General features: G+C 35.9%; 6 protein-coding genes and 1 non-coding gene across 7 annotated transcripts; 1 reads left to right on the forward strand and 6 right to left on the reverse strand.

Annotated features, from left to right (window-relative positions):
• Positions 1 to 18198: 18198 nt before the first annotated feature.
• snrpd2 (small nuclear ribonucleoprotein D2 polypeptide) lies at positions 18199 to 23826 on the reverse strand. Its single transcript, XM_056478306.1, has 3 exons — positions 23726 to 23826; positions 20841 to 21020; positions 18199 to 18663 (listed from the first exon to the last, which is right to left on the reverse strand). Coding segments are annotated over exons 1-3 (357 nt in total). The 5' UTR covers positions 23728 to 23826; the 3' UTR covers positions 18199 to 18488.
• A 10673-nt stretch (positions 23827 to 34499) lies between these two features.
• On the forward strand, positions 34500 to 34571 carry trnaw-cca (transfer RNA tryptophan (anticodon CCA)). The gene has a single exon. It is a non-coding gene; the product is annotated as a tRNA-Trp (tRNA).
• A 5634-nt stretch (positions 34572 to 40205) lies between these two features.
• Positions 40206 to 41537, reverse strand: foxg1c (forkhead box G1c). Its single transcript, XM_056478591.1, has one exon. The coding sequence runs from the start codon at positions 41371 to 41373 to the stop codon at positions 40237 to 40239; it is 1137 nt and encodes a 378-aa protein (XP_056334566.1). The 5' UTR covers positions 41374 to 41537; the 3' UTR covers positions 40206 to 40236.
• A 768-nt stretch (positions 41538 to 42305) lies between these two features.
• pglyrp5 (peptidoglycan recognition protein 5) lies at positions 42306 to 45315 on the reverse strand. Its single transcript, XM_056478638.1, is given in 5 exon segments — positions 42306 to 42975; positions 43158 to 43276; positions 44764 to 44956; positions 45113 to 45216; positions 45218 to 45315. Coding segments are annotated over 5 exon segments (696 nt in total). The 3' UTR covers positions 42306 to 42793.
• Positions 45316 to 48077: 2762 nt separating this feature from the next.
• On the reverse strand, positions 48078 to 55261 carry polr2i (RNA polymerase II subunit I). Its single transcript, XM_056478415.1, has 6 exons — positions 55129 to 55261; positions 54990 to 55044; positions 51283 to 51356; positions 49196 to 49270; positions 49038 to 49089; positions 48078 to 48417 (listed from the first exon to the last, which is right to left on the reverse strand). The coding sequence occupies exons 1-6, from the start codon at positions 55188 to 55190 to the stop codon at positions 48355 to 48357; spliced, it is 381 nt and encodes a 126-aa protein (XP_056334390.1). The 5' UTR covers positions 55191 to 55261; the 3' UTR covers positions 48078 to 48354.
• A 6226-nt stretch (positions 55262 to 61487) lies between these two features.
• Positions 61488 to 78404, reverse strand: LOC130245316 (uncharacterized). Its single transcript, XM_056477985.1, has 6 exons — positions 78376 to 78404; positions 78088 to 78206; positions 77641 to 77709; positions 74433 to 74589; positions 62537 to 62643; positions 61488 to 61609 (listed from the first exon to the last, which is right to left on the reverse strand). Exons 1-6 carry the CDS (start codon positions 78402 to 78404, stop codon positions 61488 to 61490), a joined length of 603 nt encoding a protein of 200 aa, XP_056333960.1.
• Positions 78405 to 90326: 11922 nt separating this feature from the next.
• Positions 90327 to 118278, reverse strand: LOC130245317 (uncharacterized). Its single transcript, XM_056477986.1, has 5 exons — positions 117984 to 118278; positions 109330 to 109482; positions 94142 to 94290; positions 90547 to 90687; positions 90327 to 90402 (listed from the first exon to the last, which is right to left on the reverse strand). The coding sequence occupies exons 1-5, from the start codon at positions 118152 to 118154 to the stop codon at positions 90327 to 90329; spliced, it is 690 nt and encodes a 229-aa protein (XP_056333961.1). The 5' UTR covers positions 118155 to 118278.
• Between the last annotated feature and the right edge of the window lie 25901 nt (positions 118279 to 144179).

Genomic DNA, 144179 nt, shown 5'->3' on the forward strand with positions numbered 1-144179 from the left:
TCAGTGTATTTCCTTCATCATTCCTAAACAGATGTGTTAGGTAAGAATATTGAGTTAATATTACTTAATGTCCAACAATTTGTTATAGTTAACTGTAAATCACAGTTAGTTAACTGTGGTAACTGTAATCTAGTAAGTTGTAGTGTATACTATTCATGTAACCTTATTAATGATCAATTTAATATATGAGTAAAATTTTTTAAGTCAAATTATTTCATATATGCAGGGTGATTTAAACAGAATTTTTCCTGAACATACTTTCATACTTTGCAGTAGTTTTCTATTTGCTTTTAAGTCATTCCTATCTAATTCCAATTCCTATCAATTCTAACTATACTAACTACTAGCTATATACAATAAATACTTAATATGCATAACCTTAGACAGACTGCACAAGTACTTTCACATAAGATAAAACAATATTGCTCAAGATACTGTGCAAAAGAGGTATTTTAAGGTTAAAGAAAACAAGTAGTGCAGCATGATGTGCAGTATATTCACAGGTAAACATTGTTTTCTTTATTAAATCACTGTAAGATGGAGTTTAAGTAAAGTGCCCAGTGCATATGGAGAGAAGAGTGTTTTTACAGGTGGCTTGTCAAGCCCACTCACCTGTGTGAAGAACACTTCAGAAATGCTTCAGATGTTTTTTTTTCCTGCACTGTAAAACATGATATGATCAATTTGTCATGACAACATATGTTTTAAGTTCATTGTAATGTATTAAACTTAGTTAATCATGTTCTAACTTTTTATAAGTTACGCAAGCTGTTTTAAGTCAGTTTAACATAATGTAAGCTCAATGGACTCATAAGGTTAATTTGATTCAGCTTAAAAATTTAAGGCAACCAAGATTCTTTTACAGTGTAGAGATTGTGCCAAACTTATCGAGATTCATAACACAACAATGGTAGAACATTAATACTGACAACAAACTCTGGATGAATGACAAATAAAGTCATAAAAACAGCCAAACAGAGCAATTGTTTAATTTAATCGCACTAAAAATCCATTTGGGAGTAAATATCTGACTAAATATAAAAATAAGTACAGAATTGTAGAATGTCAAACTTAATATTTATTTAGTGAAACATACATAACTCAATAAAACAGCTGAATTATTTATTATATAGTTGTTAAATGATGTACAAAGCAGTAAGCTTTAACAACTTTTATTAAAGCAATCAGTTTGTGTAGCTTTTCTAAGTCAGCTCATAATTATCTACAGTGTTCTAAACATAACAATGCTTACTTATTAATGTATTTTATGAAGTCTGCTTACTTTATTATACAATTTTCCTTAAATGTTTTAATATATTGAATAAAAGTATGTTTCCAGCGATGGAAATTATTTTCATAATAATTCTCAAATAATCTAATTCTGTCATAATGTCTAAAATATGCTTCTTTCATTTTGTTTTAAATGGAAATATGATTGAAAATTTTTATATTTGTTGTCTTTTCAGTTTATCTCGTCAGTATTAGCAATCAGCGTATGAATTCTGGGATCTGTTGGGGTGTTAGTCAGGCTGTGGCATTTTAAACATCATATCATAAGTAAATGTTCAGAAATCAGCATGAGAATATCAACATCTCTAAAGAGAGTTAAGAAAAATATCAAATTAAATTTGTTCCCTGAAACAATGTACAGTACTGCAGAATCTTTTGTTCTTCATTTTATGCATTAGATGCCATCCTGGCTAATAAAATATTTAATTAGTTTCTCAGCAGAGGAAAAACATGGGGGTAGACACAGTGACATCTTAAATTTGTTGGATTAAATCAAGTGGAAATATTTATTTTTGTATTCAGAGTTTGTTTGGACCCAAAGAATGATTGTTTTAAAGCAGTAATAACTTCACAATGAACATCACACTGAATCTAAACTCCTCTTATTTAATTCTGATGGTAAATTCATATTTGACTGTAACATTTGATGACATGGTTGAGAACATGCAATCTGAGCATTATCAGTATTTATCCCACACTAAAGGAGTGAATGGAACTGAATTGAATTCCCTTTAATTTGTGACTCAATTTATGAAATCTTCACTAAAAATGTTTCATTGCAAATTGTTGCAAACAATTTAAGCTCAACAAAAACAAACTAATTAAGTTGAACATTACTAAATTTAATTTTTGTTTTAAATTCAGCCCATATTAATTGTTAACAACCACTCACCTTAAAAAAGTAGTAAATCCAATGACTATTTTTTTCTGTGTATTTATTTTAACAAAACCATATCAAACAACTTAATTATTCTCTGAAAAACAATTTCAGACAAAAAAGACACATTTTAGAATAAGGTTTCAGTGTATTTAATGTTACTGCTTTCACTAAAATGAACTAAGAATGAAAATACATCATCATTTAATCATTATAGTTCAGCCTCTACTAATGCATTATTAAAATCTAAACTTGTACTGTTAGCAGTAGTTAATGCACTGTGAGTTAACAAAGAGTAACAATGAACATTTAATAAGAAGAATAAATAAATGCGCTGTTCACTGTTTGCAAGTAAATACATTAACTAAGATTAACCAACATAACATTATTGTAAAGTGTCTCCAGAGTAAGTTATTTTACTTGCATAAGCTCTCACTTTAATATAAATACATCCTTAACGTTTTATAGTTTCTTAATATAACATATACTCTTTTACAATAGAAATAAATACTTTTTTATTAACAAAACTTAGTCCCAAACGTGTGTATGATATATCTGGAAATAAATATAATTAACAAACATTTTTTACACTAATATAACTTCGTATTTCAAGTATTTTTGAAACCTGTGTTGGGCAAACATTTAAAAGTATTACAACCTTAAGTCTATCTTAATCTTAAAAGCAAAAAAAAAAAACAAACAAACAAAAAAAACGCATAATAACACCTACTTTCAAATGATTAAATGCCTTAAAAAGTAACTAACTTTGTTTAAAGGAATGCAAGATTGAATGTTACTTTAAAAACTTTGCCCAACTCTTACCCAGGACCCAAACCATTGAAAATTTTCTAAAAAATAATTGTGGAAAAGTGGGTGTAAAGAGGGAAAAGTTGTGTATTTTTAAGGTCTATTGTTTTTGCTTTCTTATCCAGGTCAAAAGTTAACAATCGCAGGTTACCACTTTTTACAGTGATGCATACACTGTAAAAATGATAGGCTATGATCAATTAGACCTAACAGCATAATTTTTTATGTCCTTGTAACTTCTTAAAAGAAGTTAATCTTGTTCTAACTTAATTTTATAAGTTACGCAAGTTTTTTTAAGTTCCGTAGTTTAAAAGATACTGCATAACCCAGAAATGAAATGCGTAATTAATATTGCGTGCGCCCAAACAGACAGATAAAGTCGCAGTGATTCGCCAAAGGGTGACTGACAGCCCGGTTCCCGCAGCTGATCTCGCGGCGCGGAGCTGCTTGGAAACAAACTGCGGCGGCTCGAGTTTCCGCGCGCGCGATCGATGGCTGATGAGCCGCTGAGAGAAGCCCGAGCGCCGGCCGACAGTATCGCGTTGCTCGCGCGGTGGGGGGAGACTGGGTATCGACGCGTGACCGATCGCTATCATAATCACACTTCCCCTCTTATCGCCTCAACTTGCTGAATAAAACATAGCGCTTTCCTGCCAAGAGCAGTCACCCCGAGCAAACTTATTCAAGTTCATTTCACACTCCGAGGAAAGAGAGAAAAGAAAGAAAGATGAGATTGAATGAATGCGATTCCTGATATGAACGACTTTATGATTTGTTTTGAACTTGTTTATGCTTTTGTTGTTAATTTTGAAAATTGTTTCTATTAAACCAAATTTTTCCCAGTTATTGGTTGCGGCTGAAAGGGCATCCGCTGCGTAAAACAAATGTTGGATGAGTTGGCGGTTCATTCCGCTGTGGCGACCCCGGATTAATAAAGGGACTAAGCCGAAAAGAAAATGAATGAATGAATAAACCAAATTATCAGGTGCAGGTCTCTCATATAGCACCAAACTTACTAAAGGTGTCCGAAATGTTTGGATAGTTTCCATAAAGTAAAAAAAAACGATAGTTTTATTAGATTAAAATAAGAGAGATAAGAATATATTTAAATAAGAAAGATAGCCTACTTGTTCTTTGTGCTGTTGTTTTCCCAATACCATGTCATTTCCAGGATGGAAAGTCATTAAGGAACTTCGTTTTATTATTAAAATGTTTTACAGAAATGAAATTAAGACACACTGTAAAAAATAAATAGTTGAGAAAACATAAAAAACAAGGCAACTTGATGCAGTAAGAACTTTGAGTTGTCACAACAACTGTTTTTTAGTTTTTCTCAGTAACAATATTTTGTTAAGCTAACATAATTTAGTTTATTCATGCAATGTTGATTATTGTATTGTACTAACAAAGATATTCTTGTCACATCAACTGAAGCAACAGTTGCTGCTATTGAGTTACTGCTTAGAAAAGTAATATTATTATGTAACTCTCGTTACTTGTCATGTGTTACCCCTAACACTGGCTGAAACAACACAAATCTTGAGGGTTTTTTTGTGTGCATCTTAATTATTTTATCTTCAATGTACTTAAATTTGTAAAAACTAATAAGTTAGCTAAATTCCTTCATGTCGTCTCAACACAAATCAATTGTGTGGATCCCAGCGTTTTGTGTTCAATGAAGAGTTCTATGAAAAAAAACTTAAGGAACTTTATTGGGGGAAGAACTTCAGTATGGATGTAATGAAGTAAGCAGACAAGGCAACCATTTTATTTAATTAGCCTCAGAAAATAGCAAAATAAGTAAATATGACCAGCTTCAGCACACTGCATGGATTTTTTTTCTCTCACAGATATTTGATAGGCTTTTATCTGATTTCTGCTTATACTAATCCATGCTCTCTCACTTCTGCATGAGTTTTTAAAACACAAGATCCATGATCTGAGGTCTGAGTTTTACCTCAGAAGTTCCCTTTATAAAGATGCATTATACTATTTAAAATGTCTTTTAAGTGGCTGAGTGAAGTCTATATTTTAGGTTTAAGGAGTATTACAGCATTCTGACTTCAATATCTTATTTTACACTATATAAAACATTTACAAATTTAAAAAATCTAGAGGTAGTAATAAATAAAATAGACACGTTGGCATAAAGACAGCCATGAAATGTGTTGATCAATCAATCAATCAATCAATCAATCAATCAATCAATCAATCAATCAATCAATCAATCAATCAATCAATCAATCAATCAAGGAAAAGCACAAAGTCAATGTTTTACAAAAGTGTCCATATTTATTACACTGAAAAAAAATGCTGGGTTCCACACAGTTGGTTTGCGTTGGGACATCATGAAGGAATTAAGTTAACTTAAGTTAACCCCCCCCCCACAAAAAAAAAATTTTGGATTGTTGTTTCAACTCATTTTAAACAATAATTGAACAAACAGCAAACATCAATTTTTAAGGAGGATGTGTGTTTTTGTGCAAATTTGTAACATTTTAAGATGTAGATGGTAGTAATATCAATAATTTAGTTAACAGTTTAGCATGGTTTTTAAACACTGACAATGTGCTATATGCACAGCTAGTTTTTTTAGCCAATGCTAAACTTCTGGTGAAAGCTTAATGTGAATATTTTTAATTTCATAAGGTTCCTTTTACAGCATCGATGTTGTAATGTAATTACAATACATTCAGTTAAATAGACTCCAGCATTCATTTAGTTGTTCAAACGTAAAACTAAACGAAAGACCGTTGTAACCGTTAGCGCCGTCAGGATCAACAGGCGAGTACAGAAGCTCCATTGAAAATATTGTCATATTTTAAAGACATGGCGGGGGAAAATGTAATTTAATGCAGTGCTTCTTGTCTACCCACTTTATGTCATATATCTATCAGGCAGTGAAGATCACTGATTTTTAAAGAAATCAGACTTTAAACATGGCAATTCGATAATGGAAAGACAGTTCACTAGAAGTGCTAATACGCTTAAAAGTCTGTGTGCATATACCCCATTCACTAGCTTGTTTTGTATATGTACACTGTATATATTTTGAATTAAATAACTTTTATAGTCAACTCAACTAAACAATCAGTCAAACTGAGTAAAAATACGTTTTCAAAATGATGTTAAACTTTGTAGAACTAAAAAAAATTGTGGAAACTCAACTGACTGATAATTATTAGATAAAGTAACATAAAAAGAATTGTTTTCATGACTTTTTGTCATATATTTATTTAATGTGTAGAGCTGACGTTAAACTCAGTTAAACTAAATTAACTTTTTTTCTCCTAGTAATTTGATATTTCTTACACTCTAAAAAGTGGGTTGTTGTAACTCAAAGACAAACCCAACTCTTGGGTTGAAAAGTGTCATTTAAATTTAAAATGTAAAAGAATTAACCCACCCTGGGTTATGACAACTCAACCTGTTTCAGTAACAGTTCTAGACAATTTTAGACAATATGGGGGAAATAATTATTGAACAAGTCACCATTTTTCTCAGAAAACATTTCTGAAGGGGCTGTTTGGGGGACTTCGGTCACCAGATGTCGGTAACAACCAAAGAAACCCATATATGCAAAAAACCCAAAACCAATTAGTTTACAAATTAAACTACGTGTAATAAAATGAAATGACACAGGAAAAAATATTAAACACATGAGGAAAGGGAGGTGTAGAAAGGCAATGAGAGCACAGACAACAGCTGAAATCTCTCAGTAGTTATTCAGCAACCTTTTGTCCTTCCCCAGTGTAAACAACACAATCTCACGGCAATTCGTAACGTTATGATTTAGTGGCTAATTCGTATGAATTCGTTTGATCTAATTCGTTCAATTTAGTCTGATTTGCTCATCCCCCAATGACGGTTGGGTTTAGGGGTGGGGTTAGGTGCAACGCCTCCTTTTTAAAAAGCCACTAAACTGACAAAACGTAAAATACTTACATTTTCTTCTGAGACCAGGCTGGTGTAAATGAATATTAGCTACTTCAGTCCAACATCTACATTATCAGAGGGATGAATATGAAACCAGGGTGGACATTTCAGCAAGACAATGATCCAAAATAAAGCCATGGAAACTCTCAAATGCTTTCAGAGAAAGAAAATCAAGCTGTAGAATGGCCCAGCCAATCACCTGACCTGAATCCAATAGAAAAAAACAAAATAAAGATTAGATTTGATAGACGAGATTCACAGAACCATCAAGATTTTTACACTCTCTGTTGAAGTCTGTGAAAAACTCACACCTGAGTAATGCATGTGACTTCATTCTTCATATGAGAGGTGTCTTTAAGCTGCCATCACTAAAAAGCCTTTTATATAAAGTTTTAAATACGTTTCTTCAGTACTTTCACCATGTGTCATTTCATTGTTATCACACACAACTCATTTTTTAAATTATTTTGTTTTATTTAATTTTTTATGTTTATATTCATAAATATTGGTTTTTACCAATATTTGGTTCAATTTCATGTCAACAGCTCTTTTAGAAATATTTCTCCCAGAGAAAGCAGTGACATGTTGAATCCTTATTTTCCCACTCTATATATCCCTCTTTCCACAAACCAAAATTGTATCACTTGCTTGTCAAAAGATTATATTAATTCTGATTATACTTATGGTTCTTTTAGGAAACCCGAAGGACAAACAAAATACCAACATTTTATTTTCAGAAATTCTGGCAATTCAACTAAATGAAAATAAATCTGGTGTTAGTTTGACATGTTCCAGATAAAACCATGTATTCTGTGAATTAAGTAAAAAGAGCTTTGTCTGGAAGTAACTATTTTGAAGCTATGGTACATTTTTTGGAAAGGACAACTTAATTATGTCATGTTTAATGTAAAGTCTTTGCATATAGAACAAGGTAAAGAACATTTAGATATGTACTTATCTACTTGTGAAGCAGTCATTTTAACTGGATTAGGGATTAGCTGACTTTGTGCAAAATGAAGTCATATCAATTTTCCTAATAAAGTTTAGATAACCTGTTTAAGGACACTATATTATACACTATATTAGTTTTATGGAATTATCACTGCATACAATACCTGTCAAGCACGTGGAGATAATATTATTACTAACAACACAGGTGAGTACACTCAAAAACATTTAGTTCTTTTTCTGTCATGTATGGATTAAGAAAGCACTGCCGATTGAAGAGTTTTTAAGAGTTAGTTCAACCAAAAATGAAAACTATATCATCATTTAATGACTATTTCCTCACCCTCAAGTGTTTCTTTCTTCTGTTGAACACAAAAGACCATATTTTGAAGAAAATGAAGTCATTCTTCAAAGTATCTTCTTTGCTGTTTAACTGAAGAAATAATCTCATAAAGATTTGGAACCACTTCAGGCTGATTAAATAAATTTACATTTTTGGGTGAACTATGTCTTTAAATATTAGTCCTAGATGGCACACTGTCCAAACAAACATAGCCCAAACCCATTTCCCCATAATATGACTTAAACCTGACCAAAACATTGCAGGCTTAAGCCTCTAAATCACACTGATGACAGCAGTTAGTGATAAGATCTCAGGCTGAAGCGTCACCTGTAAGTCATGACTCCAGTATTCAGAGCTTCAGGCAAACCCACACGCAAGATCCAGGTGCAGCGGCCCTGGGGAACACCATGTACAGCAGGAGGGGGGTTCTCTCTGAGGGACAAGAGGAACTGGAGAAGCACCTCGAGGTGCAGAACACCCCCGGCTTGAACTCAGATCAGGAGCCTGGGAAAATGTCATCAACTACACTCTGAAATGATCCAAAAGTAAGTTCTAAGATGGCCAAAAAAGTATATAATCCAAACAACGTTTACAGAACGTTTTGAGGATTAATTCTATGGATGCAAAAAGTTAAAGTGATAGTTCACCCAAAAATGAAAATGTTCAAAGTTTATGAGTTTATTTCTTCTGCTAAACACAAAGAAAGATATTTTGAAGAAAGCTGCAAATCAGAAACAATTGCTTCAATAATAAGGAAAAAAAAGTTGTATGAAAGTTTCCAGCTGATAGGGTCATAATTTAGCATTAACATCATAAAAGCATGGATCCAGCCTGCCTTATATCAATGGTTCAGGCTGGTGGTGGTGATGTAATGGTGTGGGGGATATTTTCTTGGCACACTTTGGGCCCATTTGTACCAACTGAGCATCATGTCAACACCACAGCCTACCTGAGTATTGTTACTGACCATGTCCATCCCTTTATGACCACAGTGTACCCATCATCTGCTGGTTACTTTCACAGGATAACGCGCCATGTGATAAAGCGTGAATCATCTCAGACTGGTTTCTTGAACATGACACTGTTCTCAAATGGCCTCCACAGTCACCAGATCTCAATCCAATAGAGCATCTTTGGGATGTTGGTGCTGTGTGTGTTGTGAAAGATCCAAATCATGATCAGCAATGCAACGATTGGCTGACGGCACAGGAGCATAATGACATCATCTGATTAATATTCAATTATCCATGTGAGCAAAATTACATAAATTTAGCAGTAAATGGTTTGTTAAATATGACACGCAATAACTTTCCAAATTTGTTGTGGGCTGCATTCTTTACACTTTCATGTGTCAAGAGTATTTAGCAATTTATTTAGTTTCAGTTAAAGTATTTTGATATCAGTAAAGATGTTTGCAACTTTGCGAAGCATCAAATCGCCATCATATTAGCTGTCAAAATATGTGAATGACTGCATAAATTGTTATTTGTGAAAAAAAGTCAAATATTGGTCATGTCTATTATCATACACAAATTGTCCTAAAGGGTCGGTATCTTAAAATAGCACACGTTTGTATCTAAAAAGTCAATTTTAATAAATGTTCTCTGAGTGTAGATTGTGTCCATTTATTTCAGCCTGATCTCACGAGAAAACATAAGTATTTGACAATTTGTCAATTTAGTGGCTAATTCGTATGAATTCGTATGACTTCAGTCGTATGAAGTTGTGCGATTTTAAAAAGGAGGCGTGGCACCTAACCCCACCCCTAAACCCAACCGTCACTGAGGGATGAGCAAATCGTACTAAAATGTATGATTTAGATTGTACGAATTCATACAAATTAGCCACTAAATCAAAACGTTACGAATTGCCGTGAGATTGTGTTGGTTTATTTACATTTTTTTTTAATTACATGTATTTATTTTTTAACTATTTTCTATTTTCCCCAGTGTATATAACTACTACTGTAAGAAAATATCAGCATTCGGTACATACTTTCAGTACCACCTTTTCTTGAAAAGACCCGATCTAATCCTGTTTATATGAAATAAGCTGCTGCTCCCGAGCAGGGGTCTGTTCTTCGTACGTGGATTACTCAATTAGCTGGATTTGGATATTGACGATTTGACATGATTCAGGATCGTTTTGTTCTTCAAAACTCATCTGAGAGTTGTTGTCATAGCAAGAATTCTGGTAGCTCAAACCTGCTTGGGAGCAGGCTCATTTCATATTTAAACAGGATTGGATTGGTCATTTCAAGCAAAGGTAATACTGAAAGTATATACTAAATGCTGATATTTTCTAGTTATATACACTTGAGAAAAAAGTAAATATATTTTTAACTATATATATATATATACATACATATATATATATATATATATATATATATATATATATATATATATATATATATATATATATATATATATATATATATAGTTATAACTTATAGTTGTAACTTATATATACATATACGTTAAAAAACTATATATTTTTAAAGTTATGCAAAAGTACAAAGACTGCCACCTGGTGGTTTAAAGAGAAAATTTATTGATATGAATTTTTAGATACAAACGCATACATGCATATTCGTCTTTTACCACTAATATGCCGGTGATTTGATGCTTCGCAAAAGTTGCAGACACCATTACCAATATCAAAATGCTTTTTTGATGCAAAATTAATTCATACAGTTATTCCTTACGCCGATTAAAAAAACTTGAGTAGGCATTTAGGCTACTGCAATAAAGAAATTCTTCCCTAAATGCAGAACTAAATACATTGATATGCATTGAAATTCACAATGAATATTCTTGACACATGAAAGTGTAAAACGTGCAGCCCTCAACAAATGTGGAAAGTTATTGCGTATCCAATTTAACAAACCGTTTACTGCTAATTTTAACCGCGTAATCTTGCTCAGATGGATAATTGAATATTAATTAGATGATGTCATTATGCTGCTGTGCCGTCGGCCAATCATTGCATTGCTGATCATGATTTCAAGGATCGATAGATCTGTCCTTCACAACACACCCAGTGATCTCAGATCAGTTCATCCAAACATTTCAATCTGATTCGTGAACTTGTTTGAAGAACCAAATCAGCCAGAGATCATCAAGATTAAAAGATCCAGGATCTGCCAAATCATCTTAAATCATTTAAGCGAGGTACTAAGAAAGGACCCCTGGTTTGAGCGACCAGACCTGTTGCTATGACAATAACTCTCAGATAAGTATTGAAGAACGAAACGATGCTGGATCGTGTCAAATTGTCAATAACCAAATCCAGCTAATTGAGTAATCCACGTACGAAGAACAGGCCCCCAATGTTAAACAGGTTGGATTGGTTTGGTTTTCTCAAACCGAAACTAAACATAGGTTTCTATCAGGGTACACACACCGGCGCCGCAAGTCAGCGGCTGTCTGCGGCACCCAGCCATGACTCAGGACACTGTTCATTTCTCTGCTGCGCCATAGAGTGTCATCTGATTACTTTCATGTTAAATATCATGTGAAGTTCTGCGTCTGGTGTATGATACTTTTAACTGTCATTTGCGCGCCGTGTCGCGGCGCCGAGTGGCCCTTTCGGTGTGCGACCTGCTTCAGGTTTATGTCTTCAGAAGTATACTGGATAATTCCTCAGAGACTTTGAGCTGTATTATGAGCTGTATAATCTGAGGTAGCATCCCTTATGCAAAATTGCGCATAGTTACAGCACCGAAGTACTGTTCAATCCTTTGTTTTTGGGGTTTTGAAATCTGTTTTCTCATAATGGCTGCATTGTTAGGTATATTCTGTCATTATGTGAAATGTTTCTTTGATTTAAAGGGCACCTATTTTACTCCTCATTCAAGATTTAAGATAAGTCTTTTGTGTCTCCAGAATGTGTCTGTAAAGTTTCAGCTCAAAACACCCATCTGATTATTTATTATATCTTTCAGAATATTAGAATTTTCTACTTTGAATATTAATGCTAGTTTTCTCCACCCACCATTCCCACAGAGTGTGACTCAATCTCTGGTTTGGCTGCGTCAGATAAACAGCACAGGGACAGACATGAAGGAAGCAGATCTCAAGTAACGTTTGTGAGAAATACAGTAGGAACTTTCACAATGATTATTTGATGTTTTTGTTGTGAAGTTAATTCAAGCCTTTCTGCAACGAGTCACACACAATGCCGTTACAAAGTTCACGCACACACACACGTAGCACTGTATGCACTGTTTTTGCATGCAAATGTGACAGGATACATGTTAATATCCACTGCTGTATGGATATCCGTTGTGTTAGTGTACAAAATAAACCTGATTTAATGTCCACAATCTGGGATTGAAGCGTCTTCTTTTATAATTGTACTGACATGCGACTGTGGTGATAAAGACGGTAAAATCGCTGTTATTCATTAACATGAACTGTTTTAAAAACGTTTTAAACTTGTGAAACTCATTCTTGATCACATTTGATGATGATTGATGATGGCAGAGAGCTGAACAGATCTTTTAATCCCGTTGCTTTGTACATGCCCTGTCTTTTGATATGATTATACGTGTTACTAGAGACACATGGTGTCGATCAAATCAATGGGCAGGGAAACAGCACTCCTACGTCACGTTGCTGTGGGCCTCAAAATAGGAGGGATTTGGATCCTATTTAACGTCAGGAAATAAAAAAAAAGACTTATTGTCTTTATATCACTCCAATATGACTGTGGACACACTACACCTACACACAGTTCTGTCCAAACAGCTTACAAAAGATGATTTTCATCATAGGTGCCCTTTAAAATAACTACACTGAGAAAATTTATTTTTTAAGGTAAGTGGTTGCCAAAATTATACGAGCTAAATTTAAACAAACAAATAAAATTTTGTAATGTTCGACATAATTTGTTAGTTTAAATTAAGCCCATATCAATTGTTTGCAACCACTTACCTTAAAGAAAAATAGTAAATCCAATAAATCATTTTTTCAGTGTAATACTTCAGTCTTTATTCTCACACAACTCTCCAGCAATCATTCTTATAAAAGCAATTGTGCTAAATATGAAATTCATGAGTTCACACTCACAGATATTTGACTGAACAGAATAAGCGTATTTGGCGTGCTGTATGGGAAGAGGGCTCTGAGCTCAGGAAGACACCGTAACTCGTGTCTAACCCAGCTCTAGAACGTTCCCCCCTTAAATCTAAGAAGGTATCGGGTTTAATAGTGTGGAGTTGGGGTGGTGGAGGGATGCTGAATTCAAGAGAAAACAGAGGTATGACGTGTTTGACTATTTATAGGGGTTTGGTCTTGCGCTGATTGGATAATTGAATGATTGTCAATAATGAATTAGCCTCGTCAAAGACTGATCGTCTTAATAAAAAACATTATTTAATTTTTGTATAAATATAGTCATATCTATAGTCATATCTATCCAGTTTATTCAATCCTTGCTGCCTAAAAGTTTGAATTTCTTAACAAAAATCATTCATTCATTCATTTTCTTTTCGACTTAGTCTCTTTTTAATCAGGGGTGACAGCGGAATGAACCGCCAACTTATCCAGCATACTTACCCAATACTGGAAAACACCCATACACTCTCATTCACACACACTACAGCCAATTTAGTTTAGTCAATTCATCTGTACCATATGTCTTTGGGGGAAACGGAACACCTGGAGGAAACCCACACGAACACAGGGAGAACATGCAAACTCCACACAGAAATGCCAACTGACCCAGCCGAGGCTCGAACCAGTGACCTTCTTGCTGTGAAGCAATCGTGCTACCCACTGCGCCACCGTGATGCCCACCTTATTAAAAATGATATGTATAAATGAATGAACAATACATTTAAAAAAGAAATGAACACTTTTCCAGCAAGGGATTAATCATATCAAATAAAGCTACTACATTACTACGACTACTATAATAAAATATATATTTTTATAACCTCAACACATTGCATGTCAAATCAAAAATAATGTCAGTATGTTTACATTTGTTTAATATGATTTAAAATAAGTGAACAAACAAACTGAATAAATGAGACACCGGTGGATCACAATAACCCAAACTGATACATCGTGTTGGATTTTTACCATTCCACTGAATATTTAAGTAACCTGACTGGGTGATTTTCTGAGACTGTCCTCTCAGGTCAGGTCCTGAGATAACCCTCCTGAACATACACATATATACTTTTAAAACAAACAAAAATAAAGAGCTATCTTTTTACCAAGGGAAATCCTTTTCATAAATCTTATTCTAATTGTTACAACTTAACTGTTATTTGTCATTATATAAATAAGAGACAAATATGTTTAAACAAATATGAACCGTTTAACCCTCTTTTAGTACAAGGGGTCAGCGGAGCCCACGGTGGAGGGCAGGGGTGTGAAGTGACAGTCAGCACATCTGCTCGCATTAATAATGCAGAGAGCTTTAAACGGCAGTTTGTCACTTATTGAGTGCTGCCTGCTGTAATCTACACTGACATCCAAGCTGCTGCCAGGGGACTCGACCAGAAGAGTCGGATGAAGAGAGAGAGAGAGGGGATGAGAGGCCACCAGACAGAGAGGACAAACAGCAACATGAAACTTCTGTCTGACCAACACTTTCACTACAAACATTTAATTTCTTAAAGAACTGGACGCAAGTTATTATCGGAAAACTAAATCAATCAGCCAATAATTGGTTGATTTCCTTTTAAAATTTTTCCCACATGATGTTTAACAGAGCAGGGAAAATTTCACAGTATTTCCTATAATATTTTTTCTTCTGGAGAAAGTCTTACAATAAAACAATGTAATTTTAAATTTTTAAAAAACCTTTTTAGGTCAATATTTTAGCCACCTTAAGCTTTATTTTTTCCAATTGTCTACAGAACAAACCGTCGTAATACAATTCCCTAAGTACCCCAGGGTTTCTGCAAGTTTCTCCAAGTTAAATTTAAGACATTTTTAAGATCATTATGAATGAAATTTTAGACTTATAAAGAGTGAAAGGCTAAGGAATTTTTTAAATGGCGCAGATGGAAAATTATTTTGTTTAAAAAATATATTATAATTTAATACATGAAGAGTTCAGACGCAAAAACCTCTGCATTGTTCTCAGGCTATTGTGTGTAGGTTTAGTAATGTTATTTTTAGAGCAAATGATGTCATTTTCATTGCCTTTAAAGTGAAATAACTGAACACAGAAGGCTGAGGAAAAATGCTCATTTAAGAGGAAAATTTCAGATGGCAGGTCTTTGCATCTAAACTCTTCACATTTAGCAATACTTTAATAATAAAAATGTTTAATATTTTAGATATTTCTTAGTAAAATATCTTAAATATTGTGTAAAAACAAGCAGGCTCTACTTGTCTCCATAAACTTTTTTTTCCAACATAAACTTTCTCTAAAAAAAAAAAGTTTATGTTGGAAAAAAAAAAGTGTAGGTGCTGAGGACATCGACCTGGGTAGATTATTGTGCATAGATTTAGTAGTTTTAAAAACAATAATAAACTAAATCTGTGCACACTAATCTGTCCAGCTTGGTGTCCTCATCTGTAAGTACATGGAGCATTTTAAGCAAATCTTATTGTAAGGAAATTAATTAAACCATAATGGTAGATAGAGATAAAAAGAATTACCTTTTATAATAAAAAGTTTCAAGTTTGGGATTGAGATTGTTGGTGATTGCATGCGTGTTAACGGCCAGATTGGGAAGCAATACATCAGGGTTTCTGCAGGTTTCTTCAAATCAAATTGAAGACTTTTTAAGACTCTTTTAAGACCATCATGAATGAAATTTTAGACTTATACAGGGCTAAACATTAAAGTTTGTTAAAGTGTAAGTAATTTTTTCTAATCGGCCGGTTACTTCTGTATATATATTATATTATATTCTGTATATAGTTTTTGTATTATTGGAAGATCATGTAAAGGGATGCATTGCTTTAGTTTGCTTTCCATGATCAGGAAAAAATTGCTGTAAAATTGTCTAACAGATGTTGTAAATAGTATCTCTTTGCAATAAAAAACTTTATATGACTAAAAATTATATATTTATATATATTAAAAATATTTGAGATGGATTATTGGTGATTAGGTGTCAGCTAGCTTTATTTGGACATATGAAAATTCAGACCTGTATAAAATAATTTAAGACTGACAACACAATATTTCAGTGAATTAAAGACTTTTTAAGGCCTAAAATTTTATTTTTGAAATTTAATAAATTTTAAAGACTTTTTAAGACCCCACAGAGACCCTGTACATGAACAAAGGGAAATTAAGACCTGTTAAAAAAAGATTTAAGACCTAAAAACAATATTTCAATAGACTTTTTAAAGTTTGAGATTTAAGACATTTTAAGATCTAACGAACACCCTGTACTAAACTTGCCTAATTAACCTAGTTAAGCTTTTAAATGTGACTTGAAGCTGAATACCAGCATCTTGAAAAAGTATCTAATAAAATATTATGTACTGTCATCATGGCAAAGATAAAAGAAATCAGTTATTAGAATTGAGTTATTACAACTATTATATTTAGAAATGTGCTGACAAAATCTTCTCTCCGTTAAACAGATATTGAGGAAAAAAAATATTTAGGAAGGCTAATAATTTCAACTGTAAATATCACCACTGGCCAGATACGAACAAATTTATGTCAACATGCTATGTCGGCAAGATGATGTGATAATTATGAATTTGCTATCTATCTATCTATCTATCTATCTATCTATCTATCTATATATATATATATATATATATATATATATATATATATATATATATATATATATATATATAGTGCAATATAATATAATAAACTTGAATAATAGCAGATGTCACGTTCATGAAAAACGGGATATAGAGACAAAAAAATTGTACGTTTACTCAAAATTAAGTGGTTCAAAACAAAAGGATTTTCTGAACAATGTTGGGGGAAAATAACAGAAATTAACATGTAAGCTATAAAAATGCTGGGTTCCACACAATTCTTTCATGTTGTCCCTACACAAACGCATTAAATTAATCCTTTTTACAAACTTAAGTGGGTTGAACATAAAACAATCAAGTTGTCCAAAAAAAAAGTTGCGAATTGTGTTGCTTGAACCTATTTTTAATAAGTCGTTTAAAAAGCTATAGTAAAAAGTTATTTTTTGAGTGCATAGTAGAAACAAACAAAAAAATACTATACAAGGCTCAGGGGTGTAAAGTAACCAATGACAAATACTCAAATTACTGTGATGGGGTAGCTTTTCCTCAGAAATTGCAGTTTTAAAATGGTACTAAACCTATTTTTTTTTTTTTTTTATTAAAATAATCAATCCCTTGGTTCCGATTCAATCAATTGATGCGCAGAAAAATCACATCAGACACATTTTATGGTCGGGTGAGAGCTCTAAGCTTAATTTTGTCTTAAAAACCTCTGTTAAGGATTATAAATAGCTTACAGCACATACAAAAACACACAACTCATTTTGGACTGATACTGATACTTGATACTGAAGCTAATCAGGCTTGAGGCATCAATTGCCCAAGACCACAGTCTGTTAAAATGGAATTACTTTGACTTTCTCCTTAATGCAGAAGTATAAATGCTCACGATGGCATTGGCTTATAGATCACTCAACGCAAAAAGAAAATACACAAATGACATGAGCTTATACCATAACATCATGAGACTGCTTTGATTTAATCATCGAGAATGTGTTTTTGTGGATTCTGGGTAGAGCCAGCGGTCTGATCTCTTTTTTCCTTACAATATTGCAGCCTCCCTACAGTCCTAGTCCTCCATGATAAATTCTGATTTACAAACTACTGCACGACTAATCAAAATGTAAGTAAAATACAAAAATATCAATTTTGTTCCATTTAGAAATGAAGCTTTAATTGGTGCTATAAACTCACCATTCGTTCTCTTACGTGGAATAAATTCATAAACCAGACACCTGAAAATCAACACTTTTAAAACCATAAAGTTATCGACATCCAAGAGTCGTACAATAGATTGATCAAGGCTTGAATATCCAAAAATTTATTTAGAAAACAAATCACATATGACAAAACAATAACAAAAAAAAAATCAACTCCAACTTCTTTATCTTTTTGTAGACCAGACAATCTCTCCAGGTGATGTTAAACGTTTTCCAGCAAAACACTATTGTTTCAGCTCAAGGCAATCTGCGTATGAAGTAATAATTAATTAGCTGAAAAGCCTAATTAAAACTTCTAACACAGTTGTGTGAATGAGTGAGTGTCCAGGAGACAGCCTGTCCTTGAACAGACATGTTACACGTCAGCTTTATTTCCCGGTGATGAGTGGGTTCCTCAGCACCACGATGACCGAGTCGCCTCTCAGGAACATCTTTGAGATGTAGCGATCTTTGTTCACCGGCTTTGACTTCTTCTTGCCTTTGCCGCTCTTGGGCACCTCTGTCCACATTTCTTTCACATTCTCCAGAACCATATTACAATGCCTGAAAACACAATGGAAAACAGACAATTTTACATGCACCATGTAGATGACTCACTCCAACTAAAATAAGTGTTGCAGACCTGAAACAACACCATCAACATGAGATATGCGTTTGGAAGATGAGACTGAAACAAAATTGATAACATTTTTTAGAGACTTTTGTGAAGTGTTATAAATTGTGAAGTATTGTGTGGAAGTTGTTTTCCTTTGATCACAAAAAAAAAAAATAAAAATGAACACTATCATGCAGATTTTCTTATTGACCTTATTCTTCTAGTACAAGCGCATGAATCTATTGGAGTCTTTTATACACATGCAGGCATATATTTGAGAAACGTTGATTTATATTTATATATAAAATATGATGCAAATGATATATAAATGTAAATATCTGTTTGAACAAGGTTCATTTTCGTTTTATGTATGTGTGTGTATTACATATACATAATATATACATAATACACACACATACCTTATGCCAAACTAATTTTTATTCTAGATTTTTATTCTAGATTTTTATTTAAGATTTGATTAATCTGTGGCAGCACTAATTTAAATATATATATCCCCTTTTACCCTAAAACGGACATCTTATGCAATTGCTTATTAAGAACAGGTCAAATGTATTACATTAGAAAGAGCATAGTGTTATATATTGACTATTACTAAATAATATATTAACTATTACTATACAATATATGTGATACATAATAGATTATAGTAATAGTTTAAATATTTTATAGTAATGGTTAATATTATGATTATGTATTATATATATATATATTATATAGCAATATATATATATATATATATATATATATATATATATATATATATATATAGGTAATATCTTATACAGTAATAGGTTATATATTATATAGTAATTGTTAATATTATGATTATATAATATATATTATATAGTAATAGTTTATATATTGTATAGTAATTGTTTATATACTATATCGTAACAGTTAAATAACAGTTAACAGTTAATGTTTTGATTATATATTATATATATATGTTATATACTAATAGTTTATTATATATTATATAGTAATAGTTTATATATTACATAGTAATAGTTAATATTATGATTATATATTAAATATGTAATATAGTAATAGGTAATATATTATATAATAGTTTATATATCACATAGTAATTGTTAATATTATGATTAGATGTTATATAGTAATAGTTTATATATTACATAGTAATAGTTAATATTATGATTATATATTAAATATGTAATATAGTAATAGTTAATATATTATATAATAGTTTATATAACCCATAGTAATAGTTAATAGTATGATTATATATGTTATATAGTAATAGTTTATACATTATATAATAATAGTTAATATTTTGATCATATATTATATAGTAATAGTTAATTTTATGTTTATATATTACATAGCAATATTTGGAAAATATTATGCGAAATCATTAAATAAATCAATGTAATTATTAGCAAATAAAATACACATCTTTGGATATCCTATAGCAAACAGCAAACACAAGCGTATGCATAATGTTGACACAAAATGAAGCTTTTACTCTCTGCAGATACTTTGTTCAGAAAACAATTGCAACACAGATATACAAAAGCGCAATCATATCAACACAACCCTGAGCATTTAAACTAGGGCTGCTCAATACTGGAAAAATTTGATACTGCGATATTTAAATTTTTTGCAATTAATATTAAGATATGGGATACAGTTTTATTAGATAGTTTGAATTTAATGGTTTTCTATCGAGTCTTACAGGATTCAGGTACAGAAATTAAATAATCACAAAGCAAAGAAATGCTTTTCTTACTTTGCCTTGTCTCATTACTAGTGCAAATATCTAAAAAAAATCTTTAGAATAAATCAAAAATTGTTTTGTTTTGACTTAAATTTTTGCTTTAAAATCTAAATATTTGGACTATAAAGAAGCCATTAATTATCCCCCAAAAAAGCCTTTTTTATATACTATAAATCCCATTTAAATACAATTCTGTAGCTCTTGGTCAACTATAATTCAGACTCAACATTGCATATCTAGTAATGTGACTATTGTGGATGCGCACGTTGCGATATCGATGCTGAAATTATATATTGTGCAGCCCTAATGTAAACAAAGCCTGTCTGCATTGTTTATCACTCAAAAAGAAGGTTGGACATGAGCTACCTGTCGAATGCTTTGACTCTGCCCAGCAGCTTCTTGTTGTTGCGGCAGTTAATGAGGACCTGTGTATTGTTTTTCACAGACTGGGTGAGCACTGAAAGTGGACCGGTGTTAAACTCTTCCTCCTCTCGCTTCTGGAGCTCCTCTGGAGTCATCTCAGATTTGGGCTTGTTTAACAAACTCCTGATAAGACATTTCAACAGTTAGTATATCTGCATAAAGGGCTAAAATATACATCAGTCAAATTACAATTGAAGGTGATTGTATATTTGCACATTTAAATTTCCTCTTAATAATAATACAATTTCAGAAAAGCATTATTTGCAGATTCTAAATGGGGAAATCATATTATCAACCAATGAATATCAAAGTACAATGTTGTTTACAGTCAATAAAATAATGCTAATGATGTTTTAAGTCCTACTTAGATGCGATTTCAGACCGAATATTCACAGTAGAGGTAATTAATGATGAAAACCTATAGACAAGTTGTCACTGAATGGACATGCAAGTATAAAACCCAAGCCATGAGTACTTTAAAAAAATAAATAATAATAATAATAACCATGTTAACATAGGCTTTTTAAACTTTTTATAAAAGCAACTTTACCTCAATCTCTTCACACTGCAAGAGTATCATATTAAATTTGAGGTAAAGTAAGATTTATATTTACACATTCATTCAGTGACAACTTGTGACACGGTTCCTATATTATTTACACTGAGGTATAGTTGGTTTTATACTCTACATAGGGAAATCATATTAGCGGCCAGCCAATGACTATCAAAGTACAGCATTTTTCACACAGTCAAATAAACATTGCTAATGATGTTTTTAAGTCATACATGCTGTTTTAGACAGAATAGTCAAAGTAGCATGGTTATTAATTTATATATATATATATATATATATATATATATATATATATATATATATATATATATATATATATATATATATATATATATATATGTATATAAGGGGTTGCACCGACTAGTCGACTTTAATGCTCTGCTGTGACACTTTTTGATTGACGTCGACTAGTCGCGCTGCGCAGATCACCAGTTATTTTGACATGAACTAGACGCTTATATGGTTCACTGAATGAAACTGCCCTCGGATTATTAAAAGTAATTTTTAAAATGTCATTTTTCTTATGTCAGTGTCAAAGATTCACATAAACTTTAAATCTTCAAACAGATGCCAGTTAGGTCACTCTATGCAAATAAAGTGAAGTGCGCAGCCGTGGAGGTGTGACCCACTTCACAGCGTGTGTAAATATCATTCCCGGTGAACGTGGTGAAAATGTGCAGTGAGGAGACATTGATAACCAAGATGGGCAGAAACAGTGAAAAACGCTCGACTTGAGTAGGATTTTGAGCAGCTTTCTAAAGCATAATCATAGCGGTAAAATATACGACTGAGAAAGTCTCTGACAGTGTATTAAGGCTTAACGTTAAAGCCTTTGTCTTTCGTATATTATATTGTGAAAAACTTCACATGTATCTGTGTGCTGAGAATGTATGCATTATTTCTGCAATGAAATATCAGTTATTGCTACAATCTTATAAGAACGTGCAGTGATCAATGTGTTGACTGCATTTATTTATTTACCTGGGTGCTAATGTTTTATTATTAACTAAATGAAAGTGTCAACAATGCATTTGTTTGGCACTAAAATTAGTCACTGGTAATGTTGCATTGTTTTTGCTATGTGTTATGAGCTGTCAAACAGTATGTGTATATATTTCCTGCAAATAAATCACAAATTGTGGCATGTTGCAAAACATTAGCATCTTGTGCTTTATTGATGACATCACCTGCGACTAGTCGACGATGACTCGACTTTGATAACATTAAAGTCGACTTCCAAAAATCTAAAGTCGTTTAACCCCTAATATGTATATTTAGTCGTCACTATTCAAAAATGAACCAAAGTAAGAATAAAAAACTAACTTTACCTAAATATTATTTACCACGCTACTTTGAATATTCGGTCTGAAAACGCATTTAAGTATGACTTCAAAACAATATTAGCACTATGTAATTGACAGTAAACAATATTGTACTTTGATAGTCAATGGCTACTAATATGATTTCCCTATTTAGGATTTGCAAAGAAAATTTTTCTGAAATTATAGTATCAAGGAGAAAGTCTATAAGTGCACAAATAAAACCAACTTAATATTTTATAACATACAGTAGTCAACATTTGAAGTCGATCAAAACCTTTTATCAAAATGGTCTAAACTATTCAACAATAGCCATTCTTGTCTTACACTAACAAGTAATATCTTTGCTACTTATTCAAACATAATTCTTGAGTTTTTTTGTGGCTAACTTAATTGCTTGATGTTCAATCAACGCAAGTTTGTAAAAACAATTAACTTAATTTGTGTAACGTTAAGGACAATATGAAGGAATTGTGTGAAACTCAGCATGTAGGACAATTTTGAAAAACTTTGATCCACTTCAAATGTTATCTAGTTAGATGCTAAAGAGCCTGAAATAACAGACATTTAAAAGTTGCCTCAGTCATGCTTTAAAAAATGTTACAACCACACTGATGAAAGCTAAAGCTAATGATTTACACAATGAGTGAGAAATAATGAGCGCACACACGAAAGCACAACCTTCAATTAAACGAGACGGAAAACAGGCAAATTACCCAAACGAAGCTAGCAAAACTAACATATCTGCATTTATTCATCGAGAAACACAGTAAAAAATCAGCACAATAGAGGATTCGTTGCGGCTGCTAACATTAGCTTTAGTCTTGCTAAATGAGTTCTACAGTCGACATTAAGATACAAGCTGGGCACTTCAGTCTAAACAGTGCTGCTGAATACTTTATCGTAACCCTCTGTTTGCAGAAACGTAAACTTACATGTTTCTGTGTGTTTCGGCTTCTCAGCTCTGTTCAACGAAGCTAAATGAAAGCAGCAGCACGCAGGCGCTTCACGTTTCCTCAACGTTCAAAATCACTTCCGGGTCTTTGCCGCCTTAGCAGCAGTTGTAAGTTCCGTTTCCGTGTTTTTAAATTTCATATATATATATATATATATATATATATATATATATATATATATATATATATATATATATATATATATATACTTTCATTGATAATGTAGATGATAAAAATAGTTAATCTTTTTTTTTCGATTTCAGCTCAGCAAAAAACCCAAATTCCACCATTAAAAACAAAGTAATTTATAATAATATACTCAATGTACTTTTCACGGCAGGTTGCAAATTACCATATAGTCGAAAAATGTAACAAAACACACATAGGTTTAAGTATTAATGAATTCTGACCAAAAAAACAAAAAACAAACAAACTACTTACATACCATGATTAAAGCTGGGTAGATTATTTACAAATTGTAACAAATAGTTTGTTTCTGAAATGCAATTTGGATGATAAAAAATTGCATTTAAAATTATGAGGTGTTTTTATACTTTAAATATTTTCCTCAGGGTTTTCCAAACTGGGATTTGTGAAAGACATGCAGGGAGTGTGGTGAGTTGGTGAAAAACTAGTAATTAAATTTTAAAAAGCCATGAAAAAATGTAAATAATATAGAGAGATTCTGTATTTGTTTTCCTTTATATCACGTGACCAGTAGTCAACATCAACAGCAGAACACAATAGAATAAGGAGAATTAAAATACGAGAAGGAAACAAATGCAGTGAGATAAAAAGAGAGCTTCCATGGATATTGTTAAACCGCGTTGTCACAATAAAATGTCAAGCATTGTGTTTTTTAATGCTTTTGTTCATTTTTTAAATTTCAAAAAAATCTTTTTTTTATCAGAACTTCTCTAAACCAGATGTGGTCATGATGCAGACAGTGTACTTAAAAGAATTCAAATCAACTTTACTTGTATAGTGTTTTTCACAATAATTATCTATTGTTCTATAACCCCAAATCAGAAAAAGTTGGGACAGTATGGAGAACGCAAATAAAAAAGAAAGAAGTAGTTTCTAAATGTACTTTGACTTGTATTTCATTGCAGACAATACAACAGCACATAATTTAACGAGTTCCTCATGATTCAGCTCCCCCCGCCCTCCCAAAAATAAACATATATTCCAACTTTAGTTTTTGCAACACATTTAAAAAAAAAAGTTGGAACAGTGAAACATTTACCACTCTGTAATGTTACCATTCCCTTTCACAACACTTAACCTCTTAAGGCCTAAGCTGTTTTTTACATGCATTTCGGGGCTTATTGCAACCTAATTAGAATAAAACCTAAGTATCATCTTTTGATATGATGTACTTTTAGAGAAAAATGATGTCCATATGTGGACTTGTGGTCCGAATTGCCATAAAACACTTTTTTCCTGACTGTTTTTAATGCATTAATAGCACATACATATTTTTTTAACATGTTTTTATTATCAGAGAGTAAAAACAACATTTTTTGCCCATTTTGGACAGTTAAAAATAGTGTTTGGGACATTTCATACGCTGCATAACAGTTGCAGGATGACACTGTATGTCTGTAACAAAATATAAAACATTCAAAGTATTTTAAATAGCAACTTAAGAGCTAAAATGTGCTGTCCACGTATGTGGCCACTAGGCACCAAGTGATTAAGTGTTTCATGTCTAATTTTCAGTGGCCAGGACTTTGTAATTTGTGAAGAGTGTGGTTTTGCATTGTCTTGTTGAAATATTCATGGGTGTCCCTGGAAAGAAGATGCAATGTTGTGCTGCAAAATCTCTATGTACTTTTCAGCATACTTATCATCACACAAGTGCAAGTTACCTTTGTCAAGGGCACTGACACAACCCCATACCATTGCAGACCCTGACTTTTGGACTTGTTGCTGCTAACAGTCTGGATGATCCTTTTCGTCTTTGGTCTGGTGCACACAGTGTCCATTTCTCCCAAAAATACCTGAAATACTGATTCATCTGACCACAGTACATGTTTCCTCTGTGTGATCGTCCATCACAGATGCCTCTGAGCCCAGAGAAGTTGATGGCGCATCTGGACACTGTTAACATAGGGCTTCCTTTTGGCACAATACAGTTTTAACTGCTATTTATGGATGTAACTAGGTATTGTGGTACATGACGAAGATATTCCAAATTAGTCCTGAGCCCATGTGGGGATAATGTTAATAGGTGAATGAGGATTTTTGATCATAGCAAGACTGTTTCTTGTACTCTCAGCCGTCTTATCGAACTGGTTAAAAACTGCTACAATCAACATCCAAATTGGCAGCTTGCATGCAAAAGGGTGGGCACATAAAATGGCAAATAACTTACAAAACAGTTGTTTCCAGTGTCCAGGTCCCCTCAAGTGATCTCCATGACCTCTGACCTGGCTTGGTAGATCCTGAGGAAACCAATTTGGCATACAGAAAAAGCAATGACACACATATTATCCCAGTTTTCCTATGAAGAGGGATGACACTAAGGTCATCATATAATCAGAATCAGTTTTATTGCCAAGTGTGCTTCACACACACAAGGAATTTGTTTTGGCTACAGAAGCTTCCAGTGTACATAAAGTGACAAGTGACAACACAAAATAAATATGAAAAAAAGACGATAAACATTAAACAGAGATGCATTTAGTCAAAAAATCTGGATGTTAAATTGTGTGTACAGATTTGTTATAAATATACAGGTTATAAGGTGCTGTGTATAAATACGAATGGAGAAGGTATTGCATTGTATATTGATATTAGGTGCTGTGTACAAGTGTGTATGAGAAAGTATTGCACATATTTATTGCACAGTAGGGGAATATTTAACTGTTCATAAGGTAGATAGCCTGAGAAAAGAAACAATTCCTGTGTCTGGCTGTTTTTGTGCTTTGTGCTCTGAAGCGCCGACCAGACGGTAACAGTTCGAACAGGAAGTGTGCTGGGTGTGAGACGTCCAGAGTGATTTTGCGAGCCCTTTTACTCACTCTGGAAGAGTACAGTTCTTGAAGTGTAGGAAGGGTAGTGCCAGTGATTCGTTCAGCAGTCCGGACTATTCGCTGTAGTCTACGGAGGTCGGTTTTGGCAGCCGAGCTGAACCAGACGGTGATTGAAGTGCAGAGGATGGATTGGATGACAGCTGAGTAGAACTGTACAAGCAGCTCCTGTGGCAGGTTGAACTTCCTCAGCTGACGGTCCTAGGTCCCAGGTCCTTAAACATTCATTTTTATTAATAATCATTAAGACATAAAGGATATGTGTTAATCCATTCTGGAGCAGACATCCATCAGAAAATCCACTTCCTTCATCATATATCGGAGTTTAAATCTAGATTAAAGACATATCTTTTTTACACAGCGAAGAATTTACATAAAGTTATTAAACTTAGTGTCAAACTTTTTTGCTCTGGAACAAATAACAGATGATTGAGACCAAATGTTGCCATAATATATATAAAAAAATTCACTATATCTCATGTTTAACCACTGACATACATCCGATTCCAGAATGAGTGCCCATGGTAAGAATACACTTGGTGGTGTACACTGCTAACGTGCATGAAGTCAGATACCCAAAGCACATAAACCGATGTTTCCATGTTGCTTCTTAGTGCCAACTGTGCAACAAATGTTTGGTAATACAGGTCTTTCATATCAAAGAGAATCTCACACACTGCAGCACAAACTCAAATGTACTTCTAAATATGCGAAAGTGTTCCTCCACATTTCTTCATCTGTGTTGTTCACAATACTTTTCCATATATCCACAGAATTGCCCAATTTTGTTGCAACTGGAAATTCAAATGTTTTAAATAAAAATGAAACGTTCTAAAAAACAGACCTACTTCATGTTTACAAGCACAAGCAGTGGTTTAGAGGTCATTTCTGGTTCATGATGTCAGAATTTATCTGTATTTTGAAATGAATGTGTAATTTTCCCGAGGAATTATGGAACTTTCTTGCCTGTGTGAACAGCGCATGTTTAAATCATCGGTAATGTTTACTGGTAATTTTACAGATTTTTTGGTATTAGTGTGTGATTACTCTTTCTCTCTCTCTCTCTCTCTCTCTCTCTCTCTCATTTACACTCACTGGCCACTTTTTTAGGTACATCTGTCCAACTGCTCATTCATTTATTAATTTTCTTCTCGGCTTAGTCCCTTTTATTAATCAGGGGTCACCACATTGGAATGAACTGCCAACTTATCCAGCACATGTTTTATGCAGCGGAGGCGCTTCCATCTGCAACCCATTACTGGGAAACACCCATACACTCTCACATTCACACACATACACTACGGACAGTTTAGCTTACTCAATGCATTTAGGCATGTAGACATGATTAAGACAATCTCCTGCAGTTCAAACCGAGCATCAGAATGGGGAAGAAAGGTGATTTAAGTGACTTTGAATGTGGCATGGTTGTTGGTGCCAGACAGGCTTGTCTGAGTATTTCAGAAACTGCTGATCTACGGGGATTTTCAACCTTCTATGGGGTTTACAAAGAATGGTCTGAAAAGGAGAAAATAGCAGCAGTTCTGTGGGCCATGTTGATGCCAAAGGTCAGAGGAGAATGGCCAGACTGTAGGCGACAGTAACTCAAATAACCACTTGTTACAACCGAGATATGCAGAAAAGCACCTCTGAATGCACAACGCGTCCAACCTTGAGACAGATGGGCTTCAGCAGCAGAAGACCACACCGGGTGCTACTCCTGTCAGCTAAGAACAGGAAACTGAGGCTTCAATTGACACAGGCTCATCAAAATTATGCAATAGAAGATTGGAATACATTGCCTGGTCTGATGAGTCTCAATTTCTGCTGCGACATTTGGATGGTAGGGTCAGAATTTGGCATCAACAACATGAAAGCATGGATCCATCCTGCCTTGTATCAACAGTTTAGGCTGGTGCTAGTGGTGTAATGGTGTGGGGGATATTTTCTTGGCACACTTTGGGCCCATTAGTACTAACTTAGCATCGTGTCAATGTCACAGCCTACTTGAGTGTTGTTGCTGACTATGTCCATCCCTTTATGACCATAGTGTACCCATCTTCTGATGGCTACTTCCAGCAGAATAACGATCCATGTTATAAAGTGCGAATCATCTCAGACTGGTTTCTTAAACATGACAATGAGTTTGCTGTACTCAAATGACTTTCACAGTCACCAGATCTCAATCCAATAGAGCACCGTTGGGATGTGGTGGAACGGCAGATTCACATCACAGATGTGCAGCCGACAAATCTGCAGCAACTGCGTGATGCTATCATGTCAATATGGACCAAAATCTCTCTGAGGAATATTTCCAGTACCTTGTTGAATCTATGCCATGAAGGATTAAGGCAGTTCTGAAGGCAAAAGGGGGTCCAACCCGGTACTAGTAAGATGATCCTAATAAAGTGGCTGGTTATAAAAATAAAGCAATAAGCTAACAAATTCAATGAAGTAATTCAAAATTGGAACTGGAAAGTAATGTTTTGAGACATTTTGACATATACATGGGATTCCAGAATAAGTGTCTATGGGAAGGCTACTCTCTGCAGGATATGTGACTGATGAATGCCTGCTGCTGTCTTCCAAAACTGTCAAACTGGCACATTTGACATCTAAACAAGTTCTTACCCTAAAAAAATTATTATAATATGTAACACAACAGTAGTATCTGCCAAATTATCTTGAGTTCAGTCTTCTGCCATGACACTCACATAGATAAATAAATCTTGGAGGTGGATTGACACAAAAGTAAAGCAGATATCGCTAGAATATCACACGGCTCTCAGATTCAAGAACCAGAAATATAGATATAGATAAACTGATTAAGGCAAGGTTTTATTTTCCGTTTTATTTGCTGTCAGAAAATGAATCAGTGCGATCAGATGATCAGCCTCAAGTGGATGTAGATGTAGAGATAACAGAAGAATGTGTCTGGCCTCTTAGCCTTGGTGTGGGGTAATATTCGCAGGGCAGGGGTCGGGTCTGTAGACCAAACAGACATCTCTTTGTTATGTGTCGTGACTGACAGCGAAGACAGCCGTATGATGGCGAGAGGGACAAAGACGCGTGTCTGTATGGTGCTCAGACTCCAGAGGATTGGCTTTCTGCTGAGAGACAGGCGGGCGCCCGCGGACCACAATCCCACCCGGGTGATTTCACAGGGTTCTGAGTTTGCCAGGGATAATCGCACCCCATAGTGTGGAGATTGGAGGATCATGTCTGTGGAATTGGTTTACAAAGCTTAACTACAGTTAGGAAATGCACACCGAGTGCCGAGTCTTTCAGGTACATCGGCTTATGTTTTCACCTCTCCAGATCACTTCCTTCCTCTCAGACCAGTTCCTTTCTCGACTTCCAACCTGAGTTTTACAAGCGCTTCTTACAAAACAGAAACAAGAGCATGGAGTCTAATCATGATCCAAATTTCTCAGTGTGTGGTTCTGCTTAAAATGTCAGACTGTGTGTGGCTTTAATTGTGGTGTAATAAGTCTATCCCAAATGGCATCCTCAAATTGGGATATATACAGTGTAATTACATTTTAAAATATATATTTTTGTAACATTTCTGAAACTCCTTTGAAAGGATAGTTCATCCCAAAAAAATGAACATTTACTCTTGCTCACTCTTGAGAGGTTCCAAACTAGTTTGAGATGCTTTCTTCTGTTAAATACGAAGACGATATTTAAAAAAAAAAAAACTGGATATCCATTGACATTCATAGTAGGAAAGGAAATTAGTTAATGATTACCAGTTTCCAATATTCTTCAAATATTACAACCCCAAATCAGAATCTTGTCCCAAATCTTGGGACAGTATGGAATAAAGTAAGTAGATTTCCAAATTTATTTTGACTTGTATTTCATTGCAGACAATATGAATACAAAATATTTTATGTTTTGTCTGTTCAACTTTATTTCATTTATGAATATACATCCTTTGCTGTCATTCAGACCTGCAACACACTCCAAGAAAATGTTGGAACAGAAGCAGTTTAGGGCTAGTAATCAGGCAAATTGGGTTAAACAATGATCTGATTTGAAACAGTTGATGTTAACAGGTCCTTTTTCGTGTTGTCACTTGTCACTTTATGTACACTGGAAGCTTCTGTAGCCAAAACAAATTCCTTGTGTGTGTAATGCACACTTGGAAATCAAACTGATTCTGATTCTGAAGATTTGGTACAAAAGCAGCACCCAAGAAAGGTCTAGTTCTTTAGGAGCAAAGATGGGCTGAGGATCGTTTGCCAACAAATACGTGAGAAAATTATTGAAATGTTTAAAAACAATGTTCCTCAAAGAAATATAGGAAAACATTTGGATATTTCACCTTCAACCGTGTAAAACATCATTAAAAGTTTCAAAGAATCTGGAGGGATTTCTGTGCATAAAGTACAAGGGCGCAAGCCTAAGCTGAACAACTGTGATCTCTGATCCCTCAGGCGGCACTTCATCAAGAATCTTCACTCATCTATAAACTATTTCACCACATGAGCTCAGGACTACTTTGGCAAACCTTTGTCAAGTACCACAATACTGGTTACATCAACAAATGCCAATTAAAACTGTCCTGTGCCAAAAGGAAGCTCTATGTTAACAGTGTCCAGAAGCACCGTCGACTTCTCTGTGCTTGGAGGCATCTGTAATGGACGATCACACAGTGGAAACGTGTACTGTGGTCAGATGAATCAGTTTTTCGGGTATTTGTTGGGAGAAATGGACGCTGTGGGCTCCGGACCAAAGAAGAAAAATATTTTCCAGACTGTTACCGGCAACAAGTACAAAAAACAGGGTCTGTCACGGTATGGGGTTGTGCCAGAACCCTTGACAAACCATGAATGCACCATAAATGATGAAGTACATAGAGATTTTGGAGCACAACATGCTGCCTTGATTTCCAGGGACACCCATACATATTTTACCAAAACAATGCAAAACCACATTCTGCACACATTACAAAGTCCTGGCTGGAAGAGCATACAGGTACTTGACTGGCCTGCCTGCAGTCCTGATCTGTCTCCAATAGAAAATGTGTGACGCATTTTGATGGCAAAATGCGACAATGAAGACTGTTGATCATCTTAAGACTTGTTTGCAAAAGGAATGAGATAAAAACACAGACCTTAAACATCTTTTAAGTGTTGTGAAAAGGAATGGCAACATTACAAACTGGTAAATGCTTTACTGTTCCAACTTTTTTTTAAATGTGTTGCTTCCAAAATTGGAATACATGTTTATTTAAAATAAAGAAGTAAATAAATAAAACTCATGAGAAACACATTAAATAATGTTTGTTGTATTGTCTGCAGTGAAATACAACTCAATGTAAATTAAGAAATCACTACTTTCTTTTTTTATTTGCATTGTCCATATATTTTTTTTTGATTTGGGGTTGGATCTTCTTTTGTGTTCAACAGGAGGAATGAACATCAACAGGTTTGGAACAAGTGAAGAATGAGTAAATGATGACAGAATGAACATTTTTGGGTAAATCACTTTAGGTATGGGGTATAACCTAGTTGTACTTTGTTAAGGTGGTTTACGATGACATGCCTTGTGTCCTCATAACTCAAAGTGCTTAAAAATAGTATTTGACGAGGTCTTATCACATTTACAGATTTCCTGTGAGGATTGTTTATTCATTCATTCATTTTCTTTTTGGCTCAGACCTTTTATTAATCTGGGGTCACCACAGCGGAATGAACCACCAAATTATCCAGCATATGTTTTACGCAGTGGATGCCCTTCCAGCTGCAACCCATCACTGGGAACATAGGTTTTTAATGTACAAAATAAGAATATCTATGAAGAGTCCTTAGAAACCACCATTATCAATGTGAGTGTGTGTGTGTGTGTGTGTGTGTGTGTGGTCCCACCAGCTGGTTTCAGTGGATGCCTACTCTTCCATCCTCAAGGAATCACAGGAAGAAGTAGCCTACGTTCATAAAAAGTTGATTTATATCTCAGCTGTTTGTTTTGCAGGCTGTACAGTGTGATCGAGGGCGTATAAACCATTACTCATGCCTGTCAAAGAGAGGATGTTATTTATTGCACAAATTAAAGGAAAATAGTATCAGCTTACAGCAGCCTTTGGGCTTCTCCTCACCTGTCTGTTTGTTTCCTCTCACTCTCGCTCTTCATTTCCGGCCCTCGTTCCCCTGCAGAAATAACAGCATTACTCAGCAAGTATTACGCTTATCTCTTGCATCAGAGATTGTAGTTTGCCAACAGTTTTCCAGTAAGTTTACAGACAGTACAGCAATACTGACAACACTTGTGTTCACCACAGTGCATACAGTATGGGTTGCGTCCTCATAATGCTATCTTTTTTTGGACTAAGAAGAGGATTCAGAAAGCTGTCCTAAATCTCTGTGGGTTTCTTAATTCTATCCAACAATATAAAACTAAAAGTATTATTCATTAATTTTCCTTCAGCTTAGTCCCTTATTTATCAGGGGTTGCCACAGCGGAATGAACCGCCAACTTATTCAGCATATGTTTTACACAGCAGATGCCCTTCCAGGTGCAACCCATCACTGGGAAACACCCATACACTCTCATTCACACACATACACTTCAGACAATTTAGCTTACCCAATTCACCTATATCACATGTGTTTGGACTGTGGGGGAAACTGGAGCACCCAAAGGAAAGCCACACGAACACAGGAAGAACATGCAAACTCCACACAGAACCACCAACTACCCACTGCACCACCGCACTGCTATAATAGTATTATTAAAATAAAATAATAATAATCAAATGACGTACTCCAAGGGCCAATTATATCAAAGTTGATATTTAGCTGCACCATGTTGGTGTTTCGTAACAAGGGGCAGATTTAACCAATGAGTGAAGTAAGCAGCCGCTTAGGGCCTCAGGAAATTTGGGGGCCCCAATAAACACCTAGAAGTATAAATTATACCCATAACATCGTTTTCTATCATTATTTGTATGGTGAGGGTCTAACAAATTAAAATTTCACATAATTATAACATCTATGCAAATTTGTCTTACACCCCAATCTTGGAGCAGTCCAGCAGTTGAGTGAGGTTAAGATTCAGCTTTAAAAACAATTTATTATTTTCGATTTATTAATTAAAAAAAAAATTAAATTCATTTTAAGACAACACGTCACTTAAAATGTGGAGATTTCATTAAGATAAAACAGGAAAAAGAAGATTCAGTGATAAAAGAAAAAAAAATACAAAAAAATAATAAAATAAAAAATAATTGTATATAAAAACATGCTAAATAAATTATTATTATTTATTTTTTTTAAACTACAAAGGGTGCATTTTAGGACTGTTGAGCCCCATGGCTGGAACTGTTTTGGGCCCCTAAATCACTAAATCTGCCCCTATTTGTAACATCTAGTTTTTATGAATAGGGTCCAACACTTAGCCCCCAACCTGGAGGACCAGGACAATTTAGTTTACCCAATTCACGCAATTCCGGGTTAACCTGCAAACTCCACAAAGAAATGCCAAATGACCCAACCGGGGTTGTGAGTCTTGCGACACATGTAAACATATGTTTTGACTTCAGATTAGAAGGTCGACCGTTCAAATCATGTCGAGGTAAAAAGCCATTTTTTTACAAGCTGTTTGAAGTGAGGCGATACAAGACGTGATTGAATTCAAATGCAGTCGAACATGCGTCATGGTTCACACTGTTTGTTTACTCCAGTGCTTAAATCATCCAATATAATTTGTGTCAGGACCTCGTGGCGCAACGGTAGCGCGTCTGACTCCAGATCAGAAGGTTGCGTGTTCAAATCACGTCGGGGTCAAAATCTTTAATCTTACCGTCTGTTGCAGAGCTGTGGGATGAATTTTCTAAACAATAGACGGCAGAATTAGTTATAGGATTCGACGCTCTCATAGGTCATATTTGGTTCCTGATCAGAGAGGATGATTATGTTGTAATACAAATAGTCTGAGGTATGGCTTTTTGTCATTGTATAACTGAGGTCTGATGATGTCCTAAAATGTACACCATACTATCTATCTATCTATCTATCTATCTATCTATCTATCTATCTATCTATCTATCTATCTATCTATCTATCTATCTATCTATCTGTCTGTCTGTCTGTCTGTCTGTCTGTCTGTCTGTCTGTCTGTCTGTCTGTCTGTCTGTACTGCAAGGCTAAATAAAACACATTCGACTTGCATTTGAACAACATGGAGTTAACATTAGTTTTTACCAATTTAAGTGGATCGAACATAAAACAGTTGGTTGTTTGCACACAAAAAATCTCAAGAAATGTGTTGTTTCAGCTCAATTTAAGTGTAATTTCAACTTTTATATACCAAAATAATTTTAAATTTCAGGGTCAAATGCATTGAGATATGTTTCCATTATTCAAATTAATAATAAACATAATTTAGAAGAATTGTAGTCTAAAATAGTTTACAGTAGCAGAATTTTTAATTTAATAATAACATTTTCTTGACTTAGATGGTGTGCATATGGGTTGTTAACTGAAAGCTTATACAATCTTATACATCATTTAACACAGGCTGAATTAAAGATGTAAAAAAAATAGTTTGAGATGTCATTGATTTTGATGGTGCAGCCAAAACACACTGTAAAACATGCAGGGTTTCACACAATTTTTTACCATTTTCCCAACACAAATTGTTTAACTTAATTGTCTTTACAAATTTAAGTGCATTGAACATAAAACAATTAAGTTGTCCCCAAAAAAACTCAATTATGTTTTGATTCAGCTCATTTTAAATAAGTAGTTTAAACAAGCAGCAAAAATATTTTTTGAGTGTATGCAGCCTTAGTAAGATGAGTTATGATTGAACAACAACCATTTTCTTCATTTCAGTATGAATCAGCTCTTTGAATGAATCAATTGAATGACTCAGTGACATTTACCGCCACCTTTCTTGTTCAGAGTCTTTCATTGAACATAAACAAAATATATTTTAAAATATGTTTGTTTCTTTGTATATCTGTGATGCACTTTTCGTTTAACTTAATATGGCTTTAAATTATTTTCTTTTGGGTTCTGAACCATTTTTAATGCGTGATACAGATATAGTTTATGAAAACAAATACTTTATTAACCAAATACTTTTACTTTAATAAAAGTTTAACAAGTTAAATGATAATATTTAATTCAAATTTATTTGAAAAAAAAATACTTAACTGATGACACTAAAATTACACAATATTTACAATAAAACTTTATACTTATTTAAAAAGTAATAAGAATAAATAATTTCTTATATTTATATTGTACATTTCTGGACACTCAAATCGCTTTACACATTTTTGGGGGAATCTCCTTATCCACCACCAGTGTTCAGCATCCACCTGGATGATGCGACGGCAGCCATATTGCACCAGACCGCACACCACACACCTGCTGATTGGTGGAGAGGAGACAGAGTGATGAAACCAATTATGATATGGGGATGGTTAGAAGGCCATGATGGACAGAGCCCAGTGGGCAAATTTGGCCAGGATGCCAGGATTAAACCCCTACTCTTTTTTCAAAGGACATCCTCGGATTTTTAACAACCACAGAGAGTCGGGACCTCGGTTTAACGTCTTATCTGAAAGATGGTGCTCACTGAGCAGTATAGAGTCCCCTTCACCATACTGGGGCGTTAGGACCCACATAGACCGCAGGTTGAATGCCCCCTGCTGGTCTCACTAACACCACTTTCAGAAGCAATCTAGCTTTCCCATGGTCTGCCATCTGACAGAGCGATCATGTAAGAGTTGCAGAGAGCTAGCTGCCGGCAAGTATCTATATAAAAAATGAAAACACAGTCGAGTAAACCAAATTTAAGAAATTTTAGTTTATTCTGAAGGTTTTAACAACTCACAAATAATTTATGTAAATTGTACTGAATGTGTTCGGAATTGGAAATGAACTGTGAATGGTTCAGAGAAAAGCCCCAGTTTATTAACACCCAAATTGCAGGATAATTACAAATTAATATCTAAACGTAACATATGACATTAAAAGTGAAACGTCAGAGATTCGCTGCAGACTGAGAGGAGGGCATGTGAGGTCTTTTTGAGACGGGTCATTTCTGTGTGCTGCAAGTCTGTTTCCTTGGTTCAAGGGCAACACTTTTCAGCAGCTCACTCAATTACCGCAGCTTGTTCAAATGTGAAAAACCACTTGTGTCTATTTGAAGTGGTGTAATCTGATGAAAGTGATTTTTATTTCTAGTGTGCTGTGGTCGAATCCTCTCTTTCTCTCTGAATTTCCTCTATCATCTCTTTTTATCTCCCCCCTCCTCAGCCTTTTGAAAGAGGAGATGCACTTCATTACTGAGCTCAGGCTGTGATCGCACTCCAGGGACAATTCATGAATGTGTGTGTGTGTGTGTGTATGTGAGAGAGAAAAAGAGGAGAAATTAGTGAAATAATATTGTTCAGTATTTTATGATTTTTATCTGTTTTAAGACCTGTTTAATTAATTTTGTTTTGTCATATGATTTAATACACTGAAACAAAAAATTTTTTTGCAAAATTGTTGCAAACAAGGGCGTCACGGTGGTGCAGTGGGTAGCATGATCGCCTCACAGCAAGAAGGTCACTGGTTTGAGTCCCGGCTGCACCAGTTGGCATTACTGTGTGGAGTTTGCATGTTTTCCCCGTGTTGGCATGGGTTTCCCCTGGGTGCTCCGGTTTCCCCCACAGTCTAAAGACATGTGCTATATGGGAATTGAATAAGCTAAATTGTCCGTAGTGTATGAATGTAAATGAGTGTGTATAGATGTTTCTCAGTACTGGGTTGCAGCTTAAAGGACATCCGCTGCGTAAAACATATGCTGAATAAGTTAGCAGTTCATTCCTCTGTGGCGACCCCTGATAAATATAGGGACTATTTCAAAGGAAAACTAATGAATGACGAATGAAATAAAATTTTTTACTTTTATAGGAACTGTTCAATGAAAGTTTTCAAAAGAAGTTCTTAATTACCTTTATTTTATATAGCAGTGCTATATAAAACTAAAAGTAATTAAAAAGTGAAAATATGTAAAAAGAAAGATTAAAAATAAAACTAAAAAACATAATTTTAGGTTTCATAAGAATGTTTTTGCTAAATGGAAATCATCGTTAAATTAACCTGCAGGTTTGATTCTTTAATTTCACAAATATGAACTAAACAAACCTGAAATTCTATATATTTTTTCTCCTTTTTGTTTTAAATTAAATTTAAAATGAGTGTAGCTGAATTTAATAATATTTATCAGGATATTTTATATACACATTTCGATTTATACATCCCTTTGTTCAATGAACAGCTCTTATAAAGTGTAAAACTAAACAGTTCTTTAGAATTAAACAAAGATTTCTGGAGTACATGTGGTAACACTTTATAATAACTACACACTATGAATCATCTGTTAAGCATTAGCAAATAGTGAATTCATTATCTGTTAAGCATTAACTCTACATTAATAGACATTAATAAGCAGTTTATAAATACAAATGCTGTATTCATAATGTGCTTAATGATTGTATTTTCATGTGTTGTTATTTATTAGTTGTTCATTACTAAATTCAGTATTGTGTTATTTACAAACCATTAGTATTTAAGAGTAGATGATGGCTTTTAGAATAATTCAGAATGAGTTAGTAAATGATTAATAAACTATTGAAATCAACATTTATATATTTTATTAATCATGCATATGGTAATGGTTACTATGCATGTTAATAAATGCTTTATTAATTCAACTTCATGCAGTTAATCTAAAGTGAGGACTATTTATGCTTTATAAATCCCTTACAATTAAAGGGTTAGCTATTATTATTACTGTAAAGTTTAAACATTGCTGAATAACAGGAGTGTCAAAATACAATTAGAAATAAATACAATTTTATAAAATTGGATAAAACAACAATATAATAATTTAACAATATCTTATAATATAACATTGTAATGTTATTCAGCGAAGTTTAAACTGTACAGTAATTTTATTTTAGATCAGATTGCAAAGATTGATTTTTCATTTGATACAGTTTCATTTGTGTGTCTTCAAACGAATAGAAATGAATAAAGTCGTTTATTTTTCTTTTAATTTCCTTTTCTGTTTCTTTTAACAATCCTTTAATTGCCATTTATAAGGGATTTATAAAGCATAAATAGTCCTCACTTTAGATTAGGTCACGAAACTGCATGAAGCTGACTTTATTAACATACAAATTAACTATTAGTATATGCCCAAATAATAAGATATATGAATGTTAATTTGAAGTTTATTATTAGTTTAATAGTTTATTTGAAGTTTATTTACTTACCCTTTCTGAATTATATCAAATAAGCACCAACTATTCTTAAATAATTAGTTTGTAAACAATGAAATCCTTAATTAAGTAATGAAAAAATGAATCATTAACAAAGTATGAAAATACAGTTAACAAGCACATTATAAATTAATCATTTAAAGAAACCATTTCCACTATAAAACGGTTGTTAAAAGTTATTCATGAAATCAACATCCTTTATTTTAACACCTGCCTGAATTTTAAACACTGAGAAATTTTCTTAATAAAACAATTAGTTCCAATGCACAACAAAAAAAGCTGTTCCTCCAAAATGTTTATTTCCTTTAATAAACGGATACATGTTTGGAAGAGAAAAAAAAATTGCAGGCCAAGACCTGCAGGCTGTGAAAAGCTATGAATTAGTCTTATATGAAATACCTGCTTCATATCAGATTATGTAAATGTCTGAGTGAATACTGAACAACATGTATATAGACATACCGAAAACACCGGACAGAAACATGCAGTAGAAGTTATTGTATGCATAAAGAAACACCACGAGTGGCCCTCATGATAGGAACAAAACATGACTGCTTCCTTCAATTTCCTCTTTTTAGAAGTGCTTTGTTTTTAGCTCAACATGTTCAGTTCATCTGTCATGTGTCTAAACGTTGGGTAACATTTTTCCAGTGCACATTATTGCATAAAAAATATATAAAGTACATCACATTTGTTTTGGCTAAACAATTGGTTTCACAGGAAATTAATTAAAAGGGTAGATCATCTAAAAATGTAAATTTACTCGCTATTTAGTCACCCTTGAGTGGATTTAATTTAAGAGTTTCTTTCCTCTGTTGAACACCAAAGATTTTTTAGAAGTCTAAAAATTTGTAACCATCGACTTCCATAGGAAAAATAAAAAGTCTTACAGGTTTCCAACATTTTTCAAAATATCTTCTTTTGTGTTTAACAGAAGAAAGAAACTCGCAAAGTTTAAAACAACTATAAAGGGTGAGTAAATGATGACAGAATTTTTATTTTTGGGTGAACTGTCCATTTAATAGATATAAAAAAACATATTGCACAATATAAATCAGTATTAATTCATAATATTAATAATAAATAATTGGAAAAATCTTACAAATATTATTATTTTTTTGAAACACTTTTTTTTCTTTAAATGCAGAACCACATATGTCAGCTGTTCAGTGCATGGAGCTGGCTGTGTTAAAATGAGGAAAATAACTGGGAATGTCTGTACAAAGTCCCCCGATGTATTCAGAAGAAGAAGAAGAGGGCTTTCCTGGAAAAAACTGTCCCGAAGGAGATGTTTTGGAGAGGTAAGATTCCTCCTGCGACCATGCCGACAGTCCCGCTGTGTGAGGCACCTGATGGGAGTAAAAGTAACTGGACTGGTTGGAGAGTAAATTAAAAGAGCAGGGCGCGGACAGAGGCAGAGGCACAGAGGCAGATGTGGAGAAGGAGGAGGAGGAGGTCATCTGTTCGCAGCCCATGCCGTAATAGGCGGCCTCTTGGCTGGACGGGAGAAGAAGCCTTTCTGTGGCGGGAGCGACGGAGCTGAAGTGACGCGCGCTCTGAGAGAGGACAGACGCGGCGTAGTTGCTGTGGTGCGCGGCCGCGGGGCTCGAGTGTCGGTGCTGGAGGGCCACGAACGGCGGGACCGGCCAGTAAAACGAGCCTGCGAACGCCAATCCAGCGGAGGCGGCGGTGGAAGACAGCCGGGCGCCTCTCTTCATGGCCAGTTTGGCTCTCGACGCGGCGGTGGATCGGCGCCGGAGTTTGCCGGTGGTCCCGCCGATGAACACATCGTCACTCGACGGGTCCAGCATCCAGTAGTTGCCCTTTCCCGGGTCGTCGTAGTGGCGCGGGACTTTAACGAAGCACTTGTTGAGGCTCAAGTTGTGTCGGATGGAGTTCTGCCAGCCCTGTCTGTTTTCCCGGTAGTACGGAAAGTTGCCCATGATGAACTCGTAGATGCCGTTGAGGGTTAGCCGCCGCTCCGGGCTCTGGCGGATGGCCATCATGATAAGCGCGTTATAACTGAACGGAGGCTTGTCGGGTTTACTCTTTTTCTCCGGCGCATCTGTTCCCTCACACTTTGGCTCTCCAACTCCGTCTTTTTTCTCGGGTCTAGTCGCTAATTCGTTGCGTTCCCGGACAGGTTTGTCTGCAGGCTGATGGCAGCGCGCGGGCGGCTTCACCGATCGAAAGCGCGGTGCTTCCTGCGCGTCGCTTCTCGCGCGTTCGTGTCGCAGCAATAAACTGCTGATGCTGAAAGACGACTTGTGGAAAAAACTCACGGGGGGCTTTAAGTCCTCCATGTTTAATTCAAACACGCTCCACCAGGACTTAAAAGTTCAAAAGTGGCAACAGAACCCCTATGAAGTGCCCTGTCATCCTTCGGAAACACTTGGTACAAACAAAACAAAGATGCGATAAGTTTCCCGCGCAGCCAATCTCTCTGACTGATCAATGAACTCGAAGGCTCAATTATAACACTTGGAAAGCCGGTGAAACTCAAGCCTCTCACCTGAGACCGCCCTTCTGTTTACACATTCATCTGACTGAGTGCCTGTCAGAAGCGACTGAGGCAAAAAAGACGTTACGCCAAGGAGTTCAGATATATGACAACACTCGGAGATGTGAGTAAACAAACAGCTTAGGGTGGACATGAACTCTAATCTCTGGAGGAATGCCCCTGGCGCCATATCATATAGGGTAGCTTGTGCATTCACTGAGCAAATTAACAAGCTACACTTTTACATGAAAAGAGGCGATGAAACATTTGCTTGAATGTGTCTGTTTTCTGTTTGCGATGTGCTTCAATCTTTGATATAGACTTGATATAGCAAGTCTGCTTGAGGTTAACGATGTCTATTCAAAACAAAGCCTGCGAAGCACCCTAAACGGAGGTAAGTTTAGTTTTAACATGTTAAAATGGATAGGACTATAGAGGAGTTGTTGCCTATATAGGCTAACATTAAACCAGATGACTTATTCATGAATTCAATAACGATTAAAAAAATAAAACCAAAATGGTTTCTTCAAAATTAGTTTTTGTCCTTTAATTTCTCTATTTTTCTATTTTCTATTGTAAAGTTGTGACTATCCTGCAGCTTATTTGGTTTAACCGATTTCGTTAAACCAATGGCCTTTGTCCTGATGTTCAACGTAAGTAAATAAAGGATCTGAAAATTATTTTACATTTTTATATAAAGTAACTGTACAAAATATCTACAAATAAATGGATTTCAATTAGTAAGTTACATATTATCAAGCAGTGCAAAGGCAGCTACACATACACATGCTACACACACCTTAAATAAATACTAAACAGACTTAAAGTAATTATATTTGTTAAAAATGATTAAATAAGACACATCAGGTAAATGACAAAGTAGAAGAGTCATATTAAATATGTTTAGACACAGAAAATCCCTGATTGAACTTCATATAAGAGGCACTGACACAGAATATCAACGCTATAGTCACTGCAACACAGACATTTTTTTGTGCATAAAATAAAATAATAACGACTTTAGAATTATAAATTCAGTCATAAAAGGTCCATGCTCTGAACAAGAGGAATCCTCTTCAATAACAACAACAATGATAATAATCCTATTTGATAAACATAATTTTTCTGTCCTCAGAACTGGTTCCAGTAATAATTCATTACTTTTTCACAGCTTTAAAACAGAAAGGATAGAGAATAAATAAACCTGTCACACACTTTCACATTCACAATTGCAATTGGTCTCTTAGTTTTGGTAAGACAGAGTATAAATTTTCCCCAGGGCAAGCAGTTTTTGCAACGTCTTTATGTCCCAGAAGCACAAAATTGGGTCGCACATGCCCAAGAAGCACTCCAATGTGCAGCAGTCTCAGCAGAGCAGACAGCGACGCAGAGCTTGGCAAATCAGCTACAGACAAACAGAAATTATAACACATTTTCTACATTATTTTAGTTCATTTGCATTTGCTCTCAAATATCAAAATTTATTATAAAGCACATTGAAATTCTTATGCATGTTGATTACTCTTTCCATTTACAAAATCTTATAATTGTAAACACCTCAGAATGTATAAAAATGAATGTTCTCACCATTGAAGTTGCCCATGAAGGCGATGCCGACAGAATAAACGTTGTGTTCCTTTGCATGAGCTCCTACAACCCCCCATCCTCGGCCTTCATACACAGTCCCATCTCCAGATATCAGAAAGCTAGAGAGAGAAAAAAGACAGAGTTAATCCACAGAGTACATCCTCTTGTGTTAGCTCAGTCTAAATTGGACAACTTGTTTTGTTTAAAAAAAGCAAAATGTATTTAAAATATATATTTTAAAAAGCACAAATCAAGAGGGTTTAAAAAACCTTTTATGGATTTTATTTAATATGAGAAACAAAAAAATGGCTTTTAAACTGTAATTAGCTTGATTGTTTTGTTTTGTTTAATATGATTGTATATTTGGTAATAAAGATCATAGCCTATAAATTATTAATGAAGTTTCCATTAGTAATGAAGTAAATCCAGTTTCTCTGGATTTAGATTTGAGTAAAATGTTTTTACATTTCATTTATTCTGTTAAGGTCTGATATACATTTTAAATTAAATAAAAATATTGTAATTTAGAACTTTTTTCTGTAAATTATAATTTGTCAGAATTACAATTATTTTAATTTGTAACTGAAATCAGGTTTATTGCACTAAATATTGCTTTTTTAACTTGTAAAAATGAAAAAAAGGTAGGCTAATCTGTAAATGTGAATAGACTGAAACGATGGCACATTTTTTGGTAACCTATTTCAAATTTGTAAAACGGTGCAGCTTCATGGCCAGGGGGGTTCGATGGTTCGAAAGACCCACCCCTTCACTGACAAAGTCCATAATTTGGCCCCTTTGTGAGCACATTGTCCCATTTTTGACTGCTATGCCAACATAAATTGTGAAAATAACCAATAGAAGAAGGCTTTAGGACGAATTTCATTTTTAATTATTCAAATGGCCAAATTCTGACAGTAAAGTTGAATGAGCTGTCCAGTTTATTTGCCTATTCTGTTACAGTTGTTAATTCAAAATAAGTTTTAACAGATTGCTAATTGTTTTTTTATGATGGATGATGATAAAGTTGAAATTTAAAAGAAAGTATTTTTTCATATTTCTTTTTTAATACTTATCTTACTACATTATTTTAAAACTGTAATAACTTTAAATGCACATTTGTAAATATTTTGTAATAAAATAGTATGGTGAGCAATTTGACAAAATTGTAGGAAATATTTTGGTACATCAAAAAGTGTGGTTCGACAACATCGGACAAGCTAATCCAGCAAAGATTTGTAAATACTACTTAAATGCAGCATTTAAACCTCATAATTGAATAGAAAATTAGGCAAAAAACTCCAAAAAGGTTCAGTTTTGAGAAAAAAACTATCCCCTCCAATTTGCGGCCTGTGAAAAACAATTGAAGTGATAATACTTTTAACTTAGTACACCTAGGTCATGATCTGTTTATTGTTTATATAACATTTAAGACAATAGATTATAGCCCACTGATTCTGAATTAAACACAGTTCATCTCATATTCAGCAAAATAATTAACACTTAAAGTAACCGAGGTGTTAGCCTATAGCTGTAAACGTTTGCATATGTCCTTTAACCGTGAGATAAGGTTTGGTCAGACGTTAAAAGTAATGTTATATTATCTTACTTGTAACCGATATCGTCGAAATCCCGCTCCTGCATGTGCATGCGCTGAATGTGAGCGAGCTCGGAGACGCTTTCTCGCGGGTGCGCGCAGAACCGAAGGGCGGTGTGGTGAACGATCACTGTGTGCGCGGGACTCTCCATCTCTGTCATTTCCCGAGGCTGCACGGCGCCCCATCCACGACGACTCACTATATCTGTTGCAAAATAACAATAAGATAGCTTAAACTCACTGTGTCTGTTGCAAAATAGCAATAGGATCACTTAAACTCAATATGTCTTTTGCAAAATAACAATTTGATCACTTAAACGTGCCATAAATAATAAAATCTTTTGTGGACCGGGTCTCTCACCTGCGTTTTTGTCCACGGTGTTTGTGTATCCGTCCATATCAGCGACAAACTTTTCGTTCCCTGTCTGCTCCAACATGACTAAACTGACAGGTTTATTAACTGAATGACAGGGAGGGACAACAAACGTGAACTTCCGCGTACTTTCCAGTCTCGTGCAGAAATTCAGCTCCTGTGTACAGGAAGATGAAGAAACTGTGCTGCATGGGCTTTTTATAAACGACAAATTGACAATAGAAATGCAAGTGTGGATATTTTACCATCGTAAAAATAACAGAAGTCACAGACTGGCAGCGTTGCTTAATTCCCAGATATTGTGTTAATGGCTGAAATAATTGCACAATCGCTTTTAAGTACGGTGAGGAAAGTCGAAATTGTCATCAGAATAGTCTTGTTTATTCACCCACCATCATCACAGACTAGTTTCAAACTTCCTTGACTTTCTTTTCCCTCAGAAAACAAAATATTCATAAGATAAATGAGTTTTTGTTACCACAGACTAAAAAAAAGAGGATGACATTGACGCGCATGAAATACAGTAAGAAATGAATGCGCATAATGGAAATTTGACGCACATGATGCACATGAAAAACTGCATGTGGAGAAACTCAGGATTTAAGACGGAATCATTAGTAGATAATCTGGATAATTGAAACGATTTTGTTCTCTAAATAAAACTGGTAATGCTTTTTTATTAATATTAGGGAAATTAATGTTAACTAAATATCACCGGCTCCTTAACTTACTTAGCATTAAATATCTATGAATTTATTGTATAATTTTGTTGAAACATAATCAATGTTTATTTTCAATAAAGAAAATATATCTTGCCATTTTAACACCTACTCGCCAACTGAAACTCTCACAAGAATATAGTGCATTAGTGTATGATACAGCCCCCCCCCCCCCCATTTGTCTATCCTATAGATTTTTTTAAAATTAGTATCAGTTAAAGCCTTTTAATCTATGAACCAAGCAACCGACCCATGTTCAGTTTGAAATTGCAATATTACAAATGTTTGTAATTTGTTCACAGCAAAAAAACAAGACTATAAGATAAACAAAGACTGACTTGACAGCTTTAGTAAGAGAAATAGTGAAGCATTGCGAGTGACATAAACATAAAAAATAAACAGAAAATGTAAAGTTTGAGTAAAATGTCTCTAAACATTAATGTCTGATAATATTTCTTCTTAAAAAAAGATTTTTTTTTAGATCACTGAACATTACAATTTGTCAGAAAAACAAATGGTTTTAATTAATGTGATTGAAAAAATCAAGGGGAGACCGCCAAATACTGACTTTATTACTCTTTTGAAATGAAATTATTGATATTGTGTCGTCTATAAATGATACAAACATGAGAACAATCGAAACTTTTTAAATTATTATTTTTTTATTCAGATATTTTTTTCAAATGTTTTATTTATATACACAACTCATAAAAACTGAGCATTTCCAAGTGGTTTCATATGTTTTTCACGACAGCTGTTTATATATTTAGCTTTCCTGCAGCAATTTTCTGATCGGCAGAATTACTAGACCAGTTTTTCTGCACAATTTTAACTATTAAACATGATTGTTTTTGAAAGAATCGTACATTAATGCTAACAGATGGGATTGAAAGAATGAACAACCTCTGAGCTCCCAATGGGTGTTTTTAAAGGTTAATCAGTTATTGTTAAAAATCCCCCCATACACTCTCCTCATAACTTACACTACCTATAAACACCGCATTATTAATAATTTAATATTTGCACAATTAAAATTGCACTTATTCATCACACCATGTTGCATTAATTCATTTTGAATTGTACACACCCATTGTATACATTATCTATCTTCATACCTCTGATTATTAATAGCAACCTGTACATACATATTCATCTGTTGTAAATCTCTGATAATAGTTTATACAACCTGTATATAATGTTCATAGTACATCCATCTCTAAATATCACCATAGATTTTCTATAATTGCATTTTATAACTTATACCTGTATCCCACACTTGCTGCTGTTACACTTCTGATTAGACCTAAACTGCATTTCGTTCTCTTGTACATGTGTAATGACAATAAAGTTGAATCAAATCATCTAATCTAAAACAGTTGTGCTATATAAAATAGATCTAGAGCATATTAAGGTTTGCATGTACACCAACAATACAGACTGAAAACTGCTTTGGAATATCATATACAAGTAAAGGAAGAGATTTGGTTTGTCAGCAAAACCAACCTGTGATCACTCTAATCCACTCCAGGTTTCTCATTTTTATTCTGCTCAGGCAAATAAGAGAAGCCTCCATACTAAAGCTGCACTTGGGGGAAGAAAATATGACTGCAATTTTTTTTATGAGGTTATAAAAATTTCAGTTAGAAGTTTAATAATAATCTCCACATTCGCTGGGAAGCACATCTATTTGTGTATACATGACCAATAGTTATTCATACCAATAATAATAATAATAATAATAATAATAATAATAAAAGAAATTAAATTACATTTGTTTGTAGATTTTTGTGTTTAAATTAGCAGTGCCATGTTTCAACTTAAAACATGCTTCATGTATTATTGATAAATTAGAATTGCAGCCCATATAATAATTTCATTCTTGCACAAAAGCCCATCACAATTTCAATTGACCGTGTAGCCGTAATGCAGCCAAGCAGAAAACAAAGACTCTCTTTAAAGGGACAGATGACAAAAAAATGAACATTTACTCACCCTCTTGTGGTTCAAAACCTTCGGAGTTTCTCTATTTTGTTAAACACAAAGGAAGATATTTTGAAGCTGAAATCTTACAACCACTAACTTCCATAGTATGACAATCAAATGCTATGGAAGTTAAGGCTTTCCAGCATTCTTCAAAATATCTTCTTTTAGAAACTCTGTATGAATTATCACTTTAATCCAAAAGCCTGAAATCTCAAAAGTGGAGCATTTCAAAATGAAAACTCAGTTTATCATTCATGTTTTGTGATCTTTTATTACAAAGCTTTTTAAAAAAATACAGAAGAAATAAAAACTATCAACACTTCTCTGGAGTCTCTAGATGCGGGCTGATTTTTGTCTCTCGAACTTAATTTCAAACTCCAGTTTCTTTACAAATGCCCCAGTGATCTACAGTCAGGTCACTTGACAAGATACATCCGCTGGACAACAACAAATGTCCTCTAAACTGACAAACAGTGGACCGCGGACTCCAGAACACCTCATTTCTCATCATTCATGAATCCATCCTCCTCATTCTGTCCATCTGTGGCCACAGTGTGGGGCAGTGCAGACATAGTAGAGCCTCATGGCATCCTGCATTCAGTAAACAAAAATACTGTAATTACTGCAGTAATTAAAATCACATGTAGGGCTTAAAAGTGTTAACGTTTCTTCTCACCAGTGTCAGTATATTGCGCACAACTTCCTCAGTTTGAAATAAAGCACAGAAGATGTAATGCGTTAAAGGCGCAACTTGAATGCGAGCCCTATACTGACACTGAGGAGAAGAAACTGTTAAAATTAAGTCTTTATTTTTGTTTTATGTGCGCACAAAAGTCTTCTCATAGCTAGATAATATTTCGATTGAACCTTGAAGTAATATGGTCTGTTTTGAGGATTTCTTTGTACTTGTCTGTCTATGGAGAATGAAGAAGCTCTCAGATTTGACCTAAAATATATTAATTTGTGCTCTAAAGATGGACAAAGATCTCAGAGGTTTGGAACGAGACGAGGGTGAGTAATTAATAACAATTTTAATTTGGGGTGAACTAATCTTTTAATTTCAGAAATAATCAAATATCGGGAATTTCTGCTATTACACAATTTTAACGCAAGTAACATAGAACAAATAAAGTTCGAGCTACTGTTAGTTGTGGAAACATCAGTTCATCAAACAGTAATTAAGAAAACAGGAGTAGATTGTGAGTCTTCACCTCAGCCTTCATGCTGTGAGACTGGAAGAACACCGCCTCCTTGTGGCCACATCTGAAAACACAGAATCATTATAACATCAGCTTTAGTGAAAGTTTATGGGAGATTCACTAATATCATTATTAATATAAGTCTATATCAAGACACATTAGGAACACACTTTGGGCACGGGTGGTCCTCTGTTCGAGGGAGTGTTGGATCCTGGGCCACGTCAGCAATAATCTGAGTGAGTTCACTGGGAGAGAAGAGAAAAATTAGAGAAGTCTAGAAAATTACATTCAAGAAACTCTTCAACCAACAAACATCATATAATAATAATCCAGTCAGAGTTCAGTGTTGCGGGAGGTAGAATATTTCAGCCTTGAATAGGTTTTTTTGTGCACTTGCCGTTCATTTTATCCCCCAGTAGGGCTGAGATGATAATACTTATCAATATTTTTTTTTCTTTTTTGTTAGATAGGGATTGGTAAATTTAACTCACAACAATACAGTTTGTTGCTTCTGATATAAAAAATAAATAAATAAAAAAAACACTCAGCTGCTTTCAACTATATTCTAAAATGAACCCTTTTGCTTCAATTCAAACAAGGTTACAAATCATCATATTACTCATATAATTCTCATAATCTCATTCATTCATTCATTCATTTTCTTTTCGGTTTAGTCCCTTTATTAATCTGGGGTCCCCACAGCGGAATGAACCGCCAACTTATCCAGCACGTTTTACGCAGCGGATGCCCGTCCAGCTGCAACCCATCACTGGGAAACACCCACACACTCCCATTCAACACATACACACCACAGACAATTTAGCCTACCCAATTCACCTACAGCATATCACCACCTTAGAATTATAAGGTTTTATCTGACATTTTTGTCAAAATTGAGTTATTTACATATTCTTATTAATTGACAACTTATTTACATGTTGTGATGTTTGTTTATGAGTTGTTTACATTTTAAGACATTTTATTTAAAAAGCAAAAACGGTTTATCTACAAAGTTGAACTCTAGCTTGGCTCTATAAGGTTGATCCGCAATTTTAATGCACGCATGAGGACCAATCAGGATCAGCTTTCTTTGTCTGTTCTATTGACAGCAGGAAAGACCAGAAAGACAAAATCACACAAAATCAGTCGGCATACCGCACCACACAAAACTGAGAAGTGTGTATATGTGATGATTTAGAAGCATTTTTTGACATTGAGGTGAAATGTAAATTTTTACATTGTTGAAAAAGAAATGAATATTAAAACATATTTTTATTTGTGTATATATGGTGAAACACTTTTTCTGTGTTTATTAAACTCATTTACTCATTGTAGGTTTTCTTTTAAATTCTTTACATTTAATATTAAGCCTTGAAGGGCAAATACTTAAGTTATTTCATAGGGCATATAATTCAATAAATATAATTCAATAATTCATATAAAGCATAAAATTTTATACATATTAACATATTAATTAGATAAAATTAACATCTGCACTGGACAAAATCTTTAGCACAGCCTTGTATGCTTAATTTAAACAAGAAAAAAAATTCATACTAAAAAAATTAAATAAACATAGTAGAAAGCAAAAATGTCAATGTCTCAAGCATCAACATATTGTTACACCAAATTATATATTTTTTTGTTGTATTTCTTGAAAAGTATAACTTCAGTGAATGATCTGCCAGATAGAACCTTATAATTCCAAGTGGAAAATGCCTTTTCAGGATAAGAAGGTTCTATCTGCATTTACCGTGTTTTTTTTACTCCAATTTGCAAATGTAAGAGAACTTTGATAATTCATAATTAGAGTACATTTAGGGTCTCTGTCATGTTAATGTATGAAAGAGAACTGTTACACACATATTGCTTGCTATATGGAATGCAAAAACTCACTATCTCAAAATCATGTAGAACGCAGATAGAACCTTATAATTCCAAGGTGACGATATGTCTTTGGACTGTGGGGGAAACCGGAGCACCCAGAGGAAACCCAATCCAACACGGGGAGAACATGCAAACTCCACACAGAAATGCCAAGTGACCCAGCTGAGGCTCAAACAAGCGCCCTTCTTGCTGTGAGGTGACAGCCCTACCCACTGCGCCACCCCATAGTCTCATCATAATAATCATAAATTAACAGCTTTTTTTGACCGAAAACTGTCACCAGTACGAAACAAAGCATCAATAGATTGGAGTATAGACTGTTACCTCAATCTAGTGAATCACCAACTCTGAATAAATCAAAGACACTTACTCAACCTCATGGGTGATTTTGTTGACATAGATGCAGCTGTTGTCGGCTTCCTGCTGATAGTCACAGTTTCTGCACTGAAAACATACAAATAAATGAAAGCCTGTACTGTCAAGTAAGAACCTCCTATTTCAGACTAGGACTGGGCGATATGGCAAAAATGCAATCTCAATAATTATTTTCCAAATTGAACTATAATGATATATATTTTGATATTAGTTGTTCATGCTTCCAGATTTAAAAGAGAACCCTAACCATGACTGAAGCCATAAAAATTAGAGGGTCCATTAAATAGTATAACGCATTTTCAGCTGATACATTTTCGGTGGCCATAAATTCAGTACATTTCCAATATCAACAGACTTTTATATTCCCATTGTTGCACATTTGGTGATTAGCTCTTGGATCAATGTAGAAAAAAAAGTCCAGAGCTTATCATTGCAAGGGCGTAGATTTGGCATGGATGGAGGGGATGTGTCCCCACCAATATCCAGCAATTACTGAAATGTCCCCACCAATAATTTAATCACCTTCAAAATAAAATAATTCTCCGTCAACCCTTTGTAACCGCAACATGCAGAAAGGATCAAAACACACATAAAGACAGTGTGATTCAGTGATTCAGTGATCAGTCTGGGCCTATTTATGCTGTTAATGACAGCTGTAATTACATTTGAATGTGGGAAGAGCCAAAACAAAGAATTTTCCCAGTCCTCCTTTGCTGTACATAGTTGCACAAGAAGCAACTTTTCAAAGAGTCAGGTTTTTAAAGACAAGATCAATTGGTTCACCATAATAATATTAACCAAGGCTGTGCAATTATTCGAAATTCAGTTTTGATTTTGACGATTTTTCATGATTATGAAAAATATTAATCGGGATAAAATAATTAAATTGCATTACATGACTCCTTAAATTTCTACATTCATACATTCTCAATGCCAGACTTTTGCAGCATGGGATGCGTTTCATTAATTGTTAATGAACAAATTTGTATTATTAAGTATTTTAATACTTTATTTATGTTTTTAAAAGCATGAAGGAGAATTTGTGCTGTTCTATGTATGCGCTATGGATGTATGTCCCCACCAATGTCAAGAGCAAATCTACACCCTTGAATCATTGTAATTGACATAAATGATCGCGATACGATATCATTTATCGGCCCAGCCCCATTTCAAACTCTGTTAAGCCCCTCCCTTTAAATGAATAGTTCACGCAAATATGAAAATTCTGTCACCATTTACTCACCTGTCGGGAGTATCATTTTGCAAAGGAAGATTTTATGAAGCATGTTGGAAACTGGCAGCCATTGACTTACATGATATTTGTTTTTCTTCCGACTATGAGAGTCTAGCTTGTAAAGTTCGTTTACGTTGGTATTAAAGTTGGTTTTAAATTCACACATTTAGACATTTACCTTCTTATTATAATTGCAGAAAAGTATCCTTTGCTAATTCTAAATAGAGAAATCATATTAGCAGCCAGGGATGGGCAGTATATATGATACATGTATTTTAAATACATATTTTGAAATAGTAGTATTAGATAGGGTTTATGAAAATTGGTTAATATTTAGTATCAAAATAATTTAGTGTCTTGTATTTTTAAAATACTGTAAAATACTTCATAAGAAGTCTACACGATGACATCATAATAACGTGGCTTCTAATTGGTGCTCTTATTGCCAAGGCTTGAAATCAGACTAGAAAATGTATTAATATTGAAGAAGTTGATCAATGCTTGAAGTACGAAGGGAAATTATGCATCACATATAAAGAAAGTAACAGATATATAGCAGGGGTAGATTCGGGAGCAAGTCAACTTAAGAGAGGAAAATAAGACAAACAACAAAGTCTCAAAGTTGTGATAACAGTGAAAACTTCATTGGCTTTTCTAAATATTTTCCAAATGATGTCAAACAGATCAAGGAAATTTTCACAGTATGTCTGATAATATTTTTTCTTCTGGAGAAAGTCTTATTTGTTTTATTTTGGCTAGAATAAAAGCAGTTTTTAATTAAAAAAAAAATTAAGGTCAAAATTATTAGCCTTGAAAAATATCTAGTAAAATATTATGTACTGTCATCATGGCAAAGATAAAAGAAATCAGCTATTAGAAATGAGTTATTAAAACTATTGTTTAGAAATGTGCTGAAAAAAATCTCTCCGTTAAACAGAAATTGGGGGGAAAAAAAATCAACAGGAGGGCTAATAATTCAGGGGGGCTAATAATGCTGATTTAAACTGTGTGTGTGTGTGTGTGTGTGTGTATGTATATATATTTTTTTCTTCTTTTTAATAAATATAACAATATTTAATAATACTCCAAATCCAATCTACAGACTGGTCAAAAACTACCAACTCAGGTTTTATAGCAGCAAAATCTTAGCTAATTATTAACATATTGTGTTTTATATTGTGTATTGAAGAGTACAATTGCAAAAAAATAAAATTTATTGAAAAAAAATGACTAAAACTGGAGATTTTACTAGTTCTCAGAAATCGTTATTTTTACATTGAGTATTGCAGATTTCAATTGCAAATATTTTGAAAAATAAAACTTTTGAGATGGCAGTTTTCACAATCAATAGATATAGTACAGAATCCAACTCTCATCTGTATTAAATGGTTTTTACAGTGATTAAAGAGATCATCTTCAAGACAGGACTTTCTGTCTGAAATTTGTACAAAATCTATGCTAAAATCAAAGAGAAACACAAGTTACATTTTTATGAACACCTCCTCATGTACAGTAGAGGTGAATGAGGTGCAGAGAAGCTGATTTAGACTTACTAAGAGAAAAGCTGTTATCAATCATAGTTTACATCCCTAAGTCAGTTTAATGCTGAAGGGATTGATCCAATAAGCCTATTGATAGAAGGTTTGTGAAAAAATGTCATGCTCCCTTGTAAAAGTATTTTGTAGTATTTTCAAAATACAGTATTTTATTTTGATACTTGTGGCTGCTGTATTTTGTAGTTTATTTTGATTCATGTAAAACTGAGGCATTAGATGTTTTATTTTAAAATACATTTAAATGTATTTTTGCCCAACCCTGTTAGCAGCCAATAAATAGTGCTAGTGTTGTTTTGAAGCCATATGAAGTTATTTGGATATGTGATTTCAGGCCGAATACTCAGAAGTTGTCACTGTTAAAAAATGAACGAATATATGAAAATAAAAACAACTTTACCTCAATGTTTTTTTAACGGTGTCAATTTCCAGTTCTAAGTGAACTATGCCTTTAATTAACAGGTTCGTTTCTGTTTATTATTAATCATATGCATATTTGACCACAATTAATAGACTGAGGTACACTTGGTTTTACATTTGCACAATCAGAGTTTCTCTTTAACAATATCATTTCAGAAAAGTATGCTTTGCAAATCCTAAATAGGGAAATTATATTAGCAGCCAATGACTAGCAAAGTTCAACATTGCTCACTGGCAATTAAATGGTGCTAATGTTGTTTTGAAGTCATAATTGTATCCGATTTCAGAATGAATATTCAAAGTGGCGTTGTAGACAATATAGGGACTATGTCAAAAGATGTCACTGTTCAAAAATGAATGAATGTGCGAATATAAAACCAACTTTAACTCAATAATTAATAGATGTAATAGTAGTCATTCTTTGTAAATGGTATAACATTTACGAATACATAATACACAAAATCAACAATATTAACATAATAAAAAATTACTTACAGCATAGAGCAGAATGCGGTTTTCTTTATCTTCTTTGGGATACAGCATGTTATTACTGGGAAGAGGCAGATATTGACATCAAAACAAACATCACATCAGTATCATACTTGCTCTCACCACCAAACTCATTTCAACTCACCATTCCTGACAGAACCTGATGCCCACGAAACCAGGTTCATAGTTTCCACCCTCCAATTCCATAGTTTTGTTTACTGAAACTCTTTAATAAAAGCTTAAGAGCTGACAACGAGGACTAATCCTTCTACACTCCGTTGAAATGACTGGAAATAATGTGTGCGCATGCGCAGTCTCTGTAAGTGCTCTGCAGAAAACTTACAGCGCCTTCCAGTGGCGGAGGACAAAAACTTTCACGCAAAAAGGGATTTAGATTTTCATTTATCATGAGGCATGCTGTATCATTTGAATACATTTCATTATTATTAATGAGCACTACATTAACTTACACTGCAATACAATACAATAGCACTACAATAATTTTAATTCAAATGAACGCTATAGGGCGATACGGTGGCTCAGTGGTTAGCACGTTAGTCGTTTCACAGCAAGAAGCTAGGTGACTAATTCGAGTCCTGGCTGGGTCAGTTGGCATTTTTGTGTGGAGTTTGCATGTTCTCCCCATGTTGGCGTGGGTTTCCTCTGGGTGCTCCGGTTTCCCTGACAAGTCCAAAGATATGTGCTATTGGTGAATTGAATAAACAAGGGCCGTAGGCAATATAGTGGCTCAGAGGTTAGCACTGTTGCCTTACAGCAAGAAGGTGACTGGTTTGAGTCTCAGCTGGATCAGTTTGCATTTCTGTGTGGAGTTTAAATGTTCTTCCAGTGTTCGCGTGGGTTTACTCCGGGTGCTCTGGTTTCCCCCACAGTCAAAGACATATGCGCTATAGGGGAATTGAATAAACTAAATTGTCCGTAGTGTGTGAATGAGTGTGTATGGATGTTCCCACTTCTGGGTTGCAGTTGAAAGGGCATCCGCTGTGTAAAACATATGCTGGATAAGTTAGTGGTTCATTCCCCTGTGGTGACCCCTTATGAATAAAGAGACTAAGCCAAAGAAAAATGAATGAATGAATGAATCTTACAGTTGGCGCTTTATTCAACTTTAGAATGATGGTGGATGTTGAACAATAAACTTTTATGACTTGCAGGAGTAACTGTTTCATTCAGTTTGTTTCTATAAATAATTACAACCACAGCAAACAGGGAATAATTATTACTACTACTTTCATATGCATGGATTTAATTCTCATAGACTCCCTAATCACTGAAAAAAAAAACACAAAAAAAGGACAAAAATGTATATCTGTAAACATTTACTCACCTTTTTGTGTGAGTGCACAGAAGAAACTTTAAGTTTCACCTTCGTAATGTTTAGGTTTCAATACTATTGACATATCATTCATTTATTTTTGTGTTAATTCATTAATTTATGATTAAAGTAATCTAAGGTCTAAATTGGCTCAAAGAAAATTGCAAAGTTAAAAATATCAATCAAAAAATGTTACGTAATGATAATAAATGATAGTAATTTACTCAGGAATTCATGAATCCTAAAGAAATCATTTACTATAAGCCAAATTAAAACACTTCAACAATCTAATCTGAAAATTTATTTTTGTCCATCATCTCCATGTTAATGTGACCATTAATACACATCAGAGAACTTTGGCCATATGAATGTGTTATTACATTGTTCATAGTTTTTGAATAAATGTTTTAGAATCTAATTAGCTTCTAAAATGAGCGAATTTCTGCATCACACAAACAAACAAAAGCATTACTGTACCTCAAAATGCCAATGATATTGTCAGTGTCTTTAAAAAAACTTTAATCAGATAAAATTTAGATGTGTATAGAAAGGAAGATGTACAAGAGAAAACAGAACAATTATAGAGAATCTACACATAATTTACTGCCATTGTATAACATGTAATCCATTAAAAAGTAACTGTAATATGATTATAAGCATGTTAAAACGTAACTAATTACTATATTTTGTTGGAATTTGATTACATAATCCAGATTGCGTCAGTTACCCTGCTTTTAATATTTTATTTTTATCACTATACAAAATTTGCATTCATACAATCAGACATAAATTGTACAATATTATGAGTCAAACATTGATCATGTTTCGATTCATACTATTCTGACACTAAAACACTATCAGCACCAACATAGCAAAATTTGTGTGAGCTCTGTCACACACAATCAGCTTTTGCTTGGCCCACTGGCCGCAGTCAATTATGGTACATAATTGGACCAATTCTGGCTTCCAAACAAGGGCCAAACATGGACCGAACATTAATTAGCCATGTTAATAACCCATAACTGGGTCTGAACTGGGCCAGATGTTGGTGTGTCATGACTGCAATAAATTTGATAAACCCATGAAGCATTTCCGTGCTTTTTCTCGAAGCCACCCGATTGGTGGAATTTTTTTCTATACTCAAAAATAATTTTAAAGTATTTTAAAAGTGGGTCAAGATAGGCCAAACTTACATGGCCCACATATAAATCTGGTTCAAATACTACATTTGATATCTGACCCAAGTCTTGTGTGCTTCCTTAAAGATGGTGGCACCTCAGCCATACCCTTTGGCCTACATGCTGTTTGCCAGTGCCGGACGAATGCCTGCTATGCCAGCTTTATGCCAAATCTGGACCAGAATTCTTTGCAACCAGGGCGTTCTCAACCCACAGAAATTAATGACAAACATTTATGGCCACAAGGTGGAGACAAAACCAAGTTGACCCGAAAACATAGTCAAAAATCTGCTCTCCAGATGGCGGACAGTCTCTCCACACACAGAAACAAATAAATGCAAACTACCCTTCACAATATTCTGTAAGACATAATCAAATTAATGTATCAAACTGTTAAGAGAAACACATAGAAGCACTCTCATTCTGTCACTAAAGATATACTAGAAGAGACAAGTAGGGAGACGCATTTGAGAAGAACAAACATCAATTCGCTATTTCTGGAGTGCCATCAAATAAATGGGACCCAGAACCCCTGCTGGTGCTGCGCGTGCTGTGAGCTCACATTTGGTGCACGGCTGTTGTCCAACACAGTTCAGACCACATGAAAAAGGAAGATTTTTTTTTTAATAACTATGGTGACAAGCTGAAAACAAGGCAAAAAAGTCCAAAACATCCATGTGCAAACCAGTGATATCCTTTCAGTATCTTCCAAACATGAAGAACTACTTCATTTTTCCCTTTAGGAGAGATAAAGACAGCATCATTGCAGAAATTCATTTGTAAGGAATTGTAAATATTACAAAATATTGTGACTTTTTTAAAAATTTGGGTTTTACAAACATTTTAAATCCATACTGTAAAAAACAGATCTTGTCCTGGCAGGAAATTACAACATATTCAGTATGTACATATTTACATTAGGGGTGTAAGAGTGCATGTACTGTATTAGTCCCAAAGCGCCACGGTATGGGGTGAAGATTTAATTAATGTTCTCCCATGAAAAATAAAGTCCATCTAGATGTGCGGTCTACACAGTCTAGGCAAAAAAGACGACAGCGGTGAAACAACTGAGCAGCCATTCACAAAGAACGAGTCTGCAGCACTCAGAACTAGTTTCGTTATGCTGCCTCATGCCAACATAATACACAGAAGCACGCAATGCATTAGAGTTGTTCTGACTGGTCCAGTGCTTCATGTTACGCACCGTCTAGGGATGGTGCACAACATGAAAGACAAGACAACGAAAGTGAAGTCAAAGATTTATTTTGCAAATTAAGTACAAGAAAGGTACAATATAAAGGTACAATATAATTGCAGATTCATTGTCTAGATTGCATTTGTAAACTTGTAACCATGTTTACACTTATGTGTGGGGGTGTTACAACCCTATGTTGGTCTTGTCTCATCTGTCCTTTCTGTTTTGCTTAGAACACATCTAATTGGCCACTTCCAGCTTGCTTGTTCCTGATTGGCCTACAGTGTTTTAAAAAGCCATGACACTACTTCCTTGGCAGCCATCTTGTTTTTGGTCACTTGCTTTGTGTTTGTTGATACTTTTGTGTGTGGTATAGGCCAGAGTTGTATGTGTTAAGTGTGAATATTGAGATTTGAGATTGAGTACTTTTTGTTTTGTGTGACTACTGAGATTCTATTGAGATTTGTGAGTACTTTTTATGTTAGTGTTTGTTTTGTTTATGAAACTTTGTTCCACTGGCTTGTTTGACCTTTGTTTCCTGCTGACATTGATTTTTGGATTGTCCTTTAAGTATTTAAGTAGCCTGTTTTGTAAATAGTTTGTAAATAGTATATATATTGGGATAGTAAGGAGTTTGACGCCATTTTCTTTGTAAAACCTTTTTGACCTCTGTTTTTGTGTTAGGTAGTTAGGGTAGTGTATTGTACTTTTCTTTTCTTTTTGATCAGGTAAGTTAGAGATTTAACATTAAGGAATTTTTGTTTGTTATTTTGGCCTTGTCAGCTCCCGAATTCAAAACCCCAATAAATCTTTGACTTCACTTTCATTGTCTTGTCTTTCATGTTGTGCACCATCCCTAGACGGTGCGTAACATGTGGAACTGACAGTAATGAGTGCTGTGTGTTTAAAAAAACATCTCAAAAACGCAGTACTCGTGTGACGTGTGACACGCGTCACGTACATCTGCCAACCGCATTTACATAGAAAAATATTGGAAATATAAGATTCTGTCTCATCTCATGTGCATGTAAGTTCTTTCTCTAACACAAACAAGACTGGACAGCTGTTATGGATGGACAGAGCTAGCAATTTCACTAAAAGAAATTTCAGTTTTGACTTTTACTGAAACTTATGCACGATGTCTGTTTTTCTGTTTTAGCAAAAGGTTGGGCTTAACGTTTGAAAGTTTAATATGCAGTCTAGCAAGGGCCTGAACCATGAAGCTGGACTATCTGGCTAGTTAAGTTTCAGTTTAGAGTTTGCTCCAATCTTGGGTTTTAGGCAACATGAAGGCAGCTCTGCTTTAATCAGTCTTTGTTGCCATGATATTATGGAGCAACTGAGTTACTGTCATGGTATCTAAAACTCAGAATTGGTGCAAACTAAACTGAAACTTAACTGGCTAGCCAGCTAATTTGGCATCATGGTTCAGGCCCCAGGCTGATAAATTCTATCCAATCTGCTGTCAACCACATGGCACAAGTGATTGGCTGCTGTTGCTTCACAGCCAATGAGCTTGCTCCTCAATATTACATACCTTAGTGTTGTTTGTGGGTGGGTGTGATTTTTGATTAACACAATTCGAATCAGCCAATCGAATAGAGGATAGATTTACATTATAAATTCAAGCTTACAGTTAGAGTAATGTGCTTCTACATCATTGAAATCCAACTATTAATCCCCTGTGATTTGGAGAATAATGTATAGTAAAGGTTTTATGCACACTGAATCTGAAATCTTGGTCCGTTTAAATATAAATTCAACCTCATGTTGTGTAAATCACATTGACACACTGTCTCGAAACTCTCGTCTGTCATAAATAACTTTAATCGGGTTAGTTTTGAGAGTTGTTTTGACAATTCAGGGCTGCCATACAAGTGAAAGGCTAAATCTGGCATCGGAGAAACTGACTTTGAAAAAATTTCTCTGTGGGCTTGTCTGTCTCCGTAACTTAGACACACTGCCAGTCTCTGTTGATTGGTGGTCTACTTATTAATATGTGGTTCCAGTATTGCTAGCAAAGTATCAAACTAAGTCACCGACATTTTGAAGTAAACTTTGAATCAGTCGGGATAATCCCCCGGATCACCCGGGATAATCTAAGGATGGGATGAACCCAATATTTCCTCTTTCTTTTTTCTTTTGTTAAGCCAACAAAGTCAACAAAATCATCTTCACTACTCGAAGACTCCATTTTGCATTGTTTTTCAAATTATTTTGCAATGGATTCATTCATACGCATTAGACATAAAACATGAAAACTTCAGTGTACAAAGACTTTTAGGGGCAGGTTTAGCGGTAGGGTAGGAATTTGGTATGGATTAAACTTGAATTACTCTAATTTTCGGACACCCTCCTACACCTCTGCTCCACCTGTGTATTTATCCGCTATGTGGGTTTCACATATGTTAAGTTTGCAGCAGCAAATTTATATTCAGTGTCATATTTTCAGACAGCATGTATGTGAATATATTGAAGTAGCAAGTCTTGGCTTGCTTGGCACTGCCAAGACCAAACACATCAATATTGCCATATACATATTCATTACCATACTAAATCTCTCAGAGAGCTGTTGTTACAAAGATAAACATTAAAACACATATTTTTTAGATCTGTGTTTTTTTAATGTACTGCCAGAAACAGAATTTTTATATAGAGACCCTCTGTTCATCAATGTTAATTTCAAATAGAATATGTTCTAGTATTTTTCTTTCCAGGACATGATCCATTTTTCTGCACTGTTACTGAACTGTCCAAATTTAAGACAGCGGTATGATACATAATCATAAACTCTTATACTACACCTTTGTTCTTCTTCTCTTTTTCCCAGATTTCAGCTCCTTTGCACTTCTCAAAATGGCACTGAGTGTTTCCGTGGACATGCGTGTTGAAACCTCGATTTTAACTGAAGGTAATTTTGCTGTAAATAAGATTACCAAGAAATTACATCCTCATTTCACTGAACTATACCTCTAACAACACACCACAATGACTTTTACCTGTGAAACTCTAATACTGCAAAACTTAAGTCATTTACCAGCACTTATGTAATTCAAAAGCCATTATTTTGGAGATGCTGATCTTTTGCAAACAACAAAAATATGTTCCTAACACTAGTGTGATAAATCTTCCCAGCTTTTTATTGTTTTTAAAAGATGTCTAACAGATGTTTAATAGACGTCTAAATATTTAGGCTGTCGGTGAAAATCTAACAGACGTCTAAGAATAGGCCAACACTAGACTACAGTAATGAATGACTACACATATAAAGTCTGTCTAATCTGTTTATTTGACACCTGATTTTGGGCGATTCTTAGATGCCTATTAGATTTTCACTGACAGCCCAAGTTTAGCCTTGTTTTAACCAAGGTGTCAACGTTTAGATGTCTATTAGATGTCTAATAAACACACAATTGTCTGCTGGGTTCTAAAGCCGTAAATGCCATTGTGTGTGTAAGTTAGATTAACGTGGATTTGACATAATGCTTTCAAACCGTTGCTCTTACGTTGATCTGACTGCTTCCATTTGTTCTTATAATTTGTGAGTCAGTTTGGATATGAATTATTTGGGTGTAAATAAGAGTTTTGTAAGAGCATAAGTGCCTTAATGTCTTATACTTCTTTAAATAGTTCTTCATTAGTGTTTAGAGGATGAGCAAAAGTTTACTTATGACATTAAAGTGAGTACATGACAGAATTTTTTCTTTTAAGGATGAACTAATAACATTTGAGCTCAGGAATGATGCATCAGTAACTTTACATTTCATGTGTGTGAATCCACAAATCTGTGTGTGAGGTCATTGTTGCTATGTTCCATCAAAAATTTCCATCACATTTATTTTCACACCTGCTTGTCTCTGTCTCAGGGCCTCTAAAATCATTTTCCCACCGTCCTCTCCGATGTGATTCTCACCAAGGTCCAGTTCGGTCAGCTGACTGGAGAATTTTACTACACTGAAAGACATTTATAGATGCATACAGTAGAATTAAACATCCTGTACAGTGTATGTAGGTTATGTCATGTTCTCCCCAAGAGCATCATTTGATGGATCAGGATGAACAATTCAGACTTATGGTAAAACATTTCCCACTGTGGCTGAAACACACTAATATCAAGCGTCTAAAAAAACTATTAACACAAACTTGTTGAGAAACAGTAAAATCTGTAAACAATTGCAATAGCAAATCCTGGTTATTTTAATCAGTCAAATATTCAGTTTAAATACATCCATATGTTCACTTATAATGTTGGTTTTGTGCTAAAGGCTATCATATTTGGTTGTTCATAATCGATTTCCATCAAAGTCTCATTCATGCAAAGTCTGTTTACCTGATGGTTATATCTGTAACACCTGTGGGCAGCTCATTTATGATCAAATCCAATTTAAATGAATGGAGGAAATGTGAAATCTCAAAATCTGCTTGCTGAACTTGCAATTAAAGAGCCCATATTATACATGAAATAGGGTCACATTTTGGTTGTAATGGTCTCCAACAACAGTCTAATATGCATGCAAGGTCAAAAAACTTATAATCTGCATTTATTTTTACCTAATTATCCCAGCGACTCCCATATGAATCGTTCAGCGATTCATTTGTTCCCAAACCCCTCCTCAGCGCGAAGCTAATCTTTGCTGATTGGACGGATGACAGCCTGCTGCGATTGGTCGACAACACTGACAGGCTTCAGCGCGAGACAGAGTGAAATGGCCAGCTGCTAATCAACAATATAAAAGTAGTCACAGTGCACACATGCTTCATAGTGGATTTTGGCTGCCAGTGGGTGAATGTAAATACAGACGATGGACTAGAAAACACAGACGACTAACTATTTTATTAAGCAAAAAGTCCAAGAATTGGCGAGGAGATCTCCTAGCCCATCAAAGTCTGCTCTTTTCACACACACACACATGGCCGGCGCGTCCTAGAGGCAACCTAGGGCGGCAGAAAAGAGAGGCCGGCGTCTGCGACACCTCCCTCACCACTCGCGTCCTCAGTTATATCCGCGCTTACCCCCCACCCCCCCCACCCCCCCCCCCCCGGTCTTCAATTTCAACCGCGACCATCCTCACTTTACTCACGGGTCCCTTTCGTTTTCACTATCAGGTTGAGGGCGGCGTGATCATCCTTTACCTAGAACGGCAGTTCAGCTTGCTCCGGTCCTGCACACACACATTACCCTGGTCAGAGGAGACACACACACACATAACCCTCCTCCCCAGAGAACACGACATACACGCCTAGAGTGCCAGTTCAGCTTGCAGGGTGCAATTTAGACACCTCACCTCGAGCCTGAGCTGAACTATTTTAAAACTTGACCGTTGCATGTGTGTAAAAACAGCTGACGATCCGCAAACAAAGCGGCACGCGTCGCGTTTTCAACGTGGCTTTACACGCGATATGAGAATAAAGAGCTAACCTGATACAGTACATGCAGTTACAAGTAACAAAACACAACTAAATACATAATTTTCAAGCTAGAGTAAACGAGGCAATAATTTTAATCGCACGTACTTACACTTGTGAAATGCCGGAAGAAACTGATCCATGATGCACTGATCCATGTTCTGACAGTCTTTACTGATCCTTCCTTTAACAAACTGATGAAGTCTTCTTTGTAAGCATGTAGTTTCCAGAAGCACTCGAACTGCTCAAGGCTGGGCTATAATGCTGAGGTTTCATCTTTGGGTGAACTGTCAATAATATCCATCTGCAAAGCATGACTTAATTCGACCGGTGTCTGTCTGTGTGTGTGTGACTTTTTTCTGTTAGTGGGCGGGGCCACAGGTTTCAAATCTCCCGGGTTTGCGCGCCCAACTACTTGTGTTTCGTAGCCGCGTCTTCACGAAACACCTAATGACTCGTTATCAAGACGACTCGTTTGAAGCACTATGAGTCGACTCTTTTATAGATGAATCAACAGTTTTAAACACTGTACACTTACAGATTTAAGCCTTAGCTGGACATTTCACTTCACTTAGAGCTGTGTTACACACTACATGGAAGGGCATTTTCAAAAACCCATAATATGGGCTCTTTAAAATACACTCACTGGCCACTTTATTAGGTACACCTTATTAGTACCAGGTTGGCCGTCCTTTTGCCTTCAGAATTGCCTTAATCCATCGTGGCATAGATTCAACAAGGTACTGGAAATATTCCTCAGTGATTTTGCTACATATTGACATGATAGCATCATGCAGTTTCTGCAGTTTATCGGCTGCACATCCATATTGCGAATCTCCTGTTCCATCTCATCCCAAAGGTGCTCTATTGGATTGAGCTCTGGTGACTGTGGAGGTCATTTGAGTACATTTACTCATTGTCATGTTCAAGAAACCAGTCAAGCTCTTGAATTGATTTCACTAAATGATTTTAAAAAGAGTGTAATAATTAAAAAACTTAAAGGCTTGTAAATGTTTTGAGTAGTTTGTTTGTCAATGTGTGATTCATGTTAACTTTTTATTGATTTTTGTTTGTTGTCTGTTAGACCCAAGTGTGCCACAGGTCTGCTTTTGAGTGATGCTCCCGGCCGTTAGATCGCCCCCTGGGGGCTGGCTGCAGTACAAGTCATAAAGCCCGCCTCCTCTGTGTTAATGAAAGAGACCATAGTGTATTTGTGTGAATGCAAGAGTGTATGGATGTTTCCCAGAGATGGGTTGCAGCTGGAATGGCATCCGCTGTGTAAAACATGGATAAGTTGGTGGTTCATTGCACTGTGGCGACCCCGTATTAATAAAGGGACTAAGCCGAAAAGAAAATGAATAAATGAATGAATTACCATATTTTATCAATAACATACAGAAGATAAAAACAGTTTTTAACTTATAATATATTTGATTTATATTTAATAGTTACATTAAAAAAAACAACAACATGCAAATAAAAAGCCATCAGCCTTTAATTTTTTTTCCATTGGATTGTGACCCCTAGCGTTATTATGCTAGATTAACATCACAGCAATAGCGTTAGTTGTTGAAGATTGATTTTTACGGCACAATGTTAAACTTTGACACCTTTATGGCACTCACATACATTAAAAATAAATCCCACGACATGGAGGATGATCTCCAAGTGGTGGTCTCCAAAATTATACCAAGAATAGTCTTGCGCTGTAAACATTGTGCCCACCAGTTTCATTAAGTGAGGTTAATATTAATTTAACCATTTGAATAATGTTTGTGATCATAAAAAATTATATGGTTGTTAGACTGTTGCACTTTTTTGTTTTGTCAATATGCTCGTATTTATATAGTTCCAATTGGTGTGTGTGGACCATTGTGTGCAATATTTGTATGATTATAACCACCTCCGAGCATAGTGGGGGTCGTGAGTCAATGGGGTTGTTATTTTAGGGTTCACAGGCTGAAAAGTTTGAGAACCCGTAGAGTATAGAAGACGATCGCCTCACAGCAAGAAGGCCGCTGGTTCGAGCCTCGGCTGGGTCAGTTGGCATTTCTGTGTGGAGTTTGCATGTTCTCCCCGTGTTCGTGGGGGTTCCTCCGGGATCATCCGGTTTCCCCCACAAGTCCAAAGACATGTGCTATAGGTGAATTGGGTAAGCTAAATTGTCTGTAGTGTATGTGTGTGAATGAGTGTGTGTGGATGTTTCCCAGTGATGGGTTGCAGTTTGAAGGGCATCCATTATGTAAAACATATGCTGGATAAGTTGGCGGTTCATTCCGCTGTGGTTACCCCAGATTAATAAAGAGACTAAGCCGAAAAGAAATGAACAATTTTACATTTTAATTGATCATATTTAAATATATTTATGTGCAGCTGCGCATCCCTGTGTGTGTAATAGGCAAGCTGTATGCATGTTTTGGACCCGCCTATTACTATGCCCTCTTTAAATAAGAAAAAATCAATAAAAAACCTGCGCCACTGACTTTAGGCCAGCTTATAGTAGGTCAATAGTGCGGTCTATTTCAGTTGTGAGATAACAAACATTGCATTTGCTATTTAAACAGCGTGGCGCAGAAGTGAGAATTATACTTGCGCTGAGCTGAAACAAGCAAAAAACATGCACTGCACCCGATGCTTGACAGGGCTCTGCGTGTGATGGGATTTTAAAAAGAAGGGGTCTAATTGGCATGGAAAAGGAAACCATATTTACATCCAAATGGTAATTACTCAGTACCAAAGTGTAGCTATAAATGACTTCAGTGGTCTGGATTCAGTCAGATTTAATGAACAGAAAATGTTGTTTGTGTGCCTGTCACAACATCTGGAACATGTATCTAGAGGCGCATTAAAATAGAAACAGGTGAGTTTGCTAAATTATTTTGCTTTACTCCATCAAAGTTTGCTATTTACAGTACTAAATGTCTCAATGTGTATTTATAGGTTTTTGACAAGTGATGTGCAAAACTTTGCAGTTCTGGTTCTGCTAAGCAGCTTTGAGTGCTATAATCCCTTTATATTGATGCTGAAATAAATAAATGCTGCATATGTGTTGCAGATGCTTGTGTAAAACAAGAATGAGATGTTATGCCGAACAGATGGCATTTCCAAGAGTCTGTTCACTGACCTTAGGATATAAAAACCTCAATAATCTCTAATGATTTGCTCCATTTAGGACTATTGTGAAAATGTTTAATATCATATTTTTATAGGGCTTGCAAAGAGAAATAAGGCAAATGCTATGTTTTCAGTGCCTACTGTGACAATATGCCTATATGTAGATTTAGAAAGTGTAATCTGACAGATATTCATATGTGGGCAAAAAAAAAAACAGCAGCCTGGGGAACTGAAATCAGATGTTAAATGTGAAGTGAAATGTCTTGTTATGTAGACAATACGTCAACTTTAACTGAATCTGACCCCTGTGCATTAAAGCCAGGTATGTAGGCTAATGAAAATGACAAGTGTGTCTGAACAAGCACTAATACAGAACTAAATCTCATAGTACTTGTTATGAGAAAAAGAATAAGAATACAAAACACTTGATTGTATGACGTGTACAAATTTAAGAAGTATATCATAATGAAGATGAAACTGCAAGCTACTTAAAGTGAACTTAAAGAGAGTAGAATGTTTCTCAACACACTTAACTACACGTAATTATTTTTTTTACTGCTTCTTGAAGTTGGATAACAAAGAGTTGGAACAGATGTTTTAAACCCATTTTGTTTGCAAATCCCGTCTTGTGGATATGATTATACACGTTAATACTGAGACATGATAATATGCGCATTTTCAATCAATATGACATGATAATATGCGCATTTCAATCAATATCAGTGGGCAGGGAAAAGTTTTGCTGGCCTTAAAATGGATGGGATTTGAATCCTATTTTAACATCAGCACATTTAGGAAAAGACACTTTATGAGGTACACCCTGCAGTACACCATAGTACCAGGTTGGACCCCATGTTGCCTTCAAACTGCCTTAATCCTTCGTGGTGCAGATTCAACAAGGTACTGGAAATATTCCACATACCAAATGTGCTCTATTGGATTGCGGTCAGCTGACTGTGAAGGCCATTTGAGTACAGTGAACTCATTGTCATGTTCAAGAAACCAGTCTGAGATGATTTGTGCTTTATGACATAGCGCATTATCCTGCTGGAAGTAGGCGTCAGAAGATGGGTACACTGTGGTCATGAGGGGATGGACATGGTCAGCAACAATACTCAGGTAGACTGTGGTGTTGACATGATGCTCAATTGCTACTGATGGGCACAAAATGTGTCAAGAAAATATCCCCGACACCATTACACCATCACCACCAGCTTGAAACGTTGTTACAAGGCAGGATGGATCAATGCTTTCATGTTGTGGTCGCCAAATGCAAACCCTACCATCCGAATGTCACAGCAGAAACTGAGACTCATCAGACCAGGCAACGTGTTTACAATCTTCTATTATCTAATTTTGGTGAGCCTGTGTGAATTGTAGCCTCAGTTTCCTGTTCTTAGCTGACAGGAGAGGCTCCCGGTGTGGTCTTCTGCTGTAGCCCATCTGCCTCAAGGTTGGATGTGTTGTGTGTTCAGAGATGCTCTTCTGCATACCTCGGTTGTAACGAGTGGTTATTTGAGTTACTGTTGCTTTTTTATCAGCTGGAATCAGTCTGGCCATTCTCCTCTGACGTCTGGTATCAACAAGGCATTTGCGCCCTCAGAATTGCCACTCACTGGATATTTTCTCTTTTTCAGACCATTCTCTGTAAACCCTAGACATGGTTGTGCGTGAAAATCCCAGTAGATCAGCAGTTTCTGAAATACTCAGACCAGCCCGTCTGGCACCAACAACCATGCCACGTTCAAAGTCACTAGTGCGTTAGTAAGTGAATTTGCCACAGATAAACCTCTCACATGCACTGCAGGTAGCTGAATAATGATCTTTAAAAATGTGCAATTTAGGCTATACTGCTATTTGGTCATGCAAAATTAAACACCAGAAAATATACCGTAGGCCTATTTTAACGGCTAAAATACAGTTACCATGTCGATTTTATTTTGACTTGTAGCTCATGAACCTGAAAATTCAAATGTAACCTGAAAACAAGTTATTAAAATAGGCTGAATAAATAAATAAAATATTTATTATTAGATTGTATCATTTTCCTAACACTGATACTGGTTGGGTAATGAAGCGTGCTGACTCGGTTATGCTGATTTCACTATAGGCCTATTTATTTTATCAGTTATACGAATAATGGGTTAGCTTGCATGTGTGGGCATAGTTTGACGGCTTTATCTAAAACTTTAAACATTTATATTATTTGAAATAAAACAGAAAGAAATAAGGAGAATGTACCTGCACAAAATAGAAACAGGCACACAAACGTCCGAGTTCATGGGGGTACGATGGTGCAATATTATTCTTTTGTTCTGCCCTGTCTTTTGTTTCTCTATTGGATTTACCCGTTACTGCTTTTCTGTTTCTGATTTGACGCTTGTCTGACCATTCTTTGTAATAAAACTGCGTTTGGAACCTCACCTTTGTTGTGTCACTCCAGTTTATAACAGATATTTCATCAAATTTTAGTTAACCATGAATTCTTTGGCAGTACATTTTAACCATATTCCAAAAGACAATAAAACTTTTTATACAATTGCATAATTAAGAGTCTGAATTTGGCTAAATCTGATCATTTTTGTATTAAGCTTTTACAAAGACTAGATTATTCAAACACAATTCACTAGCATTACTATGAATGAGGAAAAGCGCAACACTCATTATAACTGCCACAGCAAAAGGAAGTCTCGCCTTCCAGTCAAAATAGCCAATTGTCCGTCTTTATAGTCATGCGGTTTTGTGGCGAGGAGTCTGTCCAGATTCCCTTGTTTGTTAAGCAAGCCGTGTCATTTGGCAACTACTGTGTGCCTGCATTGATTTTGACAGGAAAAAAACATCACAACTCATCTAATCACATACAGTGTCCTTACAGTGTCTTTGCTCAGGTTTTGTCTCTGTTCTTCCAGTGTTTAGAACCGCAAACAGCCATAAAAGAAATTGGTGTCATGCCAATTTTTGTACAAGTGTGGTAGCTGGAGCAAGCTTGAAATTGCATGTTTTAAATGTAATTAGAGCTTAAGCAACAACAGTAATGCGACAGGTAACTTCAGATTTTGTTACTGATTTGAACGTAATTTAATTGTGAGTTCGGCGAGGAGTTTTTGAGATTTCAAGATTCTCCCATTCATTTAAAGAGCTTTGGTCTTGAATGAACTGCTTGTGGGAATTGCAAATATGGCTACCGAGTGGACTGACTTTCCTTAAAAGGGACTTAACAGTACCCTGTAAAAAATACTGGGTAATTTTAACCCATAATGAGTCAAATGTAGACAAACCCAAATGTTGGGTTAAATTTGCAGCTGTAAGTTTTGATTAAATAATTAACACAGAGGCGACACGGTGGCTCAGTGGTTAGCACTATTGCCTCACAGCAAGAAGGTCGCTGGTTCGAGTCCCGGCTGGGTCAGTTAGCATTTCCGTGTAGAGTTTGCATGTTCTCCCCATGTTCATGTAGGTTTCCTCCGGGTGCTCCGGTTTCCCCCACAGTCCAAAGTGAATTGGATAAGGTAAATTGGCCGAAGTGTGTGTGAATGCAAGAGTGTATCGGTCTTTCTCAGTAGTGGGTTGTGGCTGGAAGGGCAACCACTGCTTAAGGTCTGCTGTGGGGACCTCTAAAATAGAAACTAAGCCAAAGGAAAATGAATGAATGAATAATTAACACAGCAGGTAGTTTTGTCCATATTTTAACCAAAAATTAATGAAATAACCCAGCATTTTATGAGTGTATGTTGAGGTTTATGTGTTTTTAGCTACTAAGCAGCAGACTTCAAATTCATTCACTGTCAAACATATAGAATGATTAGAAGGTTTTAGTCAAATCATGGTCAGATTGGGAATATAAAGTCAATTTCACATGACCTGTAAATTCGGACAATCTGTTGTCAAGCAGACTAAAATGACTTTGAAGATTTAGTTTGATGTCCATTTTGTCCTCAGCCGTGTGATTGTAGTGAATTGAGCTTCATACAGTACATGACCTGTTGAATGATTAGATGACCCAAAAAGTTTTATTCTGTTATTAATTACTCACCCTCACACTCCAAGAAATGTTTTTCTTACTTAGATTTTTTGTGCTGTTACTTATGGAAGCTCGTTCCTATGGAAGCCCATTCCCATCACTGAATTAAAAAAAATGTATTAATAAAATAAAAAAAATTATTAAGTCAGAATTCCAATTTATAAAGTCACAATTCTGAGATATAATGTCGCAATTCTGAGTTATTGAGTCAGAATTCTGAGTTATAAAGTTGCAATTCTGACTTAATAACTCAAAATTCTGACTTTATAACTCGCAATTCTGACTTAATAACTCACAATTCTGACTTTATAACTTGCAATTTTGACTTAACACAGAATTCTGACTTAATAACTTGCAATTCTGACCCGATAACTCAGTATTCTGACTTAAAAACTCGCAATTCTGACTTAATAACTCGCAATACTGATGTTTTAACTCGCAATTCTGTCTTTATACCTCGCAATTCTGACTAAATAACTCAGAATATTGACTTAATCAGTCGCGATTCTGACTTTATAACTCGCAATTCTGACTAAATAACTCAGAATATTGACGTAATCAGTCGCGATTCTGACTTTATAACTCGCTATTCTGACTTAATAACTCACAATTCTGCCTTAATAACTCGCAATTTTGATATTATAACTCGGAATTCTGACTTAATAACTCGCAATTTTGACTTTATAACTTGGAATTCTGACTTAATAACTCGCAATTCTGACTTAATAACTCGCAATTCTGACTTTATAACTCGCAATTCTGACTTAATAACTCACAATTCTGCCTTAATAACTCACAATTTTGATATTATAACTCGCAATTCTGACTTAATAACTCGCAATTCAGACTATATAACTTGCAATTCTGACTTTATTTTTTTATTCAGTGGCGGAAACGGGCTTCCAAAGTTTCTAGTCCACATATATAAAAATTCTTAAATCAAGATAAGTTTTCTAGGCAAGTAAAAATATAGTCTGTTTTAAGAAATAATATGTCAGAAATAAGTGAGTTTTTCCTTACAACAAGCACAATAATCTGCCAATGGGGTAAGCAAATAATCTGATTATTTTGCTTACCTCATTGTCAGATTATTTAGCTTGTTTTAAGAAAAATCTCACTTAATTTTGACATTATTTCTTAAAATGAGACTATGTTTTGCTTGTCTAGAAAATATTTCTTGATTTCAAGAATTTTTTGATATTTGGACTAGAAACAGGACAAAAAAATCTAAGCAAGAAACACAATTTTTGCAGTGCATGTTGTTCCAATCCCATGAGACTTTCATTCAACTTCAGAACACAAATGAATGTATTTTAGATGAAATCCGAATGCGTCTGAATAGAGCACATAAACAAAATCATTTTTACAGCTTTTTGCAGTTGAACCACTGACACACGAAATGTTTTGACAATGTTTTTGGTTTCCTTTCTGGACTTTGAACATCTCACAAACCTTGCTGTCCGTAGAGGGTTAGAAAGCTCTCAGATTACATCTCAAATATCTTCATTTGTGTTTCCAAAGATAAAAGAAGGTCTCAGGAAGTTGGAAGGATATGAGGGATGAGTAATTAACAACAGAATTTTCATTTTTGAGTCATGAATTGAGAAATCATATTTGCCTTGATCTGTTGAGATATGACATGTCTTTGTAGTACCAGAAAACCATCCTGCGTGATTCCTCAATTTATTAAAAGCATCACTTTAAAAATGACAGCATTTTATTACGAGCAGTGTTTGCTGAGTTGTGCAGACACTTGACAGCATGCGTGCATATACACTCACCGGCCACTTTATTAGGTACAACTGCTCGTTAATCAGCCAATCACATGGCAGCAACTCAATGCATTTAGGCATGAAGACATGGTCAAGACGATCTGCTGCAGTTCAAACTGAGCATCAGAATGGGAAGTAAGGGGATTTAAGTGAGTTTGAATGTGGCATGGTTGTTGGTGACTTTTATTAGAAAATATACCCTCTACTTTAGTCAAAAATGAGAGGTTGCCTCTGATTAAACACTGTTGAAAAGCAAGTATATATATATATATATATGTATGTATAAGTATATATATATATATATATATATATATATATATATATATATATATATATATGCTGAGGGAGAAATCATCATTAATGGGTGTTACTGTTTTTATGAAGTGTGAATATTAAAAATAGAATTCTTTTTCCATTACAGGCTGATGACTTTCAGACACTGTTGCCACACAACTGTGTTTAAACCCCTTATAAAAGTGATTTTTGTATAATGAGTGGTACAGTATGGGTCACCTTTATCAGCGTTTCCACTGTCAAAAGGGTGGACATGGTGTACAACAAAGATTCATCACTCTCACGTTTGTCCACCTCTGAAAGGATCGGATATCAGAAGCGCTTCAATAATCATGCGCATGTTGTTATAATCAGCTCAAGAAGTTTGTTATTTCAAATATAGACGCACTGCGAGCGCTCTGGAGAAAGTGAAACTGCTCGCACTTTTAGACGGTCTCGTAAAAAAGCAGGACACAGCAGATTTTGTTCTTCTTGGCTTTGTGGCTGTTCATCAAGACGACGACAAGGTTTGTTTGAGCTTGGGTCGACCATGGCTCGTTATTATATGTATATATTATTACAGTATAATGTCTCGGCTGTGTATTTAAAAATGGCGCTTCCTTTGTTTTCATTCTCCGGCTTCTGCGAGTGAGGCTTCTCTGTAAACCAATAGCATTCACCTGCGAGTCGTGCTCCACCTTTTTTTTTTTTTCATGCTAGGTACCCTTTGCAATGGGTAACCAAAAAGTGGTATGGTACGGTTCACTTTTAGGTACCGTTTGACAGTGGAAACAGCCATAAAAGTGCGCCGTACCATACCACTCATTGGAAACGGGCCATAGTAGGTCCCCTTTGAATGAACCACTGAACAACCGGGTTTGTCACTTTTTGGGGTGCCCTAACAAATTTCCATTGTGGTCTGCACTATTTTCAGTGCTTTTCTGTATTTGCGTGTGTTGTGATAATTTGCGTGCCCATGTGTTGTCAAACTGATAAAGATCTTTTCTCAGTTTGTTAGTGTTTCTATATTTGCATGTGTTTTATTAACTTGCAGCGTGCAATTGAGTTCTCTCTGCCACAATTCCAGCTGTCAATAAGCACAGTTAGCATTTTTTCATAAATATACATACAGTATGTTCATAGTTATGTGCACTCACATGCAAAGGAGCTCAAGGAACTGGCCTAGCTGACTTGGTCCTTCTGTTCCTGAGTTGTCAATGGAGTTATCAAACATGTGCAGCTTCTCTAGCCGTGGGCCGCTAGAACTATCAGGTCCGCTTTTTGATTTTTCACTTTTCTTCTTTGTCTTCTTACCTAGCGCAACAACATAACATCCACAGATGAGACTCATCTCACAGAATTCTCTGCCTCCTCTTATTCATCAAAAACATGGTGGATATAGTACAGTTACTATAGTATTTCAACTTCACTACAGTACTTAAAGAAATTGTCCACCCAAAAATGAAAATGGTTCATGTTCTTAGTTTAAGACCTCTATGACAGATGGAGTGAAATATACATAACAACATAGGCTCATTCTGAAAATGTAGCCCTATATACATTACTGGAGATCGCGAATTATGCAGCCAGAGCTGTAAAACAAATGCTACGGGTTGGTTTGACACTGTTCCTTTTCTTGTTTACCAGTTGACCGATTACCTCTGTATGGATGGCTTTCCTGCTGTTACCAGTTTGTCCAGTAGCTCGACATGTACGTTGCGGACTTGAGACGCAGAGCAGAGTTGGCCGCGACGACAGTAAGTCAGTAAGCCAAAAGCAGCCTCTGGTGGATTTACATGAGAACAGCAGACATGAATGGCACTCGCGAGAGAAATTTGAGATCTGAAAAAGCGTACACATCAGCCACTGGTGGATTTGTGAAAACAAAGACTGCAAAAAAACATAGCTCCTGAGATGTATTTTGCTCTCTTCAGAAATGTATTTAAGGGTACATAATCAGAATGAGCCTGGGTTGAATATAAATTACTAATGCAGAATTTAAAGATTTATTACTGTAAATAAAACACCTTTAGGTTACAATCAGGTGTTTGTGAATTACATCTGCTGTATAATGTAGAAAACAACTCTCTCCTACTCCTAAAGATGCGGCACAACTAACTAAAAATGTAGCTTTTAATTTAATAATTGTGATTTGATAAGCGATACCGAGATTATTTTTAAAATCATAATATAGATTAATAATTATTAACAATAGCAACCCGTGTATTTGTTTAATTTCATGTTACATTCAGTTTAGGCAACTAATTTGTATAAAATCTGTAATGCATCGAAGGGGCTTGGCCAGAGGCGCTGTAATGTTCTAGCAGAGAAAGCTAAAATGCCGCCCAAACGCTGCTATTTCCACAGAGCTTCTTCTGTTTCTGTATTTGGGCTTCCAAAGGACACAAAGAGTGCTTACAACTTAATTTTAATTATGTTCCAGAGAATTATATAAAAGATATACCGCTAGCATTTGACAAAGGACAGCTTCCACAATCTCTCCCAGTTCAGTGCTGGATTCAGCTAAAAACCCCTCAAAGAAGGAGCAGCTCCAACCACGATATAAGAAGCTGTAGATTGTGAGCCACAACCTGTAAGTGTTTTATTTGTTAAAATTGATCTATTACAAGCACAGTTTCTAGCATTAATGGTATGTTGTAGCAAGGACGTAAACAAGGATGTAAACAACAGAAAATACTGTTTGGCACCGCTAACAATTTAGCAAACGGAATACATATTTATTCGTCAAACCCCTGTAAACAACCACAATATTCAGTGCCTGTCTGCTTTCGGTGCGTTCTTTATCAACTCAAAAAACAATCTTGCAAAAGATATGTGAAGATTTTATTTTGCTTACACATGCTTATAACTTGACAATATGAAAGACACTTGTCAGGTTTTACTTTAGACAGCAGGCATGAGGTTCAGCAGTATCCTCTTCATCCTCTGTCTGATTGAGGCTCAAATTAATATGGCTAACAGCTACACTGATTGATAGTATTTACATAGCAGAGGCACAGCGTGTGCTATTAGAGGTGTAACTGGACGTGACGCTTATTGGTCAGCTGGAGCCGATCTGCGAATCACAGCACATTATGTTAGCTGACCAATCAGAGCCTCTTGAGGGTAAGATTTTGGAGGAACTAGGAAATATGACAGTCGTTTTCATGATAGCTGAGTAGCTGTATATAATCAAAGTAAGATACAGTTGATGTCAGAAATTTTGGACCCCCTTAAATTTTTTTTTCTTTTTTTAAATATTTCCCAAAGGATGTTTAACAGAGCAAGGAAATTTTCACAGTATGTCTGATAATATTTTTTCTTCTGGAGAAAGTCTTATTTATTTTATTTCTGCTAGAATAAAAGCAGTTTTTAATTTTTCTAAAAGTCATTTTAAGGTCAATATTATTAACCCTTTTAAGCTATTTTTTTTTCAATAGTCTGCAGAACAAACCATCGTTATACAATAACTTGCCTAATTACACTAACCTGCCTAGTTAACCTAATTAACCTAGTTAAGCCTTTAAATGTCACTTTAAGGTGTATAGAAGTGTCTTGAAAAATATCTAGTTAAATATTATTTACTGTCATCATGGCAAAGATAAAATAAATCAGTTATTAGAAATGAGTTATTAAAACTATTATGTTTAGAAATGTGTTGAGAAAATATTCTCCATTAAACAAACATTGGGGAAAAAATAAATAGGGGGGCTAATAATTCAGGGGGGCTAATAATTCTGACGTCAACTGTATATGAACAAACAATGGTTTTGTTTTTTCAAATGAAGCATGAGCACACATTGCTTTACATCTTATAAACACAGCCAAGACTTAAAAATACACTCTGGACCAACCCTTTTAATATAATAGGTTTCGTATCATCTCACAAACCGCTTCAGTTCCCACACTGTTTGAGAAAGACTGAATTAAATCAAAAGTAAGATGTAAATTAGAAATGGCACCACTGCATTGCTATTACTAATACTCTGTTCCTCTTTATATGCCAAAAGCGACAAAAATAAGTTTCTGTCGTTAAAGAAATGTATTATAGACGTGCATATCTGCCTATATGTTATTATGTTTAAGTATGTGTCCTATACAGTAATTTCCTCCACATTTTCCCTGTGGATGTGCTGTGTTATCAAGTTGCTGTAACAAGAGTGCTAAGTGAGTATAGTTGCACTAATGTTTTTAGTGAAAGATTTGCTTTAGCAAAACCAACAGCCCATAGGAGCTCTTATGTTTATAACATGTGAAAACTGTGTGACATATCTATTTTATTACTGTTATTCTTTTTTTAAGGCGGTATGAAGTGGTCACGAGAGAAAAAAAAAACAATTCAGTAATACAGCACATTAGAAGTACCTTTCTTCTTTGCTTTCTTTCTCCTGGAGGATGTAGTATTGTTCCTTTGGGAAATCGCCTCGGTCTCGTCTGAATGGAGGAAAAATGTGAGTGACATCACTTCGCACAAACTTAAGTCTACATCACACCCTTTAACGTAACCTTGTAGGTGTTGGGAAAAGAATGATGGAGTGATTATTTTAGTAATTTAGTCTTGACACATTCCACTGCATAACAATAAACACTGCGCAACCTGTAAAGTATGAAAGTATGCATCCCACCCACACAGGACTATATACCATACAGAACTCTGAGGTTGTACTGGGTTTAGAAAAACAGAAAATCTTAAAGGGTCTTATCTTAAGTCTTATCTTGACTTTTTAGGGTAAAACAAGTCCTCGTCCCTTGTGGAATTATGCAGCTTTATTAGAATGAATTAGATGAAAGTAGACAAACTCACACACCCACCTTTGATGGATGTGGTCCCGTTATGGATCTCTGCCAGTTTTTGGCTGTTTTCAGCCACTGGTCTCAGCAGCTCAATGGCACCCTCACACTGCAGATCATTGCCATTGATGTAAAGCTCCCTAAAGGTAAAGATTGTCTAATGAGTGCATGAATAACAAAGTAACTGATTCATTAAAAACACACAGTCAATGCATTTAACAAGTTTGACATTAAAATAATTTCTAGAGAAAGTCTTTGTTCAATCCATAAAAGCTCATTGGAATTATGTGCCTTAAGGCTGATTTATACTTCTGAGTCAAGTAATCTCCATGACCCATGACGCCTGCCTTGCACGTAGCTGTACATTCATACTTCTGCATGCTGTTTGTGTTGCTCTGCAATAACACTTCCCAAACAATAGCTGGCAGTAGGTTTTTAACTCTGTGTCGAGTTTCTTCACGGGTGTTGTTTTTATCTGAACGCTACTTTAAAAAAGCTACTTTTAAAAGTTTCCATCTAGAGCTACATCACAGAACTCGACACTTGCAGTGTTAGGCAAGCTACTTGAAAAATGTAGTGAGCTAAGCTATTAGCTACTCAAAATGTAGCTTAACTACACTAAAAGCTAACCTCTGGGAAATGAAGAAAGCTAAGCTAAAAGCTACTGGGAAGAAAATATTGCAATAAAGAATACATCTAAGCTATTTTTGCAATTGTCATTTCTAATTCACAGCAACGGGCGATGCAGTGGCGCAGTAGGTAGGGCTGTCGCCTCACAGCAAGAAGGTCGCTGGTTCGAGCCTCGGCTGGGTCAGTTGGCGTTTCTGTGTGGAGTTTGCATGTTCTCCCTGCGTTCGCGTGGGTTTCCTCCGGGTGCTCCGGTTTCCCCCACAGTCCAAAGACATGCTGTACAGGTGAATTGGGTAAGCTAAATTGTCCGTAGTGTATGTGTGTGTGATTAAGTGTGTATGTGTTTCCCAGTGATGGGTTGCAGCTGGAAGGGCATCCGCTGCATAAAACAAATGCTGGATAAGTTGTCGGTTCATTCTGCTGTGGCGACCCCAGATTAATAAAGGGACTAAGCCGAAAAGAAAATGAATGAATGAATGAAATCTCAGCAACAAAAATCCAAGTCAATCATATTTTAGTGATCAATAAAACTGTCAAAGAAACATGAGGCATAACAGTTCAATTATTTACTGTAAATAATAAGCTGTACCAAACAGAAACAAATTATAGTATATAACAGCAAAAAACAAAAAAGTCTGAGAAAACCAGGTGTTACACATTTAAAATACTATAGTAATTTATAGTAATGGGAAATAGTTAGGAATGAGCATTATATATATATATTACAACTCTCCATTAATGAATTGCATAAGAAATCATCATTCTTGCCATCATATGGATTTACTTTTATTGGCTAGACACTGGCCTCACAGCTCCATGAATGTCGGTGCCATCACTTATTGATCCACGATTGGTAAATGTAGTATGTGTGGATGCTACTGCGCTACTTGACTAAAAAATAGCTTCGCTACGGAAAAGCCATTTGATTAGGTAGTAGTGACGTTACCGCCATGCTACTGAGAAACGTAGTTAAACTAGCAGAGTCACTACTCGTAGCAGCACTACTGCCCAACACAGGACAATTGTAAAAACTCACACCTACAGGTTCGCGCAGCTCAAACCCCCGCCCCCACTCATCAGCGCCACAAAGCGACCAATCACAGAGTTTGCGCTATGCATCGTTGCGACATGTAGTTACATATTTTGAGAGGTGCGTGTCAGTATCAGCGTCAGCCATAGAGAGAGCTATGCGACCGCTAGAAGGCTGCGCCGGAGCATGCGTATGCGCTTGACTCAGAAGTACAAATCTTCCATCTCCTCAAATTATTATTAATGATGTTGTTTTATTATTATTATTACTATTATTATTATCAGCATGAGTATATTATAGTTATCACATGTATCTGTCCACCTCTTGAGCTTCCATCCTTTTTTTTTTCAATATTATTACTATTTTTATTATATATTTAATGAATTTAATAATTGTTTATATATGTGTATGTGTATTTGTATGTATATATGTGTATGTGTATTTGTATGTATGTATGTATGTATGTATGTATGTATGTATGTATATATGTATGTTTGTGTGTGTATGGATGTGTATGTATGTGTATGTATGTGTGTATATATGTGTGTATATATGTATGTATATAAATATATGTACATATATTCTTGTTGTTTTTCTTATTAATTTTATTCTTTACTTTGTGTTCTTACTATTTGTATATTATCATTATTATAGTAGTTTTCTTCATTATTATTCTCTTTGTTTTGTCTGCTGCACTTTATTTTTTCTACTTTTCTCCTTTTCCTTTTCTTCTTTTACTTTCTATTTTTCCCCCTTTTCCTTTCTTTTCCTTTCTTTTCCTTTCTTTTCCTTTCTTTTCTTTTCTTTTCTGTTTCTTCCTTTTCTTCTCATTCTTCTATTTTCTTCTTCCTCTAGATTCTTCTACTTCTACTTATTATTACTATTATTATTGTTCTTTTTATTATTATTATTGGTCCTCTTCCTGTTTTCCAAACCTCCCCTCGCCTCCTCTCTATCATCATTAATATTATTACTTCTACTTTTGTTACCATTATTAGTATTACTGTTTTGACTTGTCCTCCTGTTATCTCCTCATTATCATTATCATAAGTATTTCTGCCATTGAAATTATTCAGGTAGCTGTCGTTGTTGTAGTAGTGGTAGTAGTGATTGTAGTAGTAGTTGTGGTTGTTGAAGTAATAGCTGTAGTAGTATCAGTAATAGTAGACGTCATTGGTGTAGTAGTATCAGAATTAGTAGATGTTGTAGAAGCAGTAGTTGTCGTTGGTGTAGTAGTATCAGAAGTAGCAGATGTTGTCGATGTAAATGTTGTAGTAGTGGTAAACGTTGTTGTAGTAGTATCAGTTGTAGTAGATGTTGTAGTAGTATCAATAGTAGTAGTCACTGTTGTAGTATCAGTTGTAGTAGACGTGGTAGTAGTAGTAGACATTGTAGTAGTCCTCGTCGGTGTGGCTGTAGTAGCAGCAGCAGTAGTGGTTGTAACATTAGTAATTTTCTGTAGTAGTAGTAGTTGGCGTAGTACTTGTAATTAATTATTATATATTATTATTATATATATATATATATATATGCTATTGGTTTCATTAAATGACGGTTATACATGTTACGTATGTTTATATATGTGTATATGTATATTTCCCCATATGTAAGCACTCAGACTATCCACCTTGTTACCTTTACATGCACGCACACACACGCACACATTGTTTTCGTGGTTTTTGTTGTTTGGTTCTCTTGGTATGTGATCCCATTTTGTGTACTACTTGCAAATTCTAAAAAAAATTTGTATAAATTAGACTTAAGGCTACATATTTTTGTAATGTAAATGATGTTGCTCCACTTGCGTTTTTTTGCATGTTAGTCGCCACTAGAGTGCGCAGACTACATTTTTGTGAATCAGAATTACACATACATCTACACCTCTTCATCTTCTATACTTTTTTTCATACAGATCACCTAGACCAGGGCTATTTCCTAAATCACATACTTCCATACTATATTGTAAGTTAAAAACAGTATGCAAACTGAGTATATGTAGATTGTGTCAAATCAGCTTAACATAGACGCTCGAGTAAATTGAATTGGTGTCAGTCCAATTTTCAGAGTTGAAGTTCAGTTCAGTTCAGTGTGGTTTAAATTTCACTGCTGAAAGTCCAAACACTGAAGAGCAAATACAACGATGCGTAGTTACAAGTCCACAAGTCCCAAACGAGCAAGCCATTGGCAACAGTGGCGAGGAAGACACTATCAAAATATTATTAGATATAGACAACAATTAGGTGTTCTGCAAGCTTTATTTGGTGTTGCACAAGGAGCTGCATTAAAATAATTCCTTATTTATCAATAATATGTTATGTTAATATCATTAGTTCATCTGTTTTCTTTTCAGCTTAGTCCCTTTATTAATCTGGGGTCGCCACAGCAGAATGAACCACCAACTTATCCAGCACACGTTTTACACAGCAGATGCCCTTCCAGCTGCAACCCATCTCTAGGAAACATCCATACACACTCATTCACACTCATACACTACAGACAATTTAGCCTACCCAATTCACCTGCACTGCATGTCTTTGGACTGAGGGGGGAAACCGGAGCACCCAGAGGAAACCCACACAAACGCAAGGAGAACATGCAATCTCCACACAGAAACGCCAACTGACCTAGCTGAGGCTGGAACCAGCAACCTTCTTGCTGTGAGGTGACAGCACTACATACTGCGCCACTGCGTCGCCTAATATTATTAGTGTGAAAAGAAAATGAAGTTGTTAGCATCTTTTTGTGCCATAGTGTTAATTTACCTAAAAACTTCAGTCAAATGTACACTACCGGTCAAAAGTTTGGGGTCAGTAAGATTTTTAAATGTTTTAAAATAAGCTTATTCAGCTTACCAAGGCTGCATTTATTTCATCAAAAATACAGAACAAATTGTAAAATTGTGAAATGTAATTGCACTATAAAATAACTGTTCAAAAGTAGTTTATCATTTAATTTAATCATTTATTGGTGATTTTAAAGATGAATTTTCAAAGTCACATGATCCTTCAGAAATCACTCTAATATTAAATATTATTATTACTATCATTATTATTATTATTATTATTATTATTATTATTATTAATATTAATAATAATAATAATAAGAAGAAGAAGAAGAAGAAGAAGAATGTTAATAGTGATAAAAGCAATAATGACTGGAGTAATCATTTCATTTGTAACTACATACAATAAGAAAGCAGTTAGTTAAAATTTTAATAAATATTTAACAATTTTGCTTTTTTTTTTTTACATTTTAATAAACGCCGCCTTGATGAACAGAATAATTTTCTTAAAAAAAAAACATGACAAAAAAAAAAAATCCTGACCCCAAACTTGACTGGCCGTGTATGTTTAAGTATGTTTTTCAAATTCACAAGACTGTAGTATGAAGCACATACTTCCAATCAGCCAGTGTTGCATTCGGTACACATAGACGACAAGCCAATCTTCTGTTCATTAGTAGATGACAAAAGTCTAGATCGTAATGATTTGCAGTTAACTGCATTAAGATGCTTTAATAGTGTCTCGTTATAAATACCGTTTCCTTCCACTGAAAATAGTCCAAGACAGTATTAAAGGGCTAAAATCCCTGCGTCCATTTTTAAAGAGGACTTAATAAAAACGTTAAAGCTTTATATTCCGATAGAAAGTGTTTCTTGAGCTATAAAAGCTCTCAAATATGCTTGATCTTGTTTTCATTCTCGATTTATAAAATCCAAGTTTTTTGATATTCCATGCAGTTTTCATTATGAAAGAGTGAAAAATCTTGTGCAGTGCATTTTATTCTCTGGAACCTGTGGTTTTTATAGGCATTTCCCTTGAAAAGCTCTGATTTATTATTGTTACTTCTTTGGAACATGCTGATTTATGAGTGGTTTGTTCTCAGAAAGGTGCACCCTATGGTGCTACAGTTCAGAAGGATCATAGAATGGATGGATATAATAAGTGACCTCCCTGCCTTCGTATAGTTATGAACTCAAAAGAACTGACCAGGAGACTCTCCTTTCTTCAAGCAGGATTCTTTATTTAGAAACTGACCATTGCTGCAGTCATGAAATCTGACGAGAAGTCTCAGCTGCTGTGTTCACACCAGACGCGGAAGAAGCATCAAGCGTGAGTGATTTACATGTTAAGTCAATGCAAACGTGCGAATAGACATCCGAATGACATACGAATGATTTGCATTGTAAACATTAAATACAAGATTAAAAGATATTACTTTTTATTTTGCATATTAAGGTTTTAGTTATCATACTCCCAAAATAATTCCGCAGAAATCCGCAGATTTTAACCAAAATTCTCCGCAGAAATAGCAAAAACTTCTGCAGATTCCGTTTGGCCCTACACATAAGGTATGTTACTTTACAACACCGATGACTGTAGTAAAATCCAAGGTATTCAAGTATTTACATTTATCTTATTCCAACTAGTCCTTCACCCACCCACTCGTTCCAAGCAGGGATCGAACTAGCAATTCCTGCATGGGAGGCGAATGCTCTAAGGAGGAGGCCATGGGAGTGATGCTGTCGGGCTGCACTCGCCAGCTGGCCTCCGTTAAACACTATACTACGATATTCAGTGGTTTTCTTTAAAGATAGTTGTAAACATTACGCTAATACACTTTAGTATGGTTCAAAACCTTGTTACTATAAATTACCATTGTATTTTAGTTTAATTACTGGTGTGTGGGACCGGTGCAGTGCTTTGAAACAGTAGAAATGTATGTAATCGACGCCTAATCTCTCGCTATACACTTTACTAACCCATGAGGGTGTTTAAACCTTTGAATCAAAATTCGAAGCAGTCAAGTGGGTATAGGCAAAAATGAAGCTTCGGACATCACTGATCACATGATGATGGCAAAATGAATCAAGCTCCGGTACACTGCTTCACTGTGTGATGTATCGTTTTTTTTATTACATGCTTCGAAGCCTCGGTGCACAATGTCACATGACTATTTACTAGAACTTTAAAGATTTGATTTAGCTTAAATAGCTCATGTGTGTTAAGGCTATTGAAGTCAAACTTCTACTATTAGAGATCTTCTTGTTAACATCTAATAATTCACCCAAAGAGAAGTGAATCTGATTGATTTGTTTGTTTCTCTTTATTTTGAGGGTTAAGTAGGAAGGTGGGTGCCATTTTGTTTTGAATCAGTTTTCTCCTGTTTATGACAGTAAAGGGAGCTAGTTTATGTCATTGTTTTTTTTTTTTTTGTTTAGTTTTTTCAGATTAGCAAGAGATTATATTAGAAGTTAGCTTGATTTTGTTTGTTCTACCTGCTGTTTATCGGCCTCATGCTACAGTTAGCTCATGAGAACGTTTTATCAGAACATCTAGGAGTAACAAAAAAATTCCATTGTATAATGCGATATTTCTTCTGGCCTGGGTCAAAGTCTGATGTTTCTATGCATGTCCGTTTGTTAGTGGGGAAACCAAATCAAACCATACCAGTTGCCCTTTTAAAACCCATTTCTGGGATTCACAAATCATTTGAAAGACTTATTGTAGACTGTGTTGGGCCCCTTCCGAAATCGAAATCTGTCCATTTATACATCTTAACCATCATGTGTATGGCTACTCACTACCCAGAAGTAATTCCTCTTCGCACAATTAAGGCAAAACTAATGGTGCAAGAAATGAATTGTTTCTGTTCTGTTTGGTCGTCTAAAAGACAATTCAGTAAGATCAGGATTGTAATTACTTTGCCATGCCTAATATTCAATGGCCAGAAAGTGATAGATTTTTTTTTTTTATAAATTGTTAAAATATTGGTGTCTGTGATACAGCAAGTCCAGAGACTGTAGTGTACACCATGATTTTATATAAAATTTACTTTAATGTGTGATATGATTAAAAAGTGGTTATAAACAAATATTTTCTCAATTAAAATGAGTTGCAGGTTGGACCCAGAAACAGTATCTCATACGCCACGACTTAACAAGTGAATAGGGTTATTGTAAGTTAACACTGTACAATAAAGCTTCAATAATTAGTATTACGCAGTTTAACTAAACTCACGATAAAAACTACAAAAGCTTTAAATGAGGTTAATTTAGTTAATGCCTAAATAATGCGTTAAAACTGCAGTCGTAATCTGACCACAGGTCCTAATCATTTTATTAACCACGTTTAAGTTGTATTTTTGAACTTTTATTAACTGTAAATAATCTGTTTTTTCCTCACTGTTGATTTTAATTAATTAACATTTACTAATGATGCTTCATTGTCATTTTAGTAAAGGAACACAAAAGATGATGAAGAGCAAAAAAACCCCCAACAGAACAGATCTAGTCATAAAAACCTCAAAGCAGTTAAGATAAACCATCCGAGAACAGAACACAAAGGAGAACATAAATGGACGGAAGACTATGAAACTAAACGGAGACAGGTGAGGGTGATGTCATTAACTAGTGATGATGGAAAACAGAAGAAAGGAAAACAAGCTCATACTAATTGCGAAGATAAAATGACGTATGATGTCAGACTACTTCAGTTTTGAAGTTTCTTCAAGGAATAGTTCACCCAAAAAAAAAAAAAATGACCACATAATTTACTCACTCTCAAGTCATTCTTCCAATTTTCTGTCAGACGAACACAGTAGTTTTACATTTTATCCTGGCTCTTCCATGCTGTAAAATGGTGTTGGGAAGTGGCTTTTATTTTGAACCATCCAAAAGAGTATAAATCCATCATCAAACTTAGCATCAGAGGGTTACTGCATGTCTTATAAAGCAGACAGATGTGTTTTTGTAACAGAAATATTTCCATTTTTTAAATCACTGGCACACTCGGTACTGAAGATATTGTGGCACGTGCTCTAATAGTGGCTCGAGACTTCTGGTCTCTTTACTTCCATTGATTTTTAGATGTTAAAACAGCTTGTTTGCTGCTTGATGTTGTAAACTGATATTTTCTTATTGTGTTATTTTACCTTTTAGGTCATGGACACACTTGTTTGTAGAGCAAGTAGTTTGACTGTTTTCTGCCATTTATTATTCCTAATCATTTCTCCCATAGGCCACTGAAGAAGTTCTAAAACAATCGCAAATACAAGCGCACTTCCACACTGCAGAATGAGGACAATATGTTACCCAGAGAAGAGCATATCATTTTAATTAGTAAAAAAAACTTTCCAATTATATCTAAGAGAAACAAAGCACAAACATTTAATTGACGAGCCAAAACAGCAGAACATTGCAAAATTATTTACCTCCAACTCTCTTTGCAGAACACATAATCCTTGCTCCTCACGTCTAACCATAATCTTCTACTCTTATACTTCCTTTTTTTCATTGCAAATAAGCGCAAATGCAATTTGAATGGCAAGCTTCTTGCGGGCTACCATTTTTAACAATTATCAGTGTCTCACATAAGAACTCTGGCATTTCCATGTCACTTCTTGTTTGTGTTTGGTTGTGAGACATAATTTACGGGCCGAGACAAAGTTTTTGGTGATTCTTCATTTTGTAAAGTAGAGGTGTGAACCTACACTGGTCTCAGGGTTCGGTTCGGTTACGATTATCATGCCATTGATTCGGTTCAATTCGATATCTCGGTGCATCACGGTGCATTGACGATGCTTTCTATACACAGTTTTATGTTTTTTTCACAGCACAGCAATTCTTGTATTAAATTGTATAAATATATTTGTATTTATATACTATTTGTAATACAATTTTGTCCTTTAATACAAACAGTCAGATATATAAACTGTACCTTTAAACAACACGAGCATTTATAGCATATAAACAAATGTAAATATCCCGCTCACTTTCTGAGCCTTGTCTAGCGAGTTCTTTTTTACACCCCTTTGATTGGTCACGCGCTTAACAGAAAGGGCAGCGATTGGCTCTTTCACACTGGCGCACAGATGAGTGACACTGATAAACAGCAACGGCGATCACAGCTGATCCATGATATACACGGTGGAGAAAACTCTGCAGACATGCGCTGATGTCTCTATCCAGAAGTATCGATGTCCCACCAGCAGGTCACATGGGCCTCAGTGAGAGAGAGAGAGAAATTGAGTTTACTTTCATTATTTCAATCGCAGTGAAATAGGGGCTTCTGCTGTAAGTGTCAGTGAAAGACTGTCCAGCAAACACACACGCTGTGAAATTGCGCACAGTTTCTGCGTTTTTAAGCAGTTAGAGCGCTGTAAATACTCGCGCTCGCCTCCCTCACCATAGTAAGCTACGGCAACATAGCGCATATGAGATAAATGATGTCAGTACATAATAACCGGTTATGATCTATTACTGAACTGATACCGAATTGTCCACGTCTGCATTTTGTTCCGTGCCATAATTGTCTGGCACTGGATAAGTGCCACTTTGTGGAAAGCCCTTATAAGGAACTGGTTAGGGTGTGTATTATGCAAATTACTATGTAATGTAATGTGTAGTTATATTGTGCATTTATTGTGTATGGCCATACACCCAAAGCGTTTCACAATCATGAGCGGGGTCTCTCCACACCACCACCAGTGTGCAGCATCCACTTCGATGATGCGATGACAGCCACAGAACAATGGCGCTACTGCGCTCGCCACACACCAGCTATTGGTGGAGTGGAGAGAAAGTGATAGAGCCAAATCGGTGGATGGGGATGATTGGGAGGCCATGATGGGTAAGAGCTAATGGAGGGAGTTTGGCCAGGACACTGGGGTTACACCCCTAGTCTTTACGAGAAGTGCCATAGGATTGTAATTACCACAGAGAGTCAGGACCTCGGTTTAACGTCTCATCCGAAAGATGGTTCTCACTGACAGCATGGTGTCCTCTTCACTTTGAGCCTAGTTCACACTACAGAATTTTAAACATCAGCAGATCGCTGTGCTGTTTACACTACATGACTTAATTTTGAGTCGTTTAATCTCTGTGGGCTTCACACTATGCGACACTACGTAAATGGTCCACAAGAGGGGGGTCACACACTACATGATCTGACAACAACTCATTCCCCAACAGGCTTTACTGGGGTATTAAGACTCATAAAGACCACAGGATGGGCGCCCCCTGATGGCCTTACTAACACCACTTCCAACAGCAACCTAGTTTTCCCATGCAGTCTCCCATTCATGTACTGACCAGACTCAGCTCTGATTAGCTTCAGTGAGTAACTGGTCTTGAGCTGCAAGGTGATACGGCTGTGGCATATATACTAAACTTGTGCAAATGGGCACTCAGTTAAAAGACTCCGAATTTACAAACAGAAAATCATATTTGAGACCAAGCTCATGTGCGTACACACATGTTGTAAATTAGGTGGAATGTTTTCAAGAGAAGTTTAAACGCACATATAAATATGAAAAACATTCATTCAATTTCCTTCAGCTTGGTCACTTTATTCATCAGGGGTCACCACAGCGGAATGAACCGCCAACTATTCCAGCATATCTTTAACACAGCGGATGCCCTTCCAGCCGTAACCCAGTACTGGGAAACACCCATACACTCTCACATTCACACACACTCACACACTACGGCCAATTTAGTTTACCCAATTCACCTATAGTACATGTCTTTGGACTGCGGGGGAAACCCATGCAAACATGGGGAGAATATGCAAACTCCACACAGAAATGCCAACTGACCCAGCCAGTACTTGAAGCAGCGACCTTGCTGTGAGGCGACAGTGCTAACCACTGAGCCACCGTGCTGCCCCATATGAAACTTAATGTTTTTTCTCTATCCCATTCTTCTCTCTCTTCTAGAGTCAGTTTTTGCAGTTATATATATATATATATATATATATATATATATATATATATATATATATATATATATATATATATATATATAACTGAGATGATAGTTGAGTGAATATCACAAAGCAAAATAAAGATAATCACCCTCCAGTTGATCCAAACCTGCTTGAATTTCCTTTTTCTGTTTGACACAAGGGCAACACAGTGGTGCAGTAGGTAGTGTTGTCGCCTCACAGCAAGAAGGTCGCTGGTTTAAGCCTCGGCTGGGTCATTTGGCGTGTCTGTGTGGAGTTTGCATGTTCTCCCTGCATTTGCATGGGTTTTCTTCTGGGTGCTCCAGTTTTCCCCCACAGTCCAAAGACATGCGGCACAGGTGAATTGGGTAGGCTAAATTGTCCATAGTGTATGTATGTGTGCGAATGAGTGTGTATGGGTTTCCCAGTGATGGGTTGCGCTGGAAGGGCATCCACTGCGTAAAACATATGGTGGATAAGTCAGCGGTTCATTCCGACGGGGCGACCCCAGATTAATAAAGGCACTAAGCCGAAAAGAAAATGAATGTTTGACACAAAAGAAGGGAATCTGAAGAATGCTGGAAACTGGTAAACATTGACTTTCATAGTATATATTTTCCTATAATGGATACCTCCAAGTTCTTCTTTTGTGAACAACAGAAGAAAGAATCTTATAAAGGTTTGTATCCACTTGAGGGTGAGTAAATGATGAGTACATTTTCATTTTCTGGGTGAACTATCACTTTAATATGGCAGGAGCGAGGCATTGTTAGAATTCTTGGTATGTGTGGACAATCTCTGGCAGACTGAGTGCTGCGTGCTCTATGCACCGATCTCTGCCACAGTTGAACGTGTGCAGATGATCTACTGGATTGTCAAAATAGCTTCATTTTGTGAGGATCCACTCCCTTTTTCTCTTGAACCCCGTGGCCCATTAAGACACATAAGCAGCTGTAAGCAGTCATCAGCTAAAGCACACGTTTGAATTAATATGTGATGAAATGTTTCTGCAGAAGCTGACAGATCCCGGGAGTCAGAGCAGAGACTCATAGGTTAATGGGAAACATAAGCACCGGCGGTCATAACAATCCGTACCTCACAGGACTGTTGGTGAGGAGTGAAGCAAGCAGAGTTCCGCTCCATGAACCCAAACCACAATAACACAAACTCAGGGAACATATTTGTCGGGATCCCAAACCTCCACTCAGCAAACCTTTCAACCCTTCTTGTCCCACACTGAGAGAGAAACAGACAGACAGAGTGTAGAGGTCATTATTAAATCCTTTGAAAACACACTGAGGATAAATAGAAAAAGGATTTAAATAGATGAAAAATGTAAGCCTGAAGCAGTGAAATGATTTTTACAAAAAACGGTAACATGGTATTGTACTCACACAGAACATGTTTTTGTATTTAGAAATATGGTACACAAATGAAATAAATAAATGCAAGTACTACACAACCTGACAAAAGTCCTGCCGCCTATCCAAGTTTTAGGAACAACAAATAATATTTTGACTTCTGGTTGATCATTTGGTATCAGAAGTGGCTTATATGAAAGGCAAAGGCCTCTAGATTACGCTTATTTTACCAAAATAAAATATGATCATGCCTTGATTTTTAATTATTTAATTAGGACTGTAAGGTGTGACTTTGCTTAGACAAAAGTCTTGTCACTTAACATAAATAATGTAAAGTATAGAAAATAAAGTCATGGTGCAGTGGAAACAGAATTAATATTGTGTCTGACTCCCATGATCTTGGAGGACTGCATCCATACATCTCTGCAATGACTCAAATAACTTATTAATAAAGTCATCTGGAATGGCAAAGAAAGTGTTCTTGCAGGACTCCCAGAGTTTATCAAGACTCTTTGGATTCATCTTCAATGCCTCCTCCTTCATCTTACCCAGATATGCTCAATAATGTTCATGTCTGGTGACTGGGCTGGCCTATCCCGGAGCACCTTGACCTCCTTTGCTTTCAGGAACTTTGATGTGGAGGCTGAAGTATGAGAAGGAGATCTATCCTGCTGAAGAATTTGCCCTCTCCTGTGGTTTGTAATGTAATGGGCAGCACAAATGTCTTGATACCTGTTCAAATTAAACTGTTCATGTTGCCATCCACACTGCAGATCTCTAGTACGCCCCATATTGAATGTAACCCCAAACCTGACTTTTCCTTCACCAAACTTGACTAATTTCTGTGAGAATCTTGGATCCATGCGAGTTTCAATAGGTCTTCTGCAGTATTTGTAATGATTGGGATGCAGATCAATAGATGATTCATCAGAAAAATCTACCTTCTGCCACTTTTCCAAATGATCAACTAGAAGTCAAGTCATTATTTGTTGCCCTTAGTGTAGTTAATCATTTTGGGATTCACAAGTGTTTTCCGTTTATTTACGGTTGTGAATTGCATTATGGGACCTTGATCTTAATAAAGTGACTTTTACTGACATTTTAGTTGTTTGAAATAATATAATGTATAAGAAATACTATAAAGAGCAATAAGTCTGTAAAATAACAGAAAATGTACTGGCAGTTTATTACAAGGTGTTTGTACCATAATATACAACACAAATGCAGACAATATATCACTTTAAACTATTAAAAATGTTCATAAAAGTCACTTTTTAAAACGTTTAAGGTTAAACATTGTTGGAAGAAAGATCAAGGTCCCATAATGCAATTCAAAAGCATAAAGCATAAATAAATAGGAAAATTCAAACATGAATCACAAAAAAAAAATGAGATTTTTTACATTGTAACTCATCATTGAGTCTATTTATTTACTTACAGTATGTAAATGTGTGTAAATACATATTTATTAAGTTGTTCTAATTTCAGTAAAACCACTGAATAATATGCAAATGTTTAGATGATTTATGTACAGTATAATGCAGATTGTAAAGTAATACTTCCTGTCTTTTAGTAGATATATTAACCAGTTAAACTCTAGTGTTATTTTGAGATTTCCGCCTGGATTTTGCCTAACCAAATTTAAAAGCTTCCCAAATCCACATGCAGAGGTGTAAATGCAAAAAATTGCTATCATTTTAAAGAAAACCCTTTGAATTTTCACAAAACACTATTGAAAGTGTTTAAAAATAACAGTATATGTTGTCTGTGTTATAAAAAAAAAAGAGGCGCTTTTTGTATTTTTTTTTATAAACTCAAATTTGAAATTGTACCTTTTAGGTTGTGTGGTCTATGTTGCTGTAATTAATTTTGGTGGTTCCTGCACATGTCTGTAATCATAGGAAAAAAGAAAAATGTCTCTACCATAATCTATGCAAAAGTTATTGTATTCCAACTGATGAGATGTGCTATACAAGCCACAGGGATCGATCATTGTTTTCATATTTCACTATTCTTTGTTTAATCAAACATAATTCACTGTGTTTGGACCACATCAGACATATAAAAGGATTACTTATGCACATCACCTCAAAAACAGAGGAGAAATGGGACTGAAGCGCACAGCATAAGGTAAGAGATGACAGCTGTCTGTGCTATCTGAGGCTGCTTATTGATCATGAATGTTTTGTTTTCACTTCTGCGCCATGGAAACACTGCGATTCATTCAACAACTGTTTGATATGAGTATATAATTCAGTAAAAAGAATGCTAGAACTGTATGAGCACCAACAAGAGCTTTCATTTGACCTATAACGTGTACATGTGTCATATATGAACCATATGAAAAATATGAAAATGAACCAATGTTCAATACCCAGCTGGGGTATCCAAAATACTGTGTTTTAACGTGTAAATAATTTTTGTACAGTAGAATAAAAACCAAAGTGATGCATATGTGCATAAAATATAGATTCTACACTTTCAAATGAAACCACTTGAGGGGGTCTGGTGCAATGCTGGCCCTTTAAATCTTAAAGTGAAAGTCGATGACGTCACTTACCAAACAGGTGGTTCTAATTGGATTTGCATTGTCAACCTTAAATAAAAGTTGAAGCTATTATTATTTTAATTAATGTGTTAAGTTTGTACTCACTACTGTCAAAATCATTCGAAAATCATTTCAAATTCTGTGCAGAAATAGCAAAAAATATCCACAGATACTGTCTGGCCCTGCTCATAAACCATGTAAGGGTTTGTTTATTTAGTAAAACTCATGATCTTCACTAAGCACTCTAGTAAAAGTGATGTAAGAGTGTGACAAAAAACAATAATGGATAGTCTTGACGAAATGCGAACGCAAGTATATTCACAAGAGATGCAATTTAACACATGAGGGGTAAAAGGGTGGAAGTAGTAATGCATCTCGGCTGACAACTCATGATTGGATCACTCAAATTGAATGTTTATACAAGGTTTATACAACATGGCCTGGAGCCGCACCAACACTGCACATTTTACAATATCCCCGTAATCCAACACACCTGACTCAGGTCATCACCTCATTAGTAGAGTCTACAAGACCTGAATTGGGTGTCAGACAATGGAGGCATGCTAAATGTGCAGTGCTAGGGGGAGATTCCAGGAATGCGGCTGAGAACCACTGGCCCAGACAGTGTAAAACTTAATTTACTGTACACCAGGGAATCGTAGGCCTCTGTTCTCCGGAGTTAATGTCATTCCTAATCAAACACACCTGCCTGTAATTTTTAAGCACTCCTGAAGATAAGGCTTTGATTAAGAATGGGGTACACAATCAGATGTCCACTTACTGTGTGTAGTCCAGACAGAGTGTGGTCAGGTAGCCTGTGGCTAAAGCTTTGCCCAATCTTTTCATTGACCATTCAGACAGTCTGCAATCTAGCAGCTCCAGTAATCTGAAGGGATACACCGTTGTTCCCCGCTTCTCCATAAGAAAACACTATATAAAAAAAAAAACCATATACATAAACTTACAGCTTATAACTCACAATTGCGACTTTTTTTTCTCAGAATTGTGAGTTTATATCTGCCAATTATAAATTTATGGCTGACAATTGCAATGTTTTTAATCTCAGACTTCTGACCTTTTTTCTATGAATTGCAATTTTTTATTTCGCAGTTCTTTTTTCTCAGAATTGTGTTTATATCTTAGAATTCTAAGTGTTTATATCTCACAATTCTGATTTTATGACTAAAAATTTTGACTTTTTAATTGCAGAATTCTGAATTCTTTCCCACAATGGGAGTTTATCTCAAAATTATAACTTGACTCACAGTTGAGTCTTTTTATCTCAGAAATCTGACCTTTTTCTCAACATTGCAGGTTTATATCTCACAGTTTTAACTTTGACTCACAATTGTGACTTTTTATCTCAGAATTCTGACTTTTTTTTCAGGATTGTGAGTTTATATCTTGCAATTCAGATTTTTAGAGTTTTAGAATATTTTTAATTGCAGAATTCTGAATTCTTTCACACAGTTGGGAGTTTATCTCACAATTCTAATTTGACTTGCAATTGCATGTTTTATCTCAGAATTATGATTTTTTTCTCAGAACTGCAATTTTATATCTCGCAATTCTAACTTTGACCCACACTTTTTTTTTCAAAATCGCAATTCTGACTTTATGACATGTGATTACAAATGTTATTCTCAGAATTCTCACCTTTTTCTCAGAATTACAGGTTTATATCTCACAATTCAAATTTTCACTCACAAATGCAACTTTTTTTCTCAGACTTCAGACATTTTCCCAGAATGGCAATTTCATATCTTGCAATTCTGACTTTATAACTCAAAACTGCAACTTTTAATGCTGGTACACACTAAGTCGACACCAAAAAATAGTGCAGATGAAAAACCAACTGTGTTGGGTTCTCATTGGTTTGCGTCTGGACCAAAAAGCAAACAGATGGCAGCCAACTGAAATGTTCACAATTTCTTGTTCACAATGGGCGACCAGAACTTCTGACATGTAAAGGATAAACAAAGCAGCATTCAGTACCTTTATCACGGTAATTGTCACTCACCACTAATAGAGTGTCATACTCCTGCAAATATGTCTGATCATCTAATAATCCATATTGTTTGCAATTATATGAGGAATTACAGACGGCCTCTTTGTGTTTCTTCTTAACTCGAATTCCTTACTTCACTATGTATGTCACACTCACGTTCTGCTTTGTTGCAGATTACCAGTCAGAGCTCGCTCTTCTGTCCGACGCAGATTCGACATGCTGAATCGGGTCAACAAGGAACACAATGAGTTAACAAGGAGCCGGACCGGGGTCATGAGAAACCGGGTCCCCCCTGACAATTGGGTCTGCCTAGAATCCTATTGGTTCACTGGAGTTGTAAGTTTGTAGCACCTGATTCATATATATATATATATATATATATATATATATATATATATATATATATATATATATATATATATATATATATATATATATATATATGAATGCAGTGAAATCTCGTTTACATTTAGGTAATTTAAAAGAGCGTTTTAGTGACATTATGTTATTAAATTATGTATTTCGTATACTGATGCCTATGACGTGCTACCACTTCATTTGTAAATTACATATAATGTTACATATAAATACATAAAATCATCAAAAAGACATCATTTAATGTTTACAAATGTATCAGTTCTTTAACTTGTAGTTACCAATAATAATGACACTATTATGATTAGTCTTGTTAAAATGTCAAGACTGAGAATAGACTATAAAAAGCACCAAATATGATTATAATTGCACTGTGGAGAAGTACAATAGTTTTTGATCAGGTATTCAACGCAGACGAATCATTTGGGTCCTAAGCAAACTCGATTGCAGGGGGGACCTGATTTCCCATGACACCGGACCCCTAACCTGATTTCACCAAGTAGGATATGTAGGATAACAACATTCCAATCAGCCAATCAGAATTAAGGGATACGTTTACCGTTTATGTCAACAAGGAACACAACGAGCCAATGAGCCAACAAGGAGCCTCTAAAATTGGTTCTGACGTGTGTCCGACACATGAAACCAACTGGCAGGTCCGACGCTGACCAACGAAACAAAACAGATGATTGTTGGCTTAAAAAAGCTCTCAGAGCGTTTGATAAGCCAAATGTTTTCTAGCGATACAACACTAATAATTTTCCTCTCTTAGTTATTTTAAGCGAAAATTTCACTTACTATATATGTGCAACTTTTACTATGAAAAAGCGAGCCTCAAGTTATTTACTGTACATTACTGGGCAACGACAGAACGAGGTGTGTTCAAACTCGCCTCAGGACACAAAAAATGCAGAATTTCCAGATTATACATTTATTCATCCCCACTCTAAAGAGGTATAAGGTATGTTTATTTGTATTTCTTGTTAATTAATCATGTTTATGGTGAAATTTAATGCGTATGTTTCAACAAACACATGTAGACTGCTGAATCGCATCAAATCACTGAGCTCATTTGTCATATGTTCATGCAGAGTTTAAAATTAATTACTGGCTGTGTTTTCTTTGATTATAGCTATAAGTACAACGCAATATCACTCTCTTTTGTTAAGTTTAATTATAAATGAGCCTTTATCCACAACAGATCTAACAGAACATTACTCTAATTAAATTTATATTTGTCTTTGGACCTTCTGATTTTAGGGGTATTTTATGGAGTAATAAATTAATTTATAAAACTGTTTCTGAAGATTTTTTGAACCTACCGAACCCATCAACCTACTATGTAGATATCAGAGAACAATTTAACTTATTAAACCAATGCAGTACATTGCACCTTTAAAAGCTGGCCTGTGTGGTGTTATCACAGAGATCAAAGCAATTGCTCTTGACAAAATGGCTATGTGGAAATCAAGGTTATTATAGTTAATGAAAATGAACGGAAAAAACGAAAACTAGAATTGAAAAAACATGAAATAACACTGAAATAAAAATAGTTTTTCAGAAAATCTAGAACTGAAACTGCATTGTGTACATACAAAACTAACTGAAACTAACTAAAATTATAGCAGAAACATCCTTAATTTTCGTCTTCGTGAATGTATTTAATACATAAGCCTACTGTATGATTTTAAAAGGAAATCTATTTACTTCACGTTGCAGGTGTCTCAGAGTCTGTAATCCTGCTGCCATTGGCCAGATCAAGCCGGTTCTCCTCCAGTCAGTCCTCACTGTTGCTCCCGCGACAAAAACATTGAGTGGACGTGACAGCAGCACAGTGACATATTAAATATGACGCAGGCAGACACTTAAAAGTGTTAAATCAACACATTGTGCCTAATAATAGTTTTTTTTTTTTTTTGTATTAGTGATCCTGATCGCGAACGAATCGTTCTTTTTAACCAGATCTTACGTCAACCGGATGAACTACTTCACCAAATTGAACTGAATCATTTGAAATGATTTGCGTCTCCAGTAAGCTCTTATCCACAAACTACTTACTTTTTTAACAAGCCTGATACCCCCCTCTGACTCAAAATAAACCAATTCAGATATTCAGTCATTAGAACACTGAGATCAGATTTGAGAACTGGTGAACCGATAATACTGCACATGCGTGATTCAGCAGGTGAACTGAACAACGAGAGGATCTGGTGAAACGTAAGTTAAGTTTATTTCACAACAGAAAATCATAACGGAGTTTAATTAATTGAATCATGCTTCAGTTAGGTTGCAAAACTTAATTATAAGAAACTTTTCAGATTATGGTGATGTTTTAACTGACTGAAATTATGATTGCTGACTACATATATTTGGTATGTTGAGTCCTGGGAGAATTGTAACAAAAGATCAGAACTTCCCATACTGTGTATCTAACCTCAGAAGCAGGCTTGCACACATTGTACTTAGGGCTGCTATCTTGTGGGCTGTTGTATTTGAGTGAAGATGGGTAGATGATAGCGGTCATGTGTCCTCTAAATACATGTTTCAAAAAATGTATCTTTAGTTCAGTTTTATATTTTTATATTTTAATATGTATTTGATGATTTTGAATCTTGCACCTAACAAATATCCTTATTTACGAAAAAAAAAAATTGTGGAAAAACTAAAACTAATACTGAAACTAATAAAAACTAAACTAAAACTAAGCAATTTCAAAATATAGAAACTAATAAAAACTAGTAAATCTGCCTCTGAAAACTAAATAAAACTATCTGAATTTGAAATCGAAAAGTCAAAATGAAATAAAAACTAAAACTAATAAAAAAATTCAAAACTATTATAATCTTGGTGCAAATGCTATTAAACAATGAGAAAAGAGAGTATTTCTAAACAGAGAACATTTTTTAACCCTAAACAAAACTCCCACTATGCCATATAGATAAGTACTGATTTACAATAAGCAAAAAAGTCAATCAAAAATGAGAACCTCTTATTGAACTCTCAAACACTTATTGTTATAACCCTCCGACCGGGACGTATAAATTTGTGTACGTGCCATGGTGTATTTTAGGACTGCCCTAACAATCTTCAAGCGCAGAACTTCAACGGCATGCTTATCCTCCATACTGTTTTTCTTACATTCACAGTCTGCAAGTTTGGACAAAAATATGGCAGTGATTTTCACAGCATCAAAGCAATTCTAGAAGTAAATCACAGCCTTTAATTGGACAGATTTTTCCGTTTTACATGAGCTGAAGTGTGAACATGTTGCCCCTGGAAGGGAATGAAATGGTTGTGGAGCACGGTAATAAAAGCATGTCAGTAGCCATAACATACAACCCATGGCAGCTTGCAATGTCTGAACTGGCCTTTTAGTGGTTATGCAGCTGTTGTTTAGGAAGTATAAAAGTTAGAAAAATTCAGCCATAATTTTGCTAAATTGCACCAAATTTTGTATGGAGAAACTAGGCCATATCTGTATATTTCGGCAATTACAGTATATCCATAATTAATTCAACACAATCACAATTCGTAACTTTTTGATTTAGTGGCTAATTTGTATACATTTGTACGATAGCATTTAATACAATTTATTAAAATTTAGTATGATTTGCTTATCGCCCAATGACGGTTGAGTTTAGGGGTGGGGTTTGGTGTCACACCTCCTTTTTAAAATCGTACATTTTCGTATGATTGAACTCGGAGAAATTAGCCACTGACAAAACGTAAAATAATTACATTTCCTCATGAAATCAGGCTGGATAATCTGTTGATTTTAACCTAAAATAAGAGTCTCCATCAGCACATATTGTTGGATTTTTAATGTAACTTATTTGAGCATGACATGTGTACAGTGGTGTAAAATAACAAATTACAAATACTCTAATTACTATAATTGAGTAGTTTTTATCAGGAGTTTTAAAAAAGATGTACTTTTACTTTCCCTTGAGTATATTTTTTGTGCTGTATCGGTACTTTTACTCCACTATTTTCCTTCAACCTGCAGTCACTCCTTTTTTTTTGTCTCTGGGTATTGGCTAAAGTAGAATAATCAGTCCTTCTTGTCCAATTCAATCGCACATAGAAAGTAAATTGCATCATACTGAACAACTGCAAGACATTAGCGCTTCATAAATGCAACAAACCATTTGGAAGCATTTGATGTGTGCAAGATATTGTATAAAATCTTTACACACAATGATCGAGAGACTGTATAGATTGCATGTCACTGATGAGAAGATAGATGTTTACTTTATGATGACTGAAACCACCAAATGCCCTTATACAATTACTAATGCACTACAGAATGTTACGTTTACACATCCGTGCACAAATTACATGTAAACGCATAAGCCCTTCACGGCATAATACTCACTACTCACTACTCTTGAATACTTTTACAAGGCTACTTTTTACTCATAGTTTGAATAATATTTACAACAGATACTTTTACTCTACTTGCACATTATTGGGCAAGTAATGGTACTTTTTCTTGAGTATGATTTTTCAGTACTCTTTCCGCCACTGCATGTGTATGATTTTTTGAATTTAGGTTATGATTATATATTATATTTGTTGTTATTTATTTGGAAAAAATGACACAATGAATGTATTTCTGTCAACATCTTTAACTGGAACTTTTTTGTAAGTTGGCTTCAAACAAAATGTTTAAATGTTTACTAATAGGTACCAAAATACCTTATATATCGGCTTTAAACAAAATATATAGTTTATGATTTATTGTCATCTCAAGCTTTAATGTGTTTTTTTATTGTGAAAGGGAATAGAGATATGTTATTTAGACATTTTTGAAAATAATATCTCAGCCCTCATTGGACTAAAAAAATTTACTGAAAGTTTGCAAGCTGGCTTTAGGCTTATTAATATGCTTACATACTGCACAGTGCTCAACATATATAAGTACACCCCTCACAAATCTCTTATTTAAATTAATATTTTCTATAGCAGTGGTTCCCAAAGTGGGGGTCGCCGGACAATGAGGTGGGGTCGCTTGGCCATTTCCAAAAATCTAATTCAATTTATTCATCTATTAGAATGACCATATTTTATCCATAACCCACTGAAGAACAAAATAGTAGTTAATGGTAACATTGTTAACATGTTAATAATAAACATTAAAAACAACATGTAAATAAAAAGCCATCAGCCTTTTAATTTATTTTGCGACTCCTGGGGTGATTACGTTATATTTAAGACACAGCAATAGCATCAGATGCAGCACATTGATTATATGGCACCAGGTTAAACTTTGACACCTTTACGTCACTCACAAATATTAAAAATAATACAGGCCACAACTGAACATGGAGGATGGTCTCCGAGTGGCGTCCTCCAAAATTAAGCGATGAATAGACTTGGACCTTTTGGTATGTGTGCGCTGTTGTGTGCAATAATTATATATCTATAACCACCTCAGAGAATATTGTGGGTAGCAAGTCACTGGCATTGTTATTTTGGGGGTCATGGCCTAAAAAGTTTGGGAACCCCTGTTCTATATGAAGCTATACAATATTATATGTGTGCATATACAATAGATTAGTCAGTACTGAAGCCAAATCTGGAGCTTATCTAACGAAATAACTTATGATAACAGTCCAAAATTGGTAAATTAGAAAAATATTAAACAAACAAAAAAAAAATTTAAAATAGCAAATTTTAAGAGAAACAAAACAATTATAAAATCTTGTTGAAATTTTGTAGTTTGAAATTTTTTCCCCAAAATTTCGCATGCATTTAAATGTATCATCATTCATTTCTAAATATATTTTATTGACTAAAATATTATTTTAATAAATATTTCCATTTAATAAATCTGTTCTGTTCAAATACCAAAATATATGACCTATATTCACTGAGAAATAGATAAAAATATTCATTTTCAAAATGGGGTGTACTTCTTTATGTTGAGCACTGTATACAGTATAACATATTGTATTTGAATAATAAAAACAATGTTTATGATGTCTCGAGCTGATTTGATGATTTTTTTAAAGTTTGCCTGAACTCTAATTTTGGAAGACTTTTATTTCAGTTTGATTGCCAACTTAAATGGAATATTGAGTAGGGGGCGGGGCTTCCCTTTTGCATGTCATTCCCTCATAGCAAAGTAATGGTAAAAGGGGCGTGGTTAATAATATTGTAGCTCTTCAGTAACCTGCATAAATTAATTGCTCACCTAAAAACTAACAACGTGCACTATAAACATTGTAAATTATGATTTCACACTGACTTAAATATTTCATATTTGAAGCTGAAGTGTGCTATTTGCCTTATGTTATATTACAAGCTCAAATTTAAGTGATTGATGTTGTTCTATCTACATCTGTGATCAGAAATAAAATCCCTTATTGGGCCAATAGAAAAAACATTCAAACATATTCAAGATGTCTTCAAAGTTGATGTTTATTGATAGGTCGTCATGCTAAATATATAGTATTTTCATCCCTCATGTTGATTTGATGTATTTTAAATCTAATTTATTTAGCATGGATTTGAAATGTACTATTTGCATGGGCTTTGATTTTAAGATTGGTCATGCTATATGCTCTTTTAATTGATTAAGTGACGAATGTACTTCTATTTACATTTCCGATTGGAAGTAAAATTTGAGCCCTCATCGGCCACCCAAAAAAGCTAAAAACATGCTAGTTGGCTTCAAAATAAATGTTAAAAATACATACTGTATTTTAGAAAAAAACATTGTTTAGGATGTATTGTCATTTCTCTGCTTTCTGTCTTACAGGAGTCATATATTTCTGGAAAAAGCAATCAAAAGATTTGGCAGAAGCTGAGTAAATGGCCTGGTTTTAATTAAAATTTTATGGATTTGACAGGCTGCCATAGCCTCAGAGAGAGTGGTTCTTGTTGGAAATACAGGCCAGTAGCTGGCTGCCAGTGGACTATCAAACTAGAAAATAACCACTGCAGTGATAATAGGACCTGCTTTGTGTATCCAAAACAAAACAGAAGTGTCTCGGAGGCATGATTTCTCTATCAAAACAATAGTTAGAATGGTTCTGGTTTAAGCAAAAATTCACACTTTAGCCATTGTGTACTTGTACCAAAACCATGTGATTGTCTTCCAAGCACTAGAGATTTTTCACTAATAATTAATAGAAACTGTAGCATTCAAGAATGAAAAAGATGAAGTGTAAATAAAAATAAAATACTTAGTACTAGATTTTGACTGAACTTAAAGATACAAAAAACATCCCAGCAGGAACAGGATGTCAACATGACTGACGTTGTACCCCAATGTCGTAGATCAGTGGTTCTAGATCAGTACCACCTCAGACAAAAATTGTCTCTCCAAGTACCACCATAATAACCAGTAGCCTATTGAAATACAGTAGCGTGGCGGGCCTAATTAAACAGCTACAGCACTGCACAGTTAAAAAAAATGAGGTAGATTAATTCCTATTATTGAGAATATGTTTATTGTCAGCCATTTTAAAGATTATAAATAGTTTGAACATTAATTGTACTTGCAGACAAAAAAAGAAGAAAACTTCACCATGTAAATTAAAACGTGCTTTTAAAAGTTAATTAAATAAGGCACTGTTCTTAAAGTAAAATGAAAACTGCTGTACTTATATTAATATATAGTAGCTTATTCTTTAAAACCTGGAAATGTTGCTTAGACCTGATAAATATACAGGTAGGTTATCTCATGCATGTATACACACACACACGTGCGCGCGCATACTTTTTATACATTTTGAAATATGAGTTGCATGTACATACGACATATTTGTACATCTTTGATATTTAAACATTAACTTGTATTGTAAATATATAATTTGGAATTACTTAAATTAGAAATTATATCTGCTGCTCGTCATTTACAGTAGGCCTGTATGTGTCAGAAAAGAGAGTGATTAAATGCATACAGTGCTTGACCAATTCGTATGTGCGTTTTTTTTTTGTGATTTGGTGCGAATGAGATCAGTGAAGGTTGCGTTAACCGCAGTTCGTAGTCCCTCTGTGCACACGGAGAATAACTTTAGTTATATTCTACCTCTAAGCTTCAGGCATGGCAAAGTTGCCTGAGTCTGTTCTGTGTTTCGCGCCATTTAATTCATATCCAAATTAATTAGCTTAAATCGGAGGTAACAAACTTAACCAAAAGCCGCGTATGCTGCTTTACAAAACAAATAACTTTATATATTGAAAACACACATTATTTTACACAACTACTACAAGCACACATTTTACATATTTGTAATAGTTATTTTACCAATGATGCATCAGTCTGCAGAAGGGCTTCTCTAGCGTGTATCTGCTCTGCAAGCGCCAAGTGCATCTTCCTCTGGCTCTGCGCCAAGTGGACTGATTTTTAACATCTGATGACGCCATACACTAAAGTAAACATTCAAAGCACACTAGCATAATCGTATACTACAGGGAACAGCCAATGCTTTCTGATCACATGAGTCTCTGTGTTATCTTATGAGTCAAAGGGTTACAAGTGTGTTCATTTTATTCTTTAATTATACAGCTATTCTTCTGCGTACCATTAGAAGGAAGTCTAGGTACCACAGTTTGAGAACCACTGTCGTAGATGTTGCATTTTGTTTGGTAATGAAAATTGGGTTGACGTCAGAACGTCAGGCCGACGACAATGACAATGACGACAACGACAGATGTTGCATTTTGGTTACTTTCCAACGCAACCTAAAAACAACAAAATGTCAACGTCTAATAATGTTGCAGCTTTATGCTGTGTGGACGTTATGAATATGACGCCATACCTGACTGAAAAATACATAGGTTAGTGTATGCTCCATTCAACCTTTTCGTTTCTGTCAGATTTGCCTTTAGTTAAAAAGTTTATAAACGTTTGTGGCTCAGAACAATGTTTGTGTCTAATTTTTACATTTTGTAGCAAGTAATGGTGTAATAACTACAATAAAGTACATCTAAGCAGTTGTTTTTGGCAAAATAAAGCACTTCAGTCCTATACAACAGTGCTCCGTGTCATGTTGGCTGCTGATAAGCCTGTTGAGCTTTATTCTGTGATAACAACCGTTGTGCATGTATTTTTAGTAGTTGAAAACTTGTGAATAGATTATAAGCAGGGATTGACATTAACACCCACCAGGTAGATGCGGGTAGATGTCAGCTGTGGCAGGTTAGACAGACACTCCCACTTGCCACTTTGGCTGGTTAAAAATAGTTTTTAAATTGTAGGGTTTTTTAAGCAGGGTTTAACAATTAGGATGGCTGATCTTAGAATTGAGAAGCAGCATGACTGAAAGATAATTGTGTTTGCGCAAGCAAAAAAAAGCAGGTGACTACCGAATGAGAGGATGACCACTTGCTTGCACAGGTGCACTGAAAAAAGTGTTGCATGCAAAACTGTTGCAAACAATTTATTTGTGTTGAAATTAAACAAACAAATTAAATTTAATAATGTTCAACTTAATTTGTTTGTTTAAATTCAGCCCAAATAAATTGTTTACAACCACTTAACGTAAAAAAATTTAGTAAATCCAAGGAATCATCTTTGAATATTTTTTTTCAATGTGATGTGATGCGCGCGACTGTTAAAAAGCGTGCCCGCTCCCGTTTACTTGCGCAAAGCAACCGTGCCTAGAGAAAACGCAACTAGTGCGATCAGTTCTCTTTTAAATAGAATCAGAATCAGAATCAGAATCAGTTTTATTGCCAAGTGTGCTTCACACACACAAGGAATTTGTTTTGGCTACAGAAGCTTCCAGTGTACATAAAGTGACAAGTGACAACACAAAATAAATCTGAAAAAATAAAATAATAATAATAAAAAATGATGAACATTAAACAGATGCGGTTAGTCAAGAAACCTGGATGTTGAGTTGTATGTACAGATTGTTATAAATATACAGGTTATAAGGTGCTGTGTACAAGTGCGAATGTAGAAAGTATTGCATTGTATATTGATATAAGGTGCTGTGTACAAGTGCGTATGAGAAAGTATTGCACATATTTATTGCACAGTAGGGGAATATTTAACTGTTCATAAGGTAGACAGCCTGAGGAAAGAAACTTTTCCTGTGTCTGGCTGTTTTTGTGCTTGGTGCTCTGAAGCGCCGACCAGACGGTAACAGTTCGAACAGGTAGTGTGCTGGGTGTGAGGCGTCCAGAGTGATTTTGCGAGCCCTTTTACTCACTCTGGAAGAGTACAGTTCTTGAAGTGTAGGAAGGGTTGTGCCAGTGAGTCGTTCAGCAGTCCGGACTATTCGCTGTAGTCTACGGAGGTCGGTTTTGGCAGCTGAGCCGAACCAGACGGTGATTGAAGTGCAGAGGATGGATTGGATGACAGCTGAGTAGAACTGTACGAGCAGCTCCTGTGGCAGGTTGAACTTCCTCAGCTGACGAAGGAAGTACAGTCTCTGCTGGGCTTTCTTCACAATAGAGTCTATATGAATGTCCCACTTCAGATCCTGAGAGATGGTGGTGCCCAGGAACCTGAATGACTCTACTGCAGCCACAGTGCTGTTCATGATGGTGAGTGGGGGGAGTGCAGGGGGGGTTTCTCCTGAAGTCCACTATCATCTCCACTGTTTTGAGCGTGTTCAGCTCCAGGTTGTTGTATCTGCACCATAACGCCAGCCGCTCCACCTCCTGTCTGTATGCAGACTCGTCACCGTTCTGGATGAGGCCGATAACAGTAGTGTCGTCTGCAAACTTAATGAGTTTGATGGAGGGGTCTTTTGCAGTGCAGTCGTTGGTGTACAGGGAGAAGAGCAGTGGAGAAAGAACACATCCCTGGGGGGCACCAGTGCTGATGATGCGGCTGTCGGATGTGATTTTGCCCATTCTGACTAGCTGTTGTCTATCTGTCAGAAAGCTGGTGATCCATTGACAGACAGAGCTAGGAACAGAGAGCTGGGCCAGTTTGTACTCAAGCAGTGATGGGACGATGGTGTTAAAGGCAGAACTGAAGTCCACAAACAGAATCCTTGCGTAGTTCCCTGGTTTGTCCAGATGTTGTAGGGTATAATGCAGTCCCATGTTGACTGCATCATCCACAGACCGGTTTGCTCTATAGGCGAACTGCAGGGGGTCCAGCAGGGGTCCAGTGATGTCCTTCAGATATGCTAGCACCAGTCTTTCGAATGACTTCATGGCCACAGATGTTAAGGCCACAGGTCTGTAGTCATTGAGTCCTGTGATCTTTGGCTTCTTCGGGATTGGGATGATGGTGGAGCGCTTAAAGCAGGATGGAACTTTGCGCTGTTCCAGTGATCTATTGAAGATATGTGAGAAAATGGGAGCCAGCTGGTCAGCGCAGGTTCTCAGACAGGCTGGTGAGACACCATCTGGCCCTGGTGCTTTCCTTCTCTTCTGTTTACTGAAGATCTGACGCACATGATCCTCACTGATCTGAAGAGCAGGGGGGGAGAGGAAGATGGCTGGAGGTGTTGATGGCTGTGTAGGGCGATGGTCCGGGCTGTGTTGATGTGGTGTTGATGGCCGTGTAGGGAGATGGTCCAGGCTGTGTTGATGTGGTGTTGATGGCTGTGTAGGGAGATGGTCCGGGCGGGTGTGAGGTGTCTGGTCATAGGTGTCAAACTGGACTGGACAAAAATGGATAATCGTGCACCCACAGTCCTGCTGCTTTCAAGAGCTCAAGATTTTTTTAAATATATCCTTTTGTAAGCAGCAGCAGTTGCTGCTTTTGCTTTAAACATTCTTTGAAAAGAATATTACCAGGCCTAACATTAACCGTGTGCATGTGATCATCCTCCTTTCATTATCACACACAGTGTTTTTTACCGGCTTTCTTTTGCTTGCAGTTATTTTTGTAAATATGGTTATTTTTGTTAATATCCCTTACAATAACATTGCTTTAATATATGAGATTAACTCCTTGTTTATGAGTAGTTAATTGGTGATCTGGGAACTTTAGCGAGGACAGATTACTGTGCATATTTTAGATCCATGACAATCATTTTTTTTTAAATCTCAATTTTAAAAAAAAAAAAAGGTTTTGTTGAATTAAAAAGTGTGTGTGTGTGTGTGTGTGTGTGTGTGTGTGCGTGTGTGTGTGCGTGTGTGTGTGTGCGTGTGTGTGTGTGTGTGTGTGTGTGTGTGTGTGTGTGTGTGTGTGTGTGTGTGTGTGTGTGTGTGTGTATAGCTGTATTTTGCTTGTTTTGACACATTATTTAAAATTTGTGGCTAAGAAATTATTTATTTATTTTTGGTGTGGTCAGAGATCAATTTGGTAAATCCTTAATTTTGAGCCCTAAAAAAAGGCATGTGAAAAAACTAATTGCAATACGACAACCCATTTGCTCATGCACATTGACCAAGCTCATACACAACACTCACAAAAAATGAAATGAATGAGACATGTGGACACAAAATCTAAATCAAGTAATTTTAGCATGTCAAAGTCAAATTTGTGCACATAAAATATATTTTCCCAACAACAAAATTGTGGCTAGTGAAAATGGCGAGTGGCTAGTCGTGTTGGAAATCTACTAGCCACAGTGGCTGGTGATCGAAAAAGTTTATGTCAAGCCATGATTATAAGATGTGTAAATGAGTCAAAACAAGTGCTATGAATTCATCTGTTACACACAAACAGCTATGTTCTACAAGAAGACTAATTTGTAAACCTATAATCCAACCAGGTAAAACCAATAAAAGTATATTTTACACATTTCTGTCCTTATTATGGTCACATCTTGAAACAATGTCCTGTTTTGGTTTATAGGTCAGGGGTGCCCAAACTCGGTCCTGAAGGGCCAGTGTCCTGCAAAGTTTAGTTCCAATCCTAATCAGACATGCCTGGGATAACTAATCAAGCTCTTAGTAGGCTTTCTAGAAACATCCTTGGTGTTTTGAGGCAAGTTGGAGTTAAAATCTGCTGGACGCTGGACCTCCAGGACGGAGTTTGGGCAACCATGATGTAGATGCATTTGGTCCTGTTTATATTTCAATAAAATCGAGTTTCAGTCAAGTTCAATGATCTCAGACTGCTTGTTCGTTGTGCAGCAGGTTTCAGATGGTAGCATTTATGCTTATTCAAATGAACTCCTGCACTCACACCACAGTTTGTTTTCATCAAAACAAACCTGCCAAGTATAAAAACACCTTTAAAGTATGATGAAAGTCATCAAGAATAAATGATGACTAGAATTGATAAAAGAATTGACAGACAAAAAAGAATGTGATTAATGGAAAGGGAGAGAGAGCGAGAAGGTGCTTTTAACATGTAAAGCCAAAATGTTTTGCAAGAGAATGCCGAGATGACAGAAAAAAAATTCAGAGTTCTGGCACCTGAAATTGTTGTGTAATTCAAAACTCTTTCCAAAGCTAAGCTGATGTGGTGTTAAGATAAAACTTTAACAGTTATGGCTCATTACCGTTTACTGCTAAAATAAAGGACACGTCTCTAAGACAGATAACTATGAGTGATGTGGCTGAACAAATGTTTTTGTTTGCACGGGAAAGGTTTCGTTTAAATTACAGTAAGACTCTTGGCTGTGGACTTTTTTCCTGGTGTGCTGGAACAAGCAACTTGAGACTAAATGATTTCCATGACTGCCAATCACAGAACTAGCATATAAAGTGCTCACCAGCTCAACTACGTCTGTTTGCTTGAGAGACAGGCTCCAGATATGGAATTCCTGCACATGTGTGTAACGTTCATCTCGGATTGCCATTAAGAGTGGCTGAAGGCTGGGAGGAAGAGTATCTGAAGGCTCCAACTCGGGAAATGACAGCGTTATCTATAGGGGTTGAAGATGGACAAAAAAAAGATATTAATTAAATATCCAGCAATGTGTTAACAGGTGAGTTTTTAATAAATATTTCAATGAACATACGATTTTATTTCACCCCAATTCACTTCCCCAAACCAAATAAAAAACTGAACAGAATATTTTACACACAGAAAGGTAAGTCTTTCATGGATTGTAACATCAATTTCATGACAGACAAACAATAAATAAATTCATTAATACAACTTTTAAACATAAAAAGCTAAAGCAAAGGGAAATTCCATTGGTTCCCACACATCATGTGACCAAACATTGTAACATCTCCAATATATGCTCATTCTGAAAACATAGCCCTATATACTTCTAGAATTGTAACTTATGTAGCAGGATGTATTTAGTCTTTACCAAACTAACTTACTGAATGTGAAATCCTCAACGATAAAATATTGCACACTTCTTTTTGATTGCCACCTGTCTATTAGTCCCAGCAATGCAGTGTTATTTCTCCAAACAAAGCCAATCTCTGAAAATTGTACCAAATAAGTTCAAATATTGTATTTCATTAATGCCAAGATAACTTGCTGCTGCAAGTCAGGGCCATGAGTTTATTCAGCTACATTATTTTAAATAATTTTTCATTCGTAGAACTTAAAATTTTATTCTAAAACATGAAAGTTTTAGAGAGGACTAGACATCTATGACCTCAAACCTGGCTACAGGCCTGACCACTTGGTAGATAGCTAGTTTTTTATTTAGAATAAGATGATCACATTACATAACTGAACAACTTTACTGTTTGTTTCTTACAAAAAATATATATATAATACACTGACTGGCCTTTTTTCAAGTTTTATTCTTAAACATCAATGAACTTATAGCAGGCTATGGGCCTGTCCACTTGGTAGCTATAGCTGGTTTTTATTTAAACTATGATAATGACTACATAACTAGATAACTTTTAGGGCTGCATGATATTGGAAAAATCTGATACTGCGTGTGGTGGGGAGAGCGTGGCTGAACACCCGAAAGGGGGAGAGTGAGAGTGGAGACACCGGCGGCTGGTCAGTAGCCCAATCAGAAATAATTAATAACACCTGTTTTCTCTAGTGATTGGGTCGGAGAGACGCCTTAAGGGAGCGAGAGAGACCAGTCGAGAGAGAGAGAGAGCGAAGCAACAACCACCTTGAGGAGTTGTTGTTGATGCCCGGAAAAGAAATAAAAATAAAGAAATATTGTTACTACCTTACGCCGACCCTGTCTTCTTCTTCCCTCACAAAGAACCGTACAACAGTGCGATATTTTATTTTTCTGTGATATTGCGATATAATAAAAATTATATTTAATAATAATATTTTCTTACTTTTGCATGCTTTTCTGGACACTCACATTGCTTTACACAGTTTTTGGGGGAAACTCCCCATCCACCATCAGTGTTCAGAATCCACCTGGATGACACGACAGCAGCCATATTATGCCAGGCTGCACACCAGCTGATTGGTGGAGAGGAGACAGAGTAATGAAGCCATTTATGATATGGGGATGGTTAGGAGGCCATGATGGAAAGAGGCCAGTGGGCAAATTTGGCCAGGATGCTGGGGTTAAACCAGCCTGATCTCACGAGAAAACGTAAATATTTTACGTTTTGTCAGTTTAGTGGCTAATTCGTACAAATTCGTATGAGTTCAGTCGTATGAAATCGTACGCTTTTAAAAAGAAGGCGTGGCACCTAACCCCACCCTTAAACCCAACCGTCATTAGGGGATGAGCAAATCGTATGAAAATGTACGAATTAGATCGTACGAATTCATACGAATTAGCCACTAAATCAAAAAGTTACGAATTGGTGTGAGATTGTGTTGGTTAAACTCTTACTCTCTTCCGAAGGACATCATGGGATTTTTAATGACCACAGAGAGCCAGGATCTCAGTTTATTGTTTCATCTGAAAGACGGTGCTCACTGAGCAGTATATAGTCCACATCAGTATATTGGAGCGATAGTACCCACTCAGACCAGAGGTTGAGCGCCCACTTGTGGGGGTAAGAAAAATGCTTTTTATTACCTTGTTTTGTCTCTTTTCCAGTCCAAATATCAAAAAGTTCTTAGAGCAAGTAAAATATTGTTTTGTTTTCACTATCAGAAGAAATTAGTCAAAATTAAGAGTTTTTCCCCTTAAAACAAGCTAAATTATCTGCCTGTGGTGTAAGTGAAATAATCTTGTCTTTGCTTTGAAATGTAAATATTCATTCATTTATTTTATTTTCGGCTTAGTGCCTTTATTAATCAGGGGTTGCCACAGCAGAATGAACTGCCAACTTATCCAGCATATGCCCTTCCAGCCCAACCCATCACTGGGAAACATCCACACACATTACGGTCAGTTTTAGCATATCCAATTCACCTGTACCACATGTCTTTGGATTTGTGGGGAAACTAGAGCACCAGGAGGAAACCCACGTGAACACGGGGAGAACATGCGAACTCCACACAGAAATGCCAACTGACCCAGCTGAGGCTCGAACCAGTGACCTTCTTGCTGTGAGGTGAACATGCTACCCACTGCTCCACCGCATTGCCAAATGTAAATATTTGAACTAGAAACAAGAGAAAAATTCTAAGTAAGATTTTTTTTTTCAACATTTTTTTAAATTGTATAAATACAGTAATTAATTACCATTCTGTAGCTCCTGCTCAACTATAATTCAGACTCGACATTGCATATCTTTGCGATGTGACTATTGTGGATAAGCACATTGTGATATCGATGCTAAAATGATATATTGTGCTGCCCTATTTCTTTTCAAAGGAAGTGTAGCTGTCTAATAAAAATGAAATGGTTCCAGGTTGTCATTTGGTTCCAGGTTGAACAATGTGTGCCTAAAGTTTTTTTGAATGCAGAGCCACCATGGAGTTCTTGAATGTGTGTCTTAAAAATTGCTGTCCACTTTTGGGATATGCCTGATGATTAAGTGCTGTTAAATGCACCTCTTTGCTGTTTTGCAGACTGAAGGACACTCTCTGATGACCTGATAAGTCCCCCTAGGGACTTCATCTCAGTGAGGGTGTGTCCAAAAAACCGGCACTCCAGTGATTCTTTACAGCTGTTCTAACTATAAATCCAGTTACTAACTGGAAAGGCTTGGGTTGTTCATTTGAATTGTTGCATTAGTCTAAATGTAAATCCCCTTGTCAGGTATTAACAAAAGAAAAATAGACAACTTTAGACGCTTAAATGGTTGTATTTGTTGTATCTATCAGCTCTGTGATGCATGTCCACAACTTTATGCATTGGGTTAAATTAGGCTGTCCAGTCTCTGTGTTCAGTCCGTTACAATCATGGGTGAAACTCAGACAGACAGTCAGGCAGCAAGAGAGTGGAGCAAAGTGCATCAAATGATCGGTAATTAAAAGGGAAAAAATAAAAATAGAATAAATATATTTACTTTTATATTAGACACACATCTGATGCTTGTATTTGCAGCAGCTCCATGGCTACAACTTCAAGCATTGGCTTAAATTAGGCTTTACAGTCTGCTTTACTTTCGCTGTATCTGTTCAGCTGAGCAAACGGAACCAACCCTGTGACGTCAGACACAGCGACAATCCAAGATGGCGGTGCCCTAGGCCTAAAATCTATAGTAAAACATGCCGTTTTCTTCTAAATGGTTCAATTATTCTAATTTGTTTAATATCTTTTCATTAAAGTGGAAATCCAATGTACAAAATAAACGTGACTGAGTGCTTCATTTCCCCTTAAGTGGAAGATGTTTGAAACCATCAGGACTCTTCCTTGAGCTGGCCGGCCATCTAAGCTGAGTGATCGGGGGAAAAGGGCCTTAGTCAGGGAGCTGATCAATAACCCGATGGTCACTCTGTCTGAGCTCCAGCGTTCTTCTGTGGAGAGAGGAGAACCTTACAGAAGGACAACCATCTGTGCAGCAATCCACCAAATCAGGCCTGTATGGTAAAGTGGCCAGACAGAAGACACTCCCCGCCTGGAATTTGCCAAAAAGCATTTGAAGGACTCTCAGACCACAAGAAACAAAATTCTCTGGTCTGATAAGGCTAAAATTGAACTCTTTGGAGTGAATGCCAGGCGTTACGTTTGAAGAAAACCAGGTTCCGCTCATCACCAGGCTAATACCATCACTACAGTGACGCATGGTGGTGGCAGCATCATACTGTGGGGATGTTTTTCAGCAGCAGGAACTGGAAGACTAGTCAGGATAGAGGAAAAGATGAATGCAGCAATGTACAGAGATATCCTGAATGAAAACCTGCTTCAGATTGCTCTTGACTTCAGACTGGGGCGACAGTTCATCTTCTAGCAGGACAATGACCCAAAGCACACAAAATATCAATGGAGTGGCTTCACAACAACTCGGTGAATGTCCTTGAGTGGCCCAGCCAGAGCCCAGAGCTAAATCCTATTGAACATCTCTGGAGAGATCTGAAAATGGCTGTGCACCGTCTAACCTGATAGAGTTTGAGAAGTACTGCAAAGAGGAGTGGGCAAAAAATCCCAAAGACAGGTGTGCCAAACTTGTGGCATTATATTCAAAAAGACTTGAGGCTGTAATTGCTGCCAAAGGTGCATCAACAAAGTATTGAGCAAAGGCTGTGAATACTTATGTACATGTGATGTTTCAGATTTTTTATTTTTTCACATTGTGATTATGGGGTATTGTGTGTACAATTTTGAGAAAATAAATGAATTTAATCCATTTTGGAATAAGGCTGTAACATAAAAAATGTTGAAAAAGTGAAGTGCTATGAATACTTTCTGGATGCACTGTATTTTAGGCCTACTAGCTTGTCAAGTTAGGGAAATGTTTAAATACATTTAATTTAATAAGCAAAAATATAATAATTTAAAATTTAACACTATACATATATATTCCAATATTTGTTGTTAGGGGCATGAAATATGGAGAAATTTTTATATTTTTTCTTTTCATTTACAAATCTATAATGTGCAAAACCATTATATAATGCTTTCATTAACAAGCTTATTATTTTAATGACGTGATTTAGGACTGTGCAAAAGGAAAATAAGCAGGGGAAATTGCTTTTGGCTTCTTGCAAATGTTTTTCTTTGTTTTGGTTTTCTGTTCCACAACAGAAAAAAAGGTCGGTCTGGAACGTCATGTCAAACTAATTAATTTACAACAAACATTTATTTTTGGTGGTGAACTACTCCATATTTTTTCGTACAATTTCTACAGCTTATTGAACTGATTAGCAGGCCTAATCGTTTTGGGAACAACCTTTCATAGGCCTATATAATCAGGGGTGGTTCGGGTGGTTCTAACGGTCCACTCCTCACTACAAGGTCCCGAATTTTTCCCTAATTTTTCAATTTTTGACTTACAGTATGCTATCATAAAATGTGAAAATAACCAATCAAAGAAGGCTTTAAGACCAAGAGGAATCCTCTGTTTGATTATCATCATTATGTTTGAATATTTTTGTTACTCAAATTCATTAATTACATTTATTATTATAATTTAAAATTCGGAATTCGGAATTTGAAAAATTCGGAAAGTTGAGTGTGCTGGCCAGTTTGTTATTTGCCTAACTGTTATAGGCTTTTTTAAAGACGTTTTAACAGATTCTTAAAAAAATGTTTTAATGATAGATGATAATAAATTTGTATTTTAAAAATAAGTAGGGGAGAGTGGGGACGGTTGCAACATGGGGCAGTTGCAACAAGACTAATTTCTCTATTCAGATTCAGGAATGAGCTAGAGTGATGATATTTATACTACATATTCTCAGTTAGGCCATCCTTCAATCTGAGAGAAATCAGCCGAATGTGACCATTCCTTCAATATAAAACCCATTTTTAGGTATAAAAAAGGTAATATTTAGAAAATTTCTTATAGTCTAATCTGTTTTTTGTGAAACATTGTTCATTTGTATAATTTAAATCATGTTTCCTTAGCTTTAAATAAGCATAGCTATAAAGCATTAAGGCATCTTCCTAGCATAGGCAGTTTAATCAGGGTTGGGGCAGTTACAACATCCTGTTGCAACTGTCCCCAATTACAAAATTCATTTAAAAGCTTGCCATATGAACAATGTACAATTTTAATTTGATCACAGTTTTAATAGAATTTAATTTGAAAAAATAATTAATTGATTAATTACTTCACTTCAAAGTTCAATGAAGTAGTTGAATTGTAATGTGAAGTGACACTGAAAACAGAGCGAGGATCCAAACACAGGGTTTATTATACAGAGATGGTTAGGCAAGCAACAGTCTCAATTGGGTGCAAAGGCAGATAATCTGATGTGTGCAGCCTGATCTCACAAGAAAACGTAAGTATTTTACGTTTTGTCAGTTTAGTGGCTAATTCGTACGAATTCGTACGAGTTCAGTCGTACGAAATTGTTCGATTTTAAAAAGGAGGCGTGGCACCTAACCCCACCCCTAAACCCAACCGTCATTGGGGGATAAGCAAATCGTACTAAATTGTACGAATTAGATTGTACGAATTCGTATGAATTAGCCACTAAATCAAAAAGTTACGAATTGCCGTGAGATTGTGTTGGATGTGTGTGTGTGGGTGTGGGTGTGCGTGTGTGTGTGCGTGCGTGCGTGCATGTGTGTCTCTGAGCAGCTTCAGCTGTGAGTGTTTGCAATCAGATAGGATCTAGGCCAGGTGTGTGAGTGGTGCATGACTGGATCTTGTAGTTCTTTTGCTGGCAGATTTGTAGTTGTCCAGCGATGTGCGATGACATTAGTAAAGATTCAGTCTATATTTTCAGTAAAAGTATTTCTGTTCCGTTTTTTTAGTCCTGATAATTGGTTGTTTTGTTGTTTTTTCCACAAAAAAACTGCAAAAAATATGAAAAAGTGTTGCAACTGTCCCCACTCTCCTCTATTTTTTTATGTTTCTTTATTCTAAATTTTAAAACGCAAATTTTTTTACATTATTTATAAAACTGTAAAATAAAAGTTATGCAAAATATGGTAAGCAATTTGAAAAAACAGCAGGAAATATTTTTGGTACATCAAAAGTGTGGTTATGGTCAGCATTCAACAAGCTTATCTAATTCAATGTTTATTTCTATAGCGCTTTTACAAATGTGGATGGTGTCAAAGCAGGGGCGGACTGGCCATCTGGCAGACCGGGCAGTTTCCCGCTGGGCCGACGTACTTTTTGGGCCGGGCTGATCATCTTCTTATGATCTGACCGGCCCATGTGCCATAATCTGCAGCCCATTGGTTCTTTTCTTTATTGACATTGGGCTGACCCAATCTGAACTTCCATTTTGGGCGCGTGAGAGCAGAAGCGGCGAGCAGGCGTCTGCAGCGCTTAGCGGATCGACAACTGTTGCAAAGATCAATATATTACTGTCTATTCTATCTATTTACCTATCTGTCTATATAAATATATTTTTTAAAAACTTTTCATCTGCACCAAGGCCCGTGGTAACTTCCTCCAATGCTGTTTCCTTAACCCGCAAGTCTATTTTACAAATTATATATCATAAAGAATGTGCTACTCAAGCTCTATGAGGAGTGTCATTCATGTATTTTAAGATGCACTCGGTCAGAGGACAATTGCATGAGATATCATGGCATTTTGTTTTTGATCGTCAGCATGATGTAAGCTTATAGTTACAATAATATTTATACAATATAATTATAATGATATTTATACGTGACCAAACTAGTGTGCAACTTAAGCAAAACAAAACTAAGTATAAAAAAACAGTATTAGTAGATCGGGCCCAAACAAATATTTGTTGCATTTTTTAATTGTTTAAAGTTCATTTGATTGACTATGTACAATCTTTAATCTATGTTTGATGTTTCATTGTTGAGTTAAACATTTTTAAGCGTCTATGACACATTGCTTTTATTATTTATTTTTATTAGGTTAACCAACATTAACTGCATGCATCCGCAGGCAGTTTTTGTTATGTTCATTATTTAATATAGGCTCCCTCAAAACACACAGGCACACACAAGATGGACGTCCAGTGTGGATTATAGTTTTATTATAATAATAAATTTAAAAAATTAAGTTTTTAATTTGTCAACTCTCATTATTTCCTACTTTTATAGAATGGGAGTTGGTAAACATATTCAAGGACGTGCACGGATGGGTGGCATTTTGATTGAATGTAGTGGGCCGCTCTGTCCCAAAATGCCAGGGCCGATTTTTTGTCCCAGTCCAGCCCTGTGTCAAAGTCTGTCAGAAGTCTGTCTGAAACTGTCAGTCCACTTTTCAGAGTTGAAGATTAGTTAAGTTCAGTTCAGTGTGGTTTAATTTTCACTGCTGAAAGTCACTGAGGACCAAATCCATCAAAACTTATCCAACAAAACGTAGCAACCTACTTAAAACGTTACTAAAATGCAGTATTTTCTCATTTAATAGAAATTGAGGCGAATAACCACAAAAAGCTCCCGTTTTAAAAACAAAAAAGAACCAGCCTTTTTAAAAAGCTAGTTATGGGTCTGCGTTCAGTTTATAATTATCAGCTTCACAGTGTAAATACCTTTCTGAGAGGCTGCTGTGTGTCGATATGGTGAAGGATGTCCAGTTTGAGCTCCGCACTGATGCTGCTTCTCGTCCGCAGGCAGTGATGCTCGTATCTCTCCAAGAGCGCGCTGAGTTGCAGCACTGCTTCACTCGACGCTCCTCCACCTGCAGACTGAGCTTTTCGCATTATGAGACTTTTAGAAAACGAGAGTGTTCATCAATCAATTCATTAAAACGCTTTATGTTACTGACGCCTGACGAACCATAAGCATTTAAAGTTATACATACATATGCTAGTTGACAACTTTGTTATCAACTCTCCACGGCGTCTGTTACTGTAGCAACAGCAAAATGTCAACACTTGTAAAGTTAGATCCTCCCTCGCTCCAATGCAAGTTGCTCATGAAATACAAAAAGAAAGAGAAGAAAATGTCGGGCGACTCAGTGGTTCACACTGTCGCCTCAAGAAAGTCAATGTTTCGAGTCCCGGCTGGGTGAGTTGGCATTTCTGTGTGGAGTTTGCATGTTCTTCCCGTGTTCGTTTCGTTTTCCTCCGGTAACTCCGGTTTCCCCCACAGTCTAAAGACATAAGTGAATTGAATAAATGAAATTAGCTGTAGTGTATGTGTGTGTAAATGAGTGTATATGGATGTTTCTCAGTGCTGGGCTGCAGCTAGAAGGGCATACGCTTGTGTAAAACATGTGCTAGATGAGTTAGTGGTTCATTCCGCTGTGGCGACACCTGATAAATAAAGGGACTATGCCAAAGGAAAATGAATAAATAAATCAAAGAACATGTCAAGTAAAGAGCCAGAGTTTGCGAAAGCCAAACAGCATTATACTGATTTAAAGAACAGAACAATAAATAAATAAAGCAAGAAATTAACGTAAATAATTAACAAAAACATTAAAGCATTTTTTTTTTGGATGAATAAATAAATCAAATGAAAAAGAATCGAATGAACTCAATTCAAACTAAAACCTTAAAATATCCACAAAGGAATGTTATTAAAAAGATAAAAATGTAATTGAATTACAATTTTATTACAAATTAATCAAAAAATGTAAATTCTATCATGTATTATTTACCCTTTAGCCTACTTGTCACAAACCTGCTTGAGTGCATTATTCTGTTTGTACTTTTGTTCTGTTGAACACAAAAGAAGATATTTTAAAGAATGTTGAAAACCTATGCAGCACCAACTACCATAGTAGCAATTGGATATCAACAGTTACAGGTTTTCAACATGCTTTAAATGATCATTTTTTCAACAAAAAAGGGTGAATAAATGACAGAATTTGCACTGAATGTGGGCATTGCACTGTTTATTACATTCAATCAGAACAGATGATTGTTTACTCTGAAATTTAAATTCTGTCATGATTTTTCTTTGGGTTGATCATGACCTTTTCTGTGAAGCTTAAAGAGAGATTACACTACACATCATTGGGTTAGTCACTTAGGTCAGGATACTAAAAAACAAACAAATAAACAAACAAACAAACAAAAACATCAATGACATTTATCAGTGTTATAATTAATAAATAAGGACTGTTTTTTCTATATATGTCGGTTTTGATTTAATAAAATACAGTATATTGTTAAGACAGACTTTCAAACATTATCTGCCCCACATTTTGAGCTTGATAAGCAGAAATGGGCTAGTCAAACGCATATATTTATAAATTCATTTTCTTCCTCTTTTCCTGAGCCGGATAGCGGGGGCAGCGGCCTCAGGAGAGAACCCCAAAGTTCTCTCTCCCCACACACTTCTCTTCCAGGGGTTATCCCGAGGCATTCCAAGGCCAGCCAAGCGACAAAGTCAACCCAGGCCCATTCTGATTATGTACCGCTATATCCATTTCTGGAGAGCGCAAAATGGGTCCCAGGAGCAAATTTTTTTTGCAGCTTTTGTTTTTGCAAATATACCAGAGGCTGCTGTCTACACTTTTTTCTGATCTCATATTTCTCTCGAGAGTGCCATTCGTGCCTGATATTCTTGTGTAAATTCATTAGAGGCATCTGTCGACTGACTCACTGACAGACTGACTAATTGACTGACCCACCCTCCTCCTTCCCTTAACCCAACCAATAGTGTTTTCAAAAGCACAGATTGACCTGATACATAATGCTACATAATTCGCGATCTCCAGAAATGCATACAGGACTACGTTTTCAGAATGAGCCTATGTTGGACATAGTCCCTCCAGCGTGTCCTGGGTCTTTCCCGAGGCCTCCTCCCGATGGGACATGCCTGGAACACCTCTCTAGGAAGGCATCCAGAAGGCATCCGAAACAGATGCCCGAGCCACCTCAGCTGGCTTCTCTCGATGTGGAGGAGCAGCGGCTCTACTCCGAGCTCCTCCCGGGTGACAGAGCTCCTCTGCCACCCTGTGAAGAAAACTCATTTCGGCTGCTTGTATCTGAGATCTTGTCTTTTCGGTTATGACCCAAAGCTCATGACCATAGGTGAGAGTAGGAATGTTGATTGACCAGTAAGTTCGGCTCAGCTCTTTCTTCTTCTAGTCAAACTGCAAAGTGAAATAGAGACAAAACACATTAAATTATATTTAATTTTGTTATGCAACATTGTAATCTAGAATTTAAACTACACGAACATCAAGAAAAGCATAACAAGTAGTGTTTTTGCTACAGTTTAAAAAGTAATAGCCCATGAGTGCAAAAAAAATGTCAAAGAGAAGATTTAAGACACTCCAATGTTTCAATCAATGTTATCAATAAAACACAAATTCCATGATAAAAACAAAACAATTCCCTGAATGAACAGTGTGTGTGTATGTGTGTGAGTGAGTGTGTGTATGCATGCGCAATTCTGAAGGATTTTCATCACCACAGTGCTCATAAAACCAGGCTCACAGCACACACAGTCCTCAGTTTTCTTTGGGCCACTGGGATCCTCACAGAAGAAACAGGGATCTTTCTCCATGGTTCTTATTTAGCTTTTTCCCCTTGGTTGTTTTTTGTCCTTTATGTTTGCATAAATAAGCAGTCAAGGTGTTCCTGACTCATGAGAGGGTATGAATGTGGCTTGACTATTTTTCTCATGAGCTTTTTTGCATATAAAAGCAAGTAACTGAATGTGACTGATCTTACAACAGTGAGGAAAGAAGATAATAAACATAAATATGATATAACAAGACACGAAATGTTAATCTCATATGATATGGGCCTTTATTGAATCTGGGTTAATAAAGATGTCCTCAGAAACATTTTTAGTTACGCTGGTTGAAGGTCTCATAACATCCTGGTATCAATCATTAAAAGAAGTGGTCTAAATGTGTTTCTATTTATTTTTGATATTCTGTGAAAGGTGTAGGGCTGAGAAAAGTTTGTCAATTAAAAATGTTCGGTCCGAACATTACGACAGGCTGTCCTATTGTAAGAATGGATTTTAACCACAGCGGTTCGAACTGTAGCTTTGCCAAATGACTAAAATGTTATCAGCATGATGGTGAAAAACTGTACATTCTAGTCAAACCATTCTTCTGCAATCTTATACCAAAAACAGAAATAAGGGCAGTATTAATAGCTAAAATTGTGGGAGAGTGTTATTATTATGTGACTGTATTGTATTGCAATATGGAGCAATTAAGTGTTGATGTTAAATCAAAGGTAACTCACAAATACTTGAAAATGAAATGATTTAATGACAATAATTCTCTATGGTTACAACTGAATTACAAATAACTGAATAAAATAATAAAATATAAAATGAAAAAACATGTGATAATAATTTTACCCAGCTTAAATGTAAAAAAGTTACCAGAGGTAGAAGGAAAGACACAGGGGGAAGGGGAGACAAAGAGAGTAAGTAGGCCTCAAAAAGCCTGAGAGGAGTAGAGTCAGAGAAGATAGCCTCCAGAGCAGGAAGGGAGCAGAGCAGGTGAGAAGCAGACCAGGAAAAAAGAGATAGGGCAAAATTTACCACTTATTTTGACTCTTTCTTGACCATGTGACCATAGCTCCAAATACTGAGACATTCCAACTGACCAATCAACATGTGACCACATTGTAAAACCCCCAAAGTCCACATACCAGGCCCTGATCTAATCAGTACCTGCCTTTGGAATTTGTGTGAGCCTTCAATGTAGATTGTGTCAAATCAGCTTAACATAGAAGTTCTAGTAGATTGAAACCGTGTCAGTCCAATTTTCAGATGTTGAAGTTCAGTTTAGTTCAGTGTGGTTTAATATTCACAGCTGAAAGTCCAAACACTAAAGAGCAAATACAACAATGCGCAGCTCCACAAGTCCCAAATCAAGTAAGCCAGTGGTGAGGAACAAAACTTCACCAATTGACGAAAGTGAAGGAAAAGAAACCTTGAGAGAAACCAGGCTCAGCTGGGCACAACCATGTCTCCTATGGCCAAAGTTCTTGTGCAGAGCTGCAGTTAAGCACCGGAGGCTGAGGAACCCCAGACGTCTATCGTGGAGAAGCTGCAGGTGAGTAGGTCACCGGTGGGTGTTCAGGCTGACCCACGCACTCATCTGTCACTGGGTCTTTCAGGAATCAGTTTCATGCTCTCCACTCCTCCATGACCACCACAGCATCCTCTCAGGATATGGTCTGGTCCAGTATTATGGATACCTAGGCATCAACTCTTCTTCTTTCTTGGTATTGTAATTACTGTACTGTTTTCTCTCTGGTGAATGTTACGTGACGTGGTGATGTTGCATGTTCATGAGTTCAGGATGACTTTTGATGGCAATTTGAAGGTTGGGCAGTAAGCTTTAAATACTACTAGGAAACATCAACATTCTTCTATTAAATCACCTTTATGTAAATAATATTATATCACCTTTAAATATTATGCTTATTCACACACTGGTGAAAGGTTCTTTAACATCCAGTGCAACTCTCCAACATTGTCATGAAATCAAAGGAACCCAATTGCAAGTAATAACAAGATGATTTATTGAAACTGGAATCAAACAGAGCTCAACAGCAGGAATGATGTTCGCTAGTCATAGAAGGCGATTGTAGCAAGATCAAAGATGCATCTCACACTGGAATCAAACATTGCTCAACAGCGGGTAAAGTTCATGAAGCCATCATCAGAAGTGAAGACAAAGTCCAAAGGCACTAAACCATAACAGCAGCTAACCACCAGCGAAATCAACGCGAGAGCCTGACAGGACACAGACATAAACAACAACGAACTGACAATGTGAAACCGGACTGATGAAAGCGCAGTAATGCTGATTATCAGCTGAGTGGTGCTAAGCAACGGCAAGTGCCGGGGAGAACCATTCAAGTGACGACGTGTAAACACAACTGAATACCACGCGATTCATACACACACACACACACACACACATAAGAGGAACAGACAGATCCACAATCGTGACAAACATGGCCTCTTATCATTTTTTCAAAATTATCATTTTGAAAGACGCACCCAACCCCACCCTTAAACCCAACCATCATTGGGGGATCAGCAAATGATACTAATTTGTAGGTATGAGATCATACAAATTCTTATGAATTAGGGGCTAATCACACCGCACACGCTTTTTGCGTTGAGAGGCATCTTTTTTAAATGATTGAATAATATTGTGATATTCAAGATTTGTAAAGTTATACAGCCCCAGATAACTCAAAACAGTAACCTCAAGCAAAGAGCACAGAATCATCAAGAGGCGACATTCTGTTGCTATTTGGGAAACAGCCACTAGATGCCGCTAGTATCATACAGTGGCCATTTTGGAATGAAAATTCCAATAGAACAACAAAGATAACTAACATTAGACAGAATGAAATAAAATATTGAGTTAAATATGAGTTTAAATGAGTACATTCCCTTTGAAAAGTAACATTTTAAAACAATATCCCAATGAAAACAGACAAGACCAAGTTTAATACTTCTGGTATTTAAAATATTTGTTTCATATATAACATAAAAGTAAGGTTAACAAAATAACTTAATTACTTTTTTGCTTTACTCAAATTAGGGTGAAGCAAAAATGAATATGCGCAACAAAAACTACAACAAAAAGTCTGGTAGTTTGTATGGCCTCCATGATTTTTAATGACAGCATTAAAAATCATGAATAAATATATAGGTAATATATATGTAAAAATAAATACATTTGGAGAAAGTAGCTTTTTAAATAAAACATTATTAGTCTTTTTTAACAGACAACACTGTAAAAAAAATACTATGTACTATTATAATGTAACACTCCAACAAAAAGTACTGTTAATTTAATTTAATATGTCAGTAGTAATATGTATTATGCCAGTACATAAACTATTAAAGAGCCCATATACATGAAATAGGGTCATATTTAGGTTGTAAGGGTCTCCAACAACAGTCTAATAAGCATGCAAGGTCAAACAACACTTTGATGGTCTTATAATCTGCATTTATTTTTACCTAATTATTCCAGCGACTCCCATATGAATTGTTCAGCGATTCATTTGTTCCCAAACCCCTCCTCAGCGCGAAGCTAATTTGCGCTGATTGGACCGATGACAGCCTGCTGCGATTGGTCGACGCCACTGACAGGCTTCAGGGCGAGACAGAGTGAAATGCCCAGCAGCTAATTTACAATATAAAAGTAGTCACAGTGCATACACGCTTCATAGTGGATTTTGGCTGCCAGTGGGTGAATGTAAATACAGACGATGGACTATAAAATACTGATGACTAACTATTTTATTGAGCAAAAAGTCCAAGAACTGGCGAGGAGATCTCCTAGCAGTGTACTTGCTCTTTTCACACACACACACACACACGCACACACACACAGGTCCTGCGCGTCCAGAATAGAGACACCTCCCTCACCCTTGGCGTCCTCAGTTACATCCACGATTACCCCCATTTCGCCCCCAAAGCTTCGATTTCAACCAGGACACATACCCACCCCCCCACCCCGGTCCTCACTTTACAAACGGGTCCCTTTCGTTTTCACTATCGGGTTGAGGGCGGCGTGATCACCCTTTGCCTATAGCTTTACCCTATTCAGAGGAGACACACACACACACATTAACCTCCTAAGAGGAGACACTCACACAAACGACCGTCCTCAAAGGAGACACACACACACACATCACACACACACACATAGCTGACTATCCGTAAACAAAGCGGCACGCGTTGCGTTTTCAACGTGGCTTTACATGCGATATGAGAAAATAAAGAGTTAACCTGATACAGTACACGCGGTTACAAGTAAAAAAACACAACTAAATGCATAATTTGCAAGCTAAAGTAAACGAGGCAATAATTTTAATCGCACGTACTTACACTGGTGAAATGGGGGAAGAAACTGATTCATGATGCACTGATCCATGTTCTGACAGTCTTTACTGATCCTTCCTTTTACAAACCAATGAAGTCTTCTTTGTAAGCAGGTAGTTTCCAGAGGCTCTCGATCTGCTCAAGGCTGGGCTATATTGCTAAGGTTTCATCTTTGGGTGAACTGTCAATAATATCCATCTGCACAGCGTGACTTCATTCGACCGGTGTCTGTGTGTGTGTGTGTGTGTGTGTGTGTATGTGTGTGTGTGAGACTTTTTTTCTGTTAGTGGGCGGGGCCGCAGGTTTCAAATCTCCCGGGCTTGCGCGTGCAACTACTTGTGTTTCGTAGCTGCGTCATCACGAAACACCTAATGACTCGTTATCAAGACGACTCGTTTGAAGCACTATGAGTCGACTCTTATAGATGAATCAATAGTTTTAAACACTGTACACTTACAGATTTAAGCCTTAGCTGGATATTTCACGTCACTTAAAGCTGTGTTACACACTACATGGAAGGGCATTTTCAAAAACCCATAATATGGGCTCTTTAAAGTAATTTAAAGTAATTTCACTTAAAAGTCACCTAAAAGTTTCAAGAAAACATGTATGGTTGATATAGTAAACATTAAGTCTGTAAAATAAACTATTAAAAGTGCTGATGATCACCAGTCTATCATTTTAAGTGTTGTATTGTCTAGCATTGATTAGCTTTTTAAATGAATAAATAAAAAACAAAGCAGCTGCTTGCCATTGCGACAGCACTAAGATCCAATGGACAGCCAATCGCTTTCAGAATGGCAGAAATCGCTGGGCGCTGCTGTTGCAATGGAACGTTCTATTGAGTGTCACCTCTTGGTGAGTCTAAGCTCTTTGCAACAAGTCTCTCCTCCATCTTCAAGTATCTCCGTAGTCGCCTTGACAACACAAACACTGCTGTCGCCTCAGCGGAAACCCCGCCTCTGCTTTGATTGGAGAATAAAGAAAGACACGACTGACGTAACACTTTTTTTCCACTTTATTTCAACTGTGAGCGCACTGCACGAACAGCAAAAACATGAGGCGCAGCAGGCAGTTATAATGCGAGGCATGTAGGGTGCATAAGCAGTGCACAAAACACTCATTAAATCATTCAAAAAAGGTGCCTCTCAATGTAAAAAAACGTGTTTGGTGTGATCAACTGCTGTGCACGTTACATTTATCCGTCTTTTCATTCTCCAATCAAACAGAGACCGTGTTTCCAATGAGGTGACAGCAGGTGTTTGTGTTGTCAGGACAAATACAAAGACTTCTGAAGATTTTACAATATTTATTCTTTCAATTTCTTTTCGGCTCATTCATTCATTCATTTTCAGCATAGTGCCTTTATTAATCTGGGGTCACCAAAGCGGAATGAACCACCAACTTATCCAGCATATGTTTTACGCAGGCAGCAGATCCCCTTCCAGCTGCAACCCATCACTGGGAAACACCCATTCACACTCATTCACACACATACCCTACGGACAATTTAGCCTACCCAATTCACCTATAGTGCATGTCTTTGGACTTGAGGGGGAAACCGGAGCACCCGGAGGAAACCCATGCGAACACTGGGATGCATGCATATGTAGAACAATTCCACACAGAAACGGCAACTGACTCAGCTAAGGCTCAAACCAGCAACCTTCTTGCTGTGAGGCGAACGTGCTACCCACTGCACAACAGCAACACTCGCGCACAATAGGCAGCTGATTCAGTTGTTGCCAAGCAACATAAAAAGCACACAGCACTTTTTTTTCTAATCAACAAAAAGGCAGTGCGATGCGCCTTGCATTTTTAGAATGGAAAAGTGTGTTCAGTGGGATTGGCCACTAAATCAAAAAGTTATGAATAGCCGTGAGATCATGTTGGATCAGTGGGTGTTAGGACAGCAGGCGAGAGACTGAGGTATGGCAGGTCTTCCAGAAAGAGACTGAGGTCTGATGGGTGAGTCAGTATGAATGAGTGGCAGGGCAGGTTGGGGTCCAAAACACTCTCTGATAGCATTTATTTGTTTTATTTAGAAGGAACATCTCTGTCCCTCTGAAACCTGTCAGTAGTGGCTGCCTTTTTCCAAGCTTGGCAGAAAACAGAAAACAGAGAGCCTCTGGACTCTCGTTAGTCTGGTCCACTTCCTCTCCTCTTTAACACAGTGATCTTTCAGACTTTTAAAGAATGATTTATCTGCAGAGCATGCTGGGATGCGGAGGGTAGCATATGATGTTGACATTCCAGCTCTTCATAAGGCTCAGGAATTTTATATTATAAACATGACTGCTGTGCCCATCTAAGAGAAGATTGAACCTGGGGTCCTCCTTAGGGGATGCATACAGGAACATCTGACTCCATCCCAAAAAATTGAGGTCAGCATTAATCCATCCATTCTTGGATGCCCTACAGATATATTGTTTGAGAAGCAGTAACTTTGCTTTGAAAATGACAGAGGCATGGGTATGTTCCAAACAGGTAGACATCTCTCCCTTTTCCACAATGGTGACCTCCATATGCTTGCTCAGCTTGACCAAGTTTTGTGAACGAAAACTGATCTTGGAAACCTCACTCACTAACTCACTCAATTACTTACTCACTCACTCACTTTCTTTCCTTCCTTCGGCTTAGTCTCTAATTTATCAGGGGTCGCCACAACGAAATGAACCACCAGTTACTCTGGCATAGGTTTTATGGAGCAGATGCCCTTTCAGCCACAACCCAGAACTAGGAAACACCCATTCACTCTCTCATTCCCACACACAATCTCTCAACCCAGAGGAAACTTATGCGAACACGGGGAGAACATGCAAACTCCACACAGAAACGCCATTTGGCTCAGCCTGGCTCAACCTACTTCAAATGCTGCATATCCCAATTCCAAATGGCTTGTCCTCAGTAAAGAGTTTCTTCATGAATTTTTCATATAAATGAAACCATTAGCTCACCAATCACTAATTCAGAATGTAAAATTCCTCTGCAGTGTGGTTGATAGGATATCCCAAGCTCTCGCAAGAAAGCTCTTTTTTTCATAACTGCTTCCCAATATTCGCCCAATGCTCCTGTCATCCGCTTCAGTTTTTTTTGCTCTGGTAGACTTTTCGGGGGCAACATGGTGGCACAGTGGGTAGCGCTGTCACCTCGCAGCAAGAAGGTCGATGGTTCGAGCCCCGGCTCGTTCATTTGGCTGTAAACTGGGCTGAGGTTGGATAAATTGGCCGTAGGTTGGGGGTTGAGCATTGGGCTAACAACCCACCTCATAAAACTAGATATTACGAAACACCAATATGGTGTGGCTAAATATCATCTTTGATATAAATGCCCCTGGGAGTAAGTAAGTAAGAAAGACTTTTTTTCATGTTCCTTTATAATGTTTTTTTCCCTAATAACAAATCATTAATAACAAGTCTAACAAATAAAAATGTCTCTTCATGCTTTCTCTCTTGTATGTGAGCTCATGTATGTGTGGCGTGTGTGTGTTGTTGCACTAGATTATTGGCTCCCTTTTTATTATCAGAAGGGTATTTTATTTTGAAGGGGCGATTTAAAGGAAATGGACAAGACGCGAACAATTAATTACTTTCCTTTTCCTTCAATATTTTTCGTTATTCATGTTTCAATGTTCAAAGTTTTGATAGTGTTCTCTTTACATTCATATGAACAATAATATAGGCATTTATAAGTGGTATGGCAAACAAACAAACAAACAGTATGATCGCGTAGGCGCGAGATGACAACTGACGTAGTTTCCGGTGCGCGCTCCCTTTGTGAGATGGCGTCCGACATACAGGTGCGATTTTTAGCTCCTCTCATAAATACCGATATTATTACATTAATATGGATGTTTAGATTATTCAGTGTTTTCAATAAGGTTAAATAATGTATCATTGTGAGGGAAACACAATTTGATCATAATTAAGTGTGGAACGCGTCATATAAGTCAAGTTTAATGAGCACATGGCTAATTAAAAATCTGTATTTGTCTATTTTGTTGATTTTTTTTTGTTACATATAAATTGTATGTTATATTTAAAATGTGCTTTAATGATTCAATTAAATCGGGTTGACGTTTTATAGTTATTTTTGAAAAAGTTTTATGTAGCATTTCTGCATTTTCCTTAAAAAACGAGAGCAAATGAGTTTAAAAACTGTGTACTGATCAACAGACATTGCTGTGCTGTGAAGGTTTATTGGACTGATGTCTGTTGCATATGCTTTTTGCTACAGGTATGTTACAAATGACAATTTAATGTACTTTATGTATTATTTTTATTAACTTTCAACATGGTTATTGTGCCCATGATGTCACTTTGTGAGATGGCATCCGACAGACAGACATTGCTGTGCTGTGAAGGTTTATTGGACTGATCTCTGTTGCATATGCTTTTTGCTACAGGAATGATACTTTATTAAATTCCTGTTGGAGTACATTGCTGTATGAATCCTTTTATTAACACCAACAAACACAACGCAGGACATCCATTACATATGCATAACTGTGTACACATATATACACAAACACAGTGGAGCACACATGACGACATTTCACATTCAAACACATTAAGAAGGTAAAATGAGAAAAACGTATGTCACATATGCAATAATGCAATAGGTTAAAAATACAAATATTAAATATATATTTTCAGTAAGATGAACCATCATAATTTCTGTCAACTTAACTCAGAAGCTTCTCTATTTAACTGAAATATATAAGCTATGAAATATATATATATATATATATATATATATATATATATATATATATATATATATATACTCTCAAGTAGGTCAGATACGCTAAAAATAAAAGGGTATATATATATATATATATATATATATATATATATATATTCATTCATTTTCTTTTCAGCTTAGTTTCTTTATTAATCCAGGGCCGCCACAGCAGGACCGCCAACTTCTCCAGCACATGTTTTATGCAGCAGATGCCCTTCCAGCCACAAGCCATCTCTGGGAAACATCCATACACACTCACTCACACTCATACACTATGGACAATTTAGACTTCCCAATTCACCTGTACAGCATGTCTTTGGAATGGGGGAAACCGGAGCACCCGCAGAGGAAACCCACACGAACACAGGGAGAACATGCAAACTCCACACAGAAATGCCAACTGACCCAGCCAAGGCTCGAACCAGCGACCTTCTTGCTGTGAGGCGACAGCACTATCTACTGCGTCACTACGTCGTCATATATATGGCTTTATGTCTGCACTTGGGTGTCGTGTGTGTTGTCCCATCAGTGACAACATACAGCCATATTGCACTGCTACAATTTGTAGCTGACCGTCAGAACAGCAGGAACCGTTGCTACTTCACAAACATCACTTTAGAGCTAATATTTGAATGATTCCATAGCATAATCAGTGTTTCCTCTAGGATTTTTTTTCCAGCTTTGGCAGCAGACTCTGTTGGGTTTTTTACACAGATCTACCAACTACCTGTTACGTTATTTCATTGACAAATGTCGAGAGCGCAGTTTTACAAGTCGAGATTGCATTCATGTAATACGAGCATGTGAATCTCTGTGGTTGAGCGCCGATTTCCTCTGTTCGTGCACAAAACTTCTTGCGTGCTCTCAAACAAACACTGCTCAAGTGCGATTTAGTCCGTTTATGTAACAAGTATGCCTCCAACATTTATTTGATTCACTAGGAATATTTATGAATGTGTCCAATAGACCTACAGAGGCATTAATGCGTCCTGAAATTAAAGTGAAACGGCTATAAACTCCAGCAAGATAAAGTCATTGTATGCAAAGCCATTGACCTTTAACTAAGAATAAAATCTAGTTATGGAAACTGTCATAACTGAAAGCCACGTCATGTTTGCTGGCATCACGCACCTGTCAGTCAGTCAGTCAGTCGGCACGTCACCTTAAAGGGTTAAACAAATAACGCACAGCACTACTACGATTACAGAAAAGTTTGCGCTGTTATAATTCACTTACCTTTTAATACCTTTTGGTGTGATTATAACACACTATTTTAAAAAAAACGACTGCATGTTTTGATTAAGAAGCTGTAATGTAGCCGTGGCGGGATGAATTTTTGTGTGGCGTCCCGCCATGGAAAAATAATGTAGCGGAAACCATGATAATGTCTAAAGTGATGACAAAACGGGTGATTTTGCTCACATTTTAAGCTTATAAGGCTGAATGGCATGAAATGCCATCAGTTTACATATATTTTCCAGTTTCTCTGTTACAATCGAGACATCACAATAATTACCCCAAAAAAGCCAAAGCAAAGCAAACACTAGCAGATTACCATGGTATAAATACCACACTACAACATACAAAAGAGAGAGATCGACTTAGAATGCCACTTACCTGTTTTATAATGATTTGATCAGCTTTAGTTTGAAATACAAAAAGAAAACGCTGAGTTTTTCTCCCTAAGGGCTTATTATGTGGTCTCTGTCACCATATTAAGGCCCAGCCGTCTTTACTATGCTTAATATGACAGGCTGATGGCGAAATTATAAATATGCTATAAATAAACTGCATAGTTGCAGTCTAAACAACTACATTCTCACCTAAAGAAGCCTTAAAAGTACATTATGTTGTCCAACAACTCCAATATTTGTCAAATTGTAGTGAGCTTATTTCTCTGCTTGTCATCTTGTCATGTGGGCGGAGTAATATACAATGTGAAGAGGCTGTGCTGTTATTGCAGAATATCACACAGCTGTCAGTCAATTAGATTCAAGAACCAGACAGAACTGTTGTAAGTATATATATATGTATTGTATATCTATTATATAAATATATATATATATATATATATATATATATATATATATATATATATATATATATATATATAATTTTGATGTTTTTTGTATATAATATATATATAATATCTACAAAAATATAATTGACACAAATATATATAATCTACTAAAATAATAATCTTTATAATAAAGAACACTTTCAAAAAACAACTATATTTGTATTACTGCACATATCTTGTACAGTTGTACAGAAGATATTTTTCAAGGTAATTCTTCCAAATTTTTGTGAGATAAAGTATACTCCATCAACATTTTATAAAGTATTTTCTTGATCCTGAAACACATTTTGAAATATATAATGGTATATGCAGGTAGAAATTATATATAGGCCTATAGTCTATTTTGTATTTTTCGGGCTAAAATATATTTAGGCATGTAAAAAATAAAACAAGTACAGATAAAAGGAGTTATTTCTCATGACATGAGGGAGAATAAATAATGACTGCATTTTCATTTTTAGGTCAGCTAATCACTTGAACATGTTCTTTTGCAATCAAACATTTGTGGTAATTTATGGGGTGTCGGTGGCAAGTTGTATAACAGATTAAAAAAGTTTATCCAGACCAAACCTTTGGTATGTTACACAACATTCAGTAAACTCAATGGTTTCAAAACTCAAATGGTGTCTGTGGTTACCATGCAAAATAAAACTCACCAGGCCAGGTTGAAGGGTGTTAAGCGGCTCTCGAATGAAAGCAAGACCACCATCAGTCGAAGCTGTAATAACAGCATGATTTGGCAAAACAGAAATAGCAAATGATCAAGTGCATGTTTGTGCTCTGCAAAGGATTTTGTTTACAACATCAAAACAGGCAGTCACAACCATTTCTGAATTCAGTGGCCAATTAGAGGTGTTTAAATCAGTCATCGCTCAAAATGATGGATGGTTTGTCTTCAGTGCTGAGTTCTGCGCACTCGCAAATCATCTCATTATAACATACACAGTAGAAACACAGTGTAAGTAACCCTGTGTGTCGTAAACAGACACAGCATGACAACTTCCCAGATGCTATGTGACCAAAACACTGAAATACCATAGCCATTTAAAACTGCAGAAGAGTGCACTGCCTTCCCAATAAAATGGAGAGGTCTATAATCAGTTTTCTTCTTAATTAAACCTCATTAACATTATTGGAAGTACAAAATTTTGTAAATTATATTATTTTTCAACACAAGCTCATTGTGAAAATGTACCCCATATACATTTCTGAAGAGCACGAATTATGTAGCCAGAGCTACATATGACTGCATTTCATCTTTAAAACAAATGCTACGGGGTGGAACGATGGCGCAGATGGCTTCTGTTTCTTTTCATGCTACCAGCTGACTGATTACTTCTGAGTGAACGGCTTTTCTGCTGTTACCAGTTTTCACAGTAGCTCACCATGTATGTTGTGAATTTGCGACGCAGAGAGAAGTTGACCGCAATGAAGGGGTTCAAGTCTGGTGAAGAGCGGTTCCAGAAAGCAGGTAAGACAAAAACAGAAGCTGAAAAATAAAATAAACGAGTAAATAACGGTGAGAACGTGGTAAGATCTGAAAATGTGGTAAAAATCAAGCTGCGGAGAGGGCTTTTTTTTCTTCTTCATTGCTTTTGAAAACACTGTCAGTTGGGTTTAGTGAAGGGGTTGATTGGGTCAATCTGTGCTTATGAAAACACTATCGGTTGGGTTTAGGGAAGAGGGTGGGTGGTCGTATCGTTCGGTCAGTCAGTCAGTCAATAGCAGCCTCTGGTGGATTTACGCAAGAACAGCAGGCGTGACGGACACTCCCTAGAGAAATTTGAAATCTCAGATAACGTACACATCAGCCTCCAGCCTGATCTCACGAGAAAACATAAGTATTTAACGTTTTGTCAGTTTAGTGGCTAATTCAGTTCAGTCGTACGAAATTGTACAATTTTAAAAAGAAAGCTCCCCCCCCCACCCCCCGAAACCCAGCTGTCATTGGGAAATGAGCAAATCGTACTAAATTGTATGAATTAGATTGTACAAATTCATACGAATTAGCCACTAAATCAAAAAGTTACAAATTGCCGTGAGATTGTGTTGTGGCCTCTGACGAATTCGCGAAAACAAAAACTGCAAAAAATGTAGCTCCTGGGACATATTTCTCAATCTCCAGAAATGTATACAGGGGTACATATCTATAATGAGCCTGGGTTGTTATTTATTTTATTTTATTTTTTTTTACATTTAATATGTTTAAACTATATCCACACTATAAAATCCACAGGTTCCATATTTTGTGATTTATTTGTGTTTTCTGTTTATGTTATGAATTGTATTTTAGGATATTGAGCTCTGCTCTGTGGACTTTGAATGTGGATGTTGAAAATTCAACTCTGCAGTTTACTGTAACAATGTGACTATTACAAAATGTTTAGTACAGTTTAAAATATTATATTGTATGAGACAAAATATAGAAAGAATTCAGTCTGTAATAAACAGAAGACGTACTAGCAGTCTATTGCCAAGTTTTTGTATCATAATTTACATCAAAAAGCTACAACTTTATCTACAACTTTGAAGACCTCTTTCATTCATAAACAGCTACATTACACACTACATTTAAGTTTTTGCAATTATATAATATTAATATTATAATATTGGAGGTATACACTCAAAAAATATCAACACAATTCTTACGTTTTTGGGGGACAACTTAATCCTGTAAAAACACAGTACAAATGCTACATTTCATACAATTCCTTCATTTTGTCCCAACACAAATTAATTAACTTAATTGTTTTTACAACTTTAAGTGGATTGATCATAAAACAATAAAGTTGTCCCCAAAATACCTTAAGAATTGTGTTGTTTTTAAATAAGTAATTTAAACAAGCGACGAAAGTCACTTCTAAGTGTAGATAAAACACCAGTATAAATGGGTAATAAAATTATTCATTTTTATAGTTCTACTCCATAAGGTTTTTTAAAGATGCAATGTTATTAAATTACTTTGAAATCTGTTTTTGACAAATGCTGTTAACTGGTGATGTAAGCTGGATCTAATCTATTTAAACCGCAAATATCAATAACGTGAAAAGCAAATTACATGTGCGATATGAAATAATAATACACTTTCTCAACCCATATTTAACATCTTTTGATTCAGCTGACCATTCTTGTGGCAACCCACAGGAGACAAAAACACAGTCTTTATTAGATTGACTGTTTCCCAGTCTGAACTCTGGAGACTTGTTCACCCCACTGCACCCCTCCAGGGGCTTGATTTGAAAATCCATTTTGGAATTTCTAATACCGGATATAATAGACCTTAGCTAATACACCATGTCTGTGAATTTAACAGCAAACAGTTAGCCGTGACTGTTTACCACTGTTTCTCATTTACATTATAGTCAGAGAATTCCATCACAACATATATTCTCCCAAACCATGTATAATGGGGAAAAATATGCGAATATTAAATCCATATTTGGCTCCCACTTTATATTAGGTGGCCTTGGCTAATATGCACTTAACTGAAAATACTAATTTTTAAAAATGTACTTCTTGTCTAAATACATGTTTTTACATTGTACTTATGATTGATTAAATACATGCATTTAATTATATCTGTAATCAATTTCTGTAATTACACTAATGACCCTACACCTTAATAGTAAGTACATTGTATTTTATGCAAGTACATAGTAGTTAAGGTTATTTGACAACTTTTGCCTAACACAGGTATGTAAGGGTTGTGGTTGTATACTTTTATCAAGAAGAGAAGTTGGACACTATTTTGAAAAAATTGCCAAAATTTTCATTTAAAATAAATGCATAAACATGTAGGAAATTATTTAAATTATACACGATGAGCCACTGGACAAACTGGTAACGATGGAAAAGCTGTCCATACGGAGGTAACTGGTCGGCTGGTAAGCGCAAACAGGAACGGCGGGCTTATCGCCCGTAGCATTCGTATTTTAGATGAAATGCAGCCATACATAGCTCTGGCTACATAATTTGTGATCTCCAGAAATGTCTATAGGGGTACGTTTTGAGAAAGAGCCTATGCTGACATTATCCCATTTATTTCACAGCCATTGCCACAAAAGTGAACGATTAGACACAAACATATTGATCTGAGCTGTAATCATTAACTATTTTATTAAACATAAAGCTTGCAGAAAGAAAAACGGCTGATTTCAGCCTACACTAACCTACAGATTATTCCGTCGCAAGATACTGCAAAACAGTAAAGAACAGTGAAATACAACATAGGCTCATTCTGAAAACGTAGCCCTATATGCATTTAGAGATCGCAAATTATGTAGCCAGAAGTATGTACTATGGCTGCTTTTCGTCTTTAAAATGAATGCTATGGAGTGGTATGATGCCATTTCTTTTGACGCTTTTGCGCTTTCCAGCTGACCTCTTACCTCCTTATGGACGGCTTACCAGATTGTCCAGTTAGCTCGCCATGTATGTTAGTGGAGTTCAGATGCAGAGAGAAGTTGACCATGATGACAGGGACTCGAAGCCTGTCAAAGAACCTCTCCGGAAATCAGGTAAAACAAAAACAGAAGCCAAAAAATAAAATAATTAAGTAAATAACAGGGTGTGAATGTGGTCAAATCTAAAAACGTGGTAAAAACCAGTCGATGGATTTTCTTTTTCTGGATTGCTTTTTAGGACATGGTGGGTGGGTCAATCAGTGAATTTGAAAACACTATTGGTTGGGTTAAGGGAAGGAGGAGGGTGGGGGTCAGTCGATGAGTCAATCAGTCAGTCAGTCAGTCAACAGCAGCCTCTGGTGGATTTATGCAAGAACAGCAGGCAGGAATGGCACTCACAAGAAAAATTTGAGATCTCAAAAAGCACACAGCGGCCTCTGGTGGCTTCATGAAAACAAAAACTGCAAAATAAATGTCCCTCCTGGGACATACTTGGCTCTTTTCAGAAATATATATTGGGTTACATTGTCAGAATGAGCCTGGGTTGGTGATATAAATATGAATATAAATATATAAGATTTATATAAATTAAACAAGCCTGTAAATATGGTTAGGAATGTATTCACTAATGGTCAAGATGATCTGAAGTACCCGGATCAGCAATTGTTATCTGAGATTATTAAACGGCTGTCTGGAATATTTGATTGTGATTGGTCAGTCATGACATTCCAGGGTATGTTATTCCCAGATAACAATAACAAACGATACATACCCCTGTCAACATTGCTGGAGAGTGTAAATTATGTAGCCAGAGGAATGTATGGATGCATTTCATCTTTAAAATATATGGTATGGGGTGGTATGATGCTGTCGACGGCTTCTGTTCTTTTTAGTACTACCAGCTGACCGATTACCTCTGTCCGGGCGGCTTTTACGGTGTTACCAGTTTTCCCAATGGCTTACTGCGTACGTCGGTTGACTTGAGACATGGAGTGGAGTTGACCCTGACGACGGCGTTCGAGTCCGGTGAAGAAGCTGGACTGGTCTACTGAAGTGTATATTGCGGCCTCTGATTTATGCGAGAATCGGATGCATAAGAGAAATTTGAGGTCATCAAAAAGCAAACACAGCAGCCTCTGGTGGATTTGCAAAAACAAAAACTGAGCTGACCTACCTCCAGTTATGTAGTTCGATGTCCCCAGAAATGTAGACCTGTGTACATATCCGTAATGAGCATGGAACCACTGAAACAGGCTCATCTAGCTATTTTGAATTTCTTGACCATCAGTGAATACATTCACATCCACATTTTTGTATTTATTTGACTGTTTGGCTCCATCTTGAGACTGAATAATATATAGGCTAGTGTATGCTTCATTTAGCCATTTTCATTTCTGTCAGCTTTGCAAAGAACTAATAAACTATTACAGCTCAGAACAAATTTTTATGTGTAATTTTTATGTTTTGTGGCAAGTAGCTGTGTAATAAAGGAGATAATGTACATCCAGGCATGTTTTGAAAATTAAAGTCCTTCAGTCTTATACGACAGCTGTGGGAAAAGTCTTTATTTTGTAACAACTGCTAGGATGTACTTTATCCCTTACATTTCATAACTTGCAATTTCACCAAGTATTCTATACAGTCATATAATAACATTAAATAATTGATTGCCCTGTTTTATTCTTTGCTGAAGTTCTTTAGGGTAGTTATTGTTGTTCTGGGCCACCATGTCAACAGTGATATGTTCTTGTTCATTTAAATGTTCTCGACATCCGTTCTGAAAAAGATATAGCAAATAGGAACAATTAAAGAAGAAATATAAAACCTAAGTTTGACTCATGGAACCAGCATGGTATTTTTACTTACAAATGTTTCTCTCTGAAATGCATGGATAATTAGAGCTGCTGTGGATCAGTTTATGTTTGGCTGAACTCACCGACCAGCTTCCCTCAAGGTGAGAGAATGATTTATGATGTGGTCAGTCTGGGTGGCTCTGATTTCATTTGTAACCTGTCTGTAACCTCTACCTCTCTTGTTTCATCTTTCACCTTGCAGTCCTCTCTTCACCTTGTATTTTCTTTTCCTTTCAAATATTGCTTTTATTGAATGAAATAAATGTTTCTTGTCATCTAACCTTACATCAATACAAACTGACCAAAATATTAAATGGCACCTATAATGAAATCCAACTTTTGTAAGCTGTTTGGCCAAAACTGTCTGTATGTATAGTGTTCATAGTCATATTGGAGTGATATAAACACAACAAGACTATTTCTTTTAAATTTCCTGATGTTAAAATATGACCCAAATCCCAGTGATTTGGGGCTCACCTCAACGTGACGTAAGAGTGAGGTTTTCCCTGCCCACTGAATTGATTGACACCTGTCCACAGAACTTTTTTTTGCAAATAAACTGGGATTGAAATATTTGTTACAATTCTCTGTGATTAGTAAATGTTTAAAACATTTTATTTTTAAAACAGACCGTGTTTGAAATAAAGAGAGAAAAATCTATGTATCGCTGTAATTCTTAACCGTTATAATCACCACAACCGCACATTTGTGTGAGACTCATTATTTCAGAAAGGCAAACATACTTGGTATTTTTAACTAATGAGCTGTATTTCAGCTTCATCCGAATCTGTCTGTATCACTGACTGCTGTTTATCTGATGTAGTACACGACAAGCAGACACGCATGTGGGAACGGCGGGCAGGGAGAAGCAGCTCATTTTCATTTAAAGCCACAGGCTACAAAAATAACTACAGTATATTTTAAATGGGCAGATTCTGGAGGCTATAATAAATAATTTGATGGGTATTTTGAGCTGAAACTTTAGAGACACATTCTGGAGACACCAAAGGCTTATCTTACATCTTGTAAAAGGGGTAAAATAGGTGCCCTTTAGGATAAACTTTGTATAACTCAAATATACAAGAAAATAAAGCATGATTAACTAATTGAAATCAGGTAAAGTAACATTAAAACATTTCTCCTCTTCTCTCAAACATCACTAACTTATCTACTTTCTTCTACCTATACTACTCTTTAACCTCTTAATCTTAAACTTCCTTTTCTCTTTCTCACTCTTGCTGATGTACTGACATGGATTTTTGGGCCGATATAGATAACCGATAACTCTTAAAATTGAGAGGCCGATGACTGATACATAGGCCGATAAATATAAATATTTCAAAATGTTATATTTTTATACAGTGAACAACTCATTTTATTTAAAAAAAAAACTTCATTAAAGTTTGATCTGATGTTATGAACTGAATAGCCTACTCAAAGCAAAAAAAGCTATAATTTCAAAATTGCAAGATGATTATATAGATATATTCATGATTTCACATAAATCAGCATGCCAAAAATAAATTAGTTATTTTTCTTCATAGCAAATTAACAAGCAACTTGACTGCTGCATAAAAATAATAGGTTAAATAACAAAACGCGATTTACTTAACAAACAAGTTAAATAAATATATTTTAAATAAAATGTAAAAGAAGGATAGAAACCAGCTCAAATGTTCTTGAATAAAACGTGTTACAGTAGTGTACGTACAAATATGTCATGTCTGGAAAAGCAATTTGAATGGTGTTTTGACGGTTCAGAGCCACCGTACAAACGAAAAGCTAAATATAGATTGTATGTTTTACTTTAGAAAATGCGGCATAAATTTGTCCCATTTGACATTTTAGATTCTTTTGAAGACATGCAGGTGCTGCTTGTCAATCGGACAACGCTTCTATGTTCATTCTTGCTGTCAAATGCGGGGAAAAAAAATAATGCTGTGAGCTTAAAACTTTAACTGCAGAGTCAGATTTATCCTGAGTCAGATTTTGGTGATTTAACCCAAAATGCATAATGACACTCTATCAAAAAATCTACAATGATAAGGAATATGGTTACTTGCTGAGGTATTAATGCACAGCAATACTGCATGAAGACACGATGGACTTTGAAGGAATAAACAATGTGAGGAAAGCTCTGTTATAGTGTACCGGAAAAGTCTGAACAAGTTCAGCCCATGCATTCGCGAGGCAGGTAGTTCTGTACAGTTACGTAATCTATCAGCTTAAAAATATCGGCCTAATTTTGATATTGGACCGATAACGATAACATTAAAAATAGCATTTATTGGCCAATATTGATATGACCGCCGATATATTGTGCATCCCTACTGTTTGTTCTTCTTTTTTCCCTCCATTTATAATTATTGTAATGGAGATAAATGTGTAAACAATTAGGAAATCTGCATTTCCCGTGTTGTTTGTATTACAAGCTAAGCTGTTTTCTGTTTGAAGCTAATAGAGAACATACAGAGTGCAACCAATAATGCGACGAATTAAAGTGTTTTGTTTGTTGTATGTGGAAAAACACAAAAACGGTACACACATTTTTGTGATTTGTATGAAAATGATACATAATGTTAAAACTGCCATTTCATAATATACTGTATGAATGTTTTGGTTGGTTGCATCAATCTGTACATGTTCTTTCAGCAAGGTACAAATCACATTATGTCAGAAAAAGCCTTCGTTTCCTCTTAGCAGAGATTGCAATTTGGAGTAGGGAGATTTTATATGGCGCCCTATAGTGCTTAGGAACAACTGTAATCTGTGTGCCCATCTGCTATGCTACTGTGAAGAGCTGAAAGTTTAAACAAGTACAGACTTCTTTACTCATAACACCATGGGCCAGATTTAAAAGTCTGCAGCACTGCATGCCATCAATTGGTGGATTAGATGGATTAGAGTGGACACACACAATGGTGTCGTCAGATTTAAACAGTTTTGTTTCACTTTGATGGAGTTAAAAGCATCAAAGCTTCCAGCAAATGCATGATGCAGTTAACCACTACACACAACGAAAATGAACATATGTTCTACAACCCTAAATCAGAACAAGTTGGGACAGTATGAAAAACACAAATAAAACAAAACGTAATGATTTCCAAATTGACTTTGACTTGTATTTCATTGCAGACAATATGTACACAAGATATTTCATGTTTTGTCTGTTCAACTTAATTTCATCTTTAAATATCCATCCTTTCCTGTCATTCAGACCTGCAACACATTCCAAGGCTATTGTTTATGGCTAGTAATCAGGTAAATTGATTAAATAATGCTATGAAACAGGTGATGTCAACAGGAGATTACGATTTGGTCCAAAAGCAGCATCTAAGAAAGGGCTAGTCCTTAAGGAACAAAGATGGGCAGAGGATCGCCAGTTTGCCAACAGATACATGTGAAAATGATTGAAATGTTTAAAAACAATGTTCCTCAAAGAAATATAGGAAGACATTTGGATATTTCACCTTCAACAGTGCATAACATCATTAAAAGTTTTAAGGAGTCTGGAGAAATTTCAGTGTGTAAAAGACAAGGGTGCAAGCCTAAGCTGAATAACTGTGATCTCCGATCCCTCAAGCGGCACTTCATCAAGAATCTTCACTCATCTATAAGCTATATCACCATATGAGCTCAGGACTACTTTGGCAAACCATTGTCCAGTACCCCAATACGTAGTTATATCTACAAATGGCCAAATGGAAGTCCTATGTTAACAATGTCCAGAAGTGTCGTTGACTTCTCTGAGCCAGGAGGAATCTTTGATGGACCATGACACAGTGGAAACCAGCCTGATCTCACAAGAAAACATAAGTATTTTACGTTTTGTCAGTTTAGTGGCTAATTCGTACGAGTTCAGTCGTACGAAATTATATGATTTTAAAAAGGAGGCGTGGCACCTAACCCCACCCCTAAACCCAACCGTCATTGGGGGATGAGCAAATCGTACGAAAATGTACAAATTAGATCGTACGAATTCATACGAATTAGCCACTAAATCAAAAAGTTACGAAATGCCGTCAGATTGTGTTGGTGGAAACGTACTGTGGTCAGATGAATCAGTATTTCAGGTATTTTTGGGAGAAATGGACACTGTGTTTCGTAGCAAAGTAGAAAAGGATGATCCAAGTCCCTTGGCTAAGGTAACTTGCACTTCTGTGATGGCATCATTAATACTAAAAATTCTTTTACAGGGACGCCAATGCATATTTCAACAAGACAATGCAAATCCACATTCTGCACACATTACAAAGTCTTGGCTGTGGAGGAAGAGGATGCAGGTACTTGACTGACCTGCCTGCAGTCCTATCCTGTCTCCAATAGAGAATATGTGGCATATTTTGAAGCACAAAACAATGAAGACTTGTTTGCATGAAAAATGAGACCAAATAACACCTGAAACACTCCATCACTGGGTGTCTTCAGTTCCTAAACGTCTTTTAATTGTTTTAAGGAATTGCAATATTACAAAGTGGTAAATGCTTTGCTCGTCCACCTTTTTGGAAATGTGTGGAAAAATGTGTTTTTTGAAATCAGAATACATGTTTTTCTTTTATCACAAGGAACACATTAAATAATGTGCTGTTGTATTGTCTGCAGTGAAATACAGGTCATAGTAAAATCAGAAATCACTTCTTTCTTTTTTATTTGCATTTTTTTTACTGTCCCAACTACTGTATTTCTGATTCCAGGGTTGTAAATCATGTTGTAATACATACTTCATTGTAGGGCTGGGGAATATTAAATAAATATCATGTCATGATAAATGTAATTTCATATTGTAATAGCAATATAAATAATGATATAATGCCTTTGCTGTAAAATCAGTCAATTAATAGTTTTTAAATAAAGTACTGTATATACTGACCACATGGCAAAGGTTATTTTTAAAAACAAATTTGAGACTTTACTCAAAAATGTACTTATGTGATATTTTTTGTCACTTATTACATACACAAGTATTAATGGAAAATAAAACACTTTAAAAATAATGATGCAGGCCAAGCATAAAATATTGCTATAAATAAAATGTAGACATGAACATTTTCAAGCTTGCAGTTTTTTCCTCCATGCTGTTATTCATTTATATATTCATTCATTCATTTTCTTTTCAGCTTAGTCCCTTTATTAATCTGCCACAGCAGAATGAACCGCCAACTTATCCAGCAAATGTTTTAGGCAGCGGATGCCTTTCCAGCTACAACCCATCACTGGGAAACATCCATAGACACTCATTCACTTCAGACAATTTTATATATATATATGTACAGTTGAAGTCAGAATTATTAGCCCCTGTTTATTTTTTCCCCAATTTCTGTTTAACTGAGAGAAGATTTTTTTCAAGACATTTCTAAACATAATAGTTTTATTAACTCATTTCTAATAACTGATTTATTTTATCTTTGCCATGATGACAGTAAATAATATTTGACTAGATATTTTTCAAGACACTTCTATACAGCTTAAATTGACATTGAAAGGCTTAACTAGGTTAATTAGGTTATGTAGGTTAGGGTAATTAAGCAAGTTATTGTATAATGATAGTTTGTTCTGTAGACTATCGAAAACAAATATAGCTTAAAGGGGCTAATAGTTTTAACCTTAAAATGGTTTATAAAAAATTTTAAAACTGCTGTAATTCTAGCCAAAATAAAACAAATAAGACTTTATCCAGAAGAAAAAATATTATCAGACATACTGTGAAAATTTTCTTTGCTCTGTTAAACATAATTTGGCAAATATTTAAAAAAGAAAAAAAACTGAAAGGGGGCTAATAATTCTGACTTCAACTGTATATATATATATATATATATATATATATATATATATATATATATATATATATATATATATATATATATATAT

Source organism: Danio aesculapii, chromosome 18, assembly GCF_903798145.1.
Source record: "Danio aesculapii chromosome 18, fDanAes4.1, whole genome shotgun sequence".
NCBI lineage: Eukaryota > Metazoa > Chordata > Actinopteri > Cypriniformes > Danionidae > Danio > Danio aesculapii.

Excerpts from the sequence above, each read along its gene's own strand:
- snrpd2 (XM_056478306.1), bottom strand. Across the intron at positions 18,664-20,840 it reads AGAGTCAAAGCATTCGACAG|GCATTGTAATATGGTTCTGG; the intron begins GTAGCTCATGTC and ends TTGTGTTTTCAG.
- foxg1c (XM_056478591.1), bottom strand. The coding sequence starts at position 41,373 with ATGGAGGACTTAAAGCCCCCCGTGAGTTTTTTCCACAAGTCGTCTTTC.
- polr2i (XM_056478415.1), bottom strand. The coding sequence starts at position 55,190 with ATGGAATTGGAGGGTGGAAACTATGAACCTGGTTTCGTGGGCATCAGG. Across the intron at positions 51,357-54,989 it reads ACCGCATTCTGCTCTATGCT|TGCAGAAACTGTGACTATCA; the intron begins GTAAGTAATTTT and ends GTATGTTTTCAG. Across the intron at positions 49,090-49,195 it reads GAGGACCACCCGTGCCCAAA|ATGTGGCCACAAGGAGGCGG; the intron begins GTGTGTTCCTAA and ends CTGTGTTTTCAG.
- LOC130245316 (XM_056477985.1), bottom strand. The coding sequence starts at position 78,404 with ATGGGTCATGGAGATTACTTGACTCAGAA. Across the intron at positions 74,590-77,640 it reads AAAGAAAGCAAAGAAGAAAG|GTAAGAAGACAAAGAAGAAA; the intron begins GTACTTCTAATG and ends TTGTTGCGCTAG. Across the intron at positions 61,610-62,536 it reads CCTGAGACAGAGACAAGCAG|CAAAATTACCTTCAGTTAAA; the intron begins GTGTGAAAATAA and ends TCTTATTTACAG.
- LOC130245317 (XM_056477986.1), bottom strand. The coding sequence starts at position 118,154 with ATGCGAAAAGCTCAGTCTGCAGGTGGAGGAGCGTCGAGTGAAGCAGTG. Across the intron at positions 94,291-109,329 it reads AAACAGACGTAGTTGAGCTG|TGTTTTCTTATGGAGAAGCG; the intron begins GTGAGCACTTTA and ends TTTTTTATATAG. Across the intron at positions 90,403-90,546 it reads CTCACCAACAGTCCTGTGAG|CTGCTTATGTGTCTTAATGG; the intron begins GTACGGATTGTT and ends GACTGCTTACAG.